This window comes from Plecotus auritus (genome assembly GCF_963455305.1).
Source record: "Plecotus auritus genome assembly, chromosome: 2".
In the NCBI taxonomy this organism is placed as follows: domain Eukaryota; kingdom Metazoa; phylum Chordata; class Mammalia; order Chiroptera; family Vespertilionidae; genus Plecotus; species Plecotus auritus.
Window position 1 is genome coordinate 6824195 of NC_137771.1, and position 136195 is coordinate 6960389.

Sequence of the window (136195 nt, forward strand, 5' to 3'; positions counted from 1 at the left end):
CCTAGCTGACTCTCTTCCAAGCACACTGACCCTCAAAGAGGAACATTCATTCCCTCCCCCAACATGGCCTCAGTTTCCTCATCTGTCACTGGAAAGGTGCAGGGTAGGGGCTGCCTGGAGTGCAACCCCTAAGCAGACCATGGCAGCGGCACCCCACTCTGTGGTGGGTGCAAAACAGGATGCTCATCTTCTCCATCCTCTCCTTCCCCCCCACCCCCCGCCGCCTGGATCCCTGGGGCAGGTGGCCACCCACTAGAATCTCTCAGACGGGGTTGGGATATGCAGAGGCAATCACAATATTATAACATGACTTGATATCGGGGGGAAATAAAGCAGATACCCAGTGTTCCCATAGTGCAGACTAGAGATGACCAACTTGGCCAAATTGTCTTGGACACTGGGGTATTTTTTACATGGAGAGGGGCAGGAGGAGGGCAGGGGAGAGCTCGCTCAACTCAGAGGCCCAGAGCCCCCTGGCCCCCTCCTCAGGCCCCCAGGCCTCTCTCCCTGTCCAGGCCTCCAGCCCCTGCAGAACCCCAGCCTGGACCAGAAGTCCCCTTCCCAGAATCTCCCTGGGCCCCGGCTCATTAGCCCTGAAAAGCCTGCTCAGGTCCAGGAGGAGCTCCATCTCGGGCTCCTCTTCCCTCCCTTCCCCACATCGTTAGTGAGAGGGCAGCCGCTGCAGCTCCCAGGGCCATGGGGGTGACGAGGGCCCCTCCCTAAGGACCCCCCGGGCAGGCAGAGGGCTGAAGGCTGGGATCGGGCCTGGGGGTGGGCTGGGGGAGCAGATGAAGCCGGAGACCAAGAGGGAGGCAGAGGGAGTCTAGACAGAGCCCTCGCATCCTGCCCAGGAGGACACTGGCCCTGTCAGTGAACACTGGAGCAATCACTGTCCACAGGGCCCTGGCTAGCTGAGAGCTTGCCTTGTGCCAACCACTGGGCCAAACACACCCTCATCCCTGCCAGGGCCTGTGAGGCAGGGACTCTGTGTTAGCTTTTTGTCCCAGCACCCAGTCCCCCTTCTTCGAGCCCCCTTCTTCGAGCATCTGCCCCCTGCTCTCAGCCTTGCGGTTCTCACTGGGTGACTGGACCCCAGGCCTCACCCATCAGGGCATCGGCCACCCCTCTCACCACAGGTTCAGAGGTGGGCATGTGAGCCCACTGGATTTACTTCTGGAAAGACATAGATGTGGGCCTGCCTGGCCCCTCCTGGGGGAGTCTGCCTGGGATGAAGCCACACAGAAACAAGGAGAAAAGCTGAGTTCTGGATACACCTTGGAGCCTCTGGATTGAGCTATCCCTGAAAGAAACGGCGCTGGGCTTTTCTGTCATGTGAGCCGCAAATTCGCTTTTTAATTAAACCACTTTGAACTGCATTTCTGTCATTTGTCAGGGACATCGTGGCAACCAGAACAAGGGTTTTAGTAAACCCCATTTTCAGATGAGTAAACTGAGGCCCAGAGAGGCTAAGCTACTTGCCCCAAGTCACACAGCTACAGATGGGCAGAACCACTGTCCAGAGTGAAAAGCTCCCAACCCCAACTTATTCCATCTAAGGTTCCCTGAGGGAGGGGGTACTCCGAGGCCTTTCAGCAGGAGCCAGAGGACAAGGGACTAAAAGGTGACAGATTGCCCTGCTTACCATGTCCCTGGGTGGCCTCAGATAAGCAGCCGCACTGCTCTGAGCCTCGGGCTTGGAACAAATTTGTCTTCCCCTGCAGGGTACAGGTGCGCCCTGGGGCAGGCAGGATGGCTGCCTCTTGTCCACCAGAGGGGACTGTGAGCAGGGGCCTCCCCAGCCAGGCGACAGAGGCCAAGGTGGCAGTCAGATCCCCCCACCCCCTGCAATACACACTCCACCTGGTTTTCAATGTCTCAAAGACCAAATTCAATTTGGTCTAACTCCGCCGGCTCTGCAGTGCAGAATTCATCAGATGAGGAGCCTGCTTTTTGGGGAATAATTCATTTTTCCAGTGTTGGAGAGGAGAGTAATTGATCCAGGGGGCTGATGTCTCCCTCCCTCTCTCCCACCCTCCCCGCCCCCCGCCCCCCAGGACCATCTGATTCCAAATGCAGCCCGAGACTGTTAGACCAAAGTCATAGCAATAAATAGGAGGGGGCTTCTGCTTTAATATATTGGATTATTCCACTCGGTGGTGACAAAAAACAAGATTTAATTCCCCGAGAAAGCCAGCCGAGAAAAATCATTTCCCTGCCTGCTTCTCCCTTTCCTACTTTTTTTTCTTTAGGTTTTTTTTTTTTTTTTTTTTCAGAGTCATCTTTGTCTTTATGGCTTGGAGGGCCTCGCAGCAGCCTCCACTGCCGGAGGCTTCTTGCACCTGCCGGCCTGTCTAGGGCCTTCCTCCGCGGTCCCAGAGAAGATTCGGGACGCCCTCCACCCAGCCCCCTCCACCCTGGGTCCCTGAGAACAGAGACTTCCATTCAAATTGAGATGCCACTTCGGTGCTTAGTGCAGGGATGAATTATGACAAGAAGCCCTGGGAGAAGGCCAGTGAGCACCACAGCTGCGACTGACAGGAAGCTTCCTAGGCTAGGGAAGGAATTCAGCATCCTATCCTTCCTCAGGTCAAGTGTCCATCTACTGCCTCCTCAAAGGAGCCTTCCCTGATTGTGGTCCAGGTTAGATGCCCCTCCTTTGGGCTCCCGATATACAGGGGCTCCCCTCTCAGAGTCCTTGTACTGTGGGACTGTAGTTGCCTGACTTGTTCTTTTTATTTCTTTTTTTTTAATTTTTTTAATTTTTTATTGATATTTTACAGAGAGGAAGGGAGAGGGATAGAGAGCTAGAAACATCGATGAGAGAGAAACATCGATCAGCTGCCTCCTGCACACCTCCCACTGGGGATGTGACCACAACCAAGGTACATGCCCTTGACCAGAATCGAACCTGGGACCCTTCAGTCCGCAGGCCGACGCTCTATCCACTGAGCCAAACCGGTTTCGGCTCTTTTTATTTCTTTAACAAACTCATATACTGCACTTTCTATGTGCAGACCCCCATCTAAGTGCTTTACAAATATTGGTTCATTTGATCCGCATACCAACCCCTATAAGGTAGCAACTGCGATCAGCCCCATTTTGCAGATGAGGAAACTGAGACACTTCCTGGTTAAGTGACTTGGTCAAGGTCACACAGGCAGGGAATTCAGACCTGTCTCCCCCTTTAGCCTATGAGCTCCCAGGGGATAAGGACCTTGTTAGCTCACCGTTGCATCCTGGGAGCGAACACGGTGTGTGGCACACAGAGGCGCTCAATACATGCTTGGCGCTAAGGGCTTTCACGTATGAACCGCAGGTCTGCCGCTGAGGCTGAGCTTAAAACCCCATTGGTTCCACTGAACACCGAGGCCCTGGCCCTCCGCCAGCCCTACCTCCCACGGAACAGGAACCCCCAGGAAAGTCACATCCTGTGGGGAAGCCCGTTGGGGTGGGGAGAACTCCAAGTCTCAGATAGATTGCAGCCTTGCACCGTCCTAGCGGTGTGACCTTGGGCGAAACTGCACTTCTCTGAGCCTCGGTTTGGTCACAGTTTCTCAAATGGGGATGATAGTACTTAAATGTGCTGGGAAAATTAAATAAAACCATGTGTGAGCCTGGCCTGTGTGGCTCAATCTTTGAGCATCGACCTATGAACCAGGAGGTCCCGGTTCGATTCCAGGTCAGGGCACATGCCCGGGTTGCGGGCTCAATCCACATTGTGGGGCATGCAAGAGGCAGCCGATCAGTGATTCCCTCTCATCATTGATGTTTCTCTCTCTCTCTCTCCCCCTCTCCCTTTCTCTCTGAAATCAATACAAATATATTCATAAATAAATAAATAAGACCTTGCCTGAGCGGTGCTTTGACACACCTTAGTGTGCACATAGTGAGCACACAGTAGGTGTAAAATAGCATGGATGATAAAGTATGGACGATGGGGCTACTTTTGCCAGACTCAGAAAATAACAAAGTAAATGTAGCAAGCTCTGAGACGTGGATGGAAGGGTGGATTTTTCTTAACAGTAGAGGCAAGATGGGTGAGTTGCCAAGAATTATCAAGAAGGATTTTGTAAATCACGCACAATCCATTTCCTTCTGGGAGTTACCAAGATGTGGGAGAGTCTGAAACAGGGACTTACTGAACCAGAAACAGCACTTGACGGGTGTTTCATTCATCAGCCCAGCGCATGATAAATGCCTTTCCTGTTCATGAAGCGATATGGATTCAGGGAGGGGCACAGCTTTGGGGCCTCTCAGACCCAGGCCCCGGCCCAGCTAGCGCTGCAGGTCACAGCTTTGTGATCTTAACCACTAGACCTTCCTCTCCGAGTCTTCGCTTTCTCTTCCATAAACTGGGTGATAAAATGAAGCCTCCCCAAGGGCTGTCGTGGGCAGTCGATGACATAACAGAGCCGGGATAAGAGATCAACGAATGTTAGCTCCCCAGCCCCGCAGCAGTCGGCCCATCCATTCGCCTCCTATCTTGTGCAGAAAGCCCGGTAGGTGCTGGGAGCTGAGTCTGGGAATCTTGGGCACTTCAGCTCCTCGGGACAGCAGAGCCGGGTGGCAGGCGGGGCTGCAGATCCCATTTTGCAGATGGGACAAGGGACAAAGCCAGGTGAAACCCAAGTGTTTCTGTCTCCAGATCCATGCTCTTAACCCTGGACATGTGGCTTCCCTGATTCCTAGGAGAGGAAGGGAGGAGGGGGAGCACGTGGGGAGGAGGTTGGAGACTTCTACATGCAGGTTCCTTTATCAAAGGTGACCCTGGAATGGAGCCATTGAGACTGAGACAGGCCATGGGGACATCCCTGAGGGAAGGAATGCAGGGGAGGGTGCCAGGTGGCCTGGGAGGGAGATGGGTGAGGTCAGGGGCCTCAGGGAGCAAATGCCCAGTAGTGCAGGGGTTCAGGAATTCCCCTGGAGCCTCCCTCCATGTCTCACAAACAACACCTGGGTGGGCGGTTCCATGACCTTCACATCCGCCTTCCTGACTCCAGCCCCCTCCCTCTCCCAGGCAGTTCTTCCTCACATCTAACTGGGATCTTTCCTGCTGCATCCCCTGCAGACCCCAGCCCTGCCTACCCGGTCTGCAGAGCTCCTGGCTCAGGGCAGTAATCCTGCTGACAAGTAATTGGCTTTTGTTGGAGGAGAATGAATACCATCTCATCTTAATCTTCCTCATTATTCTCGTTCAGCAGAGTCAACACAAGATTAGGTCTAATTTATGGGGTAAAAAATAGCAAAGTCATTACTCACCAGGAGATCAGGATTAGATCTGCCTGGGTGGCCTGTGTTCATTGCAGGCCTGGGGCTTTGCCTAAGCAGGACAGACTGGGGGTTTCAGAACCCAGACCCACTTAGGGTTAGATCCCTGGAGACCACCCACCCTTCCTAGTCTGATAGGACTTAGACCTCAAAGGACCCAGCCCCAGAGCAGGGCAAGGGGCCAACCTCTTCAGACCCAGACTTAGCCTCAAGCAATGGAAAGAAATCAGGCTTTGGGTTCAAATTCAGCCTTCTGAAGCCCCCTTCTCTGGGAAGAACTGGGTAGAACCAACCCACTCTGGGTACTGCCTTGACGATGCTGCCACCTAGTGGTACTGAGAGGAACTAGTTCTTCCTTCCCTGCTCCTTCCAGGCCCACGACTACATACAAAAATCCAGATTTACACAGTAAATGAATCAGAACAAGGAAAGGGGACTTTTTTCTCTTTTTTATTGATTTTTTAAAAGCTAGAGGGAGGGAGATAGAGAGAAATATCGACTTGTTGTTTCACGTATTTCTGCATCCGTTGATGCTTGTATGTGCCCTGCCCTGGATCGAACCCGAAATCTCGGTGTATCGGGACGTCGCTCTAACCAACTGAGCTGCACAGCCAGGGCCGAAAGGGGACTTTTTCAACTGAAATCTAAAAGAAAATTCATCTCAAGCCCTGATCCCTTAAGCAAGGTGGCCCAGGAACCCTTAGCACGTCCCCCTCCTCCTGGGGCAAGGATATGCACAGAAGCCTAGAGCCCACAGTCCTTGCCACCTCCAGCTCTTTTCACTCATCCTCATCTTGGATCCCCAAACTGCTCCCCTGCTCCGTCCCCTGGCATGTGCCCGTCTTTGATCATGTACCATGGTGAAGAGGCCGGGACGGGAGCTGGAAACCCAGCCTCCACTGCTTACTCATTGGATGACCCTGGATGACTTACCCAACCTTTCTGGAATGGAGCCAGTGAGGCTGAGACAGGCCACAGGGACATCCCCTGAGGGGAGGAATGCAGGGGAGGGTGCCAGGCGGCCTGGGAGGGAGATGGGTGAGGTCAGGGGCCTCAGGGAGGCCCTTTCTGGGTCTTAGCTCTTTCACCTAGAACAGTGGTCGGCAAACTCATGAGTCCACAGAGCCAAATATCAACAGTACAACGATTGAAATTTCTTTGGAGAGCCAAATGTTTTAAACTTAAACTTCTTCTAACGCCACTTCTTCAAAATAGACTCGCCCAGGCCATGGTATTTTGTGGAAGAGCCACACTCAAGGGGCCAAAGAGCCGCATGTGGCTCTCGAGCCGCAGTTTGCCGACCATGGACCTAGAAAATAGGGATATCTGTGTCTACCAGAGAGGGCTGTGGAGAAGATTAAATGAGCCGGTGTGCTTGGCACAGGAATTGGCACCCGTAGGGCCTCAGCAAATGCCTGTCATCGCCACCATCATCGTTGTCTTCATCACCGTTCATCCGGCTACTCTTGGGAAATTTGGTTTCATCAACTAGACTGTCAGCTGCTGGTCTCTAACTCCCTGTCCCAGCTCCTTCCTGTTAGACAAAGGAAGCTTTTTCCTTAGAGGACACTGATATCGTATCTGCTTCCTATAGCGTTTACACCTTATAAGTCAGAGCACACAGTAGGTGCTCAGGAAACTCTCAGAATTGCCTGCCTACACGTCCAACCTCGTGTCAAACCATTCCCCCATTTGCTCACTGAGCTCCAGCCGCGTTGGCTGCGTTTCTGGTCTGTAAATAAGTCCATTCCCACCTCAGGGCCTTTGCACTCACTGCTCCTGCAATGCTCTTCGCCCTGTTATCTGCAGGTTTCTCCTTCTCATCCAAACGTCACTTCCTCAGAGAGGTCCTCCCTGATCACCTTGACCAAAGAGCACCCCCATCCTCACTCTCCACTTTGTTTCCTATCCTGTGGAGGCCAAGAGCCCACGTCGCTGAATAGAATTCCTGTTCCGCTTATTAGCTGTGTGCTTCCGTTTTCTCATCTGTCAAAACTGGGAGCAGTAACAGCTCCCACTTCATAAGGCTGTTATGAATTAATGTGCATAAAGCTCGTAGAATAGTGCCTGTCGTGGATATTAATACCAGGTTAGTAATTTTCTTTTTCATTCATTTAACAGCTTGTGTTTAGTGTCTCCATCTAGACTGTGTACTCCAGGAGGGCAGAGTCCTTGTCTGTTTTATCCCTGCCTGCCAGGTAGTGGGTGCTCAATAAATATTGATTAATTAGGAAGGGGACATGCAGGCCTCTCTCTCCTTAGCCAGTGTTCACAGGCCATTCAGCTATGTGGCTGGCTAACCTGTCTGCTAGCTCTGGCTTGGACACTCCAGTGTCCAGCAGGCCCTGAGGCGCCCCCCTGCCGGACGGTGTGTAGGTTTCCCTTGAAGGAAGCGGATATCCGCAGTCCTATAACTGTGCGGTCTTGGGGGTCCATCTGCCCTCTAGAGTAGGGACGATGAGGTTGAGGGGTTAAGATCAAGCCCTTTGGCCCTAACTGGTTTGGCTCAGTGGATAGAGCGTCAGCCTGCGGACTGAAAGGTCCCAGGTTCGATTCCGGTCAAGGGCATGTACCTTGGTTGTGGGCACATCCCCAGTAGGGGGTGTGCAGGAGGCAGCTGATCGATGTTTCTCTCTCATCGATGTTTCTAGCTCTCTATCCCTCTCCTTTCCTCTCTGTAAAAAAGTCAATAAAATATATTTAAAAAAAAAAGAGCAAGCCCTTTGGAGCAAGATCCACCTGGCTTAGAACTTGCGCTTCTCCAATTACTCTGTGTGTCATTTGCCAAGAAAGTCCCTCACCCTCAGTCTTGTCATGTGAAGAAGGGAGATAACAATGCCATCGCCCCCTTCCCCACCTCCGGCTAGGGCACAGGGCTGGTGTGACAGGACGCCCCCTGGGCATAGTGAGCCTTGCAGGCCCACCTCCCCATCCCACCCCCACCCCCACCCCTCAGCGTCAGCCCTCTGACAACCAGGAGCAGCTGTCTTGTCTTCCCAAGCTAAACACCACCAATCTACCCAATGGGCCCTGCAGTGACAGACACTCGGGGACAGTGGGTCTGGACCACCCCATTATCTGAGCCCCTCAGCTCTCCTCTGCAGGCTCTGGGGAAAGAATCTGGTCTCTGGATTTCTCGATCTTTCCTCTGAGAGCAGGCAGTTGGCTGGAGGTGGCCTTGCTGGACTTGCACCCTCTTACTCACCCCACCCCCCTCCCTGGCTGCTCTGTCTCCCCCATCAAGGCCCCAGAGACCAGGTTCCCTGGGCCCTCACTTTACAATTGTTCCGCCCTCACCAGTGCCCTTGGCTTTGACTGCTGGCCACATACCCTGCCACTCTCAGGACCCCGGACACCTCCTGGGCCTCTTTCCTGAATCCCCACGAGGGGAGCTCCCCGACCTGCAGCCCCTTCCACACCTCCCACACCCCTGCCCTGACATCAAGTCCTCATAGACGCCAGGACCCGGATCCCGGCCTCTCAGGCCCACTGATCGCTCAGACTCCACCCACAGCCCCAAGGAGTCCTCTCCCAACTCATCCCCACCCGGCTCCCCACAGGCCTATCCCAGCCCCTCACCCCAAAGCTTCCCAGGTTACTCCTATACTTAAACCTGAGAGCTCATGGGCTGACCCTCTTCCTCCATGAATCCTCATCAAACCGGGCCCCCAGCGCAAGGCACTGCTTCCCCTGCCGACTGGCAACTCAGGTGGGTGTGGATGGTGCCCTCCCCACCAGATTGTCAAATCTCCTCGAAAGGACTGGGAGCAGGGGCTAGGCCTCCGCCTTCAGACTGAGCATGTCCCCAGAGCAGGGGCTAGGCCTTAGACTGGAGACTCCGTTCCCGGGTACCCCCTCCTCAGTGTAGCCGGGACCTCTTCCTGGGACAAGGAGTGTCCTGTTCGTCCCTGTCACTTCAGGGCCCTACATAGGGCCTGTCCCATGATGGGGACTTCAGGAATCATGAGTGCATGAATGAGCCCAGCTTACACCTGCAATCCCACCTGACTAGCAGGTGGCATCAGGGCTCAGAATCAAAGGGAAGCTGGAGGGGCACAGGTTTTATTGGTCCCCACGTCGGAGAGAGCAGATGTTTCCAGACCCTCCATGGCCCAGGACCAGCAGCTGAGAGTCCTGGGGAGGGGCCGGTTTGAGAGCTGCTGGTGAGGCCAGAGCCTGGCCTCTGCTGGCACAGAACCGGGCACCACACCCTGCCCTCCTCCCTTCCCTCAAACCAGTGCCAGGGGCCAGCCCCGGGGCCAGGCTTAGAAAGTGACCCGTGAGATCAGATGCTAACGACTCCTGTCCGATTCAATAGCAAGGCAGGGAGGACAGCACGAAGCGGGCGTGAGCTGAAGAGGGACGCCAAGCTGGCCCTTCCTGTAGTTCCCACCCTCACCTCCCCACCCCCCAGCCCGGGCCATGGGCATCCCTATATGAGGTGCTGCCATCACCCACCAACCTGCCTTCAGAAGGAAATGAGAATGGGGATCGAGAAAGGCCCGGAGGGTGGCCCCACACACAGAGCCCCCCCTCGTTCTGGCCTCTGGGCAGCTTGGGTGTCAGTCAGGCGCCAGGCCCAGCTCCCCACTCCTTGGCCTCACAATCGCAGCCTTTGTCCACCGGCCCAGGCCTGGCTGGCTCTGCCCCGGCCCAATGGGCCCTGGAAACCAAAGCAGCTGGAGCCCCACCAAGTATTTTTCCAGGCTGAGCCAGGGGCCCTCGGGAGACAGGGAAGGGTGCAAAGGAAGGGGTGTTTATCCATCCATCTGTTCATTTCTTCCTCGAACAAGTAATATTTATTGCAAGTCCACTGTATGGCAGGCACTGTGCTAGAGGTGGGGGATTCAGCGGTGGGCCCAGTCCAGGCCCAAGCCTTCACCCATCTTATTTTCCAGGTGCAAATACATGCCAACAAAACCCTTCTCTACCTGTGTGAGGGCTGGGCTTGGAGCCAGGGGCGGGAGAGGAGTGCGTGGGGAGGGAAAGGTGAGGGTGCTACCACTACGGCCTGTCTGCCCCAGGCCTCTGCCCCTGCAGGGCAGCTGGAGGGAGCTGGAGGAGGGGTCACTCAGGGGGCTCCACCCACACGCTGCTGTTGGTCACCCGGGCCCCGAACCAGCCCTTCCAGTAGACGGAGTCCTGTCCCGCGTGCTCGAACCGGACGAAGCGAACGCCGGGCCCGTAGTCGGTGAAAGTGTGGGAGATCTGGGGGGTGAGAGGAAGGGTCAGACACCCGGCGCACTAACTAGCCTCCGGCCCCAACTCGATTTCTCAGCCCCAGGCCCCCTTCCACCACAGTGGGCCCTTCCGCCCGCCCCGCCCACAGGGCGTGGTTTCCACAAGCCCCGCCCGTCGCATCCCGGTCCGGCCTCGCGGCCCCAGCGCCTCCAAGTTCACCTCGATCCAGCCTCCGTCGTCGCTGTCCTGCGGCACGGCCACCTGCCCGCTGCTGAACTCGGCCAGCACGTCTTCGTGCTCCGACAGCAGCTTCACCGTGAGCTCATACAGGCAGCCCGCGTCGCTGCGCCCCGAGTACCTGCCGGGGGCGGAAGCGAGCGGCAGGCCTCAGCCGGTGGGCGGGGCTTCTACAGAAGGTACACCCCCCCCCCCGCCGCAGACCCTACTGAGTGTCCCCATTTTACAGATAAGGAAACTGAGGTCAGAGAGAGAAAGTAACTTTTCCAAGGTCCAAACCGAAGGACTAAAATCCAGGTGGGCCAGACTCAACCTTGGGCCCAAAGCCAGCCCACCAAGACATGTTTTGTTTGGACTGTAGACGGATTAAAACAAAAAAAAAATGGGGTTTTTTTGTGTGTTTTTTTTTGCCAGCATTTAAACTCAGGAGGATAGGTGGATTGCACCCTCTCCTGGAGACCCGGCCCACATGGCCACAACCACTAGAGTTGGGAGGCAGCGGCCCTGAAGCAGGGTAGTGACTTTAGTCCCCTCCTCTTTCCCCACCCTTCAGCCCCCCAAGTCCCCCAGGGCGGCTCACCAGTCCTTGACCACAATGGCCGGCTGAGTGGTGTCCAGCAGCTCCTCCCAGTAGCCCTCAGCCTGCAGGTCAATGACCTGCGCTTTGCGACACCACCTGGGGAAAGTGAGTTAGGAGGGAGCGCAGGTCCCTTCTCCCCCTTCCCGCCCACCCCCCTCTCCCCCGTCCCGCCCACCCCCCCTCTCCCCCTTCCCGCCCACCCCCCCTCTCCCCGGTCCCGTCCACCCCCCTCCTCCCCCTTCCCGCCCACCCCCTTCTCCTTACTCAAAGGAGGAGGCGAAGAACTTCTTGACGTTCTCGTCGTGGACGAATTCCATCCCACAGTCTCCGGGCAGCTCCTCCACCCTCCAGCCGTCCCCGCCATGCTCCACGTCGCACCAGCCCTCCAAGTCCTCTGTGGGAACAGGACGGCCCCACCCTCGTCACCCGGTCCGCACTGAGGGTGTGACAGCGCTGGCTCTTGCCCTGAATCAGGTGCTGGGCCAATTGGTACAGTGGGGTTGAATGGCAGGCACTTCCTGTTTGTCCCAGATTCTCTCTCCCCCCTGGGAGAGAGGGTCGTGGAAGAACCTGGGAAAGAGACCCCCGGGGGGAGCAGGCGGACAGGGAGATGATAATACAGAGTTTATTGGGGCTCTCTGTGCTTGGCATTGTGCCTAGCGCCTTATCTCATCTAACCCTCCGAGCAGGCTGGCATTGTATGCGGCCCATTTTCCGGAGGAGCACTGAGCCCCGCAGCCACAGGGTCATAGGGCCTGACCCTCACCTTCCCCGCACGGGTTTCGCAGCAAGTTGCGCCGCCTCTTGCTCAGGAAGTAGAACTGCTGCCAGTGGTCACGCTCGTCCTCGCAGCCGCCCTCCGGCACCAGCCCCTCCTGCTGGCACTTGAGCAGCCACAGGGGGGCGCCGTCCACCAGCTCCTTCCAGCGCAGACACACCAGGCGGCAGGCCTGCACCAGCTCGGCGGCCGGCAGCTCGGCCAGCACGCGCAGCAGCAGCGGCTCCGGCAGCTCGTCCAGGTACGCCGTCTCCTCCTCTTCGCCGCCGCTCGCCTCCGGGGCGCACACGCACCCCTCCTCCTGCTGCTCATCCGAGCTCGCCTCCTCAGGCTGGCCCATGCTCTCTGTGGGGATGAAGAGGTGAGGAGGTGGCGACTCCCCCCTAGACTGTCCCCTGGCACGCCCCAGAACCCAGATGTGGCAGGTATCCGCCCCCCACCCACCCTCGGACAATCCGCAGCTGGGGCCAGAGATCCTGAGACCAGAAACTGGTGCCCAGTGGAGGAGCCCGCAGGGGACCAACCCACAGGCCAGCATCAAGTACAAAGAGCCGCCTCAGAGGCCTCAGTTTCCCCTGCAGAGCCAGTACACCCCATACCTGAGCAGATAACAGCAACTGATATTAACAGGATTGCCTCACGTTTCACTTTCACATATGAACTTCTTTAATCCTTCCAACCACCCTCTGAGATCCCTGCTCCTGTCACCTCCTCATGGAAGCCCTCTTGGATTTACCCTGTTATATCCTCTCACCCCCGGAATTCCAGTCCTTCCCAGGTTTTGTCCTAGTGTGTGATGGTTTATAAAACACCTTTCTTATGACTAGACTGAGGACATGAGGGCAGGAACAAGGTCTGGGAAACTCACTGCTTCGTCCCCAGCGCCTGGCATCTGACACACTGTCAGCAGCTAATGTTTATTGGGAACTTAGCAAGTATAGGCCCTTTTTGAGTATTTTAAGTTCATTTACTCTTTTTAAATATATTTTTATTGATTTCAGAGAGGAAGGGAGAGGGAGAGAGAGTTAGAAACATCAATGATGAGAGAATCGTTGATCGGCTGCCTCCTGCATGCCCCCTACTGGGGATCGAGCCTGCAACCCCGGGCATGTGCCCTAGACCGGAATCGAACCTGGGACCCTTTAGTCCACAGGCCGATGCTCTATCCACTGGGCCAAACTGGCCAGGGCCATTTACTCTTTATAGCCTCAAGCATCTCTGAGGTTTTTTCCTATTGTCCCTGTTTCACTGATGAGAAACTTGGGCACGGAGAGGTGACACAGCTGAGGAGCACACTGTGGTTGGAGCCTGGATTTGAACCCAGGCAGCCTAGCCCCAGAGACACCTTTAACCATCACACATCAAAAAAACACTTCATTGAATTAGGAGGCACTGTCATGATTTTGATTCTGTAGATGAAATTGCTCAGGCTCAGAGATGTGAAGTAACTTGCCAAAGGTCACCCTGCTAGTATTAGGGAGGGGACATTGGAATCTGAGGCCGGAGGGGAAGGGGACAGGAATCTTTGACTTGGGAATGGGGGCAGGGGAGCTCATTAAAAGAGATCACGTGAGTGTGAGTGTGTGTGTGAAACAGGGAGATGTAATAAGTGTTTGTTTTTCTCACTTCTGGCCCTCAGTTTTCTCATCTATAAAATGGGGATGCCAGGTCATTCAGACAGTATTGATGTTCAAGCCCCCTGAGGAGGGGCAAGGGCATTCTAGGTGGACAGATCTCAGGAGCTGCAGGCTGGACTATCTCCTGGATCCCAGCCGGCCCCAGCTAGGCCATTGAAGCCTTGAGTAAGCAGATACCAAGTGCCCAGTGTCTCTGGAGGAGGGAAAGACAGTGGGGAGGAAATGGGGCCACTCTGGGTGATGGGGGGGGCCACAGCTTTCCGACTTAGGATGGGGGGTTCCTAAGGGCTGAACCCTGGAAAGCCAAGGTGGTACTCAAAATACGCCATGCACTGGGGGAGGGAACAGGCAGGGCCTGGACCCAAGACTGGGTGTTGCCCAGCCTGCCAGTCTTCTACCTCCTCACATACGGAATTTACTCCCCACAGTCAGATCCTTGATAACTGAATCAGGGTTTACCTCTTCAGAGCTCAGAGCGAGCAGTGAGTCCTCAGTAGATCTTATTTAGTGGACCTTATTATTCCCTTCATCATTAGCTTTTTTTTGCCACATCTTTATGATATGGGGCTTTACCGCCTTCCTTTTGGCAAAGAGGAGAACTAAGGCCCAGAGACACTTCTGGGTTTGCCCAAGTCACACTGCAGAAGAGTGGTCAGTCAGAGAGGAAAATGCCAAGCCCTGAAGCCATATCACCTGCCCATCCTGCTGCCCACAGCTCTCTGGGGAGCAGGGCCAGTGTCCTCACCTCTCCACCCCTGCCCTGGCCCTGGTGGACACCTGATGCTCCCCGGAAAGGTGCACCTCGCCCAGTCCCCTCTCCTGGCCCCAGGCCTGGCACTTGAGGCCCCAGATCTGATTACCGCCCCCCATCCCCCGCTCGGGCACACACAACTCCCCACATTGTTGCTGTCTGAAAGTTATCTGGCCCCTGGAAACTGCCTCCAAGGCTGATTCATGCACCTGGATTGGGCCCTGGAGTCCAGGGAATAGCTGGGCCCTGAGAAAAAGCAGGAGCCCATTCTGGGACCCTATAAAGGGTGTGGCAAGGGGGCCAGAGGATTGGGAGTGGGAGCTGAAGGCGCTGGGATTTTCAGGGCTGGGAGGCGGGGGCTGGGCTACCTGAGCATGCATCAGTCTATTTCCCATGCCCCCACCCCCGCCCCAAGCAGTGCCCACTCTCAGATGAGCCTGCTGAGGAAGGGGTTGGGGAGTCTGCTCGCTCCCACCCTGACTCAGCTGGCAACCCCTCCAGGCCCAGCCAGCTCAAAGCATGGGGAGGGGGGGTCCCTGGTGCCAGAGAAGATGACTGGGCAGTCTCAGAGGGCCCTGAGCATTGGCAAGAGCTGGTGCCAACCTCCCTCACTGCTGGCCTGGTCCCCACTGGTGGCATCTGGCCACCCAGATGAAGGGTGGCCCCTCCAGACAAGGGAACCCAGGAGGAAGGCTGGGATGGGGTGGGGAGAGGCTGGTAACCCCAAGAAGCCCATGGGGATTGGGATTCAGGCAGCTCACCGGCCAGGGCTGGCAAATGGAAGAAGTTGATGGAAGAAGAGGGCTGGCAGCCTCCTCCATCCCAGATGCGTCCCAGGCCCCAGCCCTATAGACCTCGGAAAGCTGGAGGTGCGAACGTGGGATTGCGCCTGTGCTCTCTCTTGGATAAATGGGACCAGGAGTCCTCCCTTCCTGCCTGTCACCTCTTGAGGCCTCCAGCCAAACCAAGATACCAGACAGAGGCTTGTACTCTTGAGACTGTCTCAAGGACTTTGCTTAGGTAAAAGTTTGCGGCGCTGGGTTTTGGCTGACCACCTCCGCACTACTACCCCGCATCTCTCTGGCGCTCGCCCGCCTGCCCCGGTCTCCCCTCCCAGACTGAGTGAGTGGGCCCGGGCTACCTGGGTCCCCGTCTCCGTCCATCGCTGCGGAGGGCGATCCCGAGAGAAGGAGAAGCCGGAGCGCTGCGGGGCTGCCCGAGTCCCGCGGCGTTGGCAAGGCTAGGTGCTGCCCGCGTCTGGGTTGGCCCTTGCCTGCCGCGCCTCTTAAAGGCCCCCGCCCCCGCCCCCGCCCCCGCCCCGCCTTTGGCCCCGCGCCCGGTCGCCCCGCAATCCGGAGCGGTCGGCGGAGGCCTGAGGCTGCAGGTTCCTCGGCGGACCCAGGAGGCCGAGAAAGGTCAGGAGTCAGTTTTGTGTGTGTGTGTGTGTTTAATGGGGGAGAGGGGGTCCGATCCGAGGCTCCGCCCCGCTCCGTCAGGGGGTGGCTGCTGGGAGGAGGAGGCAGAGGGCAGGGAGTCTGGGTCATGCGGAGGGTGCGGGGCGGGCAGCCCAGGCAAAGGGGAGGGGCAGAGGCTCCTCCCAGCACCCCCCAACCGGGGTAATTTTCCTATTTCCCGATCGGGGGCGCATCCCGGGCCCCACGCACCACGGCGCGGCTCGGCGTGAAGAGGGGGGCGGGCGGCGAAGGCGGGGCGGGGCGGGGCCGGGCGAGCCGGGGCGGGGCCGCATCCCCGGGAACGCCAGCAGCGGCCGCCTCACCTCCGAGCGGGACAGCGCGGCGTCGGCCGAGTGCAGGTGACCCGCGGGAGTGGGCGCGGGGGCGCAGGCGGCCGGGGGCCTGGCGGGGGGCTCGGCTGCTCCCGGCCCCGCAGCTGTGCGCCCAGGAGGCCGGCGCGGACGAGTCCCAAGCCGCCCGCGGGAACTGCGTGGCGCGGCCTCCTGCGGCGGTGCAAGCGGAAACGGGAGCTGGGGTCTCGCTCGACGCGTAGGGGTCCGAGCCCCGACTTTGGGGGACATTTTAAAGTCACCACGAGGAATGGAAGGGTGAAGACACGCTAGGGGGCCTGGAGCTGGAGCCCAGCCACGGGCATGGGATGGGAGTGGGGGTGTAGGAGAGGCCTTCGCATTGCCCACCCTTCTCCAGGCCCAGCTGGGCAAGTCATTCCCACGTCGGCCTTGAGAAAGTCGCGTGAGCCCTTTGGACCTCCGTCGGAGACAGTCGTTACCCCTGCCTCCAGCATCGCCCTCCCCCCTCCGAGGACAGGAGAGAGAATGGAGAAGGCACGCACAGGCTGGAGTGCTCTGCGGGGCTGCGCGCTGTCATTCCCACTCTAAAAACTGGCCTATTGCAAAAGGCCGACTCTAGAATCAGAGAAGGCTCGGCCTCCTTCCCTCTGCTCCCGTCTTTGTGACTTTGGACAGATGCAGCCACCTCTCCGCGGGCCTCTCTAGCCTGGAGGCCGTTGTGAGGTGCCAGTTAGAAGCAAAAACAACCAACTCACCTTGTACTGAGCTTCTGCTGTGTCACAGGCTCCTTGAACCTCCCAGGGGGTGGCAGTGCTGTTCCTGGCCCCTTGCTACAGAGGAGGACACTGAGGCCCAGGGACTTTCCTGAGACTGTAAACCTGGGCTGGGGACCTCCACCACCATGGGGTGCTGCAAATACCAGGCCCAGGGAGAGGGCTTGGTCTCTAGCCTCGCTTTTCAATAACCACAGGAGCGGCCGGGAGCCGGGAGCCATGGCAGTGGAGAACATCAACGAGCTGCCAGAAAACATCCTGCTGGAGCTGTTCACACACGTGCCCGCCCGCCAGCTGCTGCTGCGCTGCCGCTTGGTCTGCAGCCTCTGGCGTGACCTCATAGACCTCGTGACCCTCTGGAAGCGCAAATGCCTGCGCGAGGGCTTCATCACCGAGGACTGGGACCAGCCTGTGGCCGACTGGAAGATCTTCTACTTCCTACGAAGCCTCCACAGGAACCTCCTGCACAACCCGTGTGCCGAAGGTGGGGTGCAGAGTGGGTCTGGCGTGCCCCCAGCACACACACTGTCAGGATACCAGCTAACGTTTATTAAGCACTTATTGTAAGCTAGGTACTTTGAATGGCCTAACAACTGTAATCCTCTCACAGTAATCCCAAAAGGTACGGGTCGTGTACCCATTTTTCAGATGAGCAAACTGAGGCCAAGCGTGACATTTCTTCTTCCGCCCTTAAGTTGATATCCCCTGTGACCTTTCCTAGGAGAAGGAATGTTGATTATTTAGGACTAATTATGCCCCAGGCACAAGACCAGGAAGTCAGAATGTTTTTGTTGGCCTGGTTCCCAGACTCCAGGGCTAGGCCTACTAGGACTGTCCCAGAGGTCAAAGGGGACTTTGCTTGTGGAAGAATGAGAAGTCCAGTCTTCTTTCCAGCACACTTCAGCCACTTCTACAGTCATCCAGCGCTTCCTTGTTCCCTCACTATGTTAACTCATCAGCTAGACACTGGGATAGGATGGGATGGGAACCGCATTCTCCATTATGTGGCCAAATTCTTGGGCAAAATGATGATAAAACAGCTCCAAGTTCTCTAGGACTTTCAGATGCCCGCCTCACGTGACTCCCCAACAGCCATGTTCTTCACCAGCAGTTGACACACTGTGGTCCATGAGCCAAATCTGGCCCAGGAGCTAAGAATACCTTTTACCATTTTAAAGGGTTGTTTAAAAAAAGAAGAAAACATACTATGTGATAAGACAATATATAGCCCATAAAACCTAAAATATTTTGGCCCTTTACAGAAAGTTTGCCAGTCCCTATTCTTTGACCCCAGAGGACAAAACCAAGGCTCAGAGAGGGAAAGCAACTTGTCTAATGTCACACAGCCAGTATTGGTAGAGGCAGGACTGGCCCCAGATCTGGACAGCCGCAGAGCGTTCTGCATCACAGAAGGAATCTGATCCTTCACATCATCACGTGTCTCAGGATTCCCAGTGGAAATCACTTAGCGTGGTGCCTGACACACAGGAAGCACCTGATTCCAGGCAGGCGCCATTGATCTGCAGTTCCACGGCACAGGCTTGAGGGCAACTGCTGAGATGCAGGGAGAACGGGGAGGAAGGGCCCTTGGGAGAAGGGGACCACAGAGGGTCTTCCCTTTGAGGTGAACTGTGCTTTCCTGCCAGAGGGATTTGAGTTCTGGAGCCTGGATGTGAATGGAGGCGATGAGTGGAAGGTGGAAGACCTCTCTGGAGACCAGAGGAAGGAATTCCCCAATGACCAGGTCAAGAAATACTTCGTGACTTCTTATTAGTAAGATCCAAGGTCAGGGGGTCATGGGGTGAGGGGGAAGCCAAAGTCACTGCCCCGCGCCCCCCGGGGTCTCTCCTCTCTGGGAAAGCAGCCTAGCCTCCCAGTGCCCTAGTGGTGAGCCTCAGCCCAGTCCACCCTCCGCCTGCCCCCAGCACCTGCCTCAAGTCCCAGGTGGTGGACCTCAAGGCCGAAGGGTATTGGGAGGAGCTGATGGACACTACACGGCCGGACATCAAGGTCAAGGACTGGTGAGTGCCTGGGGCGAGGGCCTGGGGGTGGGCCCTGCCACTCAGGTGCCCCACCCCCACCCTGCCCCCCATCTCCGAGGCCCTGATGGGCCTTCTCTCTGCCTGCAGGTTCGCAGCAAGGCCAGACTGCGGGTCCAAGTACCAGCTGTGCGTTCAGCTCCTGTCATCAGCGCATGCGCCTCTGGGGACCTTCCAGCCAGACCCAGCAACGATCCAGCAGAAGAGCGATGCCAAGTGGAGAGAGGTGTGTGGGACGGGAAGGGGGCAGTGGGCACATTGCCCAAGACTGAGATTACAGCCAGACAGGCCTAGGTTCAAATCCCAGCTCTGCTGCTTCCCTGGGCTTCGGCTGCTCTGACTTCAGTGAAGTCATGCTGATAAGCCACACTCCAAAAGGTTCACTATTATTAATTACTAATATTGGTTGTTACTGTTATCTAGACCAGCGGCCAGCAAACATTTTCTTAAAAGACTAGATAGAAACCTTTCGGGCTTTGCAAGCTGTGCTGTCTCTGTCACAACTGCTCAAGTCTTCAACTCTGCCATTGTGTTGTGAAAGCAGCTTAAACAAGTGAACATGGCTGTGTTCCAATAAAACTTTATTTACAAAAACAGGCAGGTGGCCCCTAGGCCGTAGTTTGCCAGATCCTGACCTAGACCAGTGTTCTCCAGTAGAACTCTCTGCAGTGGCAGAAATGGTTTGTCTGCACTGTCTGTATGGTAGCCAAAAGCCACATATGACCATCGAATACTTAATAAGAGCCAGTTCCTAGTGTGACTGAGGAACTGAATTTTTTATTTCATCTCATTTTACTTAAATAGCTAAATGTGCCCAGTGATGACGGTACTGGACATCCTTTGTCAGCTTGTGAAATTTCCTCCAGTCGCTCTGTGCCACACTTAGATAATCCTGTGGAGTGGCCCTTCCAGGAACCGACTCCATTTTACAGATGAGGAAACTAAGGCATAGAGGAGGGGAGGTGGTCTGCCCAGCATCACAGAATTGGAACTAGAATTCAGTTCTGCTGGCTCCTGGTCCAGCAGTAAGAGAGCAGCCCCTTCCTTGCCCCCCTGCCCCTCAGGCAGCGCCACCCTCAGGGTCGGCTCCCCTGACCTCTCTCCCTCCCTCTACCTGCCCCCTTCCCAGGTCTCACACACGTTCTCCAACTACCCACCCGGCGTCCGCTACATCTGGTTTCAGCACGGTGGCGTGGACACTCACTACTGGGCCGGCTGGTACGGCCCGAGGGTCACCAACAGCAGCATCACCATTGGGCCCCCCGCTGCCCTGATGCCCCCGAGGCCCCATCCGCAGAACCCTGGCTGGTAAACTGTTGTCAGAGAAAGGCTGGGCTTGGGAAGGGGAGGTGGGCCAGGCTTCCCCAGATCTCCTAGTTCACCCTTGCCCCCCAGTTGCCTCTTTGTGGAGCCTTCCATGCTGCAGACAGCCAGCTCTCTGCCTGAGGGTGCAATCTGAATGATGATGAGGGCTGTATATACCTTTAAGAGACAGGACCCTTTGGGAGGTACAGGATGTTCCCCCAGGTTCCTCCTCAGACTCGAGGGCGGGTGTCCAAGCTCAGATGGCAACCTAGATCTGTGTTTCTACCTTCCCCTCCTGGGCCTTTCCCCCTATCTTTTTTGGGGGCCCTCAGAGCAGGGACAGTGTGGTGGACATCTGGCAAGCTTGGGCTGCCCTGGATAGTCCAGATGCTAGGAGTTGACTATGTAGCTCAGACAGATCTGGGAGTGGAAGGAGGGCTCTGCCGGCCTGTCCTCTGCCCCATTCTCTGCTGCTCCCACGCTCTCGCTAGGCCTGCCTGCTCAGAGAGGTGGCTATGGCCCAGAGGCTCAGGCCTGGTCTGAGATGGGCAGGCCCAGGGGGGTGGAGTTGACGCCACATCTGGACTGCCCTTACCGTCAATGAAGCCCCAAAAGCCAGAATGGGTGGGGCTCTCCAGAAGAACTCTGGAATCCGGTGCGTGGAAACCCAGGGCAGGTGGGTACAGGATTGGGCTGTTTCTGAGAGCTAGGATGTGTGAGCATAGGATGAGTGTGGGGTGCGGGTCTTCAAGGACCGCCTGTCCACCTCCATGCCTACACCAGGCTCCCTGTGGCTTGGAGAGCAATCCGAGCCCCCACCCCACCATCGGAACTGCCATTCACAGGCCCTATCCACCCTGCCCTCTGCCTCTGCCTCCTCCAGCAGTGCTCTGACCCTACCCCTGCTGCATGCAGCCAAATAAAAGGTTTTTCCCAGCCCAGCTTGTGCCCTGTGGTTTCTGGGGGGAAAGGGCAAACTTCAGGGGAGGCCCAGACATGCAGAAGGTGCAACATGTGTGGCTTCTGTCCAAGGTACAGAGGAGTTGACATTTCAGGAGCCAGACAATCGCAGAACCGGGGCCATAGGACAGAGCTCTCGATGAGCTGCAAACACCTCGCCCCAGCTGCCTTCAGCATTGCTAGCTTCCTCTGTGGCCTGGCCACAAGCCTGGGGTGGGGTATGTGTGTACCTCCTGGCGCGTTCTGCATACACCTCATGCTGGGTCAACAGTGACATATTAGGCACTGCTTATTGGTGTTTCCTTTATCTGCCCAGAGTTTTACTGACGTTAGATGAAGCCAAAGCATTTAGAATAGTGCCTGGCACACAGTAGGTGCTCAATAAATACTGCTCAACTTAATGCTCTCACTTATCAACAAGCTAGATTAGGGCCTCAGTCAGGGCAGGGACCACCCCTCACTGACTGTGTGGCAGGTTAGCAGAGAAGACCCTTCCTTGGAGAAGATACAGCCCTAAGGGGTTCATGTGATCTGGCCCGGCACTCCTGTGCAGTGCACAGCCTTCTGTGGTTCCCTGCAGTGCCAGGTGCTCCATCATTATCTACAATGAAGAAAGCATTAATGAATTTCATCCTGACAAAAATGCGGAGAGATTTTTACCTTTGAGGACATTGAGGCCTGCCCTTGGTTAAGCCCTAGAGAAGATAGGACTGACTTTAAGCGCCGCTGGTGTGGCTCAGTAGTTGAGCATCAACCTATGAACCAGGAGGTCACAGTTCAACTCCCATCAGGGTACGACTGGATCCCAGTAGGGAGTGTGCAGGAGGCAGCCAATTGGTGATTCTTATTCTATCTCCCTCTCCCTTCTCTGAAATCAAAAACATTTTTTTAAAAAAATTATTAAAAAATAAAAAAAGACTGCCCTAGCTGGTTTGGCTTAGTGGATAGAGCATCGGCCTGCGGACTGAAAGGTTCCAGGTTCGATTCCGGTCAAGGGCATGTACCTTGGTTGCAGGCACATCCCCAGTATGGGGTGTGCAGGAGGCAGCTGATCCATGTTTCTCTCTCATCGATGTTTCTAGCTCTATCCCTCTCCCTCTCTGTAAAAATCAGTAAAATATATTTAAATAAATAATAATAAAAGACTGACTTTCACTTTCAGCAATCACCTTCCAGGGAAGGGCCCACCGGTCCCACCGGTCCCACCGTCCCACCTCCCTTCCTTATTTGCCAAACAGGTTAAGAGGTCAGTGGAGCGGCTGGTGCAGGGGCGGATCTCAGGGGCTCCCCGGGAGGCAGGAGGAAGCAAAGGGAAGAAATGGGTCCCGGCTGCTGAGCCGCACGCCGCCTGGAGGGAAAGGCTGCGGTTCAGGAGGCCAGGGCCTGGGTTCCCAAAGTGCGGCCCGGGTCCGAGGACTCCCGACTCCTTTGGTTAAAGAGGGCGTCCTGAGGCCAGCGCCGGAAGGCCGAGGTCAACGTCGCCGGTCTCCAGGGGGCGGGGCGAGGAGAGCGCGGCGCGTGACGTCAGCGCGGGGCGGGGCGAGGTGGGAGCGGACGGAACCGCGGAGGTCTCCGACTCCAGGTCAACGCGCAGCTCGGGTCCCGCCGGTCGTCCTGCCCGGTGCTCAGTTCGCGGCCAGCAGGAGGACAGGCACGGGGGCGACAGGCGCGAGAGGGTGAGTGTCCAGCGCCAGGAGGGAGGGGGCACCGAGGCGTTTCCCGCGGGTCGTCTCGGCGGGCCGGGACTCCCGAGGCCGCGGGGTGGGGTTCCGCGGGGCGTGGGGCTGGTCTCACGAGTCTGTGCGCCCTGCGGGGATCCGCCCTGACTCAGACTCCGGTCCGGGCGGACGGGCCACTCCCAAGCTGGCAAGACGTCCGGGCACACCTCGCGGGCGACACCCCCGGCTGCGGAGGGACTGGGACCTGCCGGCACTCCCACGCTCGCGCCTGGGACGGGAGCCTGACTTTCCCAAGCCTCAACTCTGCTTTGGAGAAGTGGGCATAGGAACAGCGCTTTGGGGAGTCGTTGGGAGGGTCCACGGAGCAAAGGCCAGCGCGTGACTTCGGGCCAGGCACGTGGGAAGCCCAATAAGTGCGAGGTGGCTTCTTGGGGCTGGCGTGGAGTTTCCACCGTAGATGCCCCAGGACGGGCTTCACTTCCGCTCCCCACCGCCACCGCGCAGCTAGGCCCACGAAGGACAGAAACAGGGTGGGTAGAGTGGCAACGGGACAGAGCCAAAGACCAGGCTTCGGATGCCCGAATGAGGAGTTGTCGGTACCTAACGCAGAGCCCAGCAACCTTTGCCTAGTGCTTTTAGAAGCCACCAATGTTTACAAATTCACAGGTTTCCTATTTTTTAAAAAAATATTTTCAGTTCCTCCTGAAAAATCAGATCTGGCCACATCAGAGTTTTTAGCCATCAATATTTTGCACACCGTACAAGTGCCTTATATATCTATTGTTTATTCTCTGCCATGCTAAAATGCTCCTCTCTGCGCCCCCTCATTTTGGGGGGACGGGAGCCTAAAGAAGAATCTGAACTGCTTCTTTGTCCCAGTCTCTATGGAAAAGGATGTCTTCCCAGTGCCTCTAGGTGTGGGTGAAGGTTCCCTCCCCCCCCCCACGGGGGGGGGGGGATCAGCTTAGCGGATCTGTGTTATCAGAACCCCCCAGGCAAGTGACATTGTAAATTCTTGTGCAATTTAGATGGAGGCCGAGGAAGGTGCTCTTGAGGGGAGGAGCCCTACTACCACTTTGGTTTTGGTTTTGGTTTGCTCTGATGGTAGAAGTGTTAGTAATGGTATCCTGTGCCGAATTCTTCACTGGGCCATCTGAGGTTGGACACGTAGTTATCACCTTTACACAGCTCCTGGGTCCGTCACTGCAGGCAAGGGTTCAAACCCAGGCCCTCAAACTGCTTTTTGGTTTCTGGGCATTTCAGAGTGGGCTCTGGCCCTGGCTAGGTAGCTCAGTTGGTTAAGAGCATCATCCAATAATCAACCAATGAATGCATATATAACTGGAATAACAAATCAGTATTTCTCTCCTCCACCCCCCCTTCCTCTCTCCCTCTAAAATCAATCATTAAAAAAAAAAATTGGTCCGGCTGGTGTGACTCAGTCGTTGGGCATCAACCTTTGAACCAGGTGGTCACCATTGTATTTCATCAGGGTACATCCCCTGGGGCGTGCAGGAGGCAGCTGGTCGTTGATTCTCCCTCATCATGGATGTTTCTCTCTCTCCCACTCCCTCTGAAATCAATAAAAAAAAATGTATTTTTAAAAAGTGGGCTCTGGCTTGACACCTTCCCCCTATGACTGGGATGGGTGGGGCAGCTCCTCATCTGGGTGTTTTATCACATCGGACTTCAGGCCACAAGAAGCAACTTGGAGAGAAGTTGATTCCTCAGTACGAGCCCGACCACTTAATGAAGTTGCGACAGTCCGGGGATGTCATAAACATTTTATAACAGTGAACTCATACACTAAAATATCACCACAAACCCTTACAGAGCTCACAGACAACAGTGTGGCCTTGGCAGAATCTTACTGTTCACCAGACCCACCAACTTAAAACTAAGCACTGATTTTAATGGGGGGAAAGGCCCCTTAAAAATTAGTCCATATTCTGAGGGCCTGCTGTGTCCTGGAAGGATGCTCAAATGCTTCTTGTCTTAACCCCTCTTGTTTTACAACAGAAGCAGGATTAGGAGGCCCAGGCCCGGGCCTCTGAACATCTGAGGAATCCACCTCCTTGATCAGGGCTCATAACCACCATTGTTGCTCCCCGACACACACACACACACACACACGCACGCACACACACACGCACACGCCTGTGTGGGCACCCCAGCCCAGCTATGGCCCTGGTCAGCATCAATGAACTGCCTGAGAACATCCTGCTGGAGGTATTCACATACGTGCCTGCCCGTCGGCTGGTATTGGACTGCCGCCGTGTCTGCAGCCTCTGGCGTGACCTCATCGACCTTATGACCCTCTGGAAACGCAAGAGCCTGCGTGAGGGCTTCATCACCGAGGACTGCGATGAGCCCGTGTCTGACTGGAAGATTTTTTACTTTCTGTGCAGCCTCCGCAGGAACCTCCTACGCAACCCATGTGCTGAAGGTGGGCCACTCCCTTTCCTCCCTTTCTGGGACCTCAGGGCCTTTGCACTTGCTATGCCCGTACCACTTGGAATGTTCTCTCAAAACTGAGCACCCACCACGCTCCCTTGTTTCCTCCTCATTCCTGAGGTGTCAGTTCAGAGACCTGCCCCGGTCCATCCAGAAACAGCACTCCCTTCCTCAATCCTATCACCCCCATTTCATTCCTTCATAGCACTTTTCATACCCTAGAATTACCTTTTTCTCTCTTTTTTTCCTTCAAGTTCCAGGGGCCTAGTGGATCTTGCTTGCCACAGTACACCCAGTGTCCACCATTATACCTTCACACAGCAGGTGCTCAAGAAAACGTTTGTTGAAAAATCAACCAACTGCAGGTCCACCTTTCCCCCTTGAGCTCAGTCCAAGCTGCCTACCCTTTAGGAGGCTTTCTCTGTGCGGGCCAGGCACCAGCCTGAGCTCTTCACAAATGTAAATATCTCCCCATCATCCTACAGATGAACGAGAGGATTTTGAGAGGTGACTGCAATCACATCATTTGAGTTCCCTGTTTAGCTCGCATTCCCTTGTATTTTCCAGGTTTTTTTCCTTTGTTCAGGACCTACTACCACCAGGCACCTTGCTCCTTATTGGGGCCAGACAGCAGTTGATGAAGAGGCATTGTTTGTAGACTTAGAATCCCTCCCACGTCTGTTTTCTCGTTATCCTCACGTGGATCCCAGGAGTTGGCCACATGAGGAGGGTTAGCTCCATTTTATAGATGAGAATGTTAGGCCCCAAGCAAGATACGTATCTTGCCCAAAGATCCAGAAATGCTCAGCTGCTGGAGGCCCGCAGACCCCTCTCAGAAGCTACCCAGCCTGGCCACCAGCTCAGCTCACAACCCTGCAGAGCCAGCCTGCAGCCTTGACTGCACAGGGCCCTGTATTACCCATCTGGCTCTCTGCTGGGAGGACCCTGGGCACACAGGGAATAGATGTGGGTTCCTTATAGAGGGAGCAGGGGAGTAATTTGGAGAAGCTCTCCTGGTGATTGTTCTGGAAAACCTTGGTGAGCAACACACCAGTTTTCTAAGTTCCTCTCAGCTCTCTCTGAAGAGGGAGACCAGGACATGTTGAGCAAACCTGGTGGGGATGCTTCCATGAATATGGGGTTACTACATGCCACCAACTCCAAGGGCGCCCATTCTCCCAATTATTATCCCTCCCACCCATCGCAGAGGTTCCTATGACCAGCAACAAACCGTACACGGCCCTCACACCCCTTCAGATCTGTTGTAACTGAGGATGTCGGGGGGAATGTCAGTTGTCAACTGAGTGGTCCCCATTGGGACAAATGCACATTAGCCATTAAGAACAGAAGTACCATCACAGGCCCTTCATAATGTTCTGAGAACTGAAACTTGGGTATTTCCCAAAGGGCGTCAGCAACGTGCAAGTGAGGAAAGGTAGTTTTTCCCCAGCTTCCTGTCGGAGTCAAGCTGGTCAGGGACAAAGCGGGGGAGAGGTGGGAATGGGTTGGAGTTTAACTTCGTAGGGGTGTTCCAAGGCACAATTGGGGTACACACCTGGAGATATGAGCAAGCCCTGCATTTCACCTTCATACCAAATGGGGAGGACCAGGCTACACATTTACTAGACTTCTATTTTTCCTAGAGGGTATGAGATCCTGGCAAATCGACGCTAACGGGGGGGACCACTGGAAAGTGGAGAGCTTACCTGGAGGACATGGGCAAAATTTTCCTGACTCCAAGGTCAAGAAGTACTTCGTCACATCCTTTGGGTAAGACAAACTGAACTGAGCAGGCTGCGTTGGAGGAAGAGGGTCGGGACACCCTTCGCCAAACCCAGGCTTACCTACGCCAGGGCCTCTGTGAAGCTCAAGGGAGGTGTTTCCAAAACCGGCTCCGAGTCTACTGCCTCCTGGGGCAGAAGAAAACTCAGTGACTGAGGGTGGGGACCGGTTTAAGGGGACTGGGAGCGCCTGGGGAAGTGGGCTGTCAGGAGTGTCCACAGGCTGTCCGTAACCTAGGAACGTGAGTTCCCGGAGCCCCAGGCGTATGGACTGGGATCAGGTGCTGCCTAGGCACCAGGGAGTCAAAACGCCCTGCGTCTTTCTCATGGGCACACACCGAGGTAGGAGCCCGAGTCAGCACCAGCCAGTAGCTGTCCTGGAGCCGTCAGCGGACACTGCTGGGTCCCCTGAACCACCTCCCTGGGTGCAGGCCACGCAGAGCACACCTAGGAATGCAAGCTTTTCCTCTGCTCCCCAGATTATGCCTCAAGTCCCAGCTGGTGGACCTCAAAGCTGAGGGCTACTGGGAGGAGCTAATGGACACAGTCCGGCCTGACATCGTGGTGAAGGACTGGTGAGTGAGGCCCGGCCCCACACTGCATCCTCCGCTTTCCCTGAGGACACCTGGAGGGAGTGCCCAGCAGTGCCCTAAGGCAAGGGCAGTCCCCGAAGCCAGGCCAACCTGGCTGGCTTGTCTCGTGTGGACAGACCCAGCACTTGCTCATCCAGCAGCGCCTCCTGGCCTCCCCACCATCACATCAGCAGGAGATAAACCTTAACCCCCGTTTACAGGTGGGGAGACTGAGGCCTACAGGTGAGTTGTCTCAGACACGCACTAGAGCAAGACACCCAAGACCCAGCCTTCCCGGACCTCACATATGCGCACATGCCTTCTCATCTGCCTCCCCTGCCCCTTGCACCATTTATCCCACAACTCTTTCTCAAGCTCCCCTCTGCACAGGGCTGTGCCAACCACTCTGCCTTGTCCCACAGCAGAAGCAGGGCCCCAGGGCCACCACTGTGAGGGTGGAGGGGTGGGATATGAGGGGTGTGCAGAACTGCGGGGGGCGGTGGAGACAGCAGGGCTGAGCTCTGTGCCAGCCCACACCACACAGGCCACCCCTTGAGTCTCCCATTGAACCCACAGCCTGGCCATTGTAATGTACAGGGGACAGAGCTCCCACAGCCTGGCCTTCATCTCTGTAGAGAGCTTTTTGCCTTTTAAGATGCAATCTCCGAAAAACCCCAAAGGGTGGCCCTTTTCTCAGAGGGAGTAACTTAGGCCCGGCACAGATAGAGACTGCTTACCCTGGGGGTACAGGGAGCACTGAAGGTGGACCTCACGGGCCCCACAGGGAAATGAGACTCCACAATTTGTAGGCCTGTTGCCTGCCCACCTCCAGGGCCACCCTTTGTCTTGGGGTGCCGTCCTGAACCCCAGCCTCCCCTAGGTTCGCCGCCAGAGCAGATTGTGGCTGCACCTACAACATCCGAGTACAGCTGGTCTCAGCCAACTACATCGCCTTGGCCTCCTTCGAGCCCCCACCTGTGACCATCCAGCAGTGGAACGATGCCCAGTGGACAGAGGTGAGGCCTCAGCTGCTTGCCTGCCATCACTTCCCCGAGGGCCTGGAATGCCCCAGCTCTCCCATCTGGGACTCCCCCTTCTCCTCTCCGGTTGAGTGGTCACCCCATCTCATCCCTCCCCAGTCCTGGTGGTCACTCCCTTTCCCTTCCTTCCAGGTCTCTCACACCTTCTCAGATTACCCTCCAGGCGTCCGCCACATCCTCTTCCAGCATGGGGGCAAAGACACCCAGTTCTGGGCAGGCTGGTATGGGCCCCGTGTCACCAACAGCAGCATCATTGTCAGCCCTAAGACGACCAGGAACCCAGCGGCCTCCACAACTTAGCTCGAGACCACGCAGGAGCAGGAGCAGGAACGGGAACGGGAACGAGAGCAGGAACGGAAACGAGAATGGGATGAGGACTTTAATAACTTGCCCTCCCCACTTCACTTCTACAGACCCTTCTGACAGTCTGGATCTGCTAGCCTTTCATCTGCCCTCTGTCCCCGCCAGCCAAGTGCCAAAGGTCTCCTCCAGGCAAGAGATGAGCCTGTGGTGGGCAGGGAGGCCCTTGCCCCGAGACCTCCTGCCACAGTTGTAACCTTGGGCAAACCCACTGTTGTGTAGCTCTCACTTCTTGTCATAATAAACGTTCCCAGTAAAACCAGCCTGGGGTTGGGTCTAGGAGTGGAGGGTAGGGGTCCGGGCACCCAGGTTCATTTGGCTGCACCTGCCCCTCCCGCTACAATTAGTGAGAGCCCAGGTCAGCCCTTGGGGCCCTTTATTGAAACAACTCACAGCACAGTATTTGACACAGACAGTGTTGACCGGCTGACCCCCAGGAGGCTGAGAAATTGAGATCCCAGCACCCTTCCTGCCCTCCTGGGGGGCCATTCCTCCATGAAGGCAATCAGACCTGAGCAGCTCCGGGCTGGAGGGTGGGCAGTCCGCATAGAGGCAATAAGAGCACTTGGAAGCGGGGTGGCCCTGCAGCGCTGCCCGAGGCTGGGGGCCCCCAAAGTCCGATAGTTGTGGCATCCATGGGGGCAGACACAACCTCAGCTGTTTTTATGAGCTCGTTCTTCCACATAGAGCTGCATCTAACGGACAGGAACACACAGCCGTGTCAGGTGGCCGTCAGGGCGCCTATATGCAAGCCCCTGTAAGCCCCTGGCAGGCAGATCTTTCTCCAAGGGTCATGTTACATGGCCACAGTAGGGATGGGAGAAAGAAAGGGGATGGGAGGAGCCTTATGCCAGGTATTGCCTCGTAATCTCCAAGCTTTGTCCACAAGGCCTCAAGCACACCCTAAATAAAACGTACCTGTTCCCCATGCAGCTCACCTTTAAAATGTCTGATGTCATGGTTTTTAGGGGTATCAGTCGGGGGTCATGCATGTGGACATCCTGCTCATCCGCCAGGATCCAGGGGAAGTCCTAGGGAGGAATCCAGGTGAGGGGGTGAAAGGGGGCTGGACCCTGCCTGCCCTCCCTTTGCCTCCCCCCTCTACCTCCAGAGCTGGGGTCTTCAGACTTTGGGGAGCATCAAATCACTAGGGAAGTGCAGAATCCCGGGCTCTTCCACTAGACAGGCCCAGTCTGTGGGTCAGAGCTGGGCTGGGAACCTAAGTGACCCATAAGCCCCAAGCACCAATTCTGAAATGTTGGAAAGGAGAACCTCACTGAGTTGGGGGCCCCAGCACACAGCCCACTCCTCCCAGTGCTGCGTGCCCAGGTGTAGCAATGGCAGGCATGTGGCTGCACTGTTAGCACGCACCAAGAACCTACTGGGTGCCAGGCACTGTCATAAGCAATGGCATGGCTGCAATGCCCACGGCCAGCACCCCTGCCCACTCAGAACTGTGGCATCTGCTTACCAGAGCCTCCCGCTGTCTCACTGCCCACCCGCCCTGACCAGTCTCATCTCACCTTGATGACCTGGATCTTCTCCATGTTGCGAGTGGCAGCTTCCCTCGTGTGTACCAAAACTGTGAAGGTACAGCCTGAGGAGGCAAGCGTTTGATCCAGGCTGGGCCACACCATGCCTGCCACTGCGCAGAGTCTCTTCCCACCTCCCTAGTGGGCTCAGTAGCCCCAGAGATCAAAGTGTAAATAAACCAAGTGTTAAGACGACACAAGTAAACAGAGACTGAAGACAGAGTGGAGTTAACCAGGGAAGTTCCTGGAGGATGTAGACTTGGAAAGGAGTTCTAAAAAGCAGGAAGAGACAAGGCTCAGAGGAACTTGAGAACGCAGACCAACCCAAGGTAGCCATGGAAACGCCCAGGAAGAGGCGGCAGAAGGTGAGCTCACCTGGGGGGTTGTGGTCCAGGACAGCATCACACACGCTGATTTTCAGGATGAAAGCTCGGAGCAGCTGCTCCACATGAGACAGCAGGGAGTCTGAACTGGGAAGGAGAGAAGAGGCAGGTCTTCTATCACACTGGTGCCCCCCTCCACAAGCAGTCAGCCCTAGAAGCAGATGAGGGGGTCCCGAGCCCCTCTAGTCCTTCTGAGGGTTGGCTTCTAAGGGCTGGGATACCTGTCACCAGGTGAGTTTAAAACCAGTGCAGAGCCCCATCCCAGACTAATTAAGCCAGGATGGGGGAAAGGGGTGTAGGGAGCCCCTCTAGGTGGTTCTAATATGCTAATGTCCCCCTTCCCATCTGAGAACCAGGATCCCAGCCGTGAGGGGAAAGGGCTTGCCCAAGGCCATTCGGGGACAGATTCTACTGTCCTGACCTCACCACAGGAAGCCAGCAGCTGACCAGCCAACACTGCTGCCCAAGGTCAACCTCTAACTGACTATGGATTACACCGCTTGACTGGGAAGTTAGGACCCTGGATTGTGTCCTGGCTCTGCCACCACTTGGGTGACCCTGGGTAGTTCATGTCACATCTCTGGACCTTAGTTTCTCCATCTATAAAAGAGGAGGTTGGGACTGGCCATTCACCAGTGTCGTTTTCCACGTGTGACACGGGAGGATCTCCATGTAACCTGTGTGATGTCCAGAGACCACTGGGCGGCCTGCCTGTTAGGTTGGCATGCCTTGCATTTCCCCAAGGTGTTCTGGGAGCTGCTTAAAGGCGTGAAGGTGGGATATTCCTAAGGACCTCACACCATCTAGCAGGTGGATGGCGGAGAGGCAGCTCACCTGATGGACAGCAGTGGAGGCTGGGTAATTTCAAAGACGAATTTCTCCACTGGGCGATGCTCTTTGTCCAAAATTACCACCACCACCTTCTCCACATCATTCTGCAAGGACAGAAATCTACTCCAGAACTGGGTGCCCCCCCGCCCCCGCCGCCCAAGGAAGGGTGGGAAAGGGCCCACTCACAGCCCTGCTCAGCCCCTAGGCCCAGGGTCCCCAAGACCCTGGAGAGATGTCCTGACATGAGTGGTACAGGCTGAGGGAAGAGACTACCTGGGCCCCATAGGGGTCACAGAGGACACAATAAAGGAGGAAACCCTGAGGGGCGAAGCCCAGATGGAACTTGGGGATAGGGAGAGAGAAACACATGTGAGAACCCAGAACCCTCCCAGGCAGGCCCCACTCAGAACCATCCACTACGGCTCTGGGGCCCAGCACGCCTTTCACGTGGCCCACGTGCCCTGGGGCCTGTCCTTGGGTCGGGGGTCTCCAGGGTGCAGGAAACAGACCTCTGGGTGTGAGAGTCCTGGGTCCCCTGCAAGGTCCAGCATCACCCCATCCCATATCGGGTGTGAGGTAGGCTGGTGCCCTCACCTTCTCCAGGAGCGGCTTGACACAGTGCAGCGTGTCCTGGATATACTGGTTCAACTCCGGGTGGCAGGACATCTGCACACAATGCCACGATGGCTGGTGAGGCCCCAGCACCCCTGGGGAAACCGCCCACATCCCCTCCAGGAGCCCAAGCCTGTCTGCCTGCGGAGAGAGGCCCAGCAGTTCCCTAGGGTTCCCACGGGAGAGACCAACTTCCCATCATGGGGCTCAGAACTCGGAATCATCCACAGAGGGGGAGAAGCCAGAAGGTAAGAATTCAGGCTCAACATTAGCACTTACAGCATTAGGGTTTCCTAACACGGGGTCCTTCAGCTCCCCCAGAGTCTGAGAAACCCCTGAATTGTGTTGGAGTCTATGGGCATTTTTTTAAGAGAAGGGATCCAGAAATCTAATCAGTTTTCAAAAGTTAAGAATCTGGAACTAAGGAGCCATGTGGCCTCAGACAAATGGCTTCTCTGAGCTTTAATAAACTTCGTCTGTGAAGATCTCAAAGGAAGAGTGAGGATTCAGTGAGATAGGTACCTAGTGGGTGCTCAGTCAATGCTGGTTCTCTTTTCCTTTTCCCAGTACATTCCCTGAGCTTCCACCACCTTCCAGTATTCAGTCGGCTCTTCTAATGCTTACTGAGTGCCTTGTAAGGGGCAGACACTTCTAGAGATTGGGAATCGAGTATTTTGTGGCTTTGTTTCCCTTTTAACCTACAATTAGGGTTAAGTGAGGGCAGAGAGAAGGTGTCTGAGGTTTACAGAAATTCTCTCCCCAAACCAACCTCAGGGCAACTTCAAGACCAGCTTCAAGAACTCTTTTAAAATACAACCATACCCCCGGGCAACTCTACTGCGAAGACCTGCTCCCTAACTCCTGGAGGGGAACTCCCAGTTCAGAGGGGATAGAAGGAGCCACTGCAGCGAGGGCTGGGAGGCTGTTAGGCTGCCAGGACCTGGAGGCAAGGTCCCCCCACCCCCCGCTGGAGAATGAGGGGGCTGGGTCTGAAGGTGGAACAGAGGTTTAAAACCCACTCCCTGCCCACTCTGCGACTAGGGGGTGACCCGGTGGCGCCAGCCCGGCTGTGGGGGCTCACCTGGACAGGCACGTTGTACTTCTTACGCTTCTGGAAGATGCCCACCGGGTAGACCTCGCGCACGTAGAGGATTAGGTGCACGGCCACCTCCAGGAACTCGCACAGCACGTCGGCCACCACTGCAAGGGGCACAACCGGGCGCTCAGGAAAGTCCGCCTGCACAGACCCTCCCTCGCCCCGCACCCGGTCGGCAGGTCCGGCCTCTCTACCTTGGCCAAAGTTGAGGTCCTGTCGCGTGAGCGTAGTCATCCTTCCCGCCACCTAGAGGGTGGGACAGGAGTGAGGGGCTAGTTCCAGAGGCCCAGGCAGCCTGGGGCCCGCCCGCCTCCGCCGGGGGGGAATCGGAGCAGGACCCCTCTGAACACAGCATCAGGGCAGGTGGGAACGGCCCCCCACGCTGGCGTCGTACCTCGGGGGCATCAGCTGCGCCGCGATTAGCCTCTGTTCCCAGGCCACCCACCCGCTGTCTCGGGGGTAGGAAAGGCCAGAAGGGCCGCAGAAGCCGGAGGCGCAGGGCCGGGAGCGGAAAGCGGCACCAGCGGGAGGAGAAACGAGGCTGAAAGAAGATTCCACCCCCGCCCGGGTGGTCCCTCCCCGGAGGGAGTCCCGCCCTTTTCCCCTCCCGCGATACCGGCTCCGGCCTCGGTTCGCGGGTCGCGGCTCGGGCCCCGCGCGGGGAACCACGGACCCGACCACTTGCGCCTCCAGCTCAATCCGCGCGGCTGGGCGCCGCTTCGTGACGTCCGCGGCGCGGCGGCGGGTCCCGGAGGCCGCTTTGGGGACACGCCTACTCCCCCCAGCGGCCGGAGCGGGGGCGGAAAGGAGCAGCGCCGGGGGCGGGGCCTCCGAGGGGCGGGGCTTGGTGAGGGCGGGGCCACGCCTCCGCGCAGGATATCCCGGGGCGCCACGCCGCCTCCTTTCACTTTCGGGTGGGCGCGAAAAAAGGCAATTTTGGTCTCCCCGTCGGATCGCTACGAACCTTCCTCCCCAGGGCATTTCTCTCGCTTCAGGAGGCGCGGCAAGGGGGTGGGTACGCGTGGCTGGTGCGGAGCAGGTGGAGGTCACAGCTGGGAACTATGGACAGCGACATCTGCCGCTGGCTCCGACGTCTACTGCTGGTTCCCGACTCAGCTGCCCAACCGAAAGCGAATCCGCCGGCTCCGGGGCGGGGACAGGGGAGGACCCGGGTGCACCTGAGACGCCCCCACCCCCACCCGGAACCTCACCAGCCTGGCTTTACCTCCCAGGCCCATGCATCCTAACAACTGGCCTTGATATACCGGGCGCTGGGCTAAGTCTGTCCATGGATTATCTCACTAAATCCTCTCAACAACTCCACGCGACAGTCACTGTAATTGTCCCTATTTTACAAATGAGCCAACGAGGTTTAGAGGAGTGAAGTAAAATGTCACACAACTATTGAGGGAGGGGCGGGCAGAGGTGTCTTCTGCCACCAGCTCTGGAGTCATCCCCTCCCTGCCCCACCCCCCTGGACTCTGAAAGGGCTGTGAGGCCTCTGGGAGATAATGATTAATATTAAAATAATTACTAACATGGATTGAGTACTTAGGTTCAAGCATTGATTTCGTTCATTCGCTCATTAACCTTAGGAGCTAAGCACCCATTATACAGCCCCACTTTCTAGATGGCAAATCAGGCACAGAGATGTTCTCTAATTTGCCAAAATCACACATTTGGAGTACAAGCCCAGTTCTAACTTCTAGTCTGACTCCAGGAATCCAACTTATTTTCAGCCCCTAAGGTCAGAGAAGTGGCTGTGGAGTTATAGGAAACAAGTCAGGACCAGAAGTCATAGACCTTGTCACTGACCTCAAGCTCATTTGTGGATACACAGATCTAGCCAGGACTGTTGGGGACCTGTACCCCCCCCCCACTTCCCCCCATAAGCCTTCAGATCTTCATTTATACACTTCCGTTGAGGTGGGGGCAGAGGAGAAAATACCTAACCTAGCCTATTAAGCCAGGAATGCCAGCGCAGCAGGTCTCCAAAGGATTCTATGGAAATCTACATCTTAATCCCTGGGGAGCCCATTAAACACGGAACAGTGGCCTCCCTGACCTACCAGATCCGTCTGTGTGCACAGCATGGCACCGGCCCTTTAACAAGCTCCCCAGGGGCCCTGATGCCCAAGAAAGTATGGGCATCACCAACAATGGGTTTGAGCTGTTCCCAAGGAAAGTCTGCATTTCATAAAACTGCAAGGCTTAATCCAAAGGGATGGATGATTTTTTCAGAGACGGATGCACCTGGCAGCGCATTTGGGACACAGCAACTCTTCTCCAGACGTGGGGACGCTGCTCACACCACGCCTTGCATGAGAGGACCGTTTTCACACAGAGCCAGCCAAGCAGCTCACTGATTTGTAGAGGTGTCCCTGGCTCCTTGAGATTTAATTATTGTGATGCTTTGGCCACGGGGGAAAGTGGACATCCTTAGAGGACATCCTTCTTTGCCTCTCTCTGGAACAAGCATGTCAAACTCGTCATGCGGCCCGCTGACCGCAAGTCAGACATGCTTGCTCCGGAGGCTACTCAAGTAGCTTTTTCACTGGTGACAGGAAGTGGCAGTCTTAGGGTGGAGATTCCTTGTAAAGGGTCCCCTAGGATTGGGGCCTGGGGTGGAGAAGCTCAGAGCCCAGCCACTGTTGTGAGCAGCTCCAGCCGTGGGCAAACTACGGCCCGCGGGCCGGATCCGGCCCATTCAGCTGTTCTATCCGGCCCGCGGAGCCGAAAGAGCGGAGGGTTCTCTTGCTCTCCCCTCCGCTCCTTTACTTTGAATTTATATTAGTTCACACAAACACTCCATCCATGCTTTTGTTCCGGCCCTCCGGTCCAGTTTAAGAACCCATTGTGGCCCTCGAGTCAAAAAGTTTGCCCACCCCTGAGCTAGGCCATGTGCCCTGAGAAGAGGCAGTGCAAGCCACTCACAAAGGTCTCCTGACATGCAGCTAAAGAACTCCAGAGAAATCTTAGAGGACATACAGCCCACCACTTACATTTTTCCAACTGGGAAACTGAGGTCCCAACGACCTTTGCTTGACACTGGGGTACCCACTTTGTCAAAGCCCATAGATAAAAATGCCTGGGCATGGGGCTTGGATTCAGAGTCAGCCATAAACAGAGGAAAGAAAGCAGGTGGGAGACAGATGAGGATTGGAACTGACCTGACCTCTAATCTCTAAAAGGCCTCTTCTCCTCATTTGTGAAATGAACAGGCTGGACAGATATTCCTGAACCTCTAACGGCCCTGAGTTCCATGGGAGCCAAGAAGCTGGGGCTGGGGCAGGGACCAGGGGCTGGAGGGGAGCTCTATGCAAACTCATCTGTCATTTCCATCCACAGGGCTCTGCAGCATCTGGTTTTTCATATCTTAATCTCATCAGCATGATGGATGGTCGAGGGACCCAGATTACATTATGGGGTTAATTTATTACATTTATGAATACCCAGTTGCTGGGAGATTGTTTTTCGAAGTTATTTGCATATTTTTCTCCATAAGGACAATATGTAGGAGGGTTGTCTGGGAGGGAAGGATGGATTTTTAGGAGGAGGGAGAGCTTATTTGCCAACTGGAGCAGGTCCCTGAGGGTGTGCAATGGGGACAGAGAGAAAATCACTCCCAGGGGGCATTTAAATGGAAACTAAGAGAAGGCAAGATGCAACAAAGTCTTTGCAAAGAAAAGCCTCGCAGAGACAGGCCTGCGCGGGCAAAAGAGTGTTCCTGGGGTTCGCCGAGCAAGCACACAATGAGTGAACTGGGAAAAGCAACAGGCAACAGTGTCCGGACCGCCAAGATGCTTTCAAAGTCCCTCCCGTACCCACCAGGCTGATCACAGGCGAAATCATGGACCCAACCCCCGCCTAAGGTTCCCAGGACACCAGACACGGGCAGGTGGGGGAGTCACAGAGTCAGCCACATACAGCCTGGTGACAATCCCACCCCAATGCTCAGGGACCAGCCCGTTGGAACAACCCCTAAGCAGAGACCCAGCCTCATTCATTTAGTTCAGCACCTCACCCAGTGCCTGGCCAAATCCAGGTTCTCAATGTATGTGTGTTCAATGAGAGAATGAAAGAATGGAGGAATGAAACAATGGCAGATAGTGGCTCATTGCCACTTACCTGACTCCTATCCAAACAGTCTGGATGAGGAGCAAAGACCTTTGGTTTCAGTGCTTTGGCGTGGTGTGCAGAGAAGAGCTGCTTTCGAAAAGAAGCAACGGATGTGGAATGCTGGAATGCTCACCGCGGTGCCCTCATACCCACCCGCCGCTCGTGCATCCAACCTGCTGTTTCTCTCCCATCACCCCTGCTGACACAGCTCTTAGGCCCTTCTCTCTCTCAACCTCAGTTTTCTCATTTGTAAACTGGAATAGTAGTAGTCACAATTCCATAGAGCTGGACGGGAGTAAACAAAATACCGTTTGTAAAAATATAAAGTGCACAATGCCTGGCACATAAATGCTCAATTAATGGCAGTGATGACAATGATATGAAAATGGACACACAGTATCGAAGCCCCTCACTCCAGACCAGCCATCATGCTTTTCAAAACCCCATCCAAAGCCCCCTTAGCTGTGTCCCTCCTGCCTCGTTTTCATGTCCCAAAGCACCAGGCAGCCTTCAAGGTGCCCTAAGGAAGGACATGCATCGTCCTGGCCCCAAGATGCCTATACAAGGGACTGCGGCAGACAGATGGCTCCTCTCCTCCACATCTGGGCTTCTGCTGGGAGGCCTGACCTGCACAGCTGCCCCAGACCCTGGGATCCACTCCCCACTTCAGACCCAAAGCCCTGACTTAGGCCAGTAACATTGGGCCCTTCCAACCCTTTAGCCAGGGCAGAGTTCAATTTGCCATTCCCTCCCCAGGGGGCAGCTGACTCCCCAGTGTCCTTGACCCCTTGTTGGTCAGGAAGACCTTAAAGATCATCTCTTCTTAAAATCTGAACCTCTACCCAAATGCTCAGAGACACTAAATGTCTTCCACAATTTTAGGAGTGTCCGGGCCCTCTGAAGTCATCCTGGACCACAGGGTAAAGACCCTGGATCCAGCTCAACTGCCACTTTTTAAAAATAACTGCTTTATTAAGATACAATTCACAAACCATAAGGTTCACCCCCTTTTTTTGTTTTGTTTTGTTAATTTTTTTACTGCTTTTCAGAGAGAGTGAAAAGAAGGGAGGGAGCCCTAACCGGTTTGGCTCAGTGGATAGAGCATCGGCCTGCGGACTCAAGGGGCCCAGGTTCGATTCCGGTCAAGGGCACGTACCTTGGTTGCGGGCACATCCCCAGTGTGGGGTGTGCAGGAGGCAGCTGATCAATGTTTCTCTCTCCTCGATGTTTCTAACTCTCTATCCTTCACCCTTCCTCTATGTAAAAAATCAATAAAATATACTTTAAAAAAAAGGGAGGGAGGGAAAGAGAGAGAGAAACATCAATGTGAAAGAGACACATAGATTAGTTGTCTCCTGCTCATGCCCCTATAGGGGCCGGAATGAACCTGCAACCCAGGTACCTGCCCTTGGCCAGAATCGAACCTGAGGCCCTTCGGTGCACAGACCAATGCTCTGCCACTTAGCCACACTGCAGGGCAAGTTCACCCTTTTAAAGTGTGCAATCCCGTGATTTTCAGTAGAGTCACGAAGTTGTACATCAATCACCACATCAATCACCACTGTCTAATTCCAGAACACTTTCATCGCTCCAAAAAGAAAACAACGCCACACACATGAGCAGTCACTCCCCAGTCTCCCTCCCCCCAGCCCTGGCAACCACTTGTCTACTTTCTATCTCTACGGACTTGCCTCTTCTGAACATTTCATATAAACTCAGTCATGCAATAGCTGGCCTCTTAGGCCTGGCTTTTATGCCTTACAGGGGTCCTCAAACTACGGCCCGTGGGCCACATGCGGCCCGCCGAGGACATTTATCCGGCCCGCCGGGTGCCGCTGCCTGTCCTGCTTAGCAGCCGACTCGTCCTGGGCCTGCAGTGCGCATAGGAATTGGTTCATAGTTGTTTTTTTTAAACTATAGTCCAGCCCTCCAACGGTCTGAGGGACAGTGAACTGGCCCCCTGTTTAAAAAGTTTGAGGACCCCTGCTAGCATAATGTTTTCAAGATTCATCCGGATGTGGTGTGTTCTGGTACTTCATTCCTCTTTATGGCCAAATAACAGTCCATTGTACGAATATACCACATTTTGTTTATCGGTTCATCAGTTGACGGATATTTGAGTTGTTTCCACTTTGGCCACTCAACCACCACATTTTACAGATGGCGAAGCAGAGGCCGAGAGTCACCATAACCTGGATGGGATAGGAGCCCAGGCCTCCCCTAACATCCACCTTTCCCCACTGCATCGCTCTGGGAGAACATGAGGAGCAGAGAGTCTAAGCACTGCAACAGATTCCCTGCTGGTTTACAGCAGCAGCGTGCCAACCAGAGTATCTCGTAATCTGCTCCTGGTTCAATGAATGCCCGGCCACAGCTCATCCTTGAAAAGAAGAATCATGGCCACTGTCCCCCGCCCGGGCCTAAGTCACCATCACCTCTTCTCTGCTACAGCTCCTAATTGGTCTCTCTGCCCCACTCCAGTCTTTTCTCCATTTTAGGAATCAGAGGGAGTCACCATTAAAACCCAAGTCACATCACGTCACTGCTTTGCTCATAACCCTCCAACGGCTCCCATCGCACTCGGACTAAAAGTCAAGGTCCTTACTGTGGCCTTTGCATGCTCCCATGATCCTCTCCATCTTTGACATCATCTCTCTGTGCTCCAGCCTTGCTGTTCTTTCTCAAACACCAAGCACTCTCCTGCCTCAGGACCTTTGCACTGCTTCTGCCTTCTGCCTGCATCACTCTCCTCCTCACAGCTCATTGCCTCATTTTCTTTGCTAAAAAACGGCCTTACCAAAGAGGCCTTTCCTCGAAACCTTATGTAAAATAACTCTTCCCTTTCATGTTTGCTCTACTTATGCTGCTTTTTTTTATAGCACTAATTACCATCTGACATATGATATAGATATGTGTTCACTTGCTTCTCATCTGTCTCCTTCACTAGCATGTCAGCTCCATGAGAGCAGGGAGGCTGGTTCATGTTGTTCATTACTGTAGCCCCAGTGCCCAGAACAGAGCTGGCACATAGTAGGTGTTCAATAGGCATTAAGGGATAAGGGATCCAAACCTTCCAGTGAATAAGCAGTCTAGCCCTTTCACCAATCCGCCATCAGGTTGAGACTATGACAATTAACAATAGCGGTTGATTGTTCTAGAGCATTTCCTGTGAAGCCAGGGCCTTGCACTTAATCCTTGAACCCTGAGAATTAGAAATGATAATGAGCTCAGAGAGGTTAAGCGATTTGCCCCAAAGAGACGGGAATGGCATCAGAAGAGGAGCCGAGGCATCCAGCCTGACTGAGCAGAGCTCGTAAGCCGCTGAGCCATAATTTGCCATACTCTCAAGAAAGAAAACAAACAAGACAGTTGAAATGGAAGCCACGATTGAGCGCTGGGCGCCAGGCGAGAGTGCGGCTTGCCGCGTGCGCGCCGGTCCCACCCCACCGCTCTTTGATCTTTGCAGCGCCCGTGGCCGCACTGACCCCGCCGTGAGTTATGGGGGCCGCGGGACCCATAACACAGCATTCCCGGACTCCCAGGGTCGGCAGGACGTGGCGCCCCGAGCGGTGATGGATGAGCCAGTCTCGAGCGCTGGCTTTGTCCAGGCAGAGCCGGGCTGGGGAGCATCAGACAGACTTTGGACAGGGCGTGGCGAGAGGCGGACCGTGTGTGTGTGTGTGTGTGTGTGTGTGTGTGTGTGTGTGTGGTGTGCGTGTGTGTGTGTGTGTGTGTGGTGTGCATGTGTGATGCTTGGGTAGAAGGACTGTCTTGCTTCCTTTCCCGGGGAGCGGAGGGCCGGGGGGGCGGGGGGTGTAAGCATTGGTGCGGTCACCAGCACCCGGGAATCTCACCAGGTAGAGCTTTGAAGACCCCATACCCTTACATCCAAGAGCGAGCTCTCCTAGAACCCCGCCCCCCACTTCGCGTACTTTCGGAGGCTACAAAGGCCCCGCGGTGCCGGGTCCCGCCTCCCTCGCAACCGGCATTTCTTCCGTCCCATTTGACAGCCTAGGCGGAATAATCCTTTTGGGGACCCGCCGGCCCCTACTGGGCCAGACGCGGCAGCAGCTGAGCGCTCAGCTCCGATCCATTGTTGGGGTCCACCAGGGACCCCCTGCCGTGGCCCTTTGTTGCCCGCTCCCAGCGGGGCCGCTCCAGATGCGCCACCGCTGCCCGCGCCCCGCCCGTCCCACGCGCCCCGGGCCGCGCGGAGGCGGCTCTTACGCACCGGGAGGAGTGGGCCCGCCTCGCCCGGTGCCGGCAGCGCCGCCCGACTGCGCCCGCCTTTGTCTGTATCCTTTGTCTGCCCCGCGCCCTCGCGGCGGCGGCGGCTAGGCCTCTGGGGAGCGGGCCCGGAACGCCGAGAGCAGCTGGCGAGGGCGCGCCGCCGGGAGCGCGCGGGCCCGGCCCGGCCCAGGGCTGCCCCTTCGCTGGGGGCCTTGGAGCCCGCTCCCACCGCCCTTTCCCCGCCCCCTCCCCGCGCTCCCGCCCCCTCCCCTCCCGTCCGCCCCTCGCCCCCGCCCCCTTCCCTCCAGCCCCCGCGCAGCCTGGGCACATCCTCCTGCCTCCCGCGCACCTCTCCGCGCCGTCCCCGCTTCGCGGTTCGGCCCTCGGCTGCGTTCGGCTCCCGCAGGCTCTCGGCCCGACGTCCTTCGGTCCCGGCCTCACCGGCCGTCCAGGTAAGGCTTGGCCTTGGCCCGCCCCTGCCCCGCCCCGCCCTCCCACCTCACCTGGTGTGCGCAGTGACAAAGGTGGTCTACCTGGCGCTCTCAGGGACAGAGTGCGCCTAGGACTTAGGCTGGAGGCGAGGATACTGCTCTCTTCCCTGCCTTCCTGGCCCTGGGACCCGTCGGTCGGTCCGTCCGTCCGCCTCCTCCCCTCCTCGCCGCGTCTCCCCTCGCCTCCTGGCTCTGCTCCCGGCCCCTCACTCACCTTCCGCCGGACACTCACTTTTCCACGCTCTGACACTCGGCCTCGCGCCCGCCCTCGCCGCCCTCTCCTGGTCGCGGCTCTGGCTCCCTCTCCTCCTCGGCACTAGCCTTCTTCTTCCGGGACCCGGTCTCTCTTTGTCTCTCTGTCTCTGAGTCTCCGGGGGGTCTCTCAGTCCGGGGACCCCAGCTCACCACCGTTCCAAGAAGCTTCGACGACTCCCTGAGCTCTGGATAGAGCTGCCAGGTGTGCCCTCCTGCCCCTTTCGAGGCTGCCCAGAGGGCTGAGAGGTGTTGCAGGGAGATGGGGACTCTGGGTGCGCCCCGCCAGCCTCGCGTTTGGCCCCGTGTTTTCCCTTTCGGCACGAACCAGTACTGCGCTCTAGTAACCCCGACGGCGCAACCCCTCTCGCTCCCCACTGCGGGCTGCTGTCCTTCTGCGCGCTGGGGTCTCAGCCTCCTGCGGACACCACGGGTTGAGGCGAGAGGGCTCTTGGGTTTCCCGCCAAGTCTTGCTTCCTCCACTGGATGCCTCCTCAGCTTCGCCTCTGTCTGGTCTCTGCGGCCCAGCGCACTCCTCCACGCTGCCCACCTCCCAGTCTGGTGGCACGCAAGAAAGTGCCCAGGTGCTGGTTTAGTACCACCCCTCTGGGGTCCGGCAGACATGTTCTGGGAGCGACTTGGACAAAGGAACGCACTTCCCTGAGCCTCAGTGTCCCTTTCATAAAACGAGAATAATTGTAGCACCTACTATAGAGATGTGTGTGGAGTCCGTGAAAAAAAGCATGCTGGATACCAGCGCAGGGCACGCTCGGAGGCGCTGAGGGAGTATACAGTCCCTGGGTGGGGGGTGGGAGGGGCTCCACAGAAAGGGGCAAATGGATCAAAAATTCAAGGTTAGAGACACTGCAGAGAAAGCTGACAAAGCCCCCTTGCGCATCACTGTCGCCACCCACCTGCCCACCCCTGTGGGCATTTGCCTTCTCACAGACACTGCTCTCTTTCTGTCTCTCTTCCTGTTTGTCCTCAAATCAGAGTTAAAAAATCAGGGTGAAAAGGAGTTCTGCTTTGAAAATGAGATCAGCGTGGTTGTCGGTGTTGCCAGCAGCTGGCCATTTATCATGAGGCATCCCGATGACTCACCCCCAATTCTCAAGCTCTGTCCTGCACCGATTGCTTTTTCCGTGGCATTAGCTCACAAGCCATTTTCTTTCCTCTGGGGGGAGCGTCATGCTGGACCCTGGACCTGCTGTGTAGTCGCCCAAACCCTCTGGCCATCATCGGTGCCATCATCACGGGTGACACCGCACCCCAGGTGTCCACTAGGATGTGGGCTAAGTGGCTGAATGAGGACAACTTCGGAAGAGGGAAGCCTTCTCCTAGCCGGCAAGTTCTGGGCTCTCCTGGCTGAGTTTTTGTTTTCAGCCACAGCCAGGGCTGACAGCCAGAGCCTTTCTCTTTAGAGGCACAAATGGGTCTGGGGACACACTCGCCCCCCATTCAGCCTCCGCTCATGATCCTGCCTGGCAGACAGGCCGACCTCTGGCACCCAGAGCCTTTCGCCATCTCTGGCCCCCGCCTTCTTTCTTTTTTTCTTTTTTTTTTTTTTTAATATATTTTATTGATTTTTTACAGGGAGGAAGGGAAAGGGATAGAGAGTTAGAAACATCAATGAGAGAGAAACATCGATCAGCTGCCTCCTGCACACTCCCCACTGGGTATGTGCCCGCAACCAAGGTACATGCCCTTATCTGGAATCGAACCTGGGACCCTTGAGTCCACAGGCCGACATGCTGTCCACTGAGCCAAACCGGTTAGGGCTGTCCCCTGCCTTCTTGGGCCACAATAGCCCCTGTGACTTCTAGGAACCTTGCTCATAGCCTCCTTGCCCCTCACCCATGTGAAGTTGACGGCACCTTCTCTGCCTTCCTCACGTTCAACCCACCCCTCTCCCCAGCCCTAAACTCCTCCATGGCTCCCTGTTGCCACTAGATTAAGTGCCTGCCTTCCACCACATCCATCCACTCCCGGGGGTTCAGCCATGATGAAAGGCTAATCATCCCCATACCCTGACTTCCCTGAGCTTTTGCTGGGGCCCTTGCCTCCATCTGAAATGTCTCCCCTGCCCTATGCTCAGGTGATGGCTACCCATCCTTGCAGGCCAAGGCCAGATGTCCCCTCTTGTGGTCCTCATTTCCCTGGGTGGGGCGGGGTCTCATTCCACCTGTAGTCCCAAAGCCTGACCCTCAGTAGGGTCACACACTTGTCCTATTGAATGGAATCCTTGGTCAAGGAGACAGGAATGAACTGGAAATTGCGGGCCACAGGTTATCCCTGGGTGCCACTGGGTCCTGCTGGCCAGGCCAGGGGCAGAGTTGGCCCTGGAACAAAGGACCGTGGCTGGGGAGGTTAGAGGGGGAGCAAACTGTCTGGAAAATCCCTGTGGTTCGGGGAGGGCCTGCCTCCCTCTGGAAGGTGAGGGTGGTTCTGTGCCCGACTAGAGCAGAGGAAACGGACCAGACAGGGAAGTGACTGCCTAGGTCCGGCAGAGTTGGTTTTCCCAGCTGATTGCTTAGCATTGTGTTCCCTCACTTGTCTCAGCCAGAACTGGGGCAGAGCTGGGGTCTGCGTCCCGGCCTCCATGACTCCACAGCCCGGGAACAGCAGAGGCAGAGAGGGGCCCTGGGCCTATTCCCAAGTGGGGTGTCATACAAGCCTCTCTGTTCTGAGCCTTGCAGTTGAGACCTACCTCTCTTGCTGCTCCAGGCCCTCTGTTTGTCCCACCCCAGCCCTTCCTCTCGAGTGGGCCTCTGTGGCCAACAGCATAGGCCTCCCCAGGAAGGACACGAGAGCGTGGGAAGACTGACCGCTAAAGGCCCTGTCCCCCCTCCCGCCAGGTCCCAGCTTTGGCAGCCCCCGCCCTTCCCCACTGCAACACCAAGGCCTGGCATTGATCACCTGGACACATCCCTGGATGGATGTGGGGTCATGAGGGATGAAGCCCCTGCCTGACCCAGAGCAGCTGGGATGAACAAATTGTAGAACCCACACTTTTTAAGGTGTTCTCTCTGTGCTAGGCTCTGGGTTAAGGTCCCCAGAATGTGTCATGCCTGAGAGTCATGGCAACTGCACCGGTATCAGTCACTTACTCTACTGTGTAACTTGGGGCAGATCCCCCAAATCTTTGTCCCGATGTTGAGCCATTGTCGCTATGATTACCTGAACAATAGTGTCCACTTCAGAGGGCTGAACTAGATTGTGCATATAAAGCTCTAGGCCTAGCCCTAACCGGTTTGGCTCAGTGGATAGAGCGTTGGCCTGCAGACTGAAAGGTCCCAGGTTTGATTCCGGCCAAGGGCACGTACCTTGGTTGCGGGCACATCCCCAGGAGGAAGTGTGCAGGAGGCAGCTGATTGATGTTTCTCTCTCATCAATGTTTCTAACTCTCTATCCCTCTCCCTTCCTCTCTGTAAAAAAAATCAATAAAATATAAAAAAAAGTCATTGTTTAAAAAAAAATAAAAAAAATAAAGCTCCAGGCCTAGCTTAGTAAATGCCCAACATATGATACCCAAACAAACACACTCATCTTTCAGATGTGGGACTGAAGCCCAGAGAGGTTAAGTGACTTGCCCAGGGTCACACAGCTGTTAAGTGCTGGAGCCAGGATTCACAGCCAGGCTGTCTGATTCCAGGTGTCTTCCCACTCCACACTGGCTCCTCCCCCCCCCCCCCCCATAAAAACCAGTTACTGTCTATAGCGCCCTTCCTGGGTAACACTGACTTCATATACCTCTACCTCCTCTCATCCTCACATCCATTGGATGTGAGGCTCAGAGAGGTTAGGTGATTTGTCCAAGGTCACACAGCTCTTTGTACTCTGCTGGGTGGGGCTCTCCCAGCACTCAGCTGAATGGGTCTGGGCTGACATCTGTGTGTTCAAATCGGTACTAGTTATGTCTGTGCCTCAGAGCAGGCATTTTTGTCACTTGATGTTTAAGTGATGAGTCTGACCAAACAGCAGGTGGTGTTAAATTGTCTGGGCACAGAGGTCAGGAAGGTTGGGGAGTAGGGGGTGGGAGGGTTGCCTAGGAGAAGAGGGAGAGGAGCACCTGTAACCAGGAGGTAGACTCTGTCTCTGGAGGTGGGAGAGAGGAGCACCCCCCCCCCAAAAGACAATATCCCTACACAAATTTCTTTGAGGCTTTGTGGGGGGTAGGAATTCCTGAGGCTGCTGCGGGGAAACAATGAAAGCAGATGGGACTGCCCCTGCGGGGAAGCCTAACCTCATTTGCCAGACAATGGTCCCTTCCAGGCTGGCCTGGGCCTGTCCCACTGAAGCCATCCATCACCCACCAAGGACTGAGGAGGGGACCGCCTGCGCCTGCCCCCTGCACATGCTGGCACAGATGCACGAATGCAACCCCCCTTTTCCCTCCCTATAATAACCAGTTACTGTCTATTGCGCCCTTCCTGGGTATCACTGACTTCATATACCTTCACCTCCTCTCATCCTCACATCCGTCGGATGTGAGGCTCAGAGAGGTTAGGTCACTTGCCCAAGTCACACAGCTCCTTGTACTCTGCTGGGTGGGGCTCTCCCAGGACTCAGCTGAATGGGTTTGGGCTGACATCTGTGTGTTCAAATCAGTACTAGTTATGTCTGTGCCTCAGTCCTCCACTGGACCTGTGGCCTCTCGGCCAGGTCAGAGGGGACACCTGAGGGCAGCGACTGTGTCTTTGCCTGCGGATTAGATGCTCCATCCAGGAAAGAGTGTTTTCCCCATGTTCTGGCCGGAACCGTGTCTCTCCTCGCAGATTGGGAGGTCGCCGCGGGCAGCGAATGGAACTCAGCCTTTAGCACGGAGCCTTTCTGGGGCGTGGGCTGCTTTTCCTGCTTAAACAGAGTGCCCTATGGGCAGGAGCGATGCCTCTGGTCAGAGAGTGCTCCGAGGCAAGAGCTGGATCGCCCCTGTCACACTGGGACCTCCCATCACACTGGCAGTGTCCAGGAGCAGGGAGCCTGTCTCCCCCTTCAGACTGGAGCCCGTTCCCTTGCGTGGCACCCAGAGAGGCTCGGCAAGTGGTGCCCACCTGGCCTCACCTCCCCAGAGTCTCCGCTGCAAAGAAGCACCTGGTGCTCCACAGGTTGAGAGGCGGAGTTCTCTGCGTGAGGCCAGGTTGGCACAATGGCCTCGGGAGGGATAAGTGGGGCTCTGGCTGTTCTGAGGCCTAGAGGGAAGCCCCTTCCTATGGTCAGGTGGCACTTTGGGGGTGCAGAGCTGCAGGGAGGCGAAGAGATGGGTAAGGACTAGCTCAGGGCTATCAAGACCACCGCTGCCAAGGAGCACCTCCTGGGGCAGCTGATTAGAGTCCCACCCACCCCACCAGCAAGCTCGTCTTCACTGCCGTCCAGCTCCCTTACCCTTCCTGGGCCCACCCTTACCCAGAACCACACACACCGCACAGGACTGACTTCCTAAATGGCCAGATCTCAGACAGGCTAAGAATCCCATCCACAGACAGGAAATTGACTCACGAAGAGGGGATGGTGGGAGAGAGCATGAGAGGGGTTATAGGGACAGTCTTATCCCAAATCGCCTTGGTAGGAGCCCAGTCCCTGAATTTAGGATCCACCCACCTATCCCCCACTCATGCGAATATAAATAATTTGCTTGAACAAGCAAAAGTGCCCATTTTCCAGCCCGAGAGGAGCCAGCTCCCCCTAAAGAAGACAGGAATTAGCTCCCAGGGGGGCAGGAACTCTGAGACCCCCACCTGGAGACCCTGTGCTGGTCACCCGGAGGGAGCACATCCCAGCAGCTCGGCGTTTAGGGTCTCATCTGTGCCCGGGAGTCAGGCACAGTGAGAGAGATGGACAGAGCAAGGCAGGGCACCTCCAAAAGGGAGTGTGGCTCTGGAATGGGGTGGTTATTATCATGTACCGTGACCCCCTCAGCCAGCCCTATTCCCACCCCCCTACCTACCTCCTGATTCTCCCCCAACCCACCGTGCAGCTGGTGAGCTGATCAGCAAGGCAAGAAGGTGGGACCCCGATCTAACCCATTTGCTCAGTGGTTAGAGCATGGCCCCGAGGACTGAAGGGTTCTGGGTTCATATCCAGTCAAGGGCACATACCTCGGTTGCAGGCTCAGTCCCCAGTGGGAGGCAACCAATTAATTTGTCTCTCTCACATAGATGATTCTTCCTCTCTGTCTCTCCCCCTCCCTTTTACTCTTTCTAAAACTTAATGGAAAAAATATCCTTGGGTGAGGATTAACGAAAAAAAAAAAAAGAAGAAGAAGAAGGCAGGACCTTCAGCTGTCCTGGATTGCTGGTGGCAGCCCAGCTCCACAGTTGTCTGCCGGGCCGGAGCCCCCCTATCTCATGGCCCCCAAATGCAAGCTGTTGTGGGAGGGGCTCAGGACCCAATGCCGACTCCAGGCTGGATTAACTGCCTTCATTTGCACGTGATGCTGCCTCCTGGCATCCTTCTGGATGGAAACAGCTTTGCAGCTCAACTCCGCACGCGCTGGGGACAGGGTACGGCACAGATAAGCCTCTTTCCCCTCCTTGGTCAGTTTCCCCTTCCCAGCTGCCCGCGCCTGACCTCCCCTGCTGGGTCCTGACTGCTCTCACGGAGATGACAGATGTAGGGGCGGGGGGGGGGGGGGGGGACGGGGGCGGGCAGGTGACCCCTGATGCCACGCAGGGGCCGGCGATGGCGTGCAGGGTTGTTCCCTATGCAGAGAACCCAGGCCTTGAGTGGCTTGCCACTCACCAGTTGTGTCATCTTGGATTTGTGGCTTCCCTTCCCAGAGCCTCGGTTTCCTCACTTCATTTTATTTTTAAATATATTTTTATTGATTTCAGAGAGGAAGGGAGAGGAAGGGAGAGAAACATCAATGATGAAAGAGAATCATTGATGGGCTGCCTCCTGCACGCCCCCCCCCCACCCCCAATGGGGATCGAGCCCACAACTCGGCATGTGCCCTGACCAGGAATCGAACCGTAACCTCCTGGTTCAGAGGTCAACACTCAACCACTGAGCCACATGGGCCGGGTTTGGTTTCCTCGTTTTAAAAATGTGAGAGGGATGCGGTCAGAAATGGACGGAATACGCCTGTAGCAGCCTGGGCTTCGCAGCTGCTCAGGGAGTGGAGGCTCCCGCCACCGCGATTGCTTTTGTTTTCTTCGCTTGTAATGAGCCGCTGTGGGGTCTCAGCTGTGAGAGCGCCATCTCTGGGTGGTGGGAGCCCTGATGTCCCTGGACAACTTGTCAGGGCGACTCCTGAAGAGCAGGCTTTGTGAGCAAGCCACAGCAGCACATCCATGGCGGTGGGGGGGGGGGGAGCGGAGGGGGGGGTGCCTGCCGCCCCTGTTTGCCTGGATGCTTGGCGCTTTGTATGCAGCCTCCAACTGGCTTCCAGAGCGACAGAAATGGATCGGAGCCCTTCCTCACTGTGGATCCTTGGCACGACTTCTGTAGCAGCCCACGCTTCCTGGTGGCTCGTCGCCAGGCTGGCATCTTGGCAGCTGGGCTGTGCCAAGATCTACGTGCAAGCCCTGTGGGTTGGAGAGAGAGTTCCAAGCAGTTGTCAGGACAAAGTGGTGCTAGGTCCCCCAGCCTTCACTCCAACCCCCCGCCGCCCCCCCCCCCCGCCCCCCGCCACACACACACCCTGAGAATATATTTATGATTTTACGCTCAGGTTCGATTGTGCTCGACCCACTTTCATTTCTGTCCATAGTTATCAATGCCTATTATTTGCAGGGTCCTATAGATCTGCTAGGAACAGTGGGACAGAGGCCCCTAGGACAGTGGTCAGCAAACTGCGGCTCGCGAGCCTCAGTTTGCCGCTCTGTTGACTACTGAGTTTGCCGACCACTGGACTAGACTAAATGTTACCGTGTAGTTGGAAGCTGTGAGGATTAGGCAATTGTGGCATATTGTGTGCAAAGAGGTAAAGGGTAGTATATGACAGTGGTCGGCAAACTCATTAGTCAACAGAGCGGCAAACTGCGGCTCGTGAGCCACGGTTTGCCGACCACTGCCCTAGGATGTTGCTGAAGAGCTGGGCAGAGCTGGGGAGGGAGCTCATCTAATTGGGGGACTGAACAAGGCTTCCCGAAAGAGAGGGCAGGCAGGGTTTGGACAGAGAGAGACTAGAAACGGGAAGATGGGGTATGTTTGGGGCCCGGGGGATAATCTCTGGTGGCTGTGAGGGGAGGAAGTAGAAGTCAGGGCTGCAAAGTTAGGATGGGGCCATATTATACAAGGCCCTAAGTGCCAAGGTGAGGAGTCTGTGATTAAAGGGAAGGCAATAGGGAGCCATGGATGGCTTTGAGCAGGGAGGGGTGTGGTGGTGGCATGATCAGAGTAATCTGGCAGCGGTACAGGCTGGGTGTGCGGGCAGGACGGTGCTAATAAGGCCTGGGGAGAGGGATGCCACCCCCCCCCACATGGGTGTACCAGAACTGCACACTGAAATCCCCTCTCCCCTGCCCCAGGCAGGCTGCATGCATGATTTGTGGGGTACAAGGGGCGGGGAGAGAACAAAGATGGTCCTGAAATTGGGGTTCCTGGGTACAATGAATGGATCCACAGCCATTGGCAGGATCTTGGCAACAGAACTTCAGGAGGGAGGGAAGGAGAGAGGAGAGAAAGAGAGTATAGATGGGGTCATGATGCAGGGGGTGTGGGGCCGGGCATCACCTCCCGGCTCTGCAGGGGACACACTGTGTTCTGAGACCAGTCCCCAGGCTGGTCACCGAGCTCAGAGGCTGGCTTGTGTGTGCCGTAGGGACAGCAAGCTGCCCGCACGTCAGTGGGTCTGCCCAGTCCTCACCCCTCTGCCAAGCCTCATCTGGACTCTTGCCTACACTTTTTGGGTGCCCTGCCTTGCTTCTCCCCACTGGAGGAGGGGGATTCCATTCATTGGCCAACACCTCGAAGGTTCCCTGTTGAGGGGTACTCTGTGGGCTCCCCACCCCGGCTATCGGTGTCCCACAGGACAGAAGGGCAGGGCTGGGTCCTGGGCAGCATCGGCAGAGACTCAGAGCCTTTCTCCTCCCAGGGAGCCGAGGGTGTAGCCTGCTAAAGGGCGGTCTGCAGAGCAGCCAGCGTCTGTCTCAGTGCTGGAAGCAGGGGTCCCTGGGAGGGGAACAATGCTTGACTGACAGCCCTTTGAAATGGGCCCCGCCTCCAGCCTGGCTGCCCAGCTGCAGGAGCCCCGGCCTCCAGGACTTTGGCTGGAGGTGAAGCGGAGGGGACAGAAGCCCCCTGCTGCCTGCCAGGTGGACAGGAAATCAGACCCGAGCTGCAGCGTGAATGGTCTTAGGAATGGAAGGATGTGATGAGAACGAGGGTTGTCACAACAAGCCCATCCCAGGTCCCACCCAGCTCCCCGAGGCTCACCCAGGCTATGCCGGTGGCTCCAGGGGGGACGAAATGAGAAGTGACGGGACAGCCTGTCTCTATGGCTTCAGGAAGAGCAGAACCGAGGGCCGTGGAGGCCCGGCCCCGGCCTCCCAGGGGACCGGGACACGCCAAGCAGGACGAAGGGACAGCAGGGCAAAGGGCAGCAGGTGACTGGGCGAGGCGGGAGGAGCTCTTTCCCTACCTCAGCCCCCAGCCCGCTCACAGTGGGTCAGCCTGGTCCAGAGCCAGCCTCCCTGTCCCACCTGCCCTCCCTGCTCAGGACCAGGGCCCCTCAGGCAGGGGTGGCAAAGGGGAACCTGGGGCGAGGGCCCGTGTGGGGACTGCGGGCACTGAGAGGGCTGCAGGGAGACGGGCGGGACCACCACAGGCCCAGCAGCCCGTCCTCAGCCCTGGGCAGTTACAGGGCCACACGTCACGAGGAGACGGCGTGTGAGCACCTTGGTGAGCCTAATGAACTCGCGGGCCCGGAAGTCCATGGAAATTCAGTCACCCCGGCCAGCCTGGTGCCCACCTCCTCTGGATGCAGTGAGACAGGTGCAGGGGTGGGCGCTGTGGGGGAGGCGCTGCAGGGGGTCCCCAGATTAGCAGACATCCCCCTCCATCCATCCTCCAGCCACAGGCCTCAGGAGCCTTAGCTCCAAGGTCCTCCGGAACATCCAGGGGTCCGATTCTTCCTCCGGGGTGGGGGAGAGCAGTGAGTCCCATGGGCGGGGGGGAGGATCCGCTTCCAGTGGGGAATGGGGAGCAGTCAGCTCACCCCACCCTGCAGGGTTCAGAGTCAAAGCCTCCAGAACCCCGCAGTGCAGCAGGGACGGGGGGTGTCAGAACCTGCCCGGACCCCGAAGGAAAGAAAGGAGCAGTGACAGAACCAGGATGTCCATGGAGAGCCATGTGACAGCTCCCAGCTCAGGCCTAAGAATTGCATAAATGACACCTCTCTGGTGTGACAACCCCGGAGCCTTAGCTTGCACTTCAGGAAGTGGTAGGAGCCGCGTCAGAGAGTTCTTGAAAGGACTGGGTGATGTGAATTCACCCAAAGCGCTGAGCACGCCTCCTGCCTGCAGCATGTGCTTGAATGCTGTTGTTCCATTTGCTTGAATTTGGGCTTCGAGTCAAGTCCTGGGGACTAGAGGCATAATTTCGAGAGGACTCAGCATAGGGCAGAGGTTTGTGCAGAGAAAGGAATTCTAGGCTAATTGGAACCTGGATGCTGCTCAAGCTGTTATACCGGGTCTCAGCCTCAGCACTGTGGTTCTTGTGGGCCAGCGAGTCTCTGTCCCAGGGATTGTCCTGTGCATCACAGGATGTTTGGCAGCGCTCCTGGCCTCCACCCAGTAGAGTCAGTTACACTGCCTGGTTTGTTTATTTTATTTTTTAAATGTTTTTCTTAATTTCAGAGAGAGGAAGGGAGAGGGAGATAGAAACATCAATGATATGAGAGAGAATCATTGACCTGTTGCCTCCTGCACGCCCCCTACTGGAGATGGAGCCCATAACCTGGGCATGTGCATGAACTGGGAATTGAACGGTAACCTCTTGGTTCCTGGGTCAATGCTCAACTGCTGAGCCACACCCGGCTGGGTGTATTTTATTTTTTTATTACTAGAGGCCCGGTGCACGAAATTCATGCACGGGTAGGGTCCCTAGGCCTGGCCTGCGATCAGGGCCGATCTTCCCTGCTGCCGGCAGCCAGCCCCGCCCCTGCCGTCGATGCCAGTCACCCTCTGTGTGTGCGGCAACCAGCAAAGCTATCGAGGCCCTGCTTGCTTGCACCCGCCTTGACCTGGCACTGCCCACATCCGCCACCACCCACCCCTCGTTCCCTGTTCCCCATCGGGGGATCAGAGCCTGCCAGCCGGGGGGAGGGACCAGGAGGTTGGCCAGCAGGCCCCCATCGGGTGATGGGGGCCTGCGGGCAGCTCCTGCATTGAGCATCTGCCCCCTGGTGGTCAGTGCACAGCATAGCAACCGGTCATTCTGCTGTCCAGTTGATTTGCATATTACGCTTTTATCCTATATAATAAAAGCATAATATGCAAATCAACCGAATGGCAGAATGACCTGTTGGTGGGGGGCGGGGCCGGCGAGCAGGTGGTGCCAGGCCAGCCAAGGCGCATGCCAGTGGGCAAAGGGCAGGGACGGCGATTGGGAGGCGGCGGTGACGAGCAGCAGCAGAGGGGCAATTGGGGGATGGGGCTGGTGACTCATTGGCCTGGTCGCCTCCCACAGAGGGAGGCCATGGGTGGCGGCATGGCAATGGGGGGGGGCGGGGCCCACTGTGGCAGCAGAGCAATGGAAAGCAGGGTCGCCTTCCACAGAGGGAGGCCAGACTGTGGCCCTGGGGAGCGGGCCTAAGCCATCAGCTGGACATCCCCTGAGGGCTCCCAGACTGTGAGAGGGCGCAGGCCGGGCTGAGGGACACCCCCCACACACAAGTGCACGAATTTTCATGCACCGGGCCTCTAGTATATATAGATTGTTGAGAGTATTATAGATGTCCTTCCTTTTTCTTCTCCCCCATGCCCCCCACCACCCAGTTCCCACCCCACTCCCAGCCTTGACCACCCTATTGTCTGTGTTCATGGACTATGCATATATGCATATAAATTATTTGGTTAATCTCTCCCCCCCACCCCCACTGAGATTTGTCAGTCTGTTCCATGTTTCCATGCCTCTGGATCTATTTGGTTTTGGGGGGGGCGTTAATTTTGGTAACCTTTAATATAGTTAGTTTCTCTTTTTTTAATATACAGTATTTTATTGATTTCAGAGAGGAAGGGAGAGGGAGAGATAAAAACATCAATGATGAGAGAGACTCATTGATCAGCTGCCTCCTGCACGCCCCGTACTGGGGATTGATCCCGAAACCTGGGCATGTGCTCTTGGCTGGAATCGAACCTGGGACCCTTCAGTCCGCAGGCCAACACTCTATCCACTGAGCCAAACCAACTAGGGCTGTTCCTCAGTTTATTTTGTTCATTAGATTCCACATGTAAGTGAGATCATGTAATACTTGTCTTTCTCTGACTGGCTTATTTCACTTAGCGTGATATTCTCCACATCCCTCCATGCTGTCTCAAAGGGTAAGAGCGCCTTCTTTTTTACAGCTGCATAGTATTCCATGGTATAAATGTATCACAGCTTTTTTTATCCACTCATCTACTGATGGGCACTTGGGCTGTTTCCAGATCTTAGCTATTGTAAATTGTGCTGCTATGAACATAGGGGTGCATTCTTTCTAATTGGTGTTTTGGGATAACACTGCCCTGTTTTGCCAACCCAAAATGTCTCCAGACACTGCCAAATACCCCCTGGGGGCAAAGTCCCCTCTGTCCCTGCGGAGAAGACCTGGGCTGCAGGGGTGTAAGGGAGGGGTTTGGGAGTGGGGAAGTGGAAGAGGAGGACTGCCCAGCTGCCCCCTCAAATGCTGCTTTTCTTGCAGGAGGAGCCCATGGCTGGGCCCACCACCCACGTTGCCCCCATGCTGTTCCTTGCCCTCCTGGTGTTTCTGGAGCTGAGCCTGGCAGGCTCCCTGGGCCCTGGAACCCCTGCTCGGAACCTCCCTGAGAATCACATCAACCTCCCAGGCCCAGCACTGTGGACACCTCAGGCCAGCCACCACCACCGGCGGGGCCTGGGCAAGAAGGAGCGGGGGCCAGGCATGCCTGGCCGGGCCCAGGATGGAGCTGTGGTCACCTCCACCAGGCAGGCCTCCAGGCTGCCAGGGGCAGGGGGACTGCTGCCTGGGCAAAGTCCCGCAGGCCTGCTGCAGGACAAGAGTCTACTCCTGGGGCTGGCCCTGCCCTACCCTGAGAAGGAGAACCGGTCTCCGGGGAAGAGACGCAGCAGGGAGCACAAGAGACGCAGGGAGAGGTTGAAACTGCACAGAGGTAGCTGGATATCTGGGATGGGGTGGGGTCTTGAGATGGAAGGGAGGGGCGGAATGGGGGGCGGAGATGGCTTTAGGAGCAGGCCCGGAGGGGGTGTCAATGGTGTAAGGTCACTGGGAGGACATCCAGAGGCCCCAGAGGAGGCAGGCAGTGGGCACCCAGTGGAGTGAGGGGGTCTCACTAAAGTCAGAGGGACCTGGCAAGGGGAGGAGCCTGGGAGAGGCAGGGAGGGACGTGTGGCCATAGATGCTCAGTCTTATCAGTAGATAATCCTATGTCAGAAGTTCGACTTTGTATCGGACCTGAATATACTGATTAGCGAAGGACCAGTTCAGTGCCCTCTGAGGACATCACTCCATCACCTCCGAGGCATAGAGCAGGGCTGAGCGCATAGATTCTGAAGCCAGAATCTGCCCAAGTTACTAGCTGTATGAGTCACTGGTCTGTGCCTCAGTTTCTCCCTCTGCAAAATGAGGATAATGGCCCCATCGAGCCTCGCCATAGGTCCAGAGACCGCTGATATGTGGAGTGCTTGGAGTGGTGCCTGGCAAGCGGCAGGGACAGGGAGCAGGTGTTGCTAGTTGATGCTCAGCTCTTTCCGGATGCTGAACCAGTGTCCTCTAACCTGGACACGGAGGTCCCAGGGGCGGCGTCGCATCCCTATCCCTCCGGCCTCTGCCCTGTCGGTTCCCTGTGGTGCGCCCCATCCCCTTAGCCCTCCTCACCTTCCTTCACACCTCCAAGCCCCTGTGAGCATCTAGCTGCCACTGTTCCCAGCGCCCCCTCCCTTTGCCCATTCAGTCTCTGAACAAACATTTCCCAGCGGCTACACTCAGCTGGCTCCTCCCCAGGCTCACCTGGCCTCCAGCCCTGCCGAAACCTCAACCTCAGCCTCCAGGCCTCTTCCTGTGACAAGACTGCCTCTAGGGGCAGGGCTCGCGGAGTGGAACAGGTTCTGGAGGAGGAGGTGGTGGAGCCTCAGCCCCGCCTCCCCCTGCAAACAGCTGGGGCTTGCTTTCCGGCCAGGCCTACTGGGACCCCCCACGTGGACACAACACAGTCCGCAGGTGTATGTGTGGCAGCGGGGGTCGGGGGGCACCTTAGATTCTCAGCCCCCTTACTCCTGGATGCTGGCATCCTTGAGGGACAAGCCAGAGAGCACACATGGGGTGTCCATCTCCGCCCCCCACTCCACCCCTCCCTTCCATCCCATTCAGCTCAGCTCCAGCCCCCAGCTCCAGGGGACCAGTGGGGCCCTCCTAAGAGAGCAAGTGATATGGCTCAATGGTTGAGCATCGACCTATGAACCAGGAGGTCACGGTTCGATTCCCCGTCAGGGCACATACCCAGGTTACAGGCTCGATCCACAGCGGGGGGGCGTGCAGGAGGCAGCCGATCAATGGTTCTCTCTCATCATTGATGTTTCTCTCTCCTTCTCCTCTCTGAAATCAGTAAAAATATTTTTTAAAAAAGAGAGGGGGGGGGGGGGCACGGGAGGTCTGGAGGCGAGGCCCAGCCCAGCTGACCAGCTGTGAAGCCTGGGAAATGAAAGGAACAGATTCGATGGTCCCTAAGTGGCCTTTCTACTCTCTGGGATTCATTTCTGGAGAGTGGAGTGATCCCAACAACCCAGCCAGCCTTAAAGTCAGCTCTTGCCTGAGACAAAGAGGCAGGGAAAATGCCCGGGCCCTCCAGCTTCTCTCGAAGCCCCGTGTTCCCGACCACCCCACCCTGCCTGGTCACACTCACCCTACCTCATGCCCATGTGTCTTGGAAGGCGGCATTGGTGGTTGAAAGTATTGATTTTATACCCAGTGGAGCTGGGTTCAAATTCAAACTTCAGTATTTACCAGCTGTGAGCACTCGGGGAAGTCTCTGAACCTCTCTGCTTCAGTTTCCTCCCTTGTGGATGAGGCTGACAAAGTACCTACCTCCCAGAGCTCCTGCAGAGCTCATGAAGTAATGCTAGGACCGCAGGACGGGCCATACACCAGGGTCCTAACACACAGCAGGTACTCGGCAAACGGCGCATGGTTATCACCGTGTAGCCAGCATTCCCTCGTGTGTGATAAGCCTCAGCTCTCGCCTTCCAGACTTCTCAAAGGCCCCTCCCCCTGCAACGCCTCTCAGCTTTAGCTCGTTGCTCCTCTATTTAAGCTTGACCTTCTCCAGGAAGCCTTCCATGTTAATCCTATTGGTTCCCATTTGTTGTACTTACATCTTGGGCTGCACCCAGCCATCCCGGACTTGGACTTGCTATAATGTTGCTTTAGATTGAGAATCCTTGGGCTGTCTCCCCAGCAACACTGCAAGTTCACCCCAGACATTCCTCTCCCCCCACCCGCCCCCGGCCAGGCCCCGGTTTCCACCTTCCCAGGAGAGTGGGCAGCAGGGATGTTTGGGAGCCAATGGCTAGTCAGGCTGTCAGACTTGTCCTGTGATGCCTCCACCCGCTTGCTTGCGGCAGGAAATGTGGGTTCAGCTTTGGGCTGGTGAGGGGTGGCGAGCAGGTAAAGGGCCTGTGTTTCCTATTCCATCTCTCAGGCCGAGCCTTGGTCCGAGGCCCCAGCTCCCTAATGAAGAAGGTGGAGCTCTCTGAAGACCAGGCGCTGGACGCTGCAATGGAGGAGTCGTCCACCAGCCTGGCCCCTACCATTCTCTACCTCACCACCTTTGAGGCAGCACCTGCCACGGAAGAGTCCCTGATCCTGCCTGTCACATCCCTGTGGCCCCAGGTAAGGCCTCGGAGCCAGGGAGTCCTTGAGCCCACATCATGCAAATCCCTCTTAGTCATTTAGGGCAGTGGTCGGCAAACTCATTCGTCCACAGAGCCAAATATCAACAGGACAACGATTGAAATGTCTTTGGAGAGCCAAATTTTGTAAACTTAAACTTCTTCTAACGCCACTTCTTCAAAATAGACTCGCCCAGGCCGTGGTATTTTGTGGAAGAGCCACACTCAAGGGGCCAAAGAGCTGCATGTGGCTCGCGAGCTGCCGTTTGCCGACCATGGATTTAGGGAGACTGAGGCACGGGGGGTGGGAGGAAATTGGTGGAGGCCCCTGGGGTGAGCTGGAAACCAGGTCTCCTGGTGCCCATCCAGCCCAGCTACAGCCCAGTGGGCACTCTGTCCGGAAAGGGCGGCCACTGTCCAGGAGAAAGTGGTCCAGGGGGCTCACTCTGGGGACAGCCAAGGAGGCCAGTGCCCGCTCAGCACACTGGTCTCTGCATGGAGAAGAGCAAGGCCCTTGGCAAAGCATTTCATGCCTACGGGAAAGTACAGAGAATAACAACACCGGCAAAGCCACATGCTCACAACCCGGAGTTAACAAGTGTTAGTTAACACATCTGCTTCAGACCTTCACGAAGACGTATGGAGAGAGCAGGCGAGCACCTGCGGCCTGTTTGCTTCCACTGGCAAATAGCGGAAGGGAACGCGGGAGTTCATTGCGTCATCCTTGCAATTAGCAAGATGCGCATCATTGCACCTCTTGTGTAGCTTTGCAGTATTTTTCAAAATAATATCACCTAGCCCCCGCTGGTTCGGCTCAGTGGATAGAGCGTTGGCCTGCGGACTGAAGGGTCCTGGGTTCGATTCCAGTCAGGGCACATGCCTGGGTTGTGGGCTCGATCCCCAGTAGGCGATGTGCAGGAGGCAGCTGATCAGTGATTCTCTCTCATCATTGATGTTTCTATATCTCTCACTCTCCCCCTCTCCCTTCCTCTCCGAAATCAATAAAAATATATTTAAAGTAATAATATTATCTAAAATGATCAGTAAGCCCTAGCCGGTTTGGCTCAGTGGATAGAGCGTTGGCCTGTGGACTGAAGGGTCCCGGGTTTGATTCCGGTCAGGGGCACATGCCCGGGTTACAGGCTTGATCCCTAGTGGAGGCGTGCAGGAGGCAGCCAATCAATGATTCTCTCTCATCATTGATGTTTCTATCTCTCTTCCTCTCCCTTCCTCTCTGAAATCAATAAAAATATATTTAAAAACATAAAATGATCAATAAAATATATGTAGAAGAAAAAAACTTTACTGTTTAGCAGAAGATCTTTCTTATTCTCTTTTGGGGTCTTGCACCCCCTGAGATTCTGAGAAAAGCTATTTTTTTAAATATATTTTTATTGATTTCAGAGAAGAAGGAAGAGGGAGAGATAGAAACATCCATGATGAGAGAGAATCATGGTGGATCAGCTGCCTCCTACACGCTCCCCCATCCCCCCATTGGGGATCGAGCCCACAACTGGGGCATGTGCCCTTGACTGGAATCGAACCTGGGACCTTTCAGTTCGCAGGCCAACGCTCTATCTACTGAGCCAAACCGGCTAGGGCTGAGAAAAGCTATGAACCATCCCCAAAGAATACGTGGTTATCCCTGCCCTCGCAGGCCCCCTGAAGTCCATGCATTGAGCACCAGCCCTGAAAGGCGCCTTTATTGCCCATGTCCTACTGTGGGCAGATCCAGCCCCAACGGCTGGCCCGGGGGCTGTGAGTGCAACAGAGCTGTGGCCATGGCTCAGTGGTGCCCTGGAGAGCTGATAACTTCCCCAGGGAAAGGGGCAGGGAAGTGAGCAGCTGGCTTCATCCAGCTCCCTCTTTGTGGACGTAGAGACCTGAGCAGGCCTTCCCAGCCCCTCCCTCCGAGGCCCGATGGACGACCCCTCTGTCTGCATCGGTCGCCTGTGGGCACCATTCTGTTTGGATGTAAAGTGAGGACAGTACGCTGGTGACTGCTGCAGCAGGAACCTCCGTGACTATGGATGTCCCAGGGCTGGGCTTCCAGCAGAGGGCGAGCTGGCCTCTGAGGAGCCCCTCCCTTGCCCTCTGGCCCTGGGGCCCCACATTTCTGTTTCCACCTATTGGGGCTCCACGTTCCCTCCTCTCCACCCACCTTCTGCAGGCTCAGCCCAGGCCTGACGGGGAGGTGATGCCCACGCTGGACATGGCCTTGTTTGACTGGACCGATTATGAAGACTTAAAACCTGAGGCCTGGCCCTCTGCCAGAAAGAAAGGTACGTCCACCCAACCGGCAGGGCTCAGTGGTTGAGCATCGACCTAAGATCTGGGGCTTAATCACAAGGAACAACAACAGCCTGTAATTATTGGAATCGAGAGTCTAGGTCAGTGGTCGGCAAACTCATTAGTCAACAGAGCGGCAAACCGCGGCTCACCAGCCACAGTTTGCCGACCACTGATCTAGGAGATCAGGGTTCGATTTCCAGTCAAGGGCACATGCCTGGGTTGCGGGCTCAATCCCCAGTAGGGGATGTGCAGGAGGCAGCTGATCAATGATTCTCTCTCATCATTGATGTTTCTTTCTCTCTCCCTCTCCCTTTTTCTCTGAAATGAATAAAAATGTAAAAAATTAAACAATTTAAAAAATCTTAAAAAAACAAGAAAGGTACGTCCACCTACCCACCACCCCCGTGCCTGGCCCCTCCTCCCCCAGCCTGACCTACAGATGTCCAAAGTGGGGGATGGGTGGGGCATGGAGTCCACACTGCAACGCGAAACCCACATGGAAATACCACTATCGAGAACTTATCACGTGCCAAGCTCATTCCATGTAGCAACTCATTTGACCCTGAAAAAAGAAGGTTAGGTCTGTACTGTCAATGAGCCCGTTTTAGAAAAGAGACGGCTGAGGCGGAGTCCCCGCCACACTGTGGGATGGCGGTACCTGCACTCCGACACCAGCATCCGTGTGCTTGCTCTCTGCCCTGCTGGGCGGCAGCTTCTGACCACGATCTTCTTGTCCCCAGAGAAGACCCGGGGTAAACTCTCTAGTGATGGCAATGAAACATCCCCAGCCGAAGGGGAGCCGTGCGACCATCACCACGACTGCCTGCCAGGTACCGAACCAGCGTCACGTTCAAGGCACCGGGCTGGGTGCTAGGTGCTGGGGGCCTGAGGCGGGTGAGGTGGGCCTTCCCAGGCACATGAGGGGGCCTGTGGGTTCAGGATCCTCTCGGGATAATAAGTCGTAACAACTCCAGCTACCCTTTACGGAGAGTTGCTGGAACACTTAATCCTCAGAGCAACCCAGAGAAAGAGACCCTGTCACCCCCAATTTTCAGGCAAGGAAACTGGGCCTCAGAGGGTGAGTCTCAGCCAAGGTCACACAGCTGGGAAGTGGCTCAACCCTGAGTCCGCCTGAGGAACCACTGCCCCATGCACTGCCTTAAGTCGGGCTGACCCCTCTCTCCACTTCCTCCTAAAGTCTGGACGGGCTTAATGCTGCCCTTGGCCCCCCACAACACTGCCCGGGTTTTTGTGGATGTTCCAATGGCATCCTCGCCCGTTCAGCAGTTGTGCCCATCAAGACTCTGAAAGCAAGGGGCTGGTGTTTTGACTGGTGCCCTAACCTCCAGGGGCATCTACTGAGGTGGAGTTAGATATGTAGGGGGTGGGGGTAAGGTCTCAGGGTGATAAGACGGGGAGGAGCAGGAATGGCAGGGAAACCTAGGATGCAGTCTTGGCCCGGCCCTGTTACACACCCCCGCCCCCCGCCATTGCTGGGACTGCTCAAGAGATAGCGTGACATGGGCCCAGTGTGACATCCTGAAGATGCTAACAGCTAACTGCTCTCCTCTCTGCTGGACAGCCAATGCCACCTGGATCTTGGAGGGAGATCCGAGTGGTACACCCCCATGGGGACACACTGCTCATTCAGGGGCTGGAATAGTCTACAAAACAGCCGTCACATCCGCATTTGGCATTGTGTGAGCCAGACCACCAGGTCTCCGACAGACAGTTTTCTTTCCAAACCATTGTTTTCACCCGGAGCAGAAAGAAAAGGCTGGAGTTGGGGCCAACTGGACAGTGGCTCTGAGAGGGGGCCCCATGGTGGGCGGGGCCGGCCCTGGGCCTGCCTTGGGGGATCTCGCTGCTTCCCAGGGGGCTTCAGTTTCTCCATCTGTCAAAAGAGGACGTTGGTGTCAATGATCCTTGAGGCCCCCCGCTCCACACTGACTCTACACCTGGCAGCCCCCAGCTGTTCCGCCCGCTGTCCCCGGGGGGTGATCCCACAGTGCTCCGCTCCTCCCACGACCAATCAATTGTCCATCTAGGGCAGCTGGGTCGCTGCCACCCGCCCGCAGGGCCCCCAGCTGTGACATCCATCAGTGGTTCCGGCTGGGAGCCTTGCACACCAGATGGCCCCACCCTGCCAGGGCACGGCCCTGCTGCAGCGATGATGGCCCTCCTGTCCGGTGGGACCCGTGCCGGGCGTGGGGAGGGTCCACTCAGCTCGGCTGACCACGTGTGCTTGCTGTGTTGGCAGGGACCTGCTGTGACCTGCGGGGGCACATCTGCATGCCCCACAACAGGGGCCTCAACAACAAATGCTTCGACGACTGCATGTGTGCGGAAGGTGAGCCTGGACTCCCCCCAGTAGGCGGGGGCGGGGGGGAGGGCATCCCTCACGCTCTGAAGCTGGTTCTGTGGCGGAGGTGGCCCGAGGGGCCTGCAGCGATGGAGGGGTGGGAGAATCCCTTGGGAGCCGACGCCACGAGCAAGAAAAGCTTTGCTCGGTGCCTTCCCAATCTGTGAACTCATTTAGTCTCAATTCCTGGTATCGTTTCTCCGATTTGCTTTTCTCACCTCTCAAAATACAAGCTGGCTTGATCTCCCATGATCGGGAGGCGGGAGAAGAGAGGAGACTATCTCTTTAAATAAGATCAAACCCGAGAAGGCTGGTGCTTTCAGGCAGAATTCTATCCCAGGGGAGGCATTCCAAGTGTGATAGCAGGCTGGGGGGTGGGTTTCCCATCACGTCTCAGCAAATGCACTTGGCTGGCCGGCTACTGCTTTAACCTCTGAGCTCCCACCCGGAGCAGTAGGTGCCCTCCTGCCCAGGCGTGCCCAGGCGTGCCCAGGCTCTGTGCTAAGCACTTGACTCACATTATCCTCCTTACCCTCCTTCATCCTTAGTCCTCACGTCTTCTTAATCCTCACAGCCATCCAGGGAGGGAGCGATTACGATCTCCATTTTACACATCAGCAAACTGAGGCACAGAGAGGTTAAGTGACTTGCCCAAACTCACACAGCTAGGAAAGGAGGAGAATATTTTTAATTTCGTATTCTGAAATTTTTCAAACATATGTGAAGTAGTCAGAATAGTAGTCACTATAATAATGAGCCCCCGTTTCCCATCACCCAGCTTCAGTAATTGCCAACTCACTGCCAATCTGTGTTGTCGCTCCCCTGCCCAGTCCCCCCATTCCAATATAATTTTGATGCAACTCCTGGGAGTTTAGAGAGATTTTATCTGTGAATATAAAATCTTTTCAGTGTATATCTCTGAAAGATAAGTTCTCTTTTAAGAACAAAATATCAAAAATGAACAATAATTACTCAACATCATTCAGTATCCAATTAGTGTTCGTATCTCCTGAGTGGGAGAATTTTGGTCTCAGTGCCTCTATTAACCATCCTCAGATACATGCCCTATTTTTGCTCACGTCAGGCTAACAATTATCTGCTGTGAAAGCGATAACACTATGTATGTCCCATTATTCCTGCATCCATTCATTCGGGAACTGTTTACTGAGCACCTGCTATGTATCTGGTACTGTTCTGGACACTGGGGTTCAGCAGCTAAAAGAAGGAGCAAATTCTGCACCCACAGAGTCCATTCCAGTGAGAAAGCATCTTCTCTCCCTGCCCAGGGAGATAAGACGCCTTTAGAAGCAATAAAGGCTGTGAAGAAAATAGTCCGGAGGTCTGCTGAAAAGGAGAATATTGGGTTGTTACAGAAAGGAGGGGCAGGAGTGGACAGTGGACCCAGCCAGCTGAAGATGGTGGCTGTCAGGGAGACCGACCCAGGCGAGAGGCAGGGGACAGGCAAGGGTCTTGGGCAGGAGCAAGGCTGGTGTGTTGACTGGGCACCCGGTGGCCACGGGGAAGGTGGCACATGGGGCGGTGGGGGAAGCTTGTTGGGAGGACCATGCTGGACCTTGTTGGCCTTGTTTGATTTCTAATTGGAAGTTGCAGGCAGATTGAAACTATGGGAGTGACATGGTCTGGCTTTGGGCTTAAAAGTTCACTATGGCTGTAACGGGGCAGGAATGGAGACAGGAAGGACCAGCTGGGAGGGGAGAGGGGATGGAAGCAGCAGGAGTGGAAGATGGGGGGATGCTGGGAAGCTGCCTTCGGTACTTGTATGCAGGGTCGAGGCCGCATTTCACAGATGAGGAGACTGAGGTGCCGAGTGGGCAGGAGGCACTCCAGTCCAGGGAGCCCAGAACAGCGTTGGGGCCAAACCGCAGTCCTTGGCCTCCAGGTCCAGCCCACCTAAGTGAGGGGGACTGGGCCCTACTGAGCTGCACATGCCCAGTTGGTGCCTGGCTGGATGCTCAATGGTGGCCCCTCTGCCCAGGAATCAATCCTCCCTCCCTCCCTCCCTCCCTACTTCCTTCCTTATTTCCCCCTTCCTCTCTCCCTCCCTCCCTGGGCCTCCGGTGGGAGGGGATGGCTTTCCAGGCATCCAAAGGCTATGTCTACAAACACAGCCCCATCTGCTCATTTCCGCTGGTCCCTCGCTCTGGTCGGCTCCATCAAAACTCTTGCTTCCTCCCTGGACAGTCAGGCTCAAAAAAATGAAGAGTGGAAGTGACAGTTCAGGCAGCTCATTAAAGATGGCCCAGGAAGAGGTTGTCACCAAGATGCCACACCAGAGGGATCTAGGGGTGCCAGGAACCCTCATGGGGACCATATCCCAAAACGGTGGACACAGGGCTCAGAGCTGAAGCCCAGCAGTCGGGGCAGCCTGGGTTCTGGAGGGTTCCAGAAGGGCTTCTGTGACTACCAACCACTGCTGCTCGTGAATCCCCTGTCCACTCCCAAGTGTCATTTGTGTGGTCCCAGTTCTGGAAGCCAGTGACCCAGGTGTCAGTTCTAGGCCACTAAGCACACACTTCATAGCAGCCCCTTCATTCTCTCGGTGGTGACATAGTGGATCTTAAGGTAGCAAGGTCCTCTCTCTCTGTGGTCACTGCTAACCTGAAACGCAGGGATTTGCTCACTGACGTCTCTTTCAGCCACCTTCAAGAGGATGTGGACTTAAATGAAAAGTATGTCTACCCATGTATTTCAAGGGTGCCTGTGACGATGTGAAGAGGGCCACACCTACTCTAATTAGATGGTCAGGGAGGTTCTCTTTGAGACCTGAAGGCCATGAAGGAGCCAGCTATGCAAAGGGCTTGGGGAAGGAATTTCTGGCTGAGAGACAGCAAGTGCCAAGGTCCTGAGGTGGGAAATGGCTGGATATATGAGGAAAAGCAAGAAGACTGAAGTCAGGTTTCCTTTCGAGCACAATGGAGAACCTGGGAGGTTGTATAGGGGAGGGCAGAATCTTCATTCCTTTAAAAAGTTTTTAATAGCACTAACCGGTTTGGCTCAGCGGATAGAGCGTCAGCCTGCGGACTGAAGGGTCCCAGGTTCGATTCCGGTCAAGGGCATGTACCTTGGTTGCGGGCACATCCCCAGTAGGGGGTGTGCAGGAGGCAGCTGATCGATGTTTCTCTCTCATCGATGTTTCTGGCTCTCTATCCCTCTCCCTTCCTCTCTGTAAAAAATCAATAAAATATATTTTAAAAAAATAAAAATAAAACGTTTTTAATAGACTTTTTAAAAAAATCCTCACCCGAGGATATATTTATTAATTTGAGAGAGGGAGGGAGAGGGAGAGAGAATGTGAAAGAGAAATTTGAATTGGTTGTCTCCCGTAGGCACCCCAACCGGGGATCAAACCCACAACCTAGCAATGTGCCCTGACCAGGAATCAAACCTGAAACCGTTTGGTGTACAGGACGATGCTCTAACTGAGCCACCCGGCCAGGGCTTAATAGACTTTTTTAGAGCATTTTTGGGTTTATAGAAAAATTGTGCGGAAAATACAGAGTTCTCCTCCTACAGTTTCCCCTGTTATTATCTCCCATTGGTGTGGCACACTTTCCACAAGTGATGAGTCCATCTTGATACATTGTTATTATCATTTTCAAGAAGAGCAGTTTGATATTTGTTTCTAGAAAGGGAGAGAGAAACATTGATTTGTTTTTATTATTTATGCACTCATTGTTTGATTCTTGCATGTGCCCTGACCAAGGATTGAAGCCAAACCCTTGGTGCATCGGGACGATGCTCTAACCAACTGAACTACCAGTCAGGGTGATGCATTATTACTGTTAACGGAAGTCCATAGTGTATGTTAGGGTCTGCTCTTTGTGTAGTACATCCTGTGGTTTTTGATAAATGCATAATGACATGCACCCACCATTACAGTGTCACACAGAATAGTTTCATGGACCTCAGTGTCCCCTGTGCTCCATCTATTCACCCCTCCCTTCCTCCGCATTCAGGCTGTGTGGTGGGTGGGTTGGTTGTAGGGCAGAATAAAGAAGGGGGTGGTGGCCCTAGCTGGTTTTGCTCAGTGGGTAGAGCATCGGCCTGCGGACTGAAGGGCCCCAGGTTCAATTCCAGTCAAGGGCATGTACCTTGGTTGCGGGCATATCCCCAATAGGGGGTGTGCAGGAGGCAGCTGATCGATGTTTCTCTCTCATCAATGTTTCTAACTCTCTATCCCTCTCCCTTCCTCTCTGTAAAAATCAATAAAATATATTTTAAAAAAGAAGAAGAAGAAGAAGGTGGTGAGAGGGTGCAGGGGTCCCAGAGGGTGTGTAGGGGAGAGAATGGGGAGAGGACTGACCCAATGCATCCCTGACCCCCTTGCCTCTCTTTGCTCAGGGCTGCGCTGCTATGCCAAGTTCCACCGGAACCGCAGGGTCACACGGAGGAAGGGGCGCTGCGTGGAGCCCGAGACGGCCAACGGCGACCAGGGATCCTTCATCAACGTCTAGTGGCCCAGATTGAAGCGCCTCCCCACAGGCCTGGGGACTGAGCGCTGGAGGTTTGGAGAAGCGACAGTTTGTTTATAACGAGCCGTTGGAGAGCAAATGGGGGACCAGATGTCTGAGGCTGCAGGCTCCGACCCGGGACCCGATCCAGGACCTGCAGCCCCAGGAGGGGAGCTCTGGGGAACTGCCTCTGCCCAGGAGCCCAGCAGCAGCAGCACGTCTGCACCCACAGCCCTGGGGGACCCGCAGGGCCTGAGCAACCGCGGTGGCAATGTCGATAGTGCCCTCTACTGTCCGACCGCAGCACTGCAACAGCTTCACGTTGTAAAAGTGAAGAGGTTTTTGAACGCAAGAGAAATGGAAACTCCCTGAGACAGGGAACTTATGGGCGGGAGATGAACACGAAACACCTCTTATGTACCAGGCACTGTGCTAAATGCGTGACATACGTCATCCCGCAACCTTTTCACCATTTTACAGATGAGGAAACGGCGCCACAGTTGAGTCATCCGACCTGCCCAAGGTCCCAGATCAGTGTTCCTTAAACCTTAACCTGTGTACCAGGCCTCTGGGGTCTGGTGCAAGTTCAGATTCCTCTTCAGTCCATTCTGCCTTTCCCACAAGCCGAGGGCCTGCCCACGCCGCTGGTCCCCGGCTCCCACTGAGAGCTCCCGCCGTGTCTTGGGGCGTAGATGTGGAGTTGTGATCAGAACGTGGCCCAACGTTGGGGGGCTCCACAGCCCACATCCTTGCTCCTTCACAACTAAGGACTTATTGCGGGCTTTCCAGGGCTTCCAGCGAGAGGCGTGTTCCCTGCTAGTCCCTTCTCTGGGTGAAGCTGCAGTGACTGACTGCTCTCCTCCTTCTCTGGACACACGGGCATCATCTTTAAAACGGAACCAAATCTGCACGAAGCACCTGCTTGTCTGTACGGCATGATTTGGGCAGGTGGGCCCCTGCCCCCTGGGAGCTGGCATTCGGAGCTAGGACAGGTTCCTCGGGTTCCTCTGGCCCTGCTCAGCCTGTCCTGGGACATGTGCCTGGGAGTTGCCTGCCACCTTCCACCCCTGGGGTTCTTTAGCTTTTTTTTTTTAGATATATTTTTACTGATTCCAGAGGGGAAGGGAGAGGGAGAGAGAGAAATAGCAGTGATGAGAGAGAATCGTGGGTTGGCTGCCGCCTGTACACTCCCCATTGGGGAGGAGCCCACAAGCTGGGTATGTGCCCAACCAGGAATCAAACCGTGACCTCCCGGTTCATAGGCTGACACGCAACCACTGAGCCACACCAGCCAGGCAGTTCTTTAGCTTTAGCAGCTCATGCCCTTGGAGAATGTAATGCAAGCAGGGACTCAAAACACACACACATCGCCCCTATGCACCCTACAGCTTAGTGGTTCCCAGGCCTCCCAGAGCCCATGCCAGGACCCCCACCCCACACTTCTGCCACAAAGCCCACTGAGGAGTTGGGGCATCTCTGAGGTTGAGGTGCTTGAAGCTAACTGCCCCCCACAGGCCAGACCCAGGATGCCTACCCAGGACGTCTCTCCATGCAGAGCTGGCTCTAGGGACCACCTGAATCCCCCCACCTGGCACCTCATTCCTGGCCAACTCTCTGGTCCAGGGCAAACCAGGTCACAACTGACAAAAGCCCTGCCCATCGGATTCCTTGCACCTGCTGGGGGTGGGGAGGGAGCTGGGAGTGGGGGGGGAGGGGCCATGCCCACAGGATGCCAGGGCTATTTACTCCCCTGGGAAAATCAGTTGGGGTCAGGGCTCTGGCACCAAGGAACACAGACTCATCTAGCAGAAACCAGATACGCTTGCTCTTTTCTCCTATTCAAGTTCGATGGGCATGGGCCTCTTGGGGGCGGGGGGGAACTGAAAGAGATCAAAGGCAGCTCTTTGGAAATCGAATCCTGAGTCCGCCTGCAGATCTGTCTGTTGGGGAGCAGACAGCGCCTCTGCTGTGTGTGCTCACATGGCTGGCTGGTGGGAGACTGCGATAGAGCACTAAGGGTGTGGCTGCAGGCAGGCAGGCTGGCCGGCCATCCAGCGTGAAGTCTGGGGGCAGCTGTCGGTGGCCCTGGACATTAGCAGTGGGAAACAGAACTTCAGGACAAAGCTGAAAGGCCCCACGGAACTGTCACTGTCCTCCAGGGGAGTTCCATGGCTAAGAATTGGGGCCTCGATACCTATTTGACCTGGCTGCCGGCATTTGGCATTTGCAAAGTGGGGTGGGGGCCGGGGTGGAATCCTCTTATCTCTGGGGGAGGTGGGGGGTCCCAAAGCCCCCTTAGTGTTTAACAAACTTCTCTGACAAGAAGTTCTTTTTCTTTTTATAAATATGTTTTTATTGATGTTACAGAGAGGAAGGGAGAGGGAGAGAGGGATAGAAACATCAGTGAGAGAGAAACAATGATTGGCTGCCTCCTGCACACCCCCAACTGGGGATCAAGCCCACAACCTGGCCATGTGCCCTGATCAGGAATCAAACCGGTGACCTCTTGGTTCGTAGGTGGACACTCAACCACTGAGCCACCCTGGCCGGGCAGCCAGGAAGTGCTTTCTTGTTTTCTTTGGGGGGAGAGGGGAGAGTTCTTTCTTAGGCCTACCTTAAGTTTATTCTGCTGGTACAGAAGCCAGTTTTCTCTGATCCAGGGGTCAGCGGACTTTACCAGAAAGGGCCAGAGTGTTCCCATAAAACTATTTATGGACACTGAGATGTGAATTCCGTATAATTCTCACAGGTCACAAACTACTGTTCTTCTCTTGATTTTCTAAAGCACATTTAAAAATGTAAAAACCTCGCTTAACTTGTAGGTGGCGCAAAAATCGGCAGTGGGTTGGACGTGGCCCACGGGCCACGGTTTGCAGATGCTGCTCTGGTCCGCTCGTCTCAGCCTGCACTGCCCGTTAGAATAATCTGGGCAGACCTCAAAGGCACCGGTGTCCAGGGTCCATCTGCAGAGAGTCCGCTTTTGTTGGTCAGGGTTGTATCTGGGGTCCCTGTGTTTTCTAAGCTCTGCAGATGACTAGCGTGGAGCCGGGCCGAGAGCTGCTCCACCTCTCACCACCTTCCTGACCTTAGGGAAGTTCCTTAAGGTCTTTGTGCCTTGATTTCTTCATCTGTATAATGGGGACAATGACTCTTCCTTCATAGGGGTATTGTGAGAAGTAACTGCACATCCTTATAACGTGCTTCTAACAGTGCTGAGCCCATAATAAGACCCCAGGGTTAGTTGATTTATTTTCTAGGATACATTTCGTAGGTGTTTCCTTCTTTGCTAACGACCCATCGCATCATCAAAGACCATTTCTAAGTCACCATTCAGGCTCCTTCCCCAAAGCGTGTCCCCAGGAACACTGGGGCCACGAGATGCTGCGTCCGAAAAGAGGACGTGGGTTCTGGGTCAGAGGTTTGGAGAACTGCGTGCACAGACTCCGGGCAGATAACAGGTTCATGAGTTTTTAAAAATGCACACCCCACCCCGCTGCGGGGAGAGCTGAGCAGGGGGCCAAATGGAAAACAATAGCTGCTGGGACAGCCACTGGGCCCTCCGGCATTCCTCCTGTGGCGTCATACCGCCGTTCCCCAGAGACAGTCACCATTCCCACGGGCTGCCTTCCCAGGATTTGTCTGGTGACTCCAAGAGTGGCTCCCCAGGCTGCTGGGAATGCCCCGAGGTCAGAGGCTACAGGGGCCAAGCCTCATGGGAAAGTGGCAGCTTCTGCTTCGGGGAGTAACTGAGACACACACACGTCGGATCGTAAAGCCACAACCCCCTCCACCTCGGAGATGCTTCGGGTGGATCTCCCTCCCAGCGTGTTCAACACCGGCAATACATCGATGCTGAGTGGTGGCCACACAGCTCCCGCAATGCGATTCCCTTTGCAGCTGGAGAGAGGGTGGAGATACACACAGAACAGCAAGGGAAGGTGGGTGCTGGGAGAGGTGGTGAGAGGGGCCAAAAGGCAAAGCATTTCACAGGCTGGACGGGGCACGGCACCTCTGTGATGACCTTCGCTCTCGTGGCAGATGGCGAGGAGGGTGTCTGTGTGTGTGTGCTGGGGAGGGAGCGGCAGGAACTAGCAGTTTGCAGAACCAGGTGCTTCCATTGGGTATTTTCTGCATTCTGTGTCAGGAGGGGTGCTGTGGTTTAGGATCCGTGGCCTCTTCTGGGAGGCTTCCTATCCCTCTTTATTCTCAGTGCCCCAGGACCCAGCTGCGTGGCATGGCCTGGAGCCGGCGGGGGGGGGGGGGGGAATGCAGGCCCCGGGGCCCACCTGCTGAATCAGAATCTCGGGGGTGGGGCCAGTCCTGTGAGTTTGTACAATTTCTCTGGGCCATTCTCACACACTGTACCTGAGAGACAGGTCTGGGTAGGGAACGGTTGGGCCAGGGACATGGGGATGATTCAGGGACATTTACAGTCAGGGGTGAACTCGGAGGCCCTGCCTCGGGGCTGGAACTGGTCTTTATTTTTGGAGAAAATCAAGCGGGGCGCTTGAGCCCTCAGTTGGGTGTTCTGACTCTTAGGAACTTCCCGGGGGGTCTGCGGTCTCTTTAAAGTGGGAGGGGGGTGCTACCCCCTTGTAGTCCTGTGTTGCATGTGGTCTCTTGCGCTGTAAATAAAGAGCTGATGGTTAATAAGCCGACTTGCTGTCTCTCTCTGCCCCTCCAGGAGGCGGTCTGTCTGTGCAGGCAGTGAGCACGGTCAGGCCTTTGGAGAGGACTCAACACTTCTGTTTTCCCCGCCACATCTCGTTCATTTTCTCACTCTCACTTTTCACTGAGCATTTGCTCTGAGCTAAGCAATAAACCAGGCAGACGGGGTCTCTGCCTTCACCTGAGCCTCATTGTGGTCCTTCGACCAGATCTCGTGTGTGGGAGTTTCATATTTTCATGTCCTTCCCCATTTTAGGGTTGAGGCAGCTAAGGCCCCACAGAGATGACGAGGCTGGTCACAGCAGGCCAGCCTCTGGCAGCCTCATTCCAGGCCTGGGTGGCCGAGCGCCGGGAAATACTGATGCCAACTTCGGCAGGATGGGGAAGAACTCAGTAACACCATCGAGGCCGGGCCGGGGCAGGCCCCGATGCATCTTGGGAAAGCATGAACTAGCGAGGGGGTGGCCTGGCTTGGCACCGGAAGGGCATCTCTTGTCTCCGTGGCAGCTGCAGCCAGCCCTGCTCACCTCCACGGCCCCCTTGTGACCCTTATCTGTGCTTTTGCTTTCCGTGGCTTCAGTTATCCGAGATCAGCCTCGGTCTGAAGTTATTAAGCAGAAAACTGCAGAAATAAACAACTCATACATTTGAAATTGGTGCCATTTTGAGTAGCATGATGAAATCTCACGCCAGCCTGCTCTGTGCGCCCCAGACATAAACCATCCTGTGTCCAGTGTATCCACGCTGTTTACTAAACTCCCCGTTCGCTGTCCCGGTTATCGGATCAATTGTGGCCAGGCGTGTGCTCGTCACCCTTGTTTTACTTCATAGTGACTCACTCACCTCGCTTCTTCTCGTCACACAGGCATTGTGTCACCTCACATCATCACGAGAAGGGTGAGTCCAGGACAAGATGTTCTGAGAGAGAGAACACGTTCCCATAACTTTCATGGCAGGATGTTGTTATAATTGTTCCATTTTTATTAGTTACTGGGAGCCCAGTGCACGATTCAAAATTGCGCGGCACCGCCCACCCTCCAGTCGCCAGTCCGGCCCTGCCTCACTCCCCAGGCCCCGCAGCAGCCACAGCCGCTGCCGGTCCAGCCCTGCCTCCCTCTCCGGCCCTTGAAGCAGCCTCGGCCGCTGCTGATCAGGCCCTCCTCCAGCGCAGGCACGTGGAGGCCCCTGCCGCCCCGCCCCCAACACTGTGCACGCAACCTCCTCCTGTCCGGTCAACCCGTATGGCGTCCTGGTTAATTAGCATATTTCTCTATTTTATATATATAGATAGATAGATAGATAGATTGTCATTAATCTCTTACTGTGCCTAATTGATAAATTGAGCTTTATCATAGGTATGCATGTTTGTATCGGGAAAAAAACATAGTAGATGTAGTGCTCGATATATAGAGGGTTTGGTACTCTCCGCGGTTTCGGGCATCCACGGTGGGGTGTGTCTAAGGCTGAGAAGGAGGGATGGGTAAGGGGGGACTGTACATGTTTGGAGAGGAAAGGGAGATGCATCCATCCAAATACAACCCTGGCCTCTGTTTATTGAGCTGTGCCCACTGCATGAGGCACCCGTCCTCTTGTATGGCTGGAAATGGTTGCACCCATTTTGCAGAGGAGAAAAACGAAGGCATTGAGAAATAAAGGCCTCAGTGACAGCAGTGAAGTGCCAGGGACACCACCCAAGTCTCTCCAAATCCAAAACCTGATTATGTTCACCGACCCCATGTTGCCTTCCAATGCCTCACGTTTAGTCAGTCACCTGTCCTCAGACCCGCCCCCTCCCACTCCCCAGCTCATCCAGGACCCCCAGGGCTTCTGCCAGGGCCTGCAGGGGACAGGAGCTCCTCGAGCAGGCCCCAGCCCTGGGCTGCCAGAACCAAAGGTCTTGCACTCACCTTCACGCTGCCTCCAGGAAGGCCCCTGGGATTTCCTCCCAGGGTCTTCCCAACTGGTAGAAGCTCTGGAAGCACCCTGCATGACCCTCCACTGCTTCCTCATTCTTCTCTTATCTCCCCGACCTGAGCACAGGCTCTCTTACTGCCGCTCGGGAGCCGGGGAGCCAGATAGGAATGCTCTGCAGTGAGCCAGCCCAGCAACAGAGGGTGAAAGCAAACACCAGGAAAAGCCCCGGGCAGAGAGGCATCTTGGGGGCCCACAGGGCTCAGTGGCCATAACTTGTGTGTCTGAGCAACCTCTAAGGCACAGCCAGAGCCCTCCATGCCTCCCTGGGAATTCCACCCAGGCCACATGGAGAGACAAGGCTGGACAGGGGGAACTGGGACAGAAGTGGCACCGAGGAGCAGAACCAGGATAGGCAGCGGTAGGCGGGAGACACTCCGCACACATTTAGGGAGGGCCTGCGTGCGTGCACACACATGTACACGTGATGACATGAAGAGGATTGCTGGAGAGGGTAAGGGGAACGAAGAAATGCCGTAGGACAGAGTGAGAGAGCCGCTCGGGCGATGGGTTGTCTGTCTTGGGCACCAGCCTCTGAAACCCGCTCTCTTTCTGGCTGGTGTCGAACACAACCTTTTCCTGGAATGCAGCCACTCACAGGCATGTCTGTTCCGCTTTTCCACACCCTAAGCGGTCACAGAGCGTTCTGATGGGCTCTCCGCTGCCCCACCTGAGCACACGGAGTGATGGGGAGGACTTGCCAGGATGGGGCTCATGCAGTGGTCATTTGCATAGGATCCTGATGAGATGGTGAAACAACAGGAACATTAGGGATTATTGGCTGCATTTTAAGGCTCAAGGAGGAGTATTCAAGGAGCCTGGCTGGGCCCATAACACTCGGCGATGGATGCTGCTGTGAGCCTGAAATCTGTGCCCTTGGGACAAAGAGTTCTGAATCAGACCCCCTCATTTTGTCTAGTCGAGAAAAACCAAGTGTCTCTTCTGGAAAAGGGGGCTCTCGCACCTCCCAGCAATGTCCAGGTTCCTCCAGAAAACCCAGGAAGAGGGAAGTAGCAGACTCTCCCACCTTGACTCCCTCCAGGCTCGTGCTTCCCCCTGGGTCACGCCCCCTTCCGGCTTTAGTGAGTGGTGGTGGGGACACAGTGGACACGCCCCCTTCCTGCTTTAGTGAGTGGTGGTGGGGACACAGTGGACACGCCCCCTTCCTGCTTTAGTGAGTGGTGGTGGGGACACAGTGGACACGCCCCCTTCCTGCTTTAGTGAGTGGTGGTGGGGACACAGTGGACACGCCCCCTTCCTGCTTTAGTGAGTGGTGGTAGGAACACAGTGGACACCGTGGTCACGCCCCCTTCCTGCTTTAGTGAGTGGAGGTACAAACACAGTGGACACTGTGGTCACGCCCCCTTCCTGCTTTAGTGAGTGGTGGTGGGAACACAGTGGACACTGTGGTCACGCCCCCTTCCTGCTTTAGTGAGTGGTGGTGGGAACACAGTGGTCACGCCCCCTTCCTGCTTTAGTGAGTGGTGGTGGGGACACAGTGGACACGCCCCCTTCCTGCTTTAGTGAGTGGAGGTACAAACACAGTGGACACCGTGGTCACGCCCCCTTCCTGCTTTAGTGAGTGGAGGTACAAACACAGTGGACACCGTGGTCACGCCCCCTTCCTGCTTTAGTGAGTGGAGGTACAAACACAGTGGACACCGTGGTCACGCCCCCTTCCTGCTTTAGTGAGTGGAGGTACAAACACAGTGGACACTGTGGTCACGCCCCCTTCTGGCTTTAGTGAGTGGAGGTAGGGACACTGTGGTCACGCCCCCTTCCGGCTTTAGTGCGTGGAGGTACTGACATGATGATTTCACTGGTGAGTCCTAATGGTGATGATCCTTTCAGATCCTGGGCCAAAGGCAGGAGGAAGTCTGGAAGCCCAGGAGAACCACAGACTCCAAACCACAGGATTCTATTCTTTCTGTCCCTTCACTTCTGCCTCATTTCCCACTGTCTCTGTTCCCAGAAGCTGGGAGAGAGAGAGAGAGAGAAAGAGAAAGAGAGAGAGGTCGCACAAAGAACAGCATTGACAACAAGAAGCCAGGCCTTCCTTCCCCAACCCAAGGAACACGCAGCTAGCGTGTTTGTGACATGCTGAGCAGAAACGCTGGAGGACAGGTCTCCAGATCAAATCCCAGCAACATTCCCTGTGCCCCCAAGAGCCACGCGCTGCCCCCCATACCTTCTCTGATGTGGAGGGCCCTGCGTGCTCACGGGCACCTGTGCCTTGCGGGCAGTGCCTCGGCTACTCTCTCTCTGTTCCAGTTTGATTTGCCTGCTGGGGAAAGGAAGAGGCCAGGCCACATCAGAATTGCTGGGTGTCCAGAACTTTGAGGACCAAAGGGCAGTTGGATATCATCTCAAAGCTTTTCGTGTTTGATGCCTCCTTTGTGCCTCACACAGCTCTGGGATTGACTGTTACTGTCCCCATTTTTTAGATACAGAAAAAACTTCAGATGGCCTGGCCAGCATGGCTCAGTGGTTGAGCATTGACCTATGAATCAGGAGGCCATGGTTCAATTCCTGGTCAGGGCATATGTCTGGGTTGCAGGTTGGATCCCAGTGTGGGGCATGCAGGAGGCAACCAATCAATGATTCTTTTTCATCATTTATGTTTCTGTCTCTCTTTCCCTCTCCCTTCCTCTCTGAAATAAATCAATATATATATATATATATATATATATATATATATACACACATATATATATATATATGTGTGTGTGTGTGTGTGTGTGTGTGTGTGTGTGTGTGTGTGTGTGGTTTTGTTTTTTAAAGAAAAAACTTCAGAGATTAAGTGTCTACCCAAGGTCACATAGGTGCAAAGTGGCCGTGCTGGGGGGTCAGGGTTGGGGAGGCCAGCACACTCAAACGCTGAGGCCCAGCTCTCAGGCTTTGCTCCTAGGAACAGGGCAGAGTGGAGTCCTCTCTCCATCAAAGGGGCCTTTCCCTGCTGCCTGGATCCTGGCCTTTATCCTGGGCCGGGAGATGCTGAGAGACGCTGGAAGATGCTATGTTTTTTCCCATAGCAGCAGGGTAGCTATTTGCTTCCTGAGCATTTACAAAGTGTCAGGAGCTGTGCCAGGAAAGCTGTGTAAATTATCTCACATGATCCCCACAATCACTCTGAGGCTAAGTAACTTGCCCAAGACCACTCTGCTAGGAGGGGACAAGGCAGGGATCCAAAAAAATACTTTTACCTGAAGGACACAAGCAACCATAGGAAGGAAATGGCTGTGATTGCTTCATCGGCCATTTCCATAACCAGCGGCATCCACCAAGTGGCTTCCTGGACAGAGTCTGGACTATCGGTGGCACCCTGAGGACAAGCAGGGCGTTGGGCGGCAGGTCTTCCGGGTTCCTGTGACAGGAGGAAGCGGTGCACACAAATGTGTTCAGTTGGTGCAGGTTCATTCCCTGAACACCTACTATGTGCCAGGCAAGTGTTGAGGTTGATAAGTGCTACAAAGAAAATAAAACAGGATGGTACAACCAACTTGGAAAACAGTTTGGCAATTTCTTAAAAAGCTACATATACACCCACGCTATGATCCAGCCACTCCTCTCCTAGATATTTACCCAAGTAGATGTTCAATAACTATTCTCTGGATGGATGGATAAATGAATGAATGAATGAATGCATCTATTCTGCATGTCAGTTTCTTTGTTGAAGGTACAAAGATAAAGCTTGGCTGAGACAGAAGGTACTGGTGAGGGACATGAAAAACTTAAACTTCACTTCCCAAAGTGTACTCAAAAAGAATGACCTCCTCACCCCAAAGCCTTGTGGAATGTGCTTTGTGGGGAGTCCGTTTGTCCTTCCATAGTCATGACTGCGTCTTCCCAGGAACTCGGCTCCTTTGAGAATAGTTTCACTTTCCTTTGTTCTCAGGGCTCCATCCCCACCCAGGCCAGCTGGATCTACACCACCCACACCACCGCCCCCACCCCTACCCCCACCCCACGCCTCTGGCCCCAGCTGGTCGGGATGAATGCGGTGTCACTGGGTGAACTGCTGGGACATTCCACAGACGCAGCTTCTGTTTCATCTGGCTCCAATCTGTCTTCCCCTGCTTGCCTCCATCCTTGCATCTCAGCCTGGGCAGTAGAGCTGAGTGGCTGAATGTCAAGGTCCTAGAGCCAGACCTCCTTGGGTCCCAGCCCAGTTTCATACAACTAGTGATGTGCCTTTGGTCAAGCCTCTCAACTTCCCATAACCTCAGTCACCTCACTGAAACTCTGGATAAGAACAGTACCTGCAGCATCCGGTTGCTGTGTTTACTCTGAGCGCTTTTCACACTCTGACACAAAACAAGGACTTAATAAATGTCAACTCTAATCCTAGAAATTGTTTTGCAGTTTCTGCTGACAAGGTGATCACAGTCTTGTTACAGACCTACAGGCTTGGGTTAAACACCTCTAGGATCTGGGGTGCATGGAGAATATTTCTTGACTCAAGTGGGCACCAACCATTGGCCCCGTGGGTATTGATAATAACAATATCTGATACATACTAATCATTTACTAAGTGCCAGGCACTTGACCCGGACAAAAACTCTATCCTTGACCAAACTTTAGTAGGCTCCTCTCCTTGACTAGGCCTCACCCTGGCCCCTGTGTCTGTCCTGTTCCTGCTGGGCCTGCATAAGCCCATTTTAGCAAGATATCTGATCACCTCAGTATCTGTATCTGATCAAATTCCCCTCCTTCCCCTCCCCCTTCCCCTCCCCCTCTCCTTCCCCCTTCTCCCCATCCTGGCACTTTTGATGTCTAAGCCCTTGACCTGCCTTTAGCAGAAATCCTGCTAGGTCAGTTTAGCATAATCCCACCTACCCTTGACATCTCCTCTTGGTAATTTTCCATCCATTGTCTCCTACACCCCCACCCCCCACCTGCCACTCCGCTGCTTGGCTATAAAACCCCATTTGTCCTTGCTGTCTTTTTTTAAAAAATATTTTTTTGACTTCAGAGAGAAATATCAATGATGATCATGAATCATTGATTGGTTGCCTCCTGCACGCCCCCTACTGGGGATCAAGCCCCCAACCCGGGTATGTGCCCTTGACCAGGATCTAACCCAGGACCCTTCATTCTGCAGGCTGACGCTCTGTCCACTGAGCCAAACCAGCTAGGGCTGTCCTTGCTGTTTTCATAATTAAGCTTGATTTCTCTCTTCTCTTGCAATATTCCTATTGCAAAAGTCTTGAATAAAGTCCTCCTTACCATTTTAACAAGTGTCAAAATAATTTTTCTTTAACAACATGAATTCGTTCATTTAGATCCTAGGAGGTAGGTGCTGTAAACGTCTCCACTTTAGCATCGGGAAGTAGGAAGGAGAGAGGATGCCCTAAGAAATGAGACACCAGCTGTTGCCACACCTGCAGTTTGCACCTGGACATTCCCCCAAGCTCTCCCGGCTGCAGGTGGTCCTATCAGTCCACTTCCTGGGATATTAACGAGGCAAGATATTGCGCCCTTTGTGACAAACCCTGGGGTTCTCCAGCCGTCGGGGGAACTGCCTGAGCAGGGAGTGGCGGGAGCCCGGGGCTGGAGGACGCACTTGCAGCCCGACGCCATCTCCTAGCAACCGGACAGCGGTCTCGTGATTCGACTCACGTGGCCGGGAGTTGAGCAGGGGTTGGAGCCCGGGTAGCGGGCTGGGCGGGACTGGCAAGTTTTCATCCGGAGTTCCTAGATCTGGAGCCTCCACGGCTGTCGCGCTGGTGCCTTCAGCCTAGGTCGGGATGGATCAGCCCGCCGTGAGCCTGAAGGTGGCGACGGGCGGGCTGGGGCGGGGCGGGGGTGGCCACACCGCGGGCACGCGGGCGCGGGGCGGGTCTCCCGAGTGTGGGGGGCGTTTGCTTTTTAGTTTATGGGAGGACACTCCAACCAACTGAGCCAGCCAGCCAGGGCCCTCGTTTGCTTTTTAAAAGTAGGATTTTAGAGGTGAGAGGGCCAAGAGTTTGAGAGAGAGGTGGGGTGGAGAGAAAGAGAATGTACAGACGCCAGGTGAGGAGGCGGGCAGACAAACCTCGGCAGGGATTGGGGTTCAGAAAAAGGCCCAGCGCCCAGCCGCAGAGGATCGCTTTGGCCTACCCGCCCAGAATTCCCCTGGAGAAGGAGGAAGGCGCAGGGGAGGGGCTCACTGGGCCCTGGGGCGGGGGGCGGGGGGTCGAAGCGGGACACCCCCCTGCACGGAGAGAGGGGCTCGAGACCTTTTACCTGGCCTCCCAGTACCGCCCGATAGCCTCGTTTGCTTGCTACATCAGGGTAAGAAAATTAGATTTCCCAGACAAGTCGTTTTTCCAAACTATGTAAAGCCTGCGACCTTATTTCCTAAGAAACACGAACTCCAGTCGAAGTTGTTTAAAAGCAGAAAACCCCAACTTTGTACACTTAGTAAAACCCTGCTGGGCTTCCTGGGGTGTCCTCATTTCCTGAGCCGCCTCCTCAGCTCCCCAGGGTGCCCTTGGCTGTTCTTCTTTTTCTCTCCGCCCCCCCTCACCCCCCTTGCTTGGTTGTATTTGCGGCAAAGGGCCCCAGACCTTAGCTTTGATCAGGAGGCTGTGAACCTTGGACCAAAGTTTCCATTTTGAGTCTCTATGCTGTCTCCTTTGAGACTTTATTCAGGAATATTCACACATGACAAATCATTTAGCAGCCAGTGGTGTCTGGTACTCAAGGAACCGAACCCACGCGATAAATGACTACAAAATAACACATCGTCCATATTTGGGTTATGAGAGGAGGCTGTGCTATTTTGCTATCACACTTGCTGGGGCAAACCTCCCTGAAGCTTGCAGTCAGCAGCTGCCTGGAGAGATGGCTAGAGCGAGGGAGTGGGCTTGGAGTCACGTGTTAGCTGGGAAGAAATCTACTTAAGGGCAACTGAGGTTTTTTGTTGGTATTCATACTCATTCTATCTCAGTGGGGTTAATTGAGGCCAACCGCCTTTCCTCTGATTAGAGACTTGCCTAAAATAATGCGAAGGGAAAATCAGGTGATGGGCAGAGGTGCAGGAACCGAAAGGGGCGTCTGTGGTATGCCAGGTTATTTATTTAATCACAGCAGCTTCCCGAGAAAGCTGATCCTGTCATCTTTTTACGGATGAACAAACTTCGGCTCAGATCAGGCCAATAACTTGCCGCCGTCCCACAGGGATTAGGTGGCAGAGTCAGGATCTGAACCCACCAGGTCAGATTTCAAAGCTGTCCTTTGCTGGCCCCCAGTAAGTAAGTTGGGGCTGACTTCTGCCTTGACAGTTTAGGTACATCAGGGGCTGTTTTTTGAGCAACTTTATGGGCCTGGCAGCCAAGCACCGCCACATGTGTGAGCTTCCGGTGCCCGGAATGAAACAGCTGGTCCTTCCCTTGACGTGGGAAATAAGACGCTCTGTCTCTAAGGGTCTTCGCTGCTGCTAGTCAGAGACAAGTAAGTGCTGGGAGGCCCTGAGGGACTGGGGTTGCCAGGTCGCATACAGGCCATCCAGCTGAATTTGAATTTCAGATCAACAATGAGTAATTTTTTAGCATAAGTGTGTTCCACGCAATATTTGGGACATACTAACAAAACATTCATGACCCGAAATTAAAAATTAGCTGGGTGTTCTGTGTTGTTGTTAAGTCTGGCCACCCTACGGAGGGCAGCTGCTGATTCCTCGTTCACTGGCCACTTAGATGTTCCGAGATCAGGGCCCCAGGGGAGCTGGGAAATGCGCCCCTGTGCCCCTGCACTCCCTCCCCACTTTTTCTTTCTTTCTTTCTTTTTTTAAATATATTTTATTGATATTTTACAGAGAGGAAGGGAGAGGGATAGAGATTTAGAAACATCGATGAGAGAGAAACATCGATCAGCTGCCTCCTGCACACCTCCCACCGGGGATGTGCCCACAACCAAGGTACATGCCCTTGACCGGAATCGAACCTGGGACCCCTCAGTCCGCAGGCCGACGCTCTATCCACTGAGCCAAACCGGTCTCGGCCCTCCCCACTTCTTCATTGGCCAATTGCCCGCTTGTGCCCCGGCAGGGTGGGCAGTGGTGCCAGATGAGAAGAAATAGTCGCCCCAGGCCCTTTGCACAAAGGACAGGCCCTAACTTGAGCCCTGTCATGAGGCGAGTCCTGTGCTGGAGGAATGACATTGAGAGGAGCCCGGAAAGGACTAGACTTGGTTCATGAGTCCCTGTTGAAAGAGGCCCCTGGGAAGGAGTGGGGGATCGTGTCGAATGAGGGTTAAGAATTCAGGACAGCTGGGTATCAAGGGCTGACTACCTGGTAGGCACTGTGTTAAGGGTTTCATAAACCTCTCCACCTCCCTGTACCGCTAGATCCGCACAGCAACCCTATGAAAGGCATGTTGGCCCTAATATACGGAAGAGCAAGCAGCCATTCTGCGAGGGCAGGTGATTTGCCCACGGTCACACAGCTTCTGCGTCATGGAGCCAGGATCTGACCCACAGATTTGGCTCCATACGGTTAGCCACTGCCTGGTTCTGTCTCCCCTCGAGGGCAGCCCTGACGGGTGTCCCTGAGCCTCAGCCACCCTCGGGGATCGCACTACCTCACGTCACAGGTCGTGTTGGCACGGGACTGGTGGGAATATATTCCATGTATTGATCTGTATGTTGATCTGAGATCTGACCACACCTGTCTGGGAAGTTCTCCACCCCCATTCCCGCCCCCATGGGCTCTCGCGGCAAACAAAGGGTCCAAGTCCAGGTCCTCATAACTCCTTGGTGTCCCCGGAGCCTTCCCTCCCCCAGGCTGAACCGCATTTCCACCCACCCTGCCCTTGCTCTTCCCGGTCCTGACAGTGTCCCGCGGGCCTTGGGGCCAAACCTGCATTCAGGGCCAGGCTTTGCTACTTACTAGTCGCGTGGCCTTGAGCAGGTTCCTTAACCTCCGAGGATCCGTTTCCTCGCTGTCAAAAGAGGACAAAAATAAACCCTATCTTCTAGGGCAGTGGTCAGCAAACGGCCGCTCGCGAGCCACATGCGGCTCTTTGGCCCCTTGAGTGTGGCTCTTCCACAAAATACCAGGGCCTGGGCGAGTCTATTTTGAAGAAGTGGCATTAGAAGAAGTTTAAGTTTAAAAAATTTGGCTCTCAAAAGAAACGTCAATCGTTGTCCTGTTGATATTTGGCTCTGTTGACTAATGAGTTTGCCGACCACGGTTCTAGGGTGACAAGAGGTGGAGCCAGTGGTCCAGGAGGGGGTGTGGCATCTGTTTTCATTGGCATAAAAACTCGGAACAGATAAACCAGTTCTGAGATTTGCATCTGGGCTGTCTTGTTGATGCGTGTTATGTTCTGGTCCAGTTCGCGTACTCTCTCACAGCCTCGGTTTCTTCATAAGTAAAACAGGATTAACACTCTCCCCCATGTAGTTGCAGGGATGCCACGGGCCAAGTGTTCGGGGCAGTGTGGACACGTGGTAGGCACGCCCTCCTCAGGAGCAGGGGTTGCTCTTGTTAACGCTGTTGCAGGATGCCTGTCCCACGCCGGTACCGCTGCTTATTCAGCGGATACATATGTCCAGATGCCTGACTCTGCGGTTGAGGCACCCGCCCGGGACATATGGGTGATGGGCATTGCCTCCATTTCACAGACACCAAGGGACCCGGTCCCCGGACCAGAACCCTGGTGTCTTACTCCTAACCCAGCATCCTACGCCGCCCTGCTACCTTGGTTCTTTGACCCTCTCTTGCCCGGTCTTCTGACACATCTGGAAACGAGCTGGGCAGCTGCCCTCGGCCGAGCACTGTGTGAAGAGTTCCCCCCCATGAAGGAGAGCTCGGGTCTTCCTTTCCTCTTGCCCAGCCAGGAGCGGTCCGGCCGCCCAGGCACATCCTCAGGCCCCGGCGCCTCCCTCCCCCGTCCTCCGTGGCCGGACCTGAGAATCCCAGGTGGCCCCTTGTTACCGGAAACCTCCCCCAGAGCCTGCGGACAGTTCTTTTGCGCTGAGATGAGTCACTGTTCTCCAGGGAACAGTGGAGAAGGCAGGGCCGGTTCGGCCGGGTTTCTTAGGGAGCTTTCCTGGACATAGGCCTGGTCATAGGCCTGTGGGTGTGCCCTCCCATTACCAAGCTGGGAAAACCGAGGAAAGGGAGGCTTGCTCTTCGGTGGGTTTCTTTTCCCAGGGGCTTAAGCGAAGTGATCAGATCGTGCTAAGCTTCTTAAATGTTTCTGAAACAGAAGTGCTGTCACACGGAAGGGGCCGGATGTGTTTTGAGGATGGGCAGTATTTCCAGGGTACGCCCTTTTCTTCTCAAGAGATGGCATCGTTTTTTTTTTTTTTGCTTTTTTTTTTTTAAATATATTTTATTGATTTTTTACAGCGAGGAAGGGAGAGGGACAGAGAGCTAGAAACATGAGAGAGAAACATCGATCAGCCGCCTCCTGCACACCTCCCACTGGGGATGTGCCCGCAACCAAGGTACATGCCCCTGACCGGAATCGAACCCGGGACCCTTCAGTCCACAGGCTGACGCTCTATCCACTGAGCCAAACCGGTTTCGGCGCTTTTGTTTTTTTTAAAATATATTTTATTGATTTTTTACAGAGAGGAAAGGAGAGGGATAGAGAGTTAGAAACATCAATGAGAGAGAAACACTGATCAGCTGCCTCCTGCACACCCCCCACTGGGGATGTGCCCGCAACCAAGGTACATGCCCTTGACCGGAATCGAACCTGGGACCCTTCAGTCCGCAGGGCGACGCTCTATCCACCGAGCCAAACCGGCCAGGGCAAGAGATGGCATCGTTTTAAACCTCAGCCAGATTCTTCCTCTGTCTCCCAGGCCCCTCCGTCTCTAGGAAAAGCCTTTATGTCACAGAGTGACTTTCCCACACGCTTCCCTGCGGATCACGGCCCTCCTGGTCTCAGCCTCTCCTCTCACCAGAAAGCCAGGCTCTGCGGGGCCCTTGGGTGCAGACGTGGGTGCGCACAGTCTGGGTGTCGGAGCCAGAGCCCTGGGAAAGGAAAACCGGTTCTGAGACAGAAACCCACCGTGGAAAGGGTCAGGTGCTAATTCTCAGGGCCACGGTGGTGCTGTGACTGTCCCCTGAGCCTCTTTCCTCCGCTCCTCCTCTTAGTCTGGAAGGCAGATACCAGGACCGCTGTGGCTGGTCACAGTGTGGCCTTGGGCACATCTCTCTCCTCTGTGGGCAGGGGTTCCTGCAGAACAGAGGGGGCAGTGGCTGGCTCTTAGGATAAAGATCAGAATCCACCCCCACCCCCAGGGCCAGCCCTGCCCAGCCCCAGCTGCCATCCCTCCCCAACTCTCCTCTTATCTTCTACTCCAGGCACAGTGGCTTCTTCTCAGTTCCCTTTCCATGACCAGCAGTGGAGGCCAGTTCCAGTCCAGGGGGCTGTTCCTTTAAGGACATATGGGGCAATAAAAAAGGGTACAATGTTACAAAAAAGCCAGAGGGTTTTTTTTTTCCCTGAGCATAAATCATACCAAGGTGCTTCCTTGCCAAAGAGCCTCCCGTGGCTTCCTCTGTGGCATGAAATCCACACTCCAAGGCCCTCAAGGCCCCTGCCCCCCAGCTGCACCCCCACTCCTGCCCCACAGAGCACCCCAGCTTTAGAATCCCAAGAAATCAGCCTCTTTGAGCGCCTCACCACCACCCTGGCCATTCCCATCAAGGTGTCCTCCATCCCCGAGCAGATTCCCGGTTCCCCAAAAGAGCCTCCGGCCTTCAGAAGCAGGAAGGGGTGTGGGGGTCAGCTGCCCCGAGGGAATGGGGCGGAGTGCAGTGGCAGCATGCCCTGCCTGGCCTGGCCTTCCTCCTCCTCCACCACCGGTTCACTCGCCATTGCAGACATCTGTGTCGCCCTATCAGGTGCCAGGCAGTGGCCTCCTGGGTCTTCTGGCGCCACAAGCTCCCCCACCCCCTGCTCCCCATGGCGGTCACATTCACAGATCTCCCCCCTTCTCCTCTTTGTGCCACAGGTGATCCTCCTGGTTCACTGGCTGCTGACGACCTGGTAAGTGGCTCCACAGGTGTGTCCGCTTCTGTGTCCACCTGTCTCCTGGGATACGGGTCCTCATGTCTCCTGTGTCCCAGTCAGTCCCAAGACTAAATAGCACCTTTGTCAAGAAGATCGTCAGCAAGCAGCCCATGTCCCGGGGATGTTGGAGGGGCAGGCAGTCCCCAGAGGCCTTGGCCATCACTGCCTCCGAGGAGCTCCGAGCCCTCATCCGGTAGTGAGGTCAGACACAGATTTCTCAGCCACACTCCTCTAGCTTCGGAGCTGGTGAGCCTGGGCTTCCTTCGGCCCCAGCACTTGCTTTGAAAACCCCAGGATGAGATTACTTACTCAAAGACTGTGGAGCCTCACTGCATTCTACGCTGAACTGCTTTGACGAGTTTTCGGGATGGTGCGCTTTCGGGATTGTTGTTTAAGTGTATGAAGCGCCTCACTGCGCGCTGGGGCAGTGGAGGTCCAGTGAAAACGGCAAATAAGAGCACAGCCTCTTGCTCGGCTGGCGTGGCTCAGTGGTTGAGTGTCAACCTATGGACCAGGAGGTCACGGTTCAATTCCCTGTCAGGGCACATGCCTAGGCTCCATCCCCAGTAGGGGGCGTGCAGGAGGCAGCCGATCAATGATTCTCTCTCATTGATGTTTCTATCTCTTTCTCCCTCTCCCTTCCTCTCTGAAATCAATACAAATATATATATATATATATATTAAAAGAGCATGGCCTCTTGAGCCAGATTGCCTGGGTTCAAATCCCAGCGCCGCCACTTAGCAGCTGTGGGATCTCGGGCAGGTTACTTGACCTCTCTGTGCCTCAGCTTCCTCACCTGTAACGTGAGGATAACAATAGTGCCTCCTTCCCTGAGTTGTTAACACAAATGCACATAAACGAGTTCATTCAAAGCATTTAGAAATGTGCCAGATACTAGTAAGGGCTCTGTGTTAATTAGTATTTTCATTGGGTTGACAATAAGTAAACATGAGTTAGTAGCAATACCCTAAGAAATAAAATAGGGTGGGCATTGTATTAGACGGTGATGAGATGGCATTCAAAATGGGGCGGTCAGGGAAGGAGTCTTGGTTAACATTTGAGCTGAGTCTGAAATGACAAAAAGGGGCCAGGTGTTCAGGGTAGAGGTAGGCACAGGTGTCACCAGTGGCTCCCACTAGGCCCCTTTGGCCATGGGAGAGAGTCTCTTATTTCAAGTGGGACAGAGAACTGGTAGGACTTTGAGCGGAGGAGATCTCACCAGATGAACTTTATTGGTTGCTATTTAGAGAATGGCCCGGAGGGGGCAGGAGTGGAAGGAAGCAGGCCTGTGGCAGGCGGGCTGGTACGTGCGGGCAGGAGAGGATGGCGGTTTGGACCTGAAGGGAGCCATTTGGGAAGCAGAACCGATGGGATTTGTTGATGTTCCTGGCTCACAGCTGGGGCACAAGAGGCCTGGCCGACTGTGGCCTCTTCTCAGAGGGTCCCTGAGACCCTGGCGCTCCAGGGAGGTAACCTGTGGGAGGGGTGGGCACCTGTGGAGCAGTCACCGGCTAACCTGACTCAGATCCATCTTCCCACAGGGGCTGCCTCGTGTTCGGGGGCCCCTATGCCTGGGCCAACTTCTCCGCCCTGGCCTTGGGCGTGTGGGCCGTTGCTCAGCGGGATTCCCTCGACGCTATAAGCATGGTGAGCCGGGGAAGCAGCACTGGGCCTGGCTTCAGGATGATCTGTGGCCCCTGCTCTGTCTTCCCCGCACCTGTTCCAATCTTCTGCCTGTTCCTATTGCCCATTTTCTAAAGCCAGGCTGTAGCCCGCGTGTGTTTGCTAGCTTGACTGCTTCTCTGCCTGCCTGGCTCAGAGAGCCCGGACTGGGCTCCTTGTCTTCCCACAGAAAGGCATGGGGCGGGGTCCCACCAGTGCCCCAGGCTGGCCATGCCCCGAGGGTCATAAGTACTCAAGACCCCCACCCCGCCAGGACCCCCTTTTAGGAGGAGACCAGCAAAGAGGGAACTCCACTACTTTGTGAGGTCAAAGTGGATACACCCCACTTAAGCTCTCCCTGGGGGCAGGGGGCTTCTCAGCACCCACTAAGCCCTGAAGGGTGGTGGCTGGGGCCTCTCAGGATGACAGAGAAGGGATTTCCTTGGTGGTGGAGACAGAGTGGGTGAACTCTGAGGTGCCTTCCATCTCAGAGGTTCTAGAACCAAGTTTTGTACCTTGTCATGGCCTCAAGGATGACGGGAGATGGGCGGGGGCTTGGGTGAGGGGGCTTGGCAGGCTGGGGCTGGACCTCAGGGACCCCCCCACCCCCCCGCATCCCCGCTCCACTCTGCAGTCCCATCGGGCATCTCATCCACAGGGTCCTGCCTGCTTGCTGGGCCTGTTTTCCAGCAACCCCTGAGGTCACAGTAGGGCTCAAATGCAGCTTCCGGCCTGGTTACATGACAGGGGCGGGACGGGGAGGAAGTGTGCTTATGAACTCTGATGCCACGTGGTCACGCCTGGGCTCTGTGCCGGCCTGTCTTGCAGTTTCTGGGCGGCTTCGTGCTCACCATCCTCCTGGACATCATCCACATCAGCATCTTCTACCCGCGGGTCGGCCTCTTGGACACAGGGCGCTTCGGCGCCGGCATGGCCATCCTCAGCCTGCTCCTCAAGCCCTTCTCCTGCTTCCTGGTCTACCAAATATACCTGCAGCGCGGGGGCGGGATCCTGATCCTCCCTGGTGAGCACCCTTCAGGTGAGCACACTGCCAGCTCACCACGGCTCCTCCGCCTCCCCCTTGCCTCCCCCGCAGCCCCTGCCCCTAAGGTGTGCCAGCTCCTGGTCTCCGCTGAAGGGTACTGAAGCCAGCCCTAATGGACCTCATGTGGAACGTGTACCATTCCCCATCTCAGTGTGGCCTGCGTGGCTCTGTGCACACAGCTGTCCCAGCCTGGGGCGACCTTGCCCTGCCATCAGGCTAGAGGCAGAGTTGGGGGCAGCAGCCAGGACTCCCTCTGAGCCCAAACACCGGATACAGCTGGGGGAGTGATCCGGTTCCACGGGCAGCTCTGGGCAGTCTGCAGCCTGAGACTCGAGGCACCTTCAGGGCCACCCTCTCTTCTCAGCTCCCACCAGCCCATCCCTAGAGCCCCCTTCTCCTGTCTCCTGGGATCTGGGTGGCCAAGGGAGAGATGGTGCCGGCATGAGCCAGGGAGCCTCCGCCGAAGGCAGCGCTCACCTGCAGGGCTTACCCTGCCTCCCGGCCTCTCCCTCAGCCAGCCCCGCACTGCCCTGCTGCACGGCCTCACCTGGTTCTGCTCCTCCTCGTGGTGGCTGAGCCACTGTCCTGCTCTTGCCCACGTGTTCTCAGTTCCTCTCTCTCTCAGAAGTGGGGAGAGATGGGTGAGGTTTCCTACGGTCACTCCTGAGAGAGGCCGAGGGTGACCGGTGACCTGCCTGGCGGTGGGGCCCAGGGCAGGCAGGAGTGGCCTGTGGCCTGCCCTGCCTGGGCCTGTCCTGGGGTGAGGGGAGCCAGTAACATTCCTCCCATTGGACAGATGGGGAAACTGAGGCCCTTGTTCAGGATCATGGGACAAATGAGCAGCGTGGGGATGGGAGTGTGGAGTGTGGGCCCTGCCGCCTGCCTCGCACCCTGGCCCCAGCCTCTGGGCTCTGCCACGGCCAGGCTCTGGGCCTTCTGGATAGAGCAGTGACTTTCAACCCGTGCGCCGCGAGAATTTTTAAAACACGCGGTACCTGGCTGTTTAGTCAGGAGCACTGACCTCTTTTCCCTTAGACTGTCAGGGAAAGAAATTATAGCAGCCAACACAACAGCCATCCAGTGTGAATGAATCAAAATTATACTTATTTTTTTTTGTCAGATTGGCAAAAAAGATATGTTTTGGTGTGCCACAGAATTTTAGTGATTAGTGTGGATGCCATATGAGCAAGGTGGGAAATCGCTGGGATGGAGGAACACAGCGCCCACGTTTGCATCCTCGTCCTCAGCTTTGAGCTGTGTGATCTCAGGCAAGACAGTTCATCTCGTTGACCCTCAGTTTCCTCATCTATAAAGCGGGGACAGTAAAAATGCCTGCTCCGTAGGGATGTGGGAGGATTGAATGAACATTATGGTGAAAGGCTTGGTATCTGGGGCTGTGGCCACTGTCACTGCCCTGGGTGCCAGGATGCCGGCTCTGGCCCGCCTGGTGGGGGCGGAGTGGATCTTGGTTTGGACTCAGTGGAATGTCCTGAGCCTCACCCCTCATTTTTGCTTTCTCTCCGTCTCCCCGCCCCCTAGGTTCTGGATCCTCACATGAGCGCAGTGCCTACCAGACTATTGACTCATCAGAGGCCCCCACAGACTTTTATGCAGGCGTGGAGGGCAAGGGTCCCACCTCCCAAGGGTACTGAAGCCAGCCCCGCTGCCCTGGCCGCAGCTCAGGGGCCAGAATCACTAACTGTAAGGGAGGTTGGTCAGCAGGGCCTTCCTTGTGCCCTGGACACCGATCTACGGCTGCACCTGACCCCCCCTCTCTTGGACCTAATGTGGAACGTGTCCTATTCCCTATCTCAGGTGTGGCCTGAATGGCTCCGTGCACACACCGTCCCACGCTCCCCGAGACCCCCACCCACTTCCAAGTACCTCACTGGTCCCAGGCTGGGAACCGTGGTCCCTTTCCTCACCTCCACCCCTAGCTGGTCTGTGCAGGCCCCAGGCCAAGTCACTCCTTAGCCGGGCAGAATCCAGCCTCTAAGGGCCAGTGACGCCCCCGCCCTGAGCCTCCCCGCAGTTGTCGAGTCCCCCCCACCCCTCTAGCCCCCCGCAGAAGGAGGTCTGTGGTATAGGGTGAGGTGCTGTGCTTCTCACTACCTGGTCACTTGCTCCTGGGAACCCCGGGGCTGGAGGCAGGCGGTGTCGACTAAACGTGAGACCCACGACAGCCCCCAGCTTCCCTTCTCAGCGGCATGGCATTAAAGTTTGGGGAATTCTGTAGTTGGATGTGCGTTGAGCCATGTTTAATACCCCAGCAGGGCTGGCGCCTGGACCTGCCATTCCCAGGAAGGTTTCTGCTGCGAACCCCAGGGCGCCTGGACTGAGCGGCCTGTTGTGCTGTGGCAGGAGAAGGCAGGGGCCCATGACCGGGGGCTGTGTTCAGTGTGGCAGATGGATGTCTGCTTCTCTGAATCGGCGGACCCGGGGGATGGTTTGAGTCTTGCTCTGCCATTGGTTGGCTGTGTGCCCCTGTGCCCCTTAGCCTCTCTGGCCTCAGTGTCTCTGGACGGGACTGGTGCCTGCCAGAGGGCAGTGATGCAAATGAAATGTGAAGTGCCTGGCCCCGGAGGGGCTCCTGAGAGAGCAGCTAAGTGGTTGGTGGGGTTGCTCCTCCAGCCTGTGATGATGTGGGGTCAGGAGACCATAGGTGACCCCTTCCTGGTTGACCCTGGGTCTTGGCCTCAGAGCTGACCGGAACTGATACTGTCCAGAAGCTCTGAAGGTCCTTCGGCCAGGGCCCCACCCCACTGATTGGGATGGGCATTGACTACTGGGCCCCAGGTGTCTGGCCCATCCTGGCTTGTCCCCAGTACAAAGAGGTCAAGGCCTAGTGCCCAGCCCCCACACTTAGAATCCTCATGCTGGAACTTCGTTCACGCACTGCTGTCCTTTCAGCACCTGCGACAGTGCCCGCCCCCAGTAAGTGCTTTATGATGGGGTAGAATGAATGGATGAAGAAAAACTGCAGGACACCAAACACAAACATTGAGATCCCCAAAGCAGCCAGGTAGAAAAGATAGCATCCGAAAAGGAACGACAATTACACCAGCAACCGATGACCTGCCAGCAGCCACAATAAACGTCAGAAGACAGGAATGTTATCATCAAAGTGGTGATAAAAATAACGGTCAGCCTGAAGTTGGTAATAGTGAGTTAACTTTCAGGGATGAGGGTGAAATAAAGACGTTTAGAGAAATGACAATGAGTTTATCACCAACAGACCTTCCAGACTGAAACGTATAAAGAATCTTTGTGGAAGAAGGACATTTTTCTATAAGGAAGATCTGAGAAGCATGAAGGAAATAGTAAATGTGGTTTAGCGTTCACGACAATAATTATATAGTTCAGGGGGAGTTAACCAGAAACAGTGTTATAAAGTCTTCAGTTTTTGGTTTGTCTACTTGTTCGTTTATTTTGTTGTTGTTTGTTTTTGTCGAGGGAGGGTAAATGCTGAATTAACTTTAGACTTTGTCAAAATAAATACACAAATTAAAATGTGTTGGATAACCACTGAAAGAATAGAAAAAGGATGTGTACGTTCCAAGACATTTGTAAGGAAGGAAAAACGAGCAAAAAAGACAAGAAAGGAGAAAAAAAACGCACATAAAGTTTGATCATTAACAGGCATAAAAATGAGATGGTTTGTATATGTCATAATCATATATTGGTAATTTTTTTAAAATTCCAGCCATATTGTGTCATAAGAGACCCACCTAAAATATATGGACACAGCAAGGCTGAAAGTAAAAGGATGCAAACATTAAGCCAGGCAAATAACCCCAGTAGAGCTGGTGTAGCTGAACAGTATCAGAACAATTTGACTTTAAGGCAAAAGTTTTACTGGAGACAAGGGAGGAACAAGACCCGAATACCAAAAGGTTCAATCCAGCAGGTTTACGAGGAGTTCTTGGATGCATAGACCTAAGAAGGAAGTAATAACACACACACACACACACACACACACACCCCTTCAAGATCTGCTTTAGAGTTTGAAAGGCTGTCTGGCATTAAACATCTGACTCACCTCCAGCCAATGGGGAGTAGACTGGGTGTCAACACTCCCCTTTTACAGATAAGGACCCCGAGGTTCAGAGAAGTTACGGGCTTACCTACAGTCACACAGCGGCAGTACCCATCTTGCTCGGGTCTTCTGACCCCTGGCCCAGTGCTCCCTCCTCTTCCAGCGGGTGTCAGACCGGAGAAACAGCACAATCTGGCCGGAGGAAGGAAAGGGCAGGGCAGGGTGGTGTGGGGAACCGCAGGGACAAGGGCTTGACCTGTGGAGTGCCTGGCGGGAGGAGTGGACAGGGCAGATTCCAGCCAATTTCGGAGGGACCCGAAGGCCAGCAGTCTTACAGGTCTTGCGCGTGCGAGAAGTTTGCACGAGGTCACGTGCTTGGCAGCTGGATGCACAGCGAGGGTGCAGGGGGCAGGACCCTCGGCGGAGGACTCCTGGCCACGCCCTCGGGCGCACGCATGCGCAGACAACGGGGGGCCACGCTCACAGCTTGGGACAACCCGACCCCCAGAGCACCCTCCAGGAGGCAGCGAGGCAGCCGCGGGACGCTGGGCGGTACGCTCTCTGACGTTGCCCCGCGCCTACCTAGTTGGATCGTTAGCCGTGCTGGGCCTGCCTGAGGTCCCCTCTAGGTTCAACCCAACTGGGTGAGAGAGGGCCCGAGGAAGACAGATGCACTGGAGGGCAAGTTCAGGACAGGAAAACTGACCCAGGTTCTTTTGGTGGGAAGAGGAGGGGTTGGGGGGAAGGGGGGTAGAAAGGAATATGTGGACTGAGCTGTCTATCTGCTGTCCTTAACTGGACAGGGATGGGGTAGAGTGGTAAGAGAGTTAGGAGCAGATAGGGAGCCCAGGCATGGGGTGAGAGAGGAGGCGGGGTGGGGGGGGGTGGGGGGGGGGGGAAGAGGGTAGAAAGGGATATGTGGATTGAGCTGTCTCAAGTATCCTTTGAAAAGAGGTGGGGAGCGGGGTTGTCCTGGTGAGAAGCCCTGGCCCAGATGGCCCCTCTGCAGACACTGACCTTGGCTGGGCAGGTAGACCCTTTAAGCACCAGCTTCCTCTTCTGTAAAGAGAAGGACCTAATTCTTTGGGCTGCGGTGCAGATTAAATGACACGAGCCCCTGTTGTGTGCCAGGTACTATTCCATATGCTGTGGATACAGCATGGAAAAGAGACAGTGGCTCATAGTCCACTGGAGGGAGAAAAGCAAACGCTAATTTCTTCAGTCTGTTGGGTGGTGCTAAATCATGGAGAAAAAGAGAGAAGGGAATGAGGAGGGTGCTGTGGTTGGAGAGACAGTGGTCAGGGAAGAGCTCACTGTGGTATTTGAGGCAGAACTTGAAGGAGAGAGAGAGGGAAAGAGAGTTCCAGGCCGAGGGAACAGCAAGTGCAAAGGCCCTGAGGTCGGAACATGCAGGGCATTTTGGAGGAACAACCAGGAGGCTGGGGTGTTTGGAGCAGAGAGAGCAAGGGAAGAGGCGTAGGGATGAGGATGGTAAGGTAACTGGGGGCCAGGTATCTGGGGCAGGGGTTTTCGATGTACATTATCGTGATTTGACATTTTTATACCATACAGTGTGATCACGCCACTAATTCTGTTAGCCATCTGTCACCATATAAACTTATCACAATGTTACCGACTATATTCCCTTTTCCCTTTTCCCCCATCTCCCCATCCCCTTCCTTCTTATGCAAACTTTCTTAAAAGCCAGAAAGCAGATGTTTTAGGCTTTGTGGGCCACAAGGCATCTGTTGAAGTTACTCTGCCATGCAGTGAGGAAGTCGCCACAGACAAGCCATGAACCAACAGACTGGCAGTGTCCCAACGGTATTTACATGGCCAAGAGGCCCCTCCTGTAGGGCCTTGCAGCCTTCCGTGAGGACGGAGTGGGCTGGGGAGCCCTTGGGACTGTTTGAGTTGAGTCAGGATATGCTCTGATCTACGTTCGCAGGATCGCTCCGGCCTCGGTGGGGAGTAGACCGCAGGTGTGGGGTGAGGGCAGAGTGGGAGACCAGTCAGGACGCAAGAGGCAATGGTCCTGGACCTGGGCAGGTGGGGCTGGAGGTGGTGAGCAGGGGCTGGGTTCCGGATATCTTTGGAAGGTAGAGCAGATGCGATTAGCTAATGGATTGCAGGTGATCCAGGGAATGAGAAGCCAGGGTGGCTCCAGGATTATCCTCTGAGCCAGCAGGAGGCTAAACTGCCGTTCTGGGAGAAGGGGGGATGGGAGTCTGCCTTAGAACTGTCTGGAGCTGAGGTCACTTGGGGTGCATGCATCAGGGGAGGAAGGAGGCTCTGGCACCTCCAATCCTAAGAGTTCAGGAGAAGAGGAACCAGCAGAGGAGACTGGGAAAGAGACGCCAGCAGGAGGGACAGAAGCCGAGAGGTGGCTTCCTGGAGGGCTCCAAGGAGGAAGTGACGACTGTCCTGCTGAGAACTGGCCAGGGACCTGCATCTCGGAGGTCACCTGGAGGAAAGCAGCTTTGGGGTGGGGGTGGCTGATTGCAGGGAGGTCAGCAGCAGGGGGGGGACCGGGGGGGGGGAGAGGGATTAGGATTTGGGTGTGATGAGGAGGGGAGAAGTGGTCTGGGACCTGGAGGCTGGAGAGGAAGGGTTTTTGGTGTTTTTGCTTGTGGTTTAAGAGCTGATGGGAGTGAGTCAGTAAAGAAGGGGGAAGTGTAAATGATGGGGGAGGGAACCTGTGTCCCGCCCCCCAGGCTCGGTGCCCCGGTGTGTGGCTGAGTCAGCTGTGGGTCCTTTTCCTGGTTCAGAGAATGGCACCTCGGAGGATGGTGGTGGTCCTGGGAGCTGCCCTTGGGAGGGGAAACAGAATGGTACCCAGAGCTTGGGGGAGGGTCTGGCTGGGGATGGGACCACATAGGAGGGCGGAGGGGCAGGAGAGGCGGTGGCCATGGAGCCGGTGGGGGAGCTGGTGGCATTTCTCTTCTGATGGCCGTGTTTGGTGGGGGCAATAGGTCCGCTGAAGGGGGTGTGGGGAGAAGAGGCGGCAGAGGTCGGAGGAGGGGGGGGAGTGTGAATTAGTGTCTAAGAGGGTGGGGAGGGATAGTCCATGTGGATGGTGAGCTCACCGAGAACTCAGGTGTGTGAAGGAAGTGTCAGTGAGCCCGGCCAGTGTGGCTCAGTGGTTGAGCATCGCCCTATGAACCAGGAGGTCACAGTTCAATCCCGGTCAGGGCATATGACCGGGTTGTGGGCTTGACCCCAGTGTGGGGCGTGCAGGAAGCAGCCAATTGATGATTCTCATCATTGATGTTTCTATCTCTCGCTCCCTCTCCCTTCTTCTCTGAAATCAATAAAAATAGATTAAAAAACACAAAAAAGAAAAGAAAGTCTCAGTGAGCCGGGAGCTGAAATCTTCATGGACTGAGGGGTGACTTCCTGCATGGAGCTCCAGGAGGTCGGAACCAGTGTGTTAGAGAGGAGGGAGGAGGACATGGGGAGTGGAGACAGGAAACAAAGAGAGCCTCGCCCTCTCTTGGGGCTGGGCAGGGACGCTGGAGGACGAGAGAAAGTGAGACGGAAAGGGGGTGCCATGGAGGCAGGGTGAGGAGACCCCACGGGGGCCTGAGCAGGACAGCTGGGGCTGGGCCGGAGGGCAGCCAGGGGTGCCAGTGAAGGGCGGGCTGTGGGCCAGGGCTGGGGTGTGGCCTGGTGGGAGCCAGGGCACCCCGTCTTCGTCCCTCAGCTCTCGTCTGGTCAGCTGGGCTGCTGGCTGTGATGTGGAGCAGCGACACTGCTGCCACCTGGCTTGGCCCTGAGCCCATGGAGCTGAGACCTGACGCCAGCCAGAAGGAGAATGTGTCCCCCCGGCCTGCGACCCCCCTGAGGCCAGGCAAGAGGCTTGGTGGGTCTGGGTTGGGAGGTGGCAGGAACAGGGTCCCCTCCAGGTCGTGGCCCAGAGCTCCTTTCCCGGATAGGCCCGCCCAGAGCCTCCACAATTCCCGAAATTAGCCACAGAGGGCCAGCTGGGCCAGGACACAGCCTTCCCAGCCTGGGGCCCAAGGGAGGGTCGGGAAGTCAGGGAGGGAGGTCAGGAAGAGGGTGGACCAGGAGTAGGCCTGACTGGGCCCTGGCTGAGAAGGGGCTCCCACAGGTAGGTGGGTACCAGGAGTGGTGGGCTGGAGCACCTCCGAGTTCAGGTGCCTGGCCCACAGCCCGCCCTTCACTGGCACCCCTGGCTGCCCTCCGGCCCAGCCCCAGCTGTGCTGCTCAGGCCCCCGTGGGGTCTAGCTGTGTGACTGTGAGCAAGTTGCTTAACCTCTCTGAGGTTCCTATCTACAAACTTGTATGGCCCACAGTATACTCGCCTGCCTTCCCTGGCATCGCACCAGCTCCAGGCCGTGAGGGCTGGGGGCAATCGGAAGGAGGGCTCTAAGCCCCACGCCAGGATCCCCAGAGCAGCCTTCAGCTGTTTGATGATATGCTGGGTCTTGCTTTCACCTTCAGCTGCTGTCTACCTCCCCCTGGTTCCCCCTGCACCCCCGCCCCCCTCCATCACCTCTTTGCTCAAGCTGGAAATCAGGGATTGGTCCTTCACTCTCCCCTTTGCCTCGCTCCTCTCAGCCTCCACAGCAGATCGGAATCTGTCTTCTCTCCACCTTCCCTGCCACCCCAGACCTGGTTGTCTCCCCCTCAACAGCCTCCTGTCCCCCAGCCTCCCTCTGCCCTCCTTGCCTCTGACCCTGCCCCGTCCCTGCTCCAAGCAGCCAGGCACAGTCAGATCATATCACTGTTCTTGCTCAAGACCCCCAGGCACTGCCCGTTGTCTGCAGAGCTGACACAGACCTCTGCAGTCCAGGCTCTCTCCTGCCTGGGACCCTGTCCCTCCTGGCTCTGAGGCCTGACCAGCCCCACCCGTCCCACCTGAGCACTGAACACTGCATGCCCCGCCCAGGGCATGACTGTCTCTACTCTCTTTAGAGCAACGGAGACTCCCAAAGAGCCTGGGTGTCGTCCTGGGTCGTGGACCTGGCCAGTGGGTGCCCAGGGGCCGGGCTGAGAGAGGAGAGCCTGCCACCACACCCTCGCCAAGGGAAGCTCTTCGCCAGGAGCCCTGCCAAGTCCAGACCAACCTGGCCAGCCCTAGGCCCCGCCTGGGCCTTGCCCTGAAGGACAGGACCGGCCGGCTGATCAACTCAAGATTCCAGCAGCAGAGCAACCTCCAGCCCCTGGGAGGCCTCCCCCTGCGGGGGGCGCGAGCGTTCGCCGTCCAGCAGAGTAACCTGAGCGCACGGGAGGCCGGCCTGGCCGGGTGTGGAAGTCGCGGCAGCCCCCACCCCTGGTCGGAGCCTCAGGAAAGCTTCTGGCCTCACGGGGTGCCCCGGGGAAGCCCCCGACCCCCAGGGCCACAGGCTCAGCCATCCTCCATCCTGAAGCCATCCTGGCTTCTGGCCACAGACACGCCCTGCCCACGCTTCAGGCCCACCCTGCGCTATGCCCCCACTGATGGGCACACACAGCCAGGCCCCAGATCCTGGGGTGGCCTCGAGAACTGGACCTCCAGGCTCCGGGGGGAACCCCTCACCCTGGACGACCTGTCTGTCCCTGTCAAGAGCCCGGCTCGGGCCCCACCCCAGGCTGCCACCTCCCGGCTGCTGGCCTCCGTGCAGCACCCGGAGCAGGAGGCAGCCCGCCTCAGGTGCTGGGGGGCCCAGGAACCCCCAGGCCCTTTGCCCCAGGAGCCCTGGACCAGCGGTGGCCAGGCCCGCCCTGCTGGCCCCCAGTGCATCCAGCCTGTTCTTGCTTTCTGCGACCAGAGAAAGAAACACCCCCGAGGTCTCAGGGGAGCCGCGAGTCTCCCAGAGACACCGGGGGTCCAGGCTGGTCTCTCAGGCTCTCAGGCCAGCAGCAAGCCCGCATCGCCACCGCAGACCGCTTTGGAGGTGCTGACTGGGGGCTTCCTTGACCCCGTGCAGGGGGTCCTTCCTGCCTACCCCCTAAGGCGAGGAAAGAGGCCTGCATACAGCAGGGGGCAGTTGGGGAACCCCCTGCTCCCTCAAGAGGTGGGCAGCAGAGAGGCCAGACTGTGCTCCCCCACATTCTCCAGGGCAGCCTGGGGTGCCCTCCCCGGGCAGGAAGGAGGGGAGAAGGGCCCGAGGGAGCAGGGCAGCGGGGAGGAAGAGAGGCCGCTTCCTGTCTGTGGGCCTCGGCCCAGCCACCAGTGCCCTGCAGGTAGAGGCCAGAGGAGTCTGGGAGCAGGATTTTGGGGGGCTCCAGGGGACTGCTGCCTCCCCCAGGAATTCTCACTCCAAGTAGCCAGATTGTCAGAAAGGGAGGCCTTGGGGCAGGCTGGGCAGGGGTGTCTGTCCTGCTTGCTTCGGGCCTGAGAGCTGCCTTGTCCTTCTGTTTTCAAGAACAAAGCCAGAGATCTTGTGAACCTGGAGTCTGAGAGGGCCCGGTGAGGCCACAGCTGGGCCGGGACAGCTCCTCTCCCTTTCGCCTGGGCAAACGGACACTAGGGCCTCATAGTGATTGGCCCTGATGGCAGAGCCACACGGGACTTAAGGGGGAGGGACTTCCACACTGTCCCTGCTGGGGATGACAGGGGCTTCCAGGCCCCCGGGAAAGGGGCGGACAGCAGCTCCTGGGATTTGTCACTGCCGGGCAGGGCATCCTCCCGCCTCCAGCGCTTTCTTGTCTGAGATTTCCAAGCCATCAATAGAGGGAAGCCCTTTCTGCTGCGCCCTGGGGCTGAGGCCCACCCCCTGACCAGCCCCGTCCATCCCCAGCCGGCAGCTGCTGTCCAGATGTTTCAGGGCGTGGCAGCACCTGGTGCGGAGGCGGCAGGCAGGGGCCCTGAGCCGCTGGCGGCTGCTGCGCAGGGGTCCGCAGGCACTGCGCTGGGCACTGCGACTCCGGGAGGCCCACCTGGAGGTGGCGTGCGGCCGACACAGGAGGGCCCTTCTGGCCCAGAGCCTCCAAAAGGTCAGGACCTCCAGGTTGGGTGGAGGGGAGGTGATGAAATGCTGGTGTGCTCTGGAGGAGGTTCTTCTGGGGCTCGGCTTCTACCTTCTGAGTGACCCCCAAGAGAAATTTCATCCCCCTCCCCAAGAGAGTGCACAGCTGTCAGCCCACACCTGAACCAGCTCTGCCTCAGCTCCTATCCTGCCTCCACTGCTGTCTGTCTTTCTTTCACACTCTCTGGCTGTGCGACTGTGGGCAAGTTACCTAACCTCTCTGTGCCTCAGTCTTGGATCTCTAAAATGGGGTAATAATTGACCATACCCCTCAGGGTTGTTGTGAGGTTAAATGAATAAAGGGACTCAGCACTCTGCCTAGAACTGTGGTCGGCAAACTCATTGGTCCACAGAGCCAAATATCCACAGCACAACGATTGAAATTTCTTTGGAGAGCCAAATTTTTTAAACGTAAACTTCTTCTAACGCCACTTCTTCAAAATAGACTTGCCCAGGCTGTGGTATTTTGTGGAAGAGCCACACTCAAGGGGCCAAAGAGCCGCATGTGGCTCGCAAGCCGCAGTTTGCCGACCACGGGCCTAGCACATAGCTCGCACTCTACCACATACTGTAAGAGTTGCTGTTTTTCACTAGTGGTTTGCAGGCCAGGCCGGGGCGAGCTCTCTGTGTTCTTCCCTCCCTGGGAAAGGGGTGCTCTGGGAGGGCCCAGCTCCAAGGTCAGTCTCCCAAGGAAAGCCCTGCCTCTGGGGCTCCCTCTCTTCATGCATTCATGCGTTTCCAAGGAGGCAGGGTTGTCTAGTGGTTAAGACCATAGGCTGTGGAGTCTGTTAGAAGTATTTGGCCCCTGTCCCTGCCCCTGCCTGGTGCTCCCTCTCAGGGCACATTTGAGGCTGCAGCCAACGTCCCTCTTCCCCTCCTCCCCTGATCCAGTGGAGAAACCTGGCTCAGCAGCAGAAACAAGGGCAGCCCCACATCCAGGCTGGCCCAGGACCCCTACCCTCTGGGGGAGGCCAGCCCCCAGGTCCCTCAGGAAGGAAGCCAGTGGTGGACCCCGCCCAGAGAAGCAGGTAGGGGGGGACACCCCAGGTTGGTCAGTGTGGCTGGGCAGTGCTGCTAGCCTCCCTCCTCGTCCCCGTTCCTCTCCCCAACAAGAGAATGAGGATGCAACCAGCAGACGTGGACAAAGATTTGTGCAGAAAGATGTCCATCACAGCATTATTTATCCTTGTAAAAGCTTTGAAACAGCCTCAATGCCCAGTGCGTGAGACAATTCTCATTTAACTACGTGATGAATATTGGGCAACCATTCAGCATGCTATGTACGAAGATTTAAAATTTTCCTCCCCACTCTCTTTTCCTTTATTTTTATTTTCAATACCTTTAATTTTTATTTCTAAATCATGACAGTCATGCATGCTTGATTTGAAAACACATCCAAAATAGTTGGAAATTTCATCCCCCTCCCCAAGGATCTCCATTCCTGGAAGTATTTTTATGGATATGTGTGTAGAATTTTTTTAAATATATTTTTTATTGATTTCAGAGAGGAAGGAAGAGGGAGAGAGAGATAGAAACATCCATGATGAGGGAGAATCATGGATTGGCTGCCTCCTGCAAGTCCCCCACTGGGGATCAAGCCAGCAACCTGGGCACGTGCCCTTGACCGGAATCGAACCTGGGACCTTTCAGTTTGCAGGCCGATGCTCTATCCACTGGGCCAAACCAGCTAGGGCTGTGTGTAGGAAAAATGGTTATGACAATGTTAAATGAAAAAGAAAAAGGAATAAATAGTAGCTAAGATATTTTTTCTATGTACCTAAACAGTGCATTAGAAAAGACCAGAAGGAAAAAAACTAAAATGTTGCACAGTAATGTGAATGGACTTAACACTACTGAACTATCCACTTAAAAAGTGGTTAAGATGGCCCTAGCCCAGTGGTCGGCAAACTGCGGCTCCCGAGCCACATGTGGCTCTTTGGCCCCTTGAGTGTGGCTCTTCCACAAATTACCACGGCCTGGGCGAGTCTATTTTGAAGAAGTGGCGTTAGAAGAAGTTTAAGTTAAAAAAATTTGGCTCTCAAAAGAAATTTCAATCGTTGTACTGTTGATATTTGGCTCTGTTGACTAATGAGTTTGCCGACCACTGCCCTAGCCGATTTGGTTCAGTGGATAGAGCGTCAGCCCGAGGACTGAAGGGTTCCGGGTTTGATTCCGGTCAAGGGTATAGGCTCCTCCATGACCCCTCAGAGGACATGTGAGAGGCAACCCATTGATATGTCTCTCTCACATCGATGTTTCTCTCTTTGTCTCCCCCCCTCCCTTCCACTCTCTAAAAATCAATGGAAAAATATCCTTGGGTGAGGATTAACAACAACAAAAAAAGGTTAAGATGGTAACCCCAACCTCCAAAAAAAAAATGCAAATAGTGCTTATCTCTGAAACAGAGAGATTAGGTTGGCTATTTTTTTCATTTCCTCAATTTCCCACTACTGTGATGTATTGTTTTTGTTCTTATTTTTAATTTTTAAAATGTGTTTAAAATAATTATTTAAATAATATCCATTTAATACATGTCTGTTATGAAAAATCCAGATGGTATTGAAGAGAGTGAAGCAAAAGCAGAGCCCCTCCCCACATCCCTTGTGTGATGGGGATAAGTGCACTGCCTGGAGAGAACAGCAGGTGGCTCAGCGCCCTGTGCTCCCGTGGGCAGGCAGGATCCGCCCCGGGCTGGGGTGGACAGGTTGGATCGTGTGCCCTCCCTGGCCCTGGGCATCAGTTTCTCTCTGGGCAAATTCACTCTCAGTCTGAAGGAGGAGACAGGAGCCCGACCAATTCCATCATGTTCTGGGCTGAGACCAGATGGAGGAGACGGGAGAGTCCAGATCCTGCAGGCCCTGCAGCGACTGGCTGGTGAGATGTGGGGCCCTGGGAAAGTGGGGCAGACGGAGGTGGGCAGGGCTGAGTCCCCACACAGGGCAGGGCAGGGCAGGGGGTCCTGAGTGGATGAGTGCTCATTGAGCACCTACTCCGGCAACTTCCCAGACACGAGCTCATTTGAGCCTCATGGTGACCTCGGCAAGGTATTGTGCCCATTTCACGGATGGGAAGACTGAGGCACAGAGAAGTTAAGTGACTAGCTCGAAGGCACACAGTGATATTGGTGTGCCACTGACGCTGGCACAGGCCCAGCAGAAGCTTGAGCGTTAGACCCGGAAAGTCCCTTAGACATCATTCACTCACAGGGAAACAAGCCGAGAGACGAGGAGCCACAGGCCAGAGGCCACACAGGTGTCCCAGGTGTCAGTGGCCCTCCTGGCCCTGATCCTCCCCTCTGCTCACTCCCTCTCTCACCCCTCCCTTTACAGTCTTCCTCCTGCGGTGCCAGCAGGAGGAACGGGCCAGGCAGGAGAAGGGGGTCCAGGGAGAGGCCTCCGGGGCCACGCTGAGAACTCAGAGCATGGGGAGGCGCCCCCAGGCCTGGTGCTCTCCTGCCGCAGATACAGCCTGGGTGTCCCCCTTGGTCCCCCAGCATCAGAGAGCCTGGCTTCGCAGGTAGGCAGAAGGGGGAGGGGGAGGGGGACCGCCTTCCCTGAGGCAGCCGGTGGGATGCAGCTGGGAGGTGCCCTTTGCGTTCTTGACTCCTCCTCGTCTTGAGAGAAAGATGAGAGAGAAATGAAAGCAGCTGCCATTGACGGAGAGCCCGAGACCTGCTAGAAAACACCCAGGAGCTGGGGTTTCGTTGTAAGTAAAGCTGAGTGCCAGTCGTCACCTGTCCCACGTGGAACCCCTGGCCAGGTGGGGGGACAGACAGGAAATTAGGGGTCACAAGTGTGCGCGAACACCACCCGAGTATAGTGTGAAGGGAGGAAACACGGATCTATGAGTTTTTTTCCTTGTTGTTAACTTTTAAATTATGGAACATTTTGTCTTACATGAAAGTAAAGAAAATGGGATAATACACCTGTGTATCACCCAGCTTCGAGAAAATCACCTCCTGAGAAAGCTTGTTTTGGACGTACTCTGACTACCCCCCCACCACATTATCATGAGGCAAACCCCAACCCTCACACCATTTCACCCTTAACTATTTCCGTAGCGTCTCTGAAAGATAAGGACTCTTACACAAGATGACCACAAGGCCATGCTCACACCTGAAAAACGAACAGTAATTCCTTAATCCCAGCAAAGACCTGCTCAGCATCCGAATTTCCCGTTGTCTTACAAGCATCCATCTTGTTCCAGTCTGTTCGAATTGGGGTCTAAATAAGGTCCACATGTTGGAATTGGCCGATACGCCATTCAAGTCTTTGTGAGCTGTGGGTCCCCTGAACTCTTTTTTCCTTGCAATTTACCTGCTGAAGAAATCATATAGTTGCCCGCGGTCTGCATTTTGCGGATTGCATCCGCCTGAGAGTTTTTCCTGTGAGAACCTTTAAACAGAGGGAGCTGACCTTGGCCAGGGTCAGCGGAGGTGTGAAGGATGAATGGTTGACTAGTGGAGGGAGAGCAGGGGAGAGCGCCAGGCAGAGGGAACGGCATGTGCAAAGGCTCGTGATAGCAACGCACAGAAAACTCCAAGGACAGCAGACAAGCTGCAGCCCTGTTAGTATGGGGGCCGGGGTGGGGGGCGGGGGGTTTGAGATGAGGTTGGAAAGGTGTGGGGAGCACCTTGCAGACTTGGGGAGGAGTTGACATTTTATCATACAAGCAAAGGGCTGCCCCTGGAGGATCTTAGCAGGGGAATAAAATGATTTGATTTGAGATTTTTAAAAAATCACTCTGGTTACTTAGTAGGAACTGACTGGAGGGCCCAAGAGTGGATGAGGGCGGGCCGGTAGGAGGCTGCGGAGGCCATCCAGGCATGTAGAGGTGATGGTGTCGAGGCCTTCCTGCAGCCCCATTTTGCAGAGGAGAGAGCTGAGGCCCAGAGAGATGAAGCAGTGAGTCTGGCACTTGGCGGGAGGGGTGGCCTTAACAACCGGCGCCTGCACTTTCTCTCGGCTGTCCCAGGTGCTTCGGGGCCTGGCAGCGGTCGGTGGAAAGAGGGGCCCAACCCCCGGAGCATCTGGCTGACCGCCAGATGGGAGCCCTGAGGATGTGCCTGAAACAGTGGGTGTGGACGAAGCAGCTCCGGGCTTCGGATGGGGCAGAGGTGACTCAGCTGTCCCTCTGCCGGCAGAAGGTGGGTGAGCAAGGAGACCGAGGGCTCTTCCCTCCACCCCAGTCACTTAAGGTCCTTCTACAGGGGCGGAGTTGACTTGTGGATTGTTGAAATGGGAGGTGAGGGAATTGGGCCCTTTCTCAGGGTGCAGCCTGGTGGGTCTGGGAGGGTACAGGAGGGGTCCCGGGAGTGGGTGCGCCCCAGCGGGACCTTGTTCCCATCGTGAGCTCCTCTAAGCCAGAGACCTTGTTCATCTTCCACCAGGAAGGGATGTGGCCCCTGCTCCCGGGAAGCGCCTGCGGTGAGTGGAACGCACGGCCTCTGTCCCCACCAAAGCCAGACAGGGAAAGATGGGATCTTTGAGGTGCCTGGAGGGGAGGGTTTGGGGTGTGGGAGGGTGAAGTGCCCACGAGTGGAGAGGTCTCAGGGGAGGGCCTGAGGCAGCAGCCATCAATGACTTTGGGCAGAGGGAGGTCACGGGGGACATGGCTGATTTGTCTCTTGACTGCTTCTCAGGGAACATGGACCTGGACAGCTCGGCCCCTGGAGGGGCCATAGCCCAGGGCCTGAGGTGGGTGGCCCAGGCCCAGGGGCTGCCCCGGGATCGAGGCCAGGGCTCCCCGCAGAAAGCCTGCCCACGACGGGCCCTCCACGGGGCGCTGCTGCTCTGGAGGGCGAGGCTCTCCCAGCGCCTGCGGGCTGAGTAGGTGTCCACGGGCTCGTGGCTTGGGCTTGGGCCTGGGGCAGGGGTGGGCCCATGAGTGGTGCTCTTCTCAGTGGCTCCAGCAGGGGGCCTGGCACACGGTGGTACCCAGCAGGTGTGGGGCAGGGGAGGCCGCCCAGGGACACTGAGACAGGGATTGAGCAGAGAGCTGTGGGGACAGACACAGAGTCCTACTGAGGTGGCCGGAACCTGATGGGGAAGTTGGTCTAAAGCTCCTCTCCCCTGCCCTGGCCGGCTTGGCTCAGTGGATAGAGCATCGGCCTGCGGACTGAGGGGTCCTAGGTTCGATTCCGGCCAAGGGCACGTGCCTGGGTTGCGGGCTCGATCCCCAGTAGGGGGCGTGCAGGAGGCAACTGATCAATGATTCTCTCTCATCATTGATGTTTCTATCTCTCCTTCTCCCTTCCTCTCTGAAATCAATAAAGAAATATATTTTAAAAAAAATAAAATAAAAATAAAGCTCCTCTCCCTCTCCAACATCCAAAATCGCCTCTCCCCCAGCTCCCAGCTCAGCGGGAGCCTCCTGGGGCGGGAACTGTATCTGCCTCCCGCACCATGCAGGGGCCCAGCCTGCGGTAGGCACGGGATAAACACTGTAAATGAATACCTGAAAGAGGTCTTATCCCCCTGTTCCAATGTGCCTCATTATACAGCTAGGGAAACGGAAACCCAGAGGGTCGAGCAGCTTGCTTTAAGTCACACTGTGAATCAGGAGCAAGAAGGCGGATTCAGAGCCCAGGCTGATGGTTTTGTGTGAGGGAAGGGGTGGAGCCAGCTTCCCACACGGGACATCAGGTGGATGTAAGCCAGCAGTTGCAGGGTTAAGAATTCTGCACCTGGCATCCATCACCTGGCATCCATCACCAATAGTCCCACACCTATTTGGTCCACTTGGACCCTCAGTCTCTTCTAATGCACCCCTAGAACTCCAGGGAATCTCAGTTCACCACAACCCTTCAGCATGTAGCCCTTCTACGCCCAGCCCATCCTGTGCCTCTGGGCATCAGCATAGCCGGCCTCTCCCTGTGGCACACCTTTGCTGCCCGGTGGCCTGAGATGAGCGTTTGGGTCCAAGGTCTGCTGCTATTTGGGGTTTGAGGAAATGCCTTCACCCAGGCCTCAGCGTCCCTATCTTCATCACCCAGTGGAAGTAGAAGTACTAGTGTGGTTATGCCTGTGGCCTCTTGAGGCTGGGGTCCCTGGACCTGGGCCCAGTCCCATCCCTCACCCGCTGCATGGCCCCCACCCACCCGGGAGCATGTCAAGGATCAGCCAGGTGACCAGCACAGGTGGGGCGGGGGTCTTGGTTTTAGCTGCTCAGGAGAGTCACCTGGGAACTTAGGAAAAGTCAGGAATCCCAGGCGGCACCCAGGCCAGTGGATCGGGATCTCTGGCGGTGGGACCCCGGGCATCTGTGTTTCTTAGAGCCCGGTGGTCCAGTGTGTGGCTGGTTTGGGAGGCGGGGGTGCATGTGGCAGCACCTTCCAGCTTGGCTCTCCCCAGGGGCCCAGCTGGGGTAGCCCCTGCTTAGCAGTCACTCCAGCCAGGGGGTGAGGCTGGGGCCCGGGAACTCATCTGCCCCTTGCTATAGCTCCTTCTTCCAGGGCGTGCAGCGGCAGATGCTAAGGTGCATCCTGAGGGCGTGGCGCTTGAGGGTGTGGGGACCAGGCAACCGGTCAGACAGTGCCAGGACCACCTCGGCCTCAGAACTGCTGGGCGGCACACCCCGAGGCCCACCGGAGAAGGTGAGCGGCAGGCGCTGGGATGAGCCAGGGTGGGTGGGGGACACGTGGGAGGAGAGGGTGGGGATGGGCAGGGGCCGGACACCCAGGAGGCCACACCTCCTCCCCCAGGCGTCCAGGGCCCTCGCCCTCCCGGAGAAGCTTCGGCTGAGCTTTCCGTGGGCAGCTGGGCGGCAGCAGCAGGCACGGTGCCTTCTGCTCTGGCAGGCGCGGGCTCAGCAGTCCCGGGGTGCGGCAAGGTGGCACCAGCACACCCTTCAGAGGCGGTAGGGACCCTGCCCCAGGCTGGTGAGCCAGGCCACTCACTACTCTCTGAATTGACTATTTCCTGAAGCCCCTCCCCCTCAGTCCTTGGCCTTCACAGCAGCCCCCCCCCCCCCCACTTGGGGTCTTCATCCCAGAGGGCACCCCTTGCATGCCCCAGTCTCAGATCCTCTCAACTCCTCCTGCCCTCCTACCCTGCCCCTGCCCTGCTGAGAGGTGTATGCGGAGTAGGGGGGCGGGGCACTCATCAGACCTATGATTTCAGGGATTTCACAGCTGTGGCTCATTTATTCATTCATTCATTATAGCACGGTGCTTAAGAGTTAGTCTGCCTGGGTTCTAATCCCTCACTGGCTGTGTGATCTTGAGCAATTTGCTTAACCTCTCTGTGCCTCCATCTCCCCATTTGTAGGGGGGTAATAACAGTACTCCCTTCAATGGGCATCAACGAGGTAGGGCGCATGCCTCCCCTAGCACAGTGCCTGGCACAGAGCAAGCACTCCATTCCTAGCAAGGTTTAGCACTAGAGGTTGGTACAGACCCGGCATTGGAGGTCTGGGGTCCCCTCTTATCCCCATCACCTGTCATTGTGACCCTCAAAGGAGCAGTCCTCCAACCCCCAACAACGACTCTCCCCCAAGATAGGAACGGGGCGAAGAGTCACCCCAAGCCCCTCCTGCTGCTGCAGGAAGAGTGGGCTGGGCGGGCCCCCAGTGGCAGTGACCATCCTCAGGGTGGACACTTCTTTCCCAGCATCCTCCTCGGCTGGAGCCACTGGTCAATGGCCCAAGGGGCCCGGAGGAAGCTGGCTGCCCGCTGGGCCCGGGATCGGAGCTGCAGGGACGCGCTGGGCCTGTGGCGGCGGCGGCTGGCGCAGTGGCAGGAGGCAGAGCAGTGGGCCCAGGAGCGAGGCCGGAGACGGATGCGAGACGCCCTGCAGCACTGGCACTCCTCCTGGCAGAGTGAGTGGGGGACTGGGACGAGCCCCAGGGGTGAAGGAGGGAGGGCCAGGGTCCACCAGGGAGACCCAGGAGTCCGTATCCTCCAGCACAGAGTCCAACAGTGGGACCCCACAGGGCATGCCCAGGCCCCGGGGGCGTGGACCCTGGTCCTAGGTTCATGTCCCCACTTCCATTCCCTGGCTGTTGTGGACTTTAAACAAGCTACTTAAGCTGAGTCTCGGCTTCCTTACCTGTAGAATGGGGGTGACAGCAGCAGCACCTCACGGGGGGATTGTGGGGGTACTGTGAAACAGCCCACCAATAGGCTTGGCTTAGAACCCAGCTCCTAGCAGGCTCTTGTTCATCTTCAGCCTCGTCACCCTCACCTGGCTTTCAGGGGGCACGGCCCCCTCGGAGCCCAGCACAGGAGACGGGGGTCACTAGGGGTGTTTTGGAGGCGTCCCCCTACACCGATACCGCGTACCGATGGGCTGGCGGCGGGGACTTGGTTGTTCTGGAAAACTCAATGCTGTCCACAGGAGACAGTCGCTTCTCCAGCCCCATTGTCCAGTCGCCCAGGAAGGCCGGCCGAGTGCCGCTAGACCTCGTTTCTTAAAGAAAAGCTGGGAATCTAGATTTTCATAAAATCCTCGGGATTCCTAAGCATCGCCAAGACGTTTTTTAAAAAACAAGCAACTCCCTGAGTTGGGTTGGCTTGGTCAGCAGTAGGACACCTGTCACCAAAGCATTTCAACCCAGATAGCTAGGGTGGCCTCCTCTGCTCCCACTTGGGTAGAGGGCAGAGGGCTGGCTAAGCAGGGGCCTCGGTCACCCAGAGCCTGGGGGTGAGGTCAGGGTGAGCACCCAGAGCCCGGGGGTGAGGCCAGGGTGAGCACCCAGAGCCCGGGGGTGAGGCCAGGGTGAGCACCCAGAGCCCGGGGGTGAGGTCAGGGTGAGCACCCAGAGCCCGGGGGTGAGGTCAGGGTGAGCACCCAGAGCCCGGGGGTGAGGTCAGGGTGAGCACCCAGAGCCCGGGGGTGAGGTCAGGGTGAGCACCCAGAGCCCGGGGGTGAGGTCAGGGTGAGCACCCAGAGCCCGGGGGTGAGGTCAGGGTGAGCACCCAGAGCCCGGGGGTGAGGTCAGGGTGAGCACCCAGGGCCCGGGGGTGAGGTCACAGTGAGCACCCAGAGCCCGGGGGTGAGGCCAGGGTGAGCACCCAGAGCCCGGGGGTGAGGTCAGAGTGAGCACCCAGGGCCCGGGGGTGAGGTCGGGGTGAGCACCCAGAGCCGGGATGAGGTCAGAATGAGCACCCAGGGCCCGGGGATGAGGTCAGGGTGAGCACCCAGGGCTCTGGGGTGAGGTCAGGGTGAGCATCCAGGGCCGGGGGTGAGGCCAGGGTGAGCACCCAGGGCCACTTCAGCATCTCTCTGGCCACAGGGCAGCAGAGCCTGCATGACCGGTACCAGGGGTGGGCGCAGCTGCGCCGGCAGGGCCTGTGCAGGGCCACGTTCCAGAGCTGGCAGCAGGCGGCAGCTCATCAGAGACACAGGATGGCCAGGCCAGAGCGGCTCGCACTGCAGAGGTGGGTGGGCCTGGCAGAGGGTCATCCCCACCCCGGGAAGAGCGGGGAGAGAGCCCAGGGGATGGGAGGCTGGGTTGCCCCTGCAGCTCTAGGGGAGTCCAGGCTGGAGGCCTGGGACCTGGGAAAGGGGGTTAGGGATGGGGTGAGGGTGGGGGTGAAGGGAGACCTCAGCCTGGAGCCGTAGAGCCATGACCACCAGCCTTCACTACCTGCTTTGTGCGGGAGGTGGGGATGGCAGGCCCCTCATCCCACGTCCCCTCATCCCCCTGGCTGGGTCGGTCCTTTGGTTTGGAGCAGTGGTCGGCAAACTGCGGCTCGCGAGCCACATGCAGCTCTTTGGCCCCTTGAGTGTGGCTCTTCCACAAAATACCAGGGCCTGGGCGAGTCTATTTTGAAGAAGTGGCGTTAGAAGAAGTTTAAGTTAAAAAAATTTGGCTCTCAAAAGAAATTTCAATCATTGTACTGTTGATATTTGGCTCTGTTGACTAATGAGTTTGCCGACCACTGGTTTAGAGGTTACGGTTGAGATGGAGAGATGAGCTACTCAGACATCCACCACCATCGGTGTCCCCGCACCGCGTGTTTGGGGGGTCCGCACAGGGGGACGCTGTACACAGGGGCCAAAAAGAGGGGCTGGCATTCTAAATAGAGATGCTCTAGTAAAACATGCATGTAGTTCATTAATGCCATTGAAAAGCAGAGGGCACAGGCGATGCCCGCGGTGCAGTGACAAACTCACCATTGCTCAGGTCCCCACAGCCAGTAACACAGGCTGCAGGACGCTGGCTCCGCGCTTTCGCATCTGAAGGCCGTGCCCATGTTTCAGGCCCCTCAGAGTGGGGGACCGTGTTCCCCTCACTGACCCCCTAACCCAGAGCGGGCTTGTGAGGGGACGCAGGGGTGGCTGTCCCAGGGGATCTGGGACTTGAACCACAGCTGCTGGGCTCCCTCAGACTCCTGGGCAGCATCTACCCCGCCCCTCACCCCCACCGCCCCTCCTCGCCCCGAGTGTGTGTGCCCCAAGGCCCCGAATGAAAGCCGGCGCTTTCCCCGTTGCACATCGGTCCCTATGTTTTTAAAGCACAGGGTTGTGTATGAAACCGTGTGTAACCTATAAGACTGTGATAAAACTTTGGGGGGGGGTGCAGGTGCCATTCTGAATAAAGGTGACTTGTCACTGACAGCAGCTGGCCCTCCTCTGCTCCTGTTTTGCAGCCATTTCCAGGCCTGGGGTGGGTCTGCGAGAGACGCGGGGATGCTCCGGGCCCGGTGCCGAGCCTTCCAGGCTGGCCTGAGAAGACGGGCACTGGGAGCCGCATTTGCCACGTGGCAGGAAGCCCGCGTGGCCGCAGCCCGGGTGCGGGAGCATCGCGTGGCCCGGGCCTCCATTGCTCTCTGGAGAAGCCACATGCAAGGGGGCCGGGCAGACACGCAGCTGAGGAGGGCCCGGGCCCAGCAGGCCTTTATGGCGTGGCGAGTGGCCCTGGGCCAGCGCTGTGAGGCCCGCCAGCAGGCAGAAGACAGAGCTCGGGCCCAGACCCAGCTGGCCCTGTGCTGGACTCGGTGGGTGCGTGAGTCCTGCCTACACCGGCTCAGCCGAGCCCACGCTGCCCGGAAGCTGAGCGCCAGGTGGATGCCCAGGGCCCGAGCGCAGCCCCTCACTGTGCTTCCAGCGGGGGCCTGGAGTTTGTTTGGGGCAGGGGAGAGGGGGTTGGGTGGCTGGTGCCAGGGCTTGGGAGACTGGGGCTGCCAGGGAGAGGCGATCCTGGTCATTGCAGCTTGTCCTGGGCCAGAGCCCAGCTGTGTGACCCTTCTTGGGCAAGTCTAACTTGAAAGGTCAAAGCAAGATAACAGAACTGCTCTGCAGGGTGGCCAAGAGATTAGAGATAACGAATGTAAACATTCAGCGCGGGGCCAGACTACATAGCAGGTGCTCCATAAACCCGGGTTTTTGTGAGGACAGGGGAGGCAGTGTGACTGGCAGGGCTGTCCTGCCTGTAAACAGGATGCTTGTCCCTGTCATGTGATGTTCTGCTGCTCTCTGTGCCCATTAAACGTGTTCGCGCCAGCAGAGCGGGGGTGGGGGGGTGGGGGGGGGAGGAGCAGGGCTCGGGGCTCTGCCTGGAGGTCCCCTACCATAGGCACTGGCCAGGGCTGGGAGGGGAGGCCCCCTACGCTGCCATAAAGCCAGCCTGGAGCTGATGGCCTTTGGTATGGGCTCCTTCCTCTCCCCGCAGGGTCCTAGAGGCCTGGGCCCAATCTGCCGCCCAGGGTTGTGTCCAGCGGGTCGCCATCACCCAGTTCCAGCTGGTTGGGCACAGGCAGCTCCTGCGGACCCAGTGGCAGACAGAGCTGCTCAGAGTGTGGCTGGAACCTCCGATGGAGGCCCAGGAGACTAGCACAGCCCTTCCCAGGCCCAGGGCCGACGTCACGCACTGGCCCGGGCTGGCCAGCAGAGGGCGCCTCCTGGAGCTTATGGACACTGCAGCCCCATGGAAGCAGGTGAGGTGGGGCCCAGGTAAAGTAGGAGGTTCAAAAAGACCAGAAGGCCAGCGGCTTCAGAATCGGCTTGTTTCAGCCCCTGGTGGCACGCATGGCTGGATGCTTCCCCAGGGGCCAGCAGCCTTGTGGACACCGCCCTCCCTAGCCCTTAGCCAGCCTCCTGGCTCTGGAAGCCAACCCGGTCCATCAGCAAACATCTCCTGGGCACCTACTGAGTGCCAGCGCAGCTCAGGCCTGCTGCAAAGACCAATGCTGGGTCACAGTCTCTTAGGCACCCAAAGTCAATATATGTCGTGGTGCAGCGTAGCATCAAGACAGAAATATGGGGACAGGAGCACTTCCTCGTCGTTCTTTTTCTGATTGAAAAAATGAAACATGCTCATTACAGAAAAATCAGAAAATGTAAATGAAAAAGTTTTCTTTCATGATACTCTCTGCCCAGAGATAACTGCCCGATGCTCTCCCGTCAGAAGCAGTTAGTTCTGAGACGAGCAAATGTTGGCAAAAGCTTGAGGGCCTGCAGGCAGGGGGAGGCTGCCGTGGAAGCCAGGCACAGAAGTGACGCCGTGTGGTGTCCGGGGCTGTGTCACTGCGGGACGCACAGCCCAGAGTTGCTGGCAAGGCCACAGTGTCCTGAAGATGAACTGGCATCACCAGGAATCCTGTGTCAGAATGCCGGGAAGGAGCTAATAGACTCGAGAGAGTCTGAGAGGAAAGGTCAAGTGGTTTTTTAATGGAATGAACTAGCTTTATTTGCAGAATCCACATCCTCTATGTGGGGCTGTGGCCACAGCAGATTCTGGGGGCTCAAGGTATTTTATTTCTAGTTCTGTGCTACAGACAATTCTATTTTCAGAGTACGTTTATAAACACGTTCATCCATTCCTGTCAGCAAAGGCAGGCAGGCACCCACTTACTGGTGGAGAAACTGAGGCTGGTGGAAGCTAGAAGTCGGTGCTGGGAATGGTAATGGGGTGCTGAATTCCAGGCCCCTCCTTTCTACCACATGCACACCCACACCCAGGCAACCCTCACCTGACAAGATGAGCGGGTATTATCCACCTCCTGGTGGCACTGAGCCCCTGAGCGAGTCTGGGGTCTGAGGAACAGTAGCTGGGGGCCGAGGCTCTGAGTCAGCCCACTCCTGAGAGGGGTGGCCTCAGGCAAATGACTTCACCTAGTCAACTTTATTTTATTTTTTTTAAAATATATACGTTTTATTGATTTTTTACAGAGAGGAAGGGAGAGGGATAGAGAGTTAGAAACATCGATCAGCTGCCTCCTGCACACCCCCTATTGGGTATGTGCCCGCAACCAAGGTACATGCCCTTGACCAGAATCGAACCTGGGACCTTTCAGTCTGCAGACCGAAGCTCTATCCACTGAGCCAAACCAGTCAGGGCTCACCTAGTCAACTTTAAGTGGGAGAGTAATACCCGCCTCACAGGCTGTACCTGGCGCAGGTAAGCTCTCGCCTGTGGTAGCTATTATTGATCCACCCTGCTGCTTGCGCCTCCAGCCACATGGGAGGCCAGGGGAAGAGGCCGTGGTGTGTGCTGATACCCATACTACACTTGGGCACCTTCTCCGTCTCCTCTGGGAGCCGCAGGGTTCACGGGAGAACGTGCAGTCCCATGAACTAGCCCACGTGTGCTCACACAAGTAGGAGGCCCCAATACTGGGTCAGAGGCAGGAAAGGCATCCATCAGGCCAGCTGGGCCCAGCAGGGCCAAGCCCATTGGGTTCAGGTTTTCCTCTCTGGCTGTTCTCATAGACGCGCAGCTGCAGGCCACAGGGCACGGGGCCCAGGCTGCCCAGCCCAGCACAACATCGCAGCCTCGGTGGGCAGAGGAAGCGGAGAGAAACGCCCTGGGCTCAGAGTAAGGAGACCTGCCCCTGTGGAAGGATGATGTACGAAGCGCAGGGGTGACCGGTCACCGGCCCTTAAGGGCCCGGAAATGAGCTCCGAGCTCCTTGGCAAATCCATTGTATGTATTTACCTGTATGTCCACCACCCATTTCCTCTTCAGGAATATCTCGGCCATTTTCAGAAAACAGCACATCTGCCCTGCCTGCCCCACCTGTTATTTCTCTTGGCAGCAGCCCAGGGCCTGGAGGCATGGGTGGACGTGGGGCACACGCTTCACTCAGCCCCTTTTGTCGCTCACCCCTGTTCGTGTGCTCAACCTCTAGGAGTGGGGTAAGGGGGAGTTTGCCCTCCTGAATGTTAGCCTTTTCTGCCTCCATTCCCCTTTCCAGGCGACAGTGCCGCCCAGCTCTGGATGCAGTGGCCTGGACCCAGGGCCCAGGGCGGGCCCCCTCCAGGACCAGGAGGGGACTGCAGCTCTGAAGGCCTGGAAGACAAGAGGTGGCTGGGGTAAGCAACTGCTTGGAGAAGTGGGGCGGGGAGGGGGGCCCAGGGCGGAGGGGCTTGCCTGAGCTGTGGCCAGGGCTGGGACTCTCTGGCCAGCGCGCACCCCTGCAGGCTCCTGGAGGAGCTGGCCCGGGCCCGTGGCTCAGCCCTTTCTCCTGGCCGTCAAGGGGTCATGATGCTCTTGACCGTCAGTCGGGATGCCCACAGGGCCTCTCTCCCCAGGAGGAAATACCTGCAACGCTGGCACCTTGAGGCACTGCTCCGCCGGCTCCAGGGCTCCCAGCAGGCCAGGCGCCTGGCAGGGACATGGCAATGCTGGGTGGATGCTCAGAGGGCAGAGGAGCTGGCACGGTCGCTGGTGAGTGGGGAGGGGGCCGCCCCAGCCTCACACCAGTTTCTCATGCTATTCTCAACCCTAACCCCTAGATGAAGTCTTTCAAAGTATGGCCTTTGGACCTACTCAGTCTGAAACCTGGGACAGGCCCAGGAATCTGCATTGTTCACACCCCTCCGATGGCACCCTCGTCCTGGTGCCACAGAGGGGCTGGGGGCCACGGCGAGCACAGGGCCTGAGGCAGCAGTCAGCCAGTTTGGGGCCTCACCCTGTCCCCACAGCCCAGGCAGTGGCAGCTGAGATGGGTCTGGCGCACGTGGCGGCGGCGGGTCGTGCAGCTGCAGGTGGCTCAGCGATTACGACGACGAGCCGAGGGCTGGGTCCTTTCTCAGGTACCAGTGGGGCAGCCCTAGCCCCCAGCAGGCCCTTCCAAAACCAGCGCTTCTGAGCTGCAGGGCCTCCCTGCGTGCCACCCAGGGCGCCTTCACTTGCTGGGGAGGTCAGTTTGCGTAGAGAAACTGCTTGGATTCTGGAGCCCTTGATATAGCTGGCAGCCCTGTGCTCAGCCCGGTCCTGCCTGGCACGCAGGCTGGGAACAAGCTTGGCCTGCGGCACAGCAGCCCTCACATGGCCGCAAAAGGCGTTGTCCCTTCCCGTCCTTTCCCGTGTGTGCTCTGAGCATAGCTCCGCAGGTCACAGGTCAGCTCTATTCTGAGCCTCTGCATTTGGCCGGGGGCAGGGTTGGCTGCCTGTCCGCCTAGGGCAGAGGGAGGGACCTCTATTCCCCAAGGGACCAATAGCACAGGCCGGGAGGGAGCTGGAGAACCTCTCCTTCCCCGCCCTGTTCCAGGCCTTTGAGAAGTGGCACCAGAATCTGGCAGCCAGGGGCCTGAGGAGGAGCCACCAGCAGCTCGAGCCCCCAGAGTAAGGTGAGCATCGAGCCCAGGGAGCACCCCGTGTGTGGCGGACTCGAGGTGGAGCAGGGGCCCGCTGCAGCTGGGACTTGTTGCCATGGAAAGAAAATCAGAATGGAGCCCAGCCTTCCCAGGGAGGAACTGCGCCCCAACCCCCTTCCAGGGAGTGCAGACTGGCAGGCCACAGGGCGCTCAGCCCACCCAAGAGTCCTGGGAGCTTTGAATGACAATAAACTGCCCTCCTTGGTCCCAGCTGCTTTTCTGGCTCCCAGTAGCCTGGACGGACGGATGGACGGACGTGGAGGGGATGTGCCCACAGGCTGCTCTTTGGACGCCCCTCCCCCAACCCCCCGCTAAGCTAGCAGGCAGGGACAGGGACAGAAAAGGGCCCACATGCACCTGCCAGTCACCTCCCTGGGAAGCGCAGCTTGAGGGCTGATTCCTGGGGAGCAGTGCCAGGCAGACAGATGCCGGATGCGCAGAGGGCGGAGCAGCTGGCAAGAGGGGGTCCTGCCTGAAAACTAAGCCAGAAAAACAGAAGTCCTGCTCCAGTGACCTCAAGTGACCTCGCCTTTGCCCTCGATGGTGATGGGCAGCAGAGAAAAGGGAAGGCGGAGGCTCCACCAGGCACAGAGATCAGACACCTTGAGCCCTTCGGAGGGAGTTTATCTCTTGCGCCACCAGAATACAGAGACAACTGCTTCCTAAAGCAGCGTGGCGGAGGGTGAAGCCCAGCTGGGCTCCCGGGTAGAAGGTGACCTGTATTATTTATTAGGTTTCAGCCCCAGACCCATCCGGGGGCCTGGTGCCAAAGGCAGTGTCTGCCCTTCAGTTACAAGTAGAAGTGCCCAGCTGCCAAGGTCCTGGAGGCAGAAGGGGCAGCATCTTCACTCTGCCCCGGCTATTCGGCAACGCCACAGTGCCCGCTGCCCGTGTGCTCTGCCCGTCTTCCGTAGCCCCAAGTGCACAGTCACTGGCAGTCTCAGGCTGCTCTGAGAGGCCGCCTGGTGCGAGGGCCCCGTCAGCAATACCGTCTCCTCCCCGTCTCAGGGAGGATGGTGTTCCACCCACCGTGGTCCTGGGCGGGATCGAGGTGCTCCCCACAAAAGAGCAAAATCTCCCGGCCGAGCGGGGAACACCAGGTCCCGCATGGGGCTGACTCAGGGCCAGCCAGAGCCCGGAGCCTCACACCGCGTGGCTGCCGTTGTATGTGCGGGAGTATAGGAGCCTAAGGGTGTCAGGGTGCAGGGTCACGGAGCCTGTCCCCTCTCCTTCCGGGTCTGCTGAGAAGTTCAAAAGTGTCCTCTACCACCTGCCACAGGCAGTTGTCCAGCGGAAACTCGTTGTCTACCAGGTTGACGAGGAAGTAGTTGTCGTGGATGTACTGGATGATCATACGGGACGGGGACTCCTCGTCATACAGCTTGCCCCACTTCTCCACCCACAGGGCGAAGGCTTCATCCTGTGCGTGCACACGAACGGGCATGGGCGCAGGTACAGTCACACACACACAAGTGCAGACAGACATACAGCCGCACAGGCGCAGACACAGCCGCACAGGCACGGTTCACGGGGCTGCCCTTGGGTCAAGGCTCCGTGCTCGGTGCCACAAGAGCCTCCGCCACAGCCCAGGAGGACCTTCCCGGGTATAGAACAAGGCCCACTGCGGGGCACCTCCCACTCCCCAGCCCAGAAATAAGCTGTGGCTCAGAGTCAAGGTGCAGCCAGGAGGGCCTAGCCCAGCCTTGGGCAAACTACGGCCCGCGGGCCGGATCCGGCTGTTCTATCCGGTTCTCTTGCTCTCCCCTCCGCTCCTTGACTTTGAATTTATATTAGTTCACACAAACACTCCATCCATGCTTTTGTTCCGGCCCTCCGGTCCAGTTTAAGAACCCATTGTGGCCCTCGAGTCAAAAAGTTTGCCCACCCCTGGCCTAGCCGGCCAGCCCTGGGGGCATGGCTTCCAGCCACACTAGGGACCCAGCAATCCTGCCGGCCAGGTGTTCCAAGTGCGCAGGGCAGGCCCGCTCCCAGCCCCTTACCTTCCAGAACATGAAGCTGACAGGATCCACCACCGTGGGCTGGATGATCTCTCGCCCAGGGAAGATGCCCCAGGTGACAGCGTTGGGCTGCAGCTCGGGGGCATTGGTGATGTTTTCACCCTGGGGTGGGACAAAGCCAAGCAGAGCCCCCTTGTTGCCCAGGCAGCCCTCTGCTCCACACACTCCTCCCCCTCCCCCTCCCCCCCCCCACTCGGTGAGCCTGAGACCTAGAGGCCACGCTGAGCACTTCCTCCTCTCTCGCTTCAATCAGCTCTGCACCCTGCGGTTCTGCCTGCTTCCTCTCCACTCTGCTCCCTTGGGTCTAGCCCCGTGGTCGGCAAACTGCGGCTCGTGAGCCACATGCGGCTCTTTGGCCCCTTGAGTATGGCTCTTCCACAAAATACCACGGCCTGGGCAAGTCTATTTTGAAGAAGTGGCGTTAGAAGTTTAAAAAACTTGGCTCTCAAAAGAAATTTCAATCGTACTGTTGATATTTGGCTCTGTGGACTAATGAGTTTGCCGACCACTGGCTCTAGCCCAGCTGGGCCTCTTTGCTACTCAGACAAGGGCCTCTGACTCTAGTGTTCCCGAGCCCGTTCGTCATCAGCTGTGCACTGTGACCTGCTAAATAACACCCGGAGCCAAGTCACTCACTGCTTGGAAAGGCTCCCTCCTGCCTTCAGGGAAAACCCCCAGTTCCAAGCAGGACCATGGAGGCCTGAGCCCCTGCTCAACACTTTAGCCTCGCGCTCCGCAGTCAGCAGTGACCCACTAGCTGCAGACACTGCCTTTGCACACCCCGCCCTTCCTCAGGAATGCCCTTCCCTCCTTGTCCTTAAGGGTTCTGGACACAGCCGAAACCGGTTTGGCTCAGTGGATAGAGCGTCAGCCTGCGGACTGAAGGGTCCCAGGTTCGATTCCGGTCAAGGGCATGTACCTTGGTTGCGGGCACATCCCCAATGGGAGGTGTGCAGGAGGCAGCTGATCCATGTTTCTCTCTCATCGATGTTTCTAGCTCTCTATCCCTCTCCCTTCCTCTCTGTAAAATATCAATAAAATATTAAAAAAAAAAAAAAAAAAAGGGTTCCGGCCACAGAGGACCCCCCAAGAAGCCTCTGTGGCCTCCCAGGTTACGTGTCCCTCCGCTGGGTCCCCAGCACCCTTACTGAACTGAATGTCCCATTACCCACTGACGGGCCTCCCTCACTAGGCTGGGAGCTCTGAGGCGGGGCCTGGCTCCGTCTGCCCGAGGCCAGTGCCTGCTGAGTGCGGGAGTGACCATGGGTGTCCTCGGCTGGCAGCTGCCCCGAGCACCTCTGCGTGGAGCTGGCCTACCTTCACGTCCACGATGTGGTAGTTAACCCGTTGCTCGTACTTCTTCAGCACCTGCAGCAGTGCCCCCACCGTCTCTCGGGAAGTGAAGAACTCCAAGTAGGCCTGGGGGAGCAGGCACCCGTCACCCCCTGGTCCCTGCTGGCCGCCTCCTCGGCACTCAGCAATCCCAGTCCGATGCCTGCGCACGACCGCCCCCGGCGAGGACCCACGCGCACAGGTGTGTGGGACACTTAGGACAGGGGCGCTAGTGGTAGCCACTGGATGGAGTCATGGAGCAGGTGGGGAGATTCCCAGCTGGCCGGTCTGAGGGACCTCTGCCAGCCCGCCTCCCGTTAGGCAGGGAGGCCCATGGAGACGCCACCGTAAAGCTGGCGAGGAGGCCCGCTTTGGAGCGCAGGCTTGTGAGACAGGCCTGCCCCATCCCACCCGCCCCCTCACTGGAGGTGACAGTGACTCTAGTGCAGGGGTGGGCAAACTTTTTGACTCGAGGGCCACAATGGGTTCTTAAACTGGACCGGAGGGCCGGAACAAAAGCATGGATGGAGTGTTTGTGTGAACTAATATAAATTCAAAGTAAAGGAGCGGAGGGGAGAGCAAGAGAACCGGATAGAACAGCCGGATCCGGCCCGCGGGCCGTAGTTTGCCCAAGGCTGCTCTAGTGGCTTCTCTGGCACCAACTGGATCGGAGATTAAGCTGGGTTTACTCAGTCACTTGCCGGAATGCCCATAACACTGCAGGGTGGGCCCTCTTATCCCCATTTCACAGGTGAGGCAGGTTCAGGGAAGGTGAGGACCTGGGCTCACGGGTGATAAACAGCAGAGCTGGTCTCTTCACACCGGGGTCGTTCTAATCAGGGCCCAGGGATTCAGTGTGAGTGTAATTTCACTCCAGCAGCCCAGGGGAGAGGTGTCAGCTCGGAAGAGTAGCGAGTGCTTCCCGTTCCTCCCAGGGCTAAGCTTTGTGCACCTTGTCACGTCTCCTCCCCACAACATGGGGAGATCCGTCCCACCTGAGAAGGCGGAGGCTCGGAGCAGTCAGGGGACCCCACCCAGGCCTGGCCTAAAGCGGGAGCTCCCGTCCGCCCTGGTCCACTGCTACTCAGTGACGGGCCCAGAGAGGAAGGCTTCCTGTCCCCATCGCTGGGGCAGCCCTGGGCGCCCCTGCACACCTTCTGGAAGACATAGCCCCCGCTGGGGCCCCAGCCCACGACCGGGTCGGAGGACGGTTTCCCATTGATGTTGGGCTGGGAGTTGATGGTCAGGATGCCCTGCCGGTTCACGCGCAGCAGCTCTTCCTTCATCAGGCTGGTCTCGGCCGCCAGGGGCTCGTCATTCCAGGGCAGGCAAGTGACCTGGGAGGGTGAGCCGGGCTGGGCTGACAGGGCTGGGCTGACAATCGGATCTGGGGGCCCCGTGAGACACCCAGCCTGTCTCTGCCTCTGTGAGCCCTTCCCAGGCCCCCAGCTGGCGACTTCCCAACTCACCCTTCTCCCTTGGCTGAGGTGCCACGTCCAGAGCGGAAGGAGGAGGTGAGGGTGGGTGGGCCACAGGGAGGCGGGGCGGGGGGTAACCAGGAACCCCACCGAGCACCACTCACTGGACAGCCGCTCTGGTTTGGCTCTCCCGAGAGGTAGTGGACAAAGACGTCAAAGACACTCTCTTCGCTGCTCAGCTCCTCCCCCCACATCTTCAGCAGCTCCTCCCTCGGGGCCTTGCTGGTCAGGTAGAAGAGGTAGTAGTCCTTCAGCTCCCCGAAGGCTGGAGAGGAGGAATGGCCCCTGCAGAGGACGTGCCAGTGGTCAGGGCACAGCCTCACCTCGGGCTCCTTCCAGGAGGACAGCTGTCCCACACACCGGAGGTCATTCTGTGATGCCAGTCCCTCCAGGGTAGATAAACATGCCAACTCCTGCCTCCTGCCTTCCAGGACACAGGACCCATTTGCGAAGGACAGTCTGCGGCCTCACCAGCGGCCGTTGGGGAACTCATCCCAGTCCTGGGTGCGGTAGATGTAACTCTTCGGTCTGGAGGCCCAGAAGATGGGACGCACATCTTCCTCCCGGCGCTTGGGGTGGGCACTGACAGCCCAGGGCAGGGGACGCCTGGGTGAGATTGGGGACGGAAAGGGACCGGCTCAGGTCCTCAGCGGGAGGACCCACTGAGCTGGGGCTTTCGATCTGACTTGTAAACATCAAGGTGCGCACGGACCTCCCACTGAGGCTGGAACCCCGTGCGCCTCCAGCCACAGCACGGACAAGCCCTGCACCCGTGGTGTCCAGCCCTGCTAGGGCGCACTCTTCCTGCGACTCCCATCTGACCTCCCTGCCCACTGACTTCCCCCTGAGGCTCCCAGGCCTGAATTCGGGGCCCCTGGCCTCACCTGGGGTCCTCGGCCCACATGCCCAGGCGCTTCAGCACCTCGGTGGTGGCCATCCTGCGGTTGAGGGTGTAGAAGTGCAGGCCCGGCACCAGGCCACTGGCCAGCAGCTCCTGGCACAGGCTCACGGCATGATCGATGCCGTAGTTGCAGATGGCAGCGTCGTTGTCCTTGATGGGCTCGATCACGTCCCTGATCTTCTGCGGCACCTCCAGCTTGGACAGCTTCACAAGCTGCCGCAGGGAGTGGTAGCCCTGCCGAGACATGGGGGCTGTGGAGCCACGTCCCACCCCGTCTCTCACCCTGCTTCTCCCCTCTGGTTCCCTACCAGGCCTCCTGGCCAACTGCAGAGTGACAGAGACCCAGGAAAGTCAGACCACACTGTCCAAGGACCCTTGCCTGGTCCTGCTTTTTCCAGTCTGCAGGGGACTCAGCTGCCCAGAGCATCCCTGCTGTTGGTCTGAGCCAGCCCTTCAGCCCCAGTGGTTCCCAAGCCTCTCGGATCACCGGAATCACCTGCAAGACTTGAGAAGTATGCCCTAGCTGGTTTGGCTAAGTGGATAGAGCGTCGGCCTGCGGGCTCAAGGGTCCTGGGTTCGATCCCAGTCTAAGGGCATGTACCTTGGTTGCAGGCACATCCCCAGTAAAGGGTGTGCAGGAGGCAGCTGATCGATGTTTCTCTCTCATCGATGTTTCTAACTCTCTATCCCTTTCCCTTCCTCTCTGTAAAAATCAATAAAATATATATATATTAAAAAAAAAAAAAAGACTTGAGAAGTAAGGTACACATTCCCAGGCCCCACCTCAGATCTACTAAATCAGAACTTCGAGGCGTGGGATCTGGAAGTCCATCTTTTGAAAAAGCTTATCAAATGATTGTGATGACAGCTGAGTTTTGGAAACGATGTAATAAAAATTAGGGTGAGAATTATAATGATCCCTTGTAGTGACACTTGTCATTAAGCCAAGTACAAGCCCCTCCGTCAGGGGCTGTTGCTGGTTTTGGGGGTGGGTGGGAACTGGAGCTAACCAAAATGGGGTGGTGAGAGAACATCTGCCAGTGGCATCTGGCAGGAAATCCATTGAGCGTCAATGAACCTGACCACGAACTGAGCGCCTGACCCGGGCCCTGGCCTGTGGGAGGCCGGGGGAGGGAGGTGTCCGCCAGCCCGCCCGGGCCCCTCACCTGAATAGGGAAGATTCCGGGGAGGATGGGGCAGGTGATGCCTATCGTGGAACAAGCCTTAACAAAGTGGAAGAACGTGTCAGCCTCAAAGAACAGCTGGGTGATGATGAAGTTGGCTCCCGCGGACACCTTCTCCTTCAAGTGCTTCAGGTCGTCCTCCAAGCTCTCCGCGTCGGGGTGGCCCTTGGGGTAACCTGTCAACAGGATGGCAGTAGGGAGAGGCTGGCTCCACCTGCTCAAGGTGAGTGAGGAAGAAACCAGAGAGCTGGCAACAAGCTCTCTGCCGCCACAGCTCCGGACTCGGACCTCCCACCACCAGAGCGTGGGCGGGTAGAAACGGTGAGGAGCTGGGCTCACAGCTGATGTCCCCCCTCACCCGGGAGATGACGCTCGGTGAGCGGTGGCTTAGAGCCACCCTCCCAGAAGTGGGAGCAGAGACCCCACTTCTTCTGGGCCTCCAGACCGAAGAGTTACATCTACCGCACCCAGGACTGGGATGAGTGCCCCAACGGCCGCTGGTGAGGCCGCAGACTGTCCTTCGCAAATGGGTCCCGTGTCCTGGGAGGCAGGAGGCAGGAGCTGGCATGTTTATCCATCCTGGAGGGACTGGCGTCACAGAATGACCTCCGGTGTGTGGGACAGCTGTCCTCCTGGAAGGAGCCCGAGGTGAGGCTGTGCCCTGACCACTGGCACGTCCTCTGCAGGGGCCATTCCTCCTCTCCAGCCTTCGGGGAGCTGAAGGACTACTACCTCTTCTACCTGACCGGCAAGGCCCCGAGGGAGGAGCTGCTGAAGATGTGGGGGGAGGAGCTGAGCAGCGAAGAGAGTGTCTTTGACGTCTTTGTCCACTACCTCTCGGGAGAGCCAAACCAGAGCGGCTGTCCAGTGAGTGGTGCTCGGTGGGGTTCCTGGTTACCCCTGCCCCGCCTCCCTGTGGCCCACCCACCCTCACCTCACTGTCCTGCCTCATGTCCCAGCAACCAGCCAGGCAAACCAGCCCGTGCTTGGTGGCCCTGGAGGAGAGAAAATGCCCCGCTCAGCAGTTGGGCAGCACTTGTACTGCACTGGACTCTACACATTGGATTAAAGCAGCGCTTTTAACATTAAAACCACTAAACAAAAAACCACCATACACACAAAAAATAAAACATCGAAATTACTCAGAGGTCCAAGAAAGTGAAAAGTCAGCATGTTACATGAGGAAAACCGTGAGAAAGCTCAGATGTTCTGCTTGAAGAAAAGAATGAAGAGAATATAGTAACTATTTCTAAGTGGCCAAAGGGCCGTCACGGTCAAGTTCATATTCTCTGATGCGTCTCATGGCAGAACCAGGAGCAGCCAGAGGCTGCCTGACAAGGGACCAAGCAGCCCCGCTAAGCAGCGAGCTCTTGGGGCCCGAGAACACTGGCGCAGCTGGGATACCCACACGCCAGGGACACACGATGGGACCCGGAATTGCCTGGGAGGCGGGAGTGGCTTCCTGGGCTCCTTCCTCACTGGCTCAGGGAACTCTCTGACCGCTTTGCCTAAATGACTGAGCTCACTTAGCCCGGCCCGCACAGGAAGACTGCAGGCCTCGATGAGGCTTCAGGCAGAAGCTGGCTTGCTCAGCCTGAGGCCAGGGCCGGGGCAGGCCTAAGACCCAGGCTGCTCTGTACATGGGCCTGGGGTTAAACCCAAAGTCACTTAAACGAGTAATTTCACTGACGCCACATGGCTTATTTTTTAAAGTTCGGATCACTTTTGATATACTACTCCATAATGTGGCTTTGTTTAATATAAAAAACGATTTTCCCCAAAATATTGGAGAAAAAAATGTCATGCCAAGATGATGTACCAATGAATCCCCAGACCTCCTGTGTCCCGGGCACATTGCCTCACCATACCCAATGCCCTATTTGAGAAGCTGGAGGCCCAACCCCGTTAGCGGGGTAGGAGGGAAGGCCCCGCCCGACCAGGTTCCAGCAGGGAAACCTTGCCTCCTGGCTGTAGCCAATGGAACTAAGTTCAGCTGATCTGATTCTCCTGAGAATGTGGAGTTGACATTGAGGCCTGTCAATCAGTCTGGGCTATGAGTGGAACTGACCAGGTGCCCTCAGGACCTGTTGTGTAGCAGGAGGCAGAGATGGGGGGTCCTATGGCCCCAAAGAGATTGAGGGCCTTGGTTTCTTTTTAAAAATTTTTTTAAAATATATTTTATTGATTTTTTTTTACAGAGAGGAACGGAGAGGGATAGAGAGTTAGAAACATCCATGAGAAACATCAATCATCTGCCTCCTGCACGCCCCCTACTGGGGATGTGCCTGCAACCAAGGTACATGCCCTTGACCGGAATCGAACCTGGGACCCTTCAGTCTGCAGGCCGATGCTCTATCCACCGAGCCTAACCGGCTAGGGCTTAAAAATTTTTTTTAAATATGTTTTTATTGCTTTTTAGAGGAAGGGAAAGGGAGAGAGAAAAATACCGGTATGAGAAAGAAACATCAACCTGTATGCCTTCCCGTATGCACCCCGAGCGGGATCGAACCCCAACCCAAGCATGTACTCTGACCAGGAATGGAACCAGTGACCTTTTGTTGTACAGGATGACACTCAACCAACTGGGCCACACCGGCCAGGGGGGCCTTGGTTTCGGACGGCCTCCCGGCTCCAGCACCCAGTGAGGTCTGGTGCGGTTTCCTGACCTTGGGTTCTGCGATTCCCTGCCTCCTAATAAATACCCCTCTTTTGTTTTAAAGAAGAATAGGCTAAAAACATGAAAAGGCAGAGAAACAAAACCTTCAGGGTGGTGGTTGCCTGGGCAGAGAGCGGATGATAGAACGTTGAGTCAGGGCATTAACCCACCTCTGCCCTGCTCTCCTCCTCCGGCACAGGCTGCTCAGGCCCGCAATGCACGGGGTTACCACACCCTGAACTGAATACAGGTGAGCTCTCTGTGCCTGCCCCCACCCACTGGGACGCTCCTGCCACTCACCTGCCACACAGATGTCAAAATAGTCACCAAACTCGCTGCGGATGAGCCTCACCAGGTCTGTAGCGTAGCGGAAACAGCCTTCCTCCTCCTCCCACTGGTCACCTACAGGGTCTGCAGAGTTGGTGAAGGTCATGGTCACTGAGGCTCACTGATCCGCAGCTAGCTTTTCTGTACCTCTCCCTACCCCTACACCCAGGACCACGCGCTCCTCAAAGGCAGAGCCCTCGTGCTATTCAAATTGGTGTCTCCTTTGCTAGCCTAGCACTCGGCAAACAGTGGGAGGGAGGAGAGTGCCCAGCCGGTCAGACATGTGCCAAGCACTGACTGCGGGCACTGGGCTGGCAGTGCAGAGCAGGGGACAGCTGCTGCTCTCAGCTTAGCTTGGAGCATCTGAGACACCCCCCCCACCACTCAAACCTGGGCGCCTACCCTCACCCAACCAACCCCACTGCTCGCCGTCCCACCCTCTTGGAGCTCTTCTCTCCTGGGAGAATTTCCCACTTGTCTCAGATGAGAAGATGTCTTGTAGTGGGAGGACAAGCCACACGACCCCCCCCCCCCCCCTCCCGTCAAGCTCCCTCTTCCCACACTGTGGCCAGAGGCACAGGCAGCTAGTTTCACTCCTGGGACAAGTGCCAGAACTGCCGTCTTGATTGTGCCAAGAGCTGGGTGCAACCAGTGATCAATGAAGCTACGAAGCCAGGGCAGAGGGTTATCAGGCACCAGTGGCATTCCTGACTGAACTCCCACGTCAGGGTCAAGAGGTGGCTCCAACTGGGCAGGGCTCCACACCTCCTCTCAGTGCCAGGATGTTCTTCAGGCCCAGCCGCTTGGCCTTGTGCAGGTGGCCCGTGATCTGCTCCTGGCGCTGACGGCAGCAGGTCATGTGCAGCATGGTCTCCAGGCCACAGTAGTTGACAGCAGTGCTGGCGATCACCATGGAGGAGGTCTCCTTGTCCGAGCCAGGGTCTCCTGCTGGGTGCCAGGTCACATCTATGAAGAGGGGGCCACCTGCCCCCATCTGGTCAAACCTGTTGGGAATTTCTTTCTGAAGAGGGGTCCCTGGGGGCACACCACCCTTCACCACGTTCCATGGGGTCCGGGAGTTAGAGAAACAGCACAGGAGGTTGGCAACAGATTGACCCGCATTCATACCCTGACTTGCTACTTATTAGCTGTGTGACCTTGGGAAAATTAATCTCCTTTCCCTCATTTCTACAATGTGACAGAGAACAGTACCTACTTCATGATAACTCTATGCGACAGCTCTTCGAACAGGGCCTGGTACACTGTGAGCTGCTATCATTGCGATTACTATTGTGGAGGTAATATACAACAATATCACCATGCTGTTTGAAAGCAGAACTGTAGACTTTGCAGTGCTGGCATATTTGTTATATGGGTGAGTTAAGTTCACTGGGCGAGGGCTGGAGAACCCTCAAGGTGGCAAGCAGGGCCTCATTCCGGGAACACGAGCGAAGAGGCTCAGCAGACACAAGTTTCTATCATGCTACCCCTCCCCCGGACCCTGGTGCAGCAAGCAGTGCTGCAGAGCACGGCCACAGCCCAGGAACCAGACTGTGCTACAAGCTATTTAACGAGGTATTTAAACATCCTCGTGCCTTCAGCTTCAAGCCTGGGGAACTAAACACGAGACGTGAGAGTGGGAAAAAGCATAAACTTAAAAAAAAAAGGAGCTGTGATTCATAAAGTGCTAACGTAATTCAGTCGGCATTTCTAGATCTCAAGAGGCACAATCCAAAAACCTAACTTGTGGAAATGATCCACAAGATGCTGCTTTGCAACTTCCTAAACTACACTCATGATCCAGCTTGACATCCTGCCAAAGAATGCTGTGAGAGTCAACATTTTTAACCCAATGTGGAGTGTGTCTAACACCCCAGAGGCTTGCGGGGACTTTTACTGACAACTGCGAAGCTGTAGGTCAAATGACCGACCCTGCGTTTACTCCTCCGACCCCTCTGGGGCCTCTTTCTGCCGGGTCAAAGTGGCCCTTCTCTCCACCCGCCGCTCCTAACCTGGCCCTGCTCCTGAACCTCATGTCCACTCACCTTGAGATGAGATTGACAGCGCCCTGTGCCGTCCGAGGAGGGAAGAATTCCAGAGAGAACCACTTGTCACCGGACTCCATCCTCCGCCTCATTTTCTCCCTGAGTCTCTCGTGCCGCTCAGGGTCTAGCCCTGGTGAGGAGCATCTCGAACTATCCTTGGAGCTCTCCATGCCGCTGCTGCTGCCCTCCAAGCGGGGGTTGGGGCCGCCATTCCCTCTGGGTTCGTTCACCATGGCCGAGTTCCTGCTACACGGGATGGGGGCAGGGGGCGTCAGAAGCCGGCAGGCAGCCAAGCCCCAGAGTGGCAGGGTCAAGTGACAGTTGCTGCATTTCCGCGCAGGGTGAGGGTGATAAGTCCCCTACCAGCTGGCTCACACGCCACCGCTACGACTGACAGCGCAGCCTCACGCCAAGCTTCTCCCCCTGCTGCTGCCCGACTCCGTCTATGACAGCCCCCCCTCCCGTACAGAAACATGTCCCTTCAGCCCTCGGATCCGCAGTGGCAGCTACCTGATGGAGGGTGGCACTGAGAACCTCATGATGCCAGCCTCCAGGGCCCGCATTCCTAGGGAGGGGCAGCAGTGCCTGGCTGGGAGGACCTCTGGTTTTGGATGGTCCATGTCTGCCGGCTTAGACCCAGACTGGCCTGGGAACAGGAAACTCCCCGGCGGGTGTTTCCCTCATGGGCGGAGCAGTGACAGAGGAAGAGCTTAGAGTTAGAGCTGGGGCCTGAGTAAGGGAGAGGGAGGCGGGGGCAAGGCCTCCGGACATGGGGAGGGCTGAGGCTCCGGCTATAGTCCGCAGACAGAAGGAGGACGACTCAGGCCAGAGGCTGTGGGGGTGGAGATGAGGCCAACAGACGTTCAGGGTCACTGGATCACTCCCCAAAGAAGAAACAGCTGATCCTGTCCTGCCTGGGACACCTCCTGTTTCTTGGAACAGTTTGTGTGCAGGTGGAAGAGGCGAGGGCCTGACCAAGCAGCCAGATTTCTCCTGAATTCCTGCTACTCCAAAAAGACTAGGTCATGCGTTAGAACGTGATCATTGGTTGGGTTCCAAAAGTAGCCAGACCCAAGTTCAGTGAGGGCTGAGTTTATGTCCAACTCAGAATAAAGGCTACCTGATGGAAGGAGACTTTGACTTGGGGTGATGAAGACACAATACAATGTACAGATGAATGTATTATAGAACTGTACACCTGAAACCTATATAACTTTATTAACCAATAAGTTAAAAAAAATTTTTTTAAGAGCAAAGGCTGCCTTCCAGGTACACCACCACTAACACACACCACTGAGGTCAGTTAAACTAATTATAGTGACTGCTCAGACACACATCCCAAGCTCTGAGCCATGGCAACCACAGGCAGGCCAACAAAGGGCATGGTGCCACTGGGCAGTTTAGTGGGAAAAATAAGTCAAATACTTAAAAACAAAACACTACTCTTGCGCAACTATGTGCAAACAGACCTTAAAAATCTGGTGTGTGGTGACATGGAAATCAGAGGAACAATCCGGCCAAGTTCATTCTTTTCAGGCCACATCCACTGCTAAGCTGGTGTTCTTTTTTTTCTAATCCTATATAATAAAACCCTAATATGCAAATCTACTGAATGGCGGAACAACCGGTCGCTATGACGTGCACTGACCACCAGGGGGCAGGTGCTCAATGCAGGAGCTGCCCCCTGGTGGTCAGTGCGCTCCCACAGGGGAAGTGCCGCTCAGCCAGAAGCCAGGCTCACGGCTGGCAAGCGCAGCGATGGTGGCGCTAAGGACCCCTTGGGGGATGTCCGACTGCCAGCTTAGGCCCGCTCCCCACAGGGGACATCCCCTGAGGGGTTCCGGGACTGCAAGAGGGTGCAGGCTGAGCTAAAGGAACCCCCCCCCCCAGTGCACAAAATTTGTGCACAGGGCTCAGCCCTCGCAGCCTCGGCTTCATCTGGAAGGTCCTCCAGAAGGTCATTTGGCCGTCTGGTCTAATTAGCATATTACGCTTTTATTATTATAGATATTTTTAAATGGATTTCAGAGAGGAAGAGAGGAGAGAGAAACATCAATGATGAGAATAATTGATCGGCTGCTTCTTGCATGCCCCACACTGGGGATCGAGCCTGTGACCAGGGTATGTGCCCTGACTGAGAATCGAACTGTGACCTCCTGGTTCATAGGTCCTTGCTCAACCACTGAGACACACCAACTGGGCTAAGATGGTGTTCTTAACCACTCTGGGATCCTAGAGTCATGAGAAACGAATGAAATCCAAAGCTCCTCTCCCCTAAAACACAGAGGTGCCATAACACACAGCGACACACCAAAAGTCAAGAAGTCAAGACCAGACTAAGAACGCTTGTGCCAACGTTTGCTCTCCCCAAGGATGCCCGTTTTGGTTCTGGCATAAAACTCCTGCTTCTCAGTGAGGGTGGCCATCGGGAGTGAGAAACAGGGAGCTGGCCTTTCTCAGGAATTTAAGAGAGTGCCTATTAACTGCTGGAACAAAATCAAGAGAGGGGGACGAGATGGAACCACCTACAAATTATCTGCTCTTTCCTTTGTTCCATAACAACTTATTGCATTCCTACTATGTGCCAGGCACAGCCCTTTCAACCTTCTTCCTCGTGCCTCTACTTACCCATTCCAAGTTGCACTCCCGCAGCACCCTGGATTGTAATTGTGGGTTCACAGGTTTGTCTTCCCCCCTGCCCGACACCCCCCCTCCCCGCCCGCCCCAGTTCCAAGACCAGGGTGGGATCCTGCCTTCGACTGGTATCCTGATATTCCTGTGACTGGCACAAGGTAATGTGACAGCCAGCCCTGAGCGCCAACAGGCCGGCCTTTGTCACTCTGATCTCAAAATAGCCTTCTGCCATTTACTAAGCACTTAATCGGCGAGCAGTGGGGGCATATGGAGCCCACAACTGAGCGCAGCCCGACGCGATGGGCCCGGGAGGGTGCGGGGGTGGGGGGGAGGCATGTGTGCCAGCGGCCCAGGCCCCGGGGCGGGGGGGTGGGGCAGGTTTAAGTGGCTGGAGCCGGAAAAACACCTCCCGCGTCCAGGTGGCTCCAGAGCCGCCTCATCTCTGGTATCTGTCCAGGCCGGGACTAAAAGAGAGTTTTTGCTTCAGGACTGGGGGTTGCCGGGGGGTGACAGCCTTTGGGGGTTACACTAGTCCCGCGAAAGAAGCTCACAGAGGTGGCGGGAGCCCCCACCTAGAGGGGCAGACCGCCCTCCACTGACTCCCGCACATAGGTGAGTCACGGCCCCAGCTGGTGGCCCCCCCGATGCCAGGTCTGTCTACCCCACGCCACGCCGTCACTCACCCTCCCGTAGCGGGCGCCCCACAGCACGCGCGCCAACTACAGCTGCGAGGCCGCCGCGGAGCCACTGCGAAGGGGGCGGGACGCGAGGCGCCGGAGTCTGTTGCTAAGGGAGGCGGGACCAGAGGGCGGAAACCACCCTAGCGGGCGACAGGAAACTCCGCCCCCAACATGGCCGCGCCCAGCGGTCTTGTTTGAAGCGGCTCTACCGCCGTCCTGTGACGCGGTCCGTCGCCCCACCCGTCTGCAGCCACTCCCTGTCTCGGTCGCCGAACTCGAGAGGGACACGTGACCCTGCGGGGGCCAGTCACGTGAGGCGCAGATCGGGTGGGAGGGGGTTGGCACTGGGGGTCCGGAGTGGCAGCAAAAGAGGAAGATGGCGGGGTGCAGGGGGTCCTTGTGCTGCTGCTGCAGATGGTGCTGCTGCTGCGGGGAGCGTGAAACCCGTACGCCCGAGGAGCTGGTAAGGCGTGGGCGCTTGGGGCTGGGCCGGGCAGTTGCTAAGGGACCGGGAGAGGCGTCGCCGGAGGTGGGGCCGGGCCGAGCTGGGCCCGCAGGTGGCAGCGTGTTGCCGACGGGCACCGCATCCCGGGCTCTCGCAGAATCTGCCCTGCTTCCCGTGCCCAAGTCTGGAGTCTGATTCTCATAACTCCTCCCTGGAATTGAAGAGAATCCAGGCCAGCTTCAGTTAATCCCATAGATTTTTTTTTTAATTTCCACCTAAAAGGAGTTTTGAGTGAAACGAGCATTTTCGGAATGAGCCCTTTCATGCTTGTCATGCCGCTGGCTTAGGTTCTCCAGCCCTTTTCTCGCTACATCCCTGAGCCTTTCGGGGTCATTGACAAGCCAGCTTTTCCCTGCAAAGCATCCTGGGAAAACTGGAGTTGCTGTGTCCCCAAAGTTGACAGGTCCCTTCTGATTTCAGATTGGGCACCTTGTCAGACGGATCTGGATTTTTTCCCCCGCCTAAGCGGGCAGTGGGCATCTTTGACGTGTCCTGAAGACAAGAGTGGTTATTTGGAGAATGTATCAACAGAGATGAAAAGCTCAGCTGGATCCCCACCCACATCACCTCCTATCCCAAAAGGGTTTTGTGTTTTTGTGGGTTTTTTTTGCTATTTTGTTCCCATTGATGACAATGGTTCTAGACAATTTAGAAACTAGCAACAGATGTCGGTAAACACTTCTGCCTCCTTTCCTTTTAACCACTAAAAAGGGTCTCCCTTCTGTGGATCTGTTTTTCTAGACCATCCTTGGAGAAACACAGGAGGAGGAGGATGAGATCCTGCCAAGGAAAGACTATGAGGTGAGCTTCTTAGCTGCTGTCTTGGTAACAAAAGCAGTGACTGACCTGGGCCCTTAAGACAGAAGCATTAGGATGCCAACCAAGGGAAGGAGTGAGAGGTACCTTCCCTCTGGGAAAGGGGCTGTTTAACAAGCTCCCTCACCTTTTTAAGTATATTTTTATTGATTTTATTCAGAGAAGAAGGGAGAAGGAGAGAAAGAAGCATCAATGATGAGAGAGAATCATTGATTGGCTGCCTCCTGCACACCCCACCCTGGGGATCCAGCCTGCAACCCGGGCATGTTCTTTGATCAGGAATCGAACCCGGGACCTCCTGGTTCGTAGGTCACCGCTCAACCACGGAGCCACGCCAGCCGGGCTTAGCAAGCCCTTTTCTCACCTCAACCGAAAAACAGGGTCCGTGTGTCTCCATGCTTTCATGGATCTATGGCACCTTAATCTGGAGAGGGTGTGTGTTTGCCATTAAACTGTTTGCTTTTGCATCTCAAAGAGTCAAAGCCGCCGACAGGGTATGCTCATCACAGGGGTGGGCCAGTGAACGTGCTTTTCTTCTGGGAGAGCTTCGTCTTGAGAGGATTGTTTTCTGCTCCGGCAGCTTCTCTCTGAAATGTTCTTGACTGTAGTTCCTGAGTGTGTGTGTGTGTGTGTGTGTGTGTGTGTGTGTCTATGTGTCTTATGTGGGTGCGTCTGCGTGTGTAGTAAGGCCAACACGGCTGGAGTGAAACATAATGTAATCAGTTCATGCTGGTTTTTTGTTTTTGTTTTTAGAAAGAGAGTGGGAGGGGGTGGGGGCGGGGAGAGAGAAGCATCAGTGTGAGAGAGACATATCCATTGGTTGCCTCCTACACTGTCCTGACTAGGCTGGGGGTGGATCCTACAACCCAGGTAGGTGCCCTTGACTGGGACTTGAACCCTCGAACCTTCAGTGCCTGGTCTGGTGCTCTGTGTAACTGCTGAGACACACCGGCCAGGGCCATGATGAATTTTGAAATGACAAAAATGCCATGGTTGTGATAAAGAATTCTTAAACTATTTACAAAAAGAAGCTAGAGAAAAACCCTGCTCAGTAAAAGATGACTATTACTACCTTATTAAATATCCTTTTTTTTTTTTTGCTCACATGCATGCTTTTTTTTAAGTAACAGAAGTGAGATTTACTAAATATTTTAAACTCTTTTTCTCCCCTCTTGATAACAATTTTTGAATCACTAGATACTTTTCTACATTATATTTTTTATTAGGGAAATACTATTTTATTGTGCCATGGTTTTTTGTTTGTTTTAATTTTTTTTTTGGGGGGGGGAGGGAGAGAGAAAGGGAGCGATAGAGAAAGAAACATCAATTTGTTGTTCCACTTATTCATGCATTTATTGGTTGATTCTTGTATGTGCCCTGCCTGGAATTGAACCTGCACCTTGACGTATTGGGATGACGCTCTAACCAACTGAGCCTCCCGGCCAGGGCTGTACCACGGTTTATTTAACCAACTTTTCTATTTGATGAACTGCATGGTGACATCCTTTCTTGTTCAACATTAAATGCTTCCTTAGGATTAATTCCAAGAAGTAGGATTAATGATGTGTATGTGTAATGCTTTTTAAAAAAAATGTCACGTAGACTTTAAAAATTCAATAATCTAGGGCAATGGTCGGCAAACTGCGGCACATGTGTCTGGCGAGCCGCTGCGGTTTGCCGCTCTGTTGACTAATGAGTTTGCCGACCACTGGGATAGGGGCTTAATCACAAGGAACAACAACAGCCTGTAATTATTGGAATCGAGAGTCTAGGTCAGTGGTCGGCAAACTCATTAGTCAACAGAGCAGCAAACCGCGGCGGCTTGTGAGCCGCAGTTTGCCGACCACTGATCTAGGGCAATAATATACTCAGACTAATTTTCTTAATATTTCATCTTACTTTTGCTGCAGAATTTGGTGTAACTATGATGGGTCACGTAGCATGAAAAATTTTAAAAGCTTTTGTTACAGACGGTTTCAAGCATACACCAAAAGGGACAGAACAGTATATTGAAACCCCTTGTGTTCATCACGCAGCTTCAGCGGTCATTCGGCTCCTGCCTGACCTTGTTTCATCTGTGCTCCCACCCACTGCCCTGTCCGCGGAGAGTAAATATAGCAGGAGGCTTCGCTGGGACTAAGTGACAGAGTTTTATTAAAGGGCCTTAAGATTTGCAAATCAGAAGCACTACCAGGCAACACCCCCCGTGTTCTGAAGAAAAAAGTTGAGAGATTTTACAACTGAAAATTATATTCTTGAGAAGTATCAGTCCTGCATTCTTAGCTTCTGGATTGGTCTGAGATGGTGATCTTCCAGATCAGGGGTCCTCAAACTTTTTAAACAGGGGCCAGTTCACTGTCCCTCAGACCGTTGGAGGGCCGGACTATAATTTTAAAAAAAAAAACTATGAACAAATTCCTATGCGCACTGCGGGCCTGGGACGAGTTGGCTGCTAAGCAGGACAGGCAGCGGCACCCGGCAGGCCATAGTTTGAGGACGCCTGTTCCAGATGTCAGGCAGTCGATACATTCTTTCCAGAGTTCTTCAAAGGCTGATCTACAGGACTTACATATTTCTCTAGGCACTGATGCACAGCTGCAAAGTTCAAAACTTTTAAGTCCTCAGGTTCAATTCCCGGTAGGGCATGTAGGAGGCAGCCGATTGATGTTCACTCTCACATGCATGTTTCTCCCTTCCCCCTCTCCTCCCCCTCCCTCCCCCCAAATTAATAAACTATTCTTCAAAGAAAATTTTTAAATTGTTATTCCCCCAAATCAAAGAGCAACATATACAGCAAAAATAAAAGGAAGTTAGTTATGGTAGAGCAGTGACAGCCCTGGCTGGTGTT

The 136195-nt window shown here is 56.1% G+C and overlaps 8 protein-coding genes across 26 annotated transcripts in view; 5 read left to right on the forward strand and 3 right to left on the reverse strand.

Annotated features, from left to right (window-relative positions):
* Window positions 1-10040: 10040 nt before the first annotated feature.
* On the reverse strand, window positions 10041-15862 carry FBXO2 (F-box protein 2). Its single transcript, XM_080655324.1, has 6 exons — window positions 15574-15862; window positions 12033-12389; window positions 11531-11660; window positions 11267-11362; window positions 10669-10807; window positions 10041-10476 (listed from the first exon to the last, which is right to left on the reverse strand). Exons 1-6 carry the CDS (start codon window positions 15593-15595, stop codon window positions 10336-10338), a joined length of 885 nt encoding a protein of 294 aa, XP_080511450.1. The 5' UTR covers window positions 15596-15862; the 3' UTR covers window positions 10041-10335.
* Window positions 15757-29415, forward strand: LOC308241758 (F-box only protein 44). Of its 8 annotated transcripts, none has more exons than XM_080655328.1 (6): window positions 15757-15847; window positions 17168-17454; window positions 18617-18743; window positions 18896-18991; window positions 19100-19235; window positions 20139-21250. In XM_080655328.1, exons 2-6 carry the CDS (start codon window positions 17190-17192, stop codon window positions 20319-20321), a joined length of 807 nt encoding a protein of 268 aa, XP_080511454.1. In that variant the 5' UTR covers window positions 15757-15847; window positions 17168-17189; the 3' UTR covers window positions 20322-21250. The 8 variants fall into 8 exon arrangements, with proteins under 8 accessions (XP_080511454.1, XP_080511452.1, XP_080511458.1 ...); XM_080655326.1 differs by having other exon boundaries at window positions 18617-18714; XM_080655327.1 differs by lacking the exon at window positions 15757-15847 and adding an exon at window positions 16153-16245.
* On the reverse strand, window positions 29168-42140 carry MAD2L2 (mitotic arrest deficient 2 like 2). 5 transcript variants are annotated; one of them, XM_080655336.1, is made up of 9 exons: window positions 41965-42140; window positions 33809-33860; window positions 33600-33718; window positions 32501-32572; window positions 31910-32010; window positions 31068-31162; window positions 30684-30757; window positions 30099-30191; window positions 29168-29855 (listed from the first exon to the last, which is right to left on the reverse strand). In XM_080655336.1, the coding sequence occupies exons 2-9, from the start codon at window positions 33846-33848 to the stop codon at window positions 29814-29816; spliced, it is 636 nt and encodes a 211-aa protein (XP_080511462.1). In that variant the 5' UTR covers window positions 33849-33860; window positions 41965-42140; the 3' UTR covers window positions 29168-29813. The 5 variants fall into 5 exon arrangements, with proteins under 5 accessions (XP_080511462.1, XP_080511463.1, XP_080511460.1 ...); XM_080655337.1 differs by lacking the exon at window positions 41965-42140 and adding an exon at window positions 34288-34399; XM_080655334.1 differs by lacking the exon at window positions 41965-42140 and adding an exon at window positions 34231-34393.
* Window positions 42141-42288: 148 nt separating this feature from the next.
* DRAXIN (dorsal inhibitory axon guidance protein) lies at window positions 42289-69521 on the forward strand (the record flags this gene model as incomplete). Of its 3 annotated transcripts, XM_080655340.1 has the most annotated exons (8): window positions 42327-42415; window positions 55151-55188; window positions 55548-55995; window positions 58540-58730; window positions 60900-61011; window positions 61762-61851; window positions 63282-63371; window positions 67746-69521. In XM_080655340.1, 7 exons carry the CDS (start codon window positions 55174-55176, stop codon window positions 67856-67858), a joined length of 1059 nt encoding a protein of 352 aa, XP_080511466.1. In that variant the 3' UTR covers window positions 67859-69521. The 3 variants fall into 3 exon arrangements, with proteins under 3 accessions (XP_080511467.1, XP_080511466.1, XP_080511465.1); XM_080655341.1 differs by lacking the exon at window positions 55151-55188 and having other exon boundaries at window positions 42289-42415; XM_080655339.1 differs by lacking the exons at window positions 42327-42415; window positions 55151-55188 and having other exon boundaries at window positions 55530-55995.
* Window positions 69522-80153: 10632 nt separating this feature from the next.
* Window positions 80154-92631, forward strand: AGTRAP (angiotensin II receptor associated protein). 2 transcript variants are annotated; one of them, XM_080654866.1, is made up of 5 exons: window positions 80154-80268; window positions 86451-86485; window positions 88052-88157; window positions 89001-89211; window positions 90757-92631. In XM_080654866.1, the coding sequence occupies exons 1-5, from the start codon at window positions 80242-80244 to the stop codon at window positions 90867-90869; spliced, it is 492 nt and encodes a 163-aa protein (XP_080510992.1). In that variant the 5' UTR covers window positions 80154-80241; the 3' UTR covers window positions 90870-92631. The 2 variants fall into 2 exon arrangements, with proteins under 2 accessions (XP_080510992.1, XP_080510993.1); XM_080654867.1 differs by having other exon boundaries at window positions 89001-89196; window positions 90757-91451.
* Window positions 92632-97033: 4402 nt separating this feature from the next.
* On the forward strand, window positions 97034-116980 carry LOC308242663 (uncharacterized protein C1orf167; the record flags this gene model as incomplete). The annotated part of the gene is made up of 20 exons (XM_080657079.1): window positions 97034-97115; window positions 98192-99212; window positions 100000-100195; window positions 101119-101255; window positions 102995-103101; window positions 103557-103743; window positions 105202-105373; window positions 105617-105653; window positions 105869-106055; window positions 107668-107821; window positions 107930-108084; window positions 108836-109044; window positions 110461-110605; window positions 111821-112168; window positions 112843-113107; window positions 114882-114987; window positions 115367-115484; window positions 115704-115839; window positions 116097-116207; window positions 116666-116980. 20 exons carry the CDS (start codon window positions 97034-97036, stop codon window positions 116741-116743), a joined length of 3951 nt encoding a protein of 1316 aa, XP_080513205.1. The 3' UTR covers window positions 116744-116980.
* Window positions 116981-117367: 387 nt separating this feature from the next.
* On the reverse strand, window positions 117368-132138 carry MTHFR (methylenetetrahydrofolate reductase). Of its 4 annotated transcripts, none has more exons than XM_080655187.1 (12): window positions 132030-132138; window positions 128713-128958; window positions 127433-127671; window positions 126641-126751; window positions 123667-123860; window positions 122484-122734; window positions 122071-122205; window positions 121704-121884; window positions 121276-121458; window positions 120107-120208; window positions 118772-118891; window positions 117368-118191 (listed from the first exon to the last, which is right to left on the reverse strand). In XM_080655187.1, exons 2-12 carry the CDS (start codon window positions 128943-128945, stop codon window positions 117967-117969), a joined length of 1974 nt encoding a protein of 657 aa, XP_080511313.1. In that variant the 5' UTR covers window positions 128946-128958; window positions 132030-132138; the 3' UTR covers window positions 117368-117966. The 4 variants fall into 4 exon arrangements, with proteins under 4 accessions (XP_080511313.1, XP_080511315.1, XP_080511312.1 ...); XM_080655189.1 differs by lacking the exon at window positions 132030-132138 and adding an exon at window positions 129223-129355; XM_080655186.1 differs by lacking the exon at window positions 132030-132138 and adding an exon at window positions 129223-129354 and having other exon boundaries at window positions 128713-128955.
* Window positions 132139-132337: 199 nt separating this feature from the next.
* CLCN6 (chloride voltage-gated channel 6) overlaps window positions 132338-136195 on the forward strand; it is a 36406-nt gene continuing 32548 nt past the window's right edge. The window contains exons 1-2 of one of the 2 annotated variants that reach the window (XM_080658012.1): window positions 132338-132489; window positions 133273-133332. In XM_080658012.1, coding sequence (XP_080514138.1) covers window positions 132403-132489; window positions 133273-133332 — 147 coding nt within the window. In that variant the 5' untranslated portion in view covers window positions 132338-132402. The remainder of the gene's footprint in view (window positions 132490-133272; window positions 133333-136195) is intronic. The other variant, XR_013960038.1, reaches the window with a different exon arrangement.

Excerpts from the sequence above, each read along its gene's own strand:
- MTHFR (XM_080655189.1), bottom strand. The coding sequence starts at position 129,332 with ATGGACCATCCAAAACCAGAGGTCCTCCCAGCCAGGCACTGCTGCCCC. Across the intron at positions 123,861-126,640 it reads TTTTGACATCTGTGTGGCAG|GTTACCCCAAGGGCCACCCC; the intron begins GTGAGTGGCAGG and ends TCCTGTTGACAG. Across the intron at positions 118,192-118,771 it reads TCAGCTTCATGTTCTGGAAG|GATGAAGCCTTCGCCCTGTG; the intron begins GTAAGGGGCTGG and ends GTGCACGCACAG.
- LOC308241758 (XM_080655326.1), top strand. The coding sequence starts at position 17,190 with ATGGCAGTGGAGAACATCAACGAGCTGCCAGAAAACATCCTGCTGGAG. Across the intron at positions 17,455-18,616 it reads GCACAACCCGTGTGCCGAAG|AGGGATTTGAGTTCTGGAGC; the intron begins GTGGGGTGCAGA and ends CTTTCCTGCCAG. Across the intron at positions 18,992-19,099 it reads GACATCAAGGTCAAGGACTG|GTTCGCAGCAAGGCCAGACT; the intron begins GTGAGTGCCTGG and ends CTCTGCCTGCAG.
- FBXO2 (XM_080655324.1), bottom strand. The coding sequence starts at position 15,595 with ATGGACGGAGACGGGGACCCAG. Across the intron at positions 12,390-15,573 it reads GGACGGAGACGGGGACCCAG|AGAGCATGGGCCAGCCTGAG; the intron begins GTAGCCCGGGCC and ends TCATCCCCACAG. Across the intron at positions 10,477-10,668 it reads ACGACGGAGGCTGGATCGAG|ATCTCCCACACTTTCACCGA; the intron begins GTGAACTTGGAG and ends CTCACCCCCCAG.
- MAD2L2 (XM_080655336.1), bottom strand. The coding sequence starts at position 33,848 with ATGACTACGCTCACGCGACAGGACCTCAACTTTGGCCAAG. Across the intron at positions 32,011-32,500 it reads TCAAGCCGCTCCTGGAGAAG|AATGATGTGGAGAAGGTGGT; the intron begins GTGAGGGCACCA and ends CTGTCCTTGCAG. Across the intron at positions 29,856-30,098 it reads TGACATCAGACATTTTAAAG|ATGCAGCTCTATGTGGAAGA; the intron begins GTGAGCTGCATG and ends CCTGTCCGTTAG.
- AGTRAP (XM_080654866.1), top strand. The coding sequence starts at position 80,242 with ATGGATCAGCCCGCCGTGAGCCTGAAG. Across the intron at positions 88,158-89,000 it reads CCCTCGACGCTATAAGCATG|TTTCTGGGCGGCTTCGTGCT; the intron begins GTGAGCCGGGGA and ends CCTGTCTTGCAG. Across the intron at positions 89,212-90,756 it reads CCCTGGTGAGCACCCTTCAG|GTTCTGGATCCTCACATGAG; the intron begins GTGAGCACACTG and ends CCCGCCCCCTAG.